Source organism: Leuciscus leuciscus, assembly GCF_965113295.1.
Source record: "Leuciscus leuciscus genome assembly, chromosome: 13".
In the NCBI taxonomy this organism is placed as follows: domain Eukaryota; kingdom Metazoa; phylum Chordata; class Actinopteri; order Cypriniformes; family Leuciscidae; genus Leuciscus; species Leuciscus leuciscus.
In genome coordinates, this window is record NC_138737.1 from 15,406,761 (window position 1) to 15,550,939 (window position 144,179).

A 144,179-nucleotide genomic window follows, 5' to 3' on the forward strand; every position below is an offset into this window, starting at 1 on the left:
CAATTGTAGCATGAGGATTTTCAATATGCTGGCAGTCTCAGGGGGCAGATTGCTTTATAACCTGTTAAGATTGCTTTGCTAATGACCCACAGAGAGACAGAAGTAGAACACAACAGGTCATCTGAGACCACTGCCATTGTGTGTGTCTGTAAGAGAGAAAGAGAAAGAAAGGTCTGTATTATTATTCACCCTTTGATTGGGTTTGGTGTAGGTGTCTGGGTCTTGGCAGGTCAAATATCATTAGGTCTTTTCTCTCTGTCTCAGTCTGCCTAGCTGCTGGAAGACTTATAAAGGAAGATTAAAGAGCAAGGCAGAATTTGAGAATAAACACGAAAAGCAGAAAATCATTGCCAGGGGGTGAAAAGCAGATGAGAAGCAGATTAGAGGAAGTAAGCAGAAAATCTGGGTAGTTTTAAGGTCACACTGAGTAGAGGGAGACAGGGCTAAAAATGAGCCACTGCTTTGTTGGTACTTCCATGAGCTCTGCGTAGTAACTTAACGAAAAGACAAAAAGTAGCTTTATCTGATGGCTCAAGCATTTTTTCCCGAGAATCCTGGGAGTTGGGTCAGATCCAGTAGGCCTGGGGTATGTTGAATCAACAACCATAAATATAATGTAGACAGAATCAGTGATTGTGCACTGAATCGATCTAAGTTGTCAAAATACTGTAGCATAAATTAAATCCTTAAATCAGACTTTGTTATACTTTGGTTCATGTTGCCTCAGTTGCTTTTGGTCATTACAAGTTGTTTTCTGTGATCTTAAGGTAGATCCCTGTTTTTTCAAACTGATAAATGGGTATGGTAATATTGGCTGATCTATTTTATTTTCGCCTGTTAAAAAAAGGAAATAAATCAAACTGGCACAACTTAACCCAATTTTTTGGCTCATCTTACCCCAGGCCTGAAGTTGTTCAAAACTAGTGGTCACTGTCCATCCCCCCAAAAAAGTTTGCCCACCCATTAGAGATCAAATAAAGTTGGCTTTTTATCATAGTTTTTACATATTTGTTTTATGGATTATTCGCTGTCATCTGTATATTTTTGTCTGTCTCTGTTAATCATATGCTACAAGTTTCTAGGTCATTTCTGATGCCAAGAGATTAACTTTTTCTGATATCTTAAATTTTAAACAAGTAATTTCAAAGCAGTTGTTTTAGTACTATTTATATACTATTATTATAGTATTTATTAATATTTTGAATATTTTATATTAAAAGTTTTGATTTTCATTTTATTCGACTAATTATTGTTATTTTTTTGTTATTTTTAAGTATTTCTTTATAGCTTTAATTCTTTATTTCAGTTTGTTGCTTATGCAACATTTCTAACTTTTTAGTTTTTCATATTTTATTTTATTATTAATCATTTATTTTATTTTAAAACTGATTTTTAATAGTTTTAGTTTAACTGTTTAAAAGTTTTTAAAAAAGACCCATAGTACTGCAGTGTAACTAAATTCCCTGCAGTCTCCCATGAAGTCCTTCGTGCTCTGATCACAGACTAATGATGTGGAAAATTGAGCAAAAGGGTGAAAATACTATAAAAGGGTCCAATCCAGAGAAAGTAATGGTGAGTGCGAGACAGAACTGACCAGTCATACCCATTAAGGAAAGAATATGCTGCTTGTGTGTGGTTATCAGTGTGTTTAGACAGAAGGTTTGGGATGGGATTAGAGTGAGTAGAGGAGATTAAACAAGAGCATTTCCACCTGCTTGTGATTTAGTGTTGGATAGGAAATGTGATACTGCTTAGTGTGAGGGATGTGAGTGATATGTTGTGTGAGTTTGTGCAAGCCTGAAAACATTACTACACTCTCATAGGACGTGAAGAGTGTGTTTGTGTTTATGTGTTCAGGGGTCCCGAGGCTAATAGATTTTTGGGGTAATTAGCAGGCTGCTGAAAGCCATTAATTCCTTCCCTTTCCTCCCCCATGCTTCCATTCGTGGGCCGGTCCGCAGTGCTCTGCTTAGTTGTCACTGTAATGGATGAGTCCATTAGCTGCCCCTGGCAGGGGAGGTGATCGGTCAGAGAGTAAACTGGGGAAAAAGGGCAAAACTGTCACCAAACAACTTAAGCTTATAGCATCACCACTTTACTTGATGAAATGTGTTTAACACGCTCTCTTGTGCTTTGCTTTTCTCCCTCCATCCTTCAGATAAACACACATGCCCACACCTTCATATTACAGAGTCTTTCCTCAGCCTTCCTGTCATCTTCTCATTCCATCGCTCCCTTCAGCCGGTTTGCCATGTAACTCTGTCGTTTCTTGGGAGAGTTGGAGCTGGAGAATATTTGGTCCCTTATGAAGAACTGACATTTCCTGTCAGCGTTTGAGTGTTATGACTGGGCATTAGGGTGAGACAGGGTGCCGAAACAGTGTGTGAGTTCTGCAAGCAATAACAAATCCAGCAATTCACCAAATTGAAATTCACAAGTGAGCAAATAAAAAATCTTAAACAGAATCTTATGCAATCTTACACAAAAGTTTACACAGTTGTTTGCACATGTGCAGATGTTAAGTTATATGATTTTGTGCATGCTCACTCAACTGGACTATGTTCAGAATGTAATACTAGCATACTACACAATATGCACTGAATCCTGCCTATTATTAAAAAATAGTATATAGTACGGATTAGACAAAAATAAAAGTATTTAGACATTATGCAATTAAGTACGGTAGTATGCACTTTTTTTCTTCATAATCTCTTTGTTGGTCCAATCAGCTGTTTCCATCGACCTATTTTTTTCTCTTTTTTTGCATAAAAAAAACACTGGATGAAAATGCCAAGATGCACAAATTCTAAAAATGTATATGCATTTTTTATACATATAAACTATGATGGAAACGCATGTACCGCATAAATCCCTCGTTGCGGAACAAAAAAATGCCTCGTTAGAGAATCTGATTGGATAACTGGGCTAACCAATGGACCAATTCCATTGCACAGCCTCTCAAATGTTGGTTTGGTCATTCTGAAATGCCTGAGCCAAAGTTTGTCATCAAAATGGTTTGGAATAATGACCTCCAAAAAGTGTCTCACATAATTGCATTCCCAAACACCAGGCATCCGCCTCTGAACTGAAGATAACATGACATTTATTGCATTTCGTCTGTGTGCTCTGAGGTGCAATTAATTCATGATATACGGAAAAATAAGACAGTGACTTCCCCGAGTGCAGCAACTTCCATGTTACTGATATTTTGTGCCAATGGAACACGTGATGGAAACTGTGCTATATTTGCAAATGTTTCATGCGATATTCCAATTTCAAAGTAAAATTTGCTGTTTATAACAGTGGACCCAATCTAGAAAATAAATGCAATTATTATTATTTCCATATTTAATCAAATTTTGTGTTTAAAACAAGTAGTCAACCAAACTTTAGTGGAATTATTGTCAGCATTTACAAGATTGCCAAAGTGTATACATCTGTCATGATACAGTATTCTGTATCTGTATGCAATTTATACAAGTGAAAATAGTGTAGGTCTATTCTGAGAAACATGGAGGAAATTCATATTTAATCATTTGGTCATTAAGACTTAATCACGTTCACTCACGTTCACTCACATACACACTTGATTGCTCCAAAATCACCCACACACTGCCTGATCCCAGACTATAAAACCTGCATTGATATACAAATTAAAATGTGGTGTGTGTACGGTGTAATTATGATTACATTAATAGCTGTTCTTCATTGTTGTTAGTTTTAATTGAGTCATTAGATCACTTTTTTTCTGCCCGTGTCGTCTTCAGACTCTTACCATGAGCCCCTGCCGTTTAAGCGCATATTGTAGTGGGATGTTTTTCCCTCCCGTATCTTTTTGATCCCAGAGGATGCGCTTATCCAATACTAGATGTTTTTGGCTCTACATGACTGAGTTTCTCTAAATATTTACACAGCCTGAAGGTAGGATATGTCTCTCTATGTGCGTTTAGTTATTAAATGCATGCTCAAGGGAGATGGAGGAATTCAGCAACTCTATAGTTTAGGGATCAAACCAAAGATTTTGGTTGCCAGCCCAGATTTCTAATCATCGCCCTGGCACCAATCCTGTCATATGAGTATTATATTGTGTTGTTTTGGAGATAAATATTTTGTCTGCAGCAAAGACCGATTTGAGACAGTATTTAGCAAACTTCCTGAATCTAATAAAGCTTAATTTGGGGGATTTCCCCCCCCCTCTGTTTCTTAGAGATTATTTCCAAATGTACCATGATATGATGGTATCAGATGGCAACACCAATAGTACTGTACCATTGTAGTGAGTGATACCATATTCATGTACCATTGTATTTACTTACTACCTAATCAAACCATGGTGGCACTTCTTGGTACCTTCTATTTGTGACAAAACCTCCACTTTCATGCATAAGTGAATCCATCATTTTTTGAGCTCTTACCACCCAAAACATTTTATGGGTCATTCTGTACAAATTACTTCTCTGCATATATTTAAAGACAATTGAAGTTCAAGACCATTTGCTCAATTTTAAATGTTTTAGGCTGATAAACAGTCCTAATGAGTACAAACGTAATCTCCCTGATTCCGACCGCAGTAACAAACAGAGACGGACCTGCTGTAATATTTTCCACATGTTCCTGATCACAGACCTGCAGTAGTTACACCATAATCCTAATTTAAATCCTAATAAAGCTCTCGGAAAGAACGACTGTTTTACACGGGGGAAGTCAGACCACTGCTTACATCACTGTAAACTTATTTCAGCTCTGAGACACATTTAAACAATAAATATACAAGATGTTCTATGTACTTTAGCCATGCATGTAATATGTATCCCAGCTTCTTGTTATATTCACTGCGGGTGAGTATGGTATATATTTACAGCAAGTTTAAAAACTAGTACCTGAAGAATTGCAGTTGTAAAACATCTAAACCAAGATTAGATTCACTATGTTGTCCTATACACACACACACACACACACACACACACACACACACACACACAAAATATATAAATATATAAATATATAAATATATAAATATATATATATATATATATACAGACCTTTTCCAAAAAAAATTAATATCACAGAGCAAATTTTGCATCTCATTTGGAAACCAAGGTCCCAGAGTCTGGAGGAAGAATGGAGAGGCACACAATCCAAGATGCTTGAAGTCCAGTGTGAAGTTTCCACAGTCTGTGTTGGTTTGGGGAGCCATGTCATCGGCTGGTGTTGGTCCACTGTGCTGTCCACTCAACGCAGCCGTCTACCGGGACATTTTCAGAGCACTTCATGCTTCCTTCAGCAGACAAGCTTTATGGAGATGCTGACTTCATTTTCCAGCAGGATTTGCACCTGCCCACACTGCCAAAATAACCAAAGCCTGGTTCAATGACCATGGTATTACTGTGTGATTTCATGTAATATTCAAATTTTTTGAAATCCTGTTTTCGTGGGTTTTATGAGCTGGAAGCCCAAATTATGTACATATAAACAACTAAATACTTGAAATCGTTTAAGTTGTGGGCCCTGAATCTATAATCTATGGAAGTTTAACGTTTTGAATGGAATTATGTAAATAAATAAACTTTTCCATGATATTCAAATTTTTTGGAAAGGGTCTGTATACATATATATATGTGCATACGCACGATAACTTTTTTGCAACAACTGAGAGAAAAAACTGTACGCTTCTCAATATACTGAATAAAAACGTATGGACTCGCATGTTTACTTAAAATTGATATTATCATTATTTAAAATATGATGTATTATGTATCACAGTCTTTCATGCATGAACAAAGTGTACACGCTGCATATCCCAAACATATTTCCCAGTAAAATTACCCAGACTTCACTGCTGCTCTCTCTCTGTAGGACAGCTTTGTGATAAAGTAAGTTGGGAGTTTGGGCTGAGTTTTGTGATTGGTTGTTCTAACAGTTTTCAGTAGCAGCTATGTTGTTTTTGCAGGAGGAGTATAAATATCAGTGTTGGAATGTTTTTGACAATTCAGAAGCGAGCTCAGAAAGTACTGTGTCAGAGGATTCTCAGAGGGTTTCAAAGTTGTTTTTTCTCTAAATGCTATCGGTCAGTGTCAGACTGCACATGTGCTGTATGTTTCTATAGCCTGATTCTACACACACCACCAAGTGAACACACTTCATCAATGGTTAAGAGGTCCTTCACTGAATTCAGTGCATACTATACTCAGCCTTTCTCTCGCATCCACTTCATCCTTTCTCATCCATCAGTTTTTCTATACTGAACAACAGATTACTTTTCCCTCTCAACTCCTCCATCACTCCTATTGGATTGGATCAGGTCTTCTCACCATATAGTGCTGCTTTCTTCTGATCAGTGAGGGTCCCATCACTCACTCACTCTTTCTCTGATGAGGTGTTGTGTCAGGAGGTGTGTTTCCCAGGAGACCGGAATCTTGGAGTGGGTTCTGGAATGTTACTATCTGAATAGAATCTTTATAATCCCAGGTCTTCCTCTCCTGAGAATATCATCTATTAGCCTAAATAATGCATGCAGTTTTCGTTTGAGTTGGAAATTGGAAAATTGGAAGATTTCATGTAGAGTAAATTGTTAAATGGTGTCCTGCTTGTAGGGAAGCATGATATGTTACCATATTGTTTATTTGTAGAAATTTATATCAGACAATATTGGGTATATGCTTATTTGTGCTATTTTTATATTTAGATTGTATTTGCCATCATTTAAAATTCACTTAAAGTTCATCTTAACAGAACAACACTATTGAATAGGGTAAAAACTTTTACTTATAGAAATCAATACTTCTATGGAAGCTTGTTTCCACCACAGAATTAAAAATCTAAAATGTATAATGGGTTAGTTTTTATTTCACAGTCCTGACTTTTTTCCTCGCAACTGTGAGTTCATATCTTTATATCATATTAAATCTCATATAATATCTCATAGTTTTTATTTCTTGCCATTCCTTTATTTCTCTCCGAACCTAGAATTAAACGGACTGATGTATATTTAAGAATCCTATATAAACACCCCCTTTGAAAAAAAGAGGGGCTTTCAATTAGACAATCTGCTAACTATAAATAACATTGTAACTACATTGTAACTGATGTTGGTTTCTGACATCAAACCGATTTTCATTTTCAACCACAATATAACATCTGTCCAACGTTGGAGATAAACGTCAATCTGACGTTGGATTCTGACATCAACCTGATTTTCATTTTCAACGTTGGGTTTGGCCTTCTAATGTGAATTTGGTCAATGTTCTGGAGCACACTATAGCTTATAGATAACAGTAAGGTTAACATATTCATACTAAAAGCCAAAAAACTTTTCATAGAGACTTTAAATAGGGCGCTATTTGAGGGAACAGCCATTTGGGTGTCCGAAACAATTGTGGACGTTATTGAGTGCATTTATTCAATCTCACATTCAATCCCACTACTGGAACTGTGTTCTAGGGTTAAATTTGATATTTATATGAGGGTATAAGGGCGATTTCTGACACAAACAGTATCTGATTAACGTTAATATTATTACTAGCCTTCTCAATAGAAGGCAAACCCTTTTTTTTTTTTTTTTTTTTTTTTTTTACCTTGTAGGATGTTACAACGGGGTCCCTGTCATCAGAGGTGGACAGTAACAAAGTACATTTGAGTACTGTACTCAAGTACACTTTTTGAGTATATGTACTTACCTAACCAGACAGTTGATGGACCCCATTGACTTCCATAGTAGGAAAAAAAAATACTATGGAAGTCAATGGGGTCCATCAACTGTTTGGTTACCGACATTCTTTAAAATATCTTCTTTTGTGTTCAGCAGAAGAAAGAAATTCATACAGGTTTGAAATAACTTGAGGGTGAGTAAATGATGACAACATTTTCATATTTAAGTGAACTCTTCCCCTAATATTTGCTAACACTTTATTTTGATGTTTTTCATCAGACATTCTACTGAAGTAACTTTGCATGTACATGTCAACTTATTCTACTAAGCCATAAACTAACCCTAACCTAATGAGATTTAGTTGACACGTAGTTGCAAATTAATGAGAGTTATTGACATGTAGTTGCAAAGTTATTTATAGTTAGTAGAATGTCTAATGTGGACTATCGAAATAAAGTGTAACCTGAGGTTCGGATTGAGGTTGGAATATGGTTATGAAGTAAATTATGAATTCTTTAGATGCAAGAAACATGACTAATATTAACATTCCAAAAAAAAAAAAATTCTGAAAAGTTTATGACCCCTTTAAGACATCACATTATGGTGTCAGCTATGATAAAACTATAAGAAAATACAAAGATCTGGATTTGGCTTGGTGCCTGTTTAGTAGGGTCTCATCTCTCTCGATCATGTCTCACTGCTGTCCCACAAAAACACTTTTCTCTCAGCAGTTCAGATACCCAAACAACGTCTAAACGAGAATGTCAGAGAGAAAGAGAAAGAGAGGGAGGATTAAAACATAATAGAACATAAAGAAGGTTGATCATAAAAAGATGCATCCCTTCCTTCACTCTTTCAGACCAGCGTTCCCAATAACACCCGTCAATTCACTTACCGCCCGTCAAGCGACCCCTCTCTTTAATAAATCAGTAGGCAGAATGAACAACCACAGCAAAGACAAAACAATGTGTTCTCAATTAGCCGCCTCCTGAGGAGCAAGACGGAGGGAAGGAAAACGGTGATGGGTGAGAAAAGGGACGTCCTGAAAAGAGAGAGGCGGAACGAGGGGATGGAGACATGATGCTTTGCCCCAGATGGTTTATGGTTAATGGTTTAATTATCTGCTTTTGAAGCTTAACAAAGACCGTCTGGAACTAAATGCTCATCCCAGCTAGAGAAAGCGAGACGGGACATCTGACAAGCTGATCTCTCTCTCGCTGTGCAATTGTCTGCTTGGTTGATCAGTTAAAAACAGGAAGTGGGTCGGTAGCTATATTGTCTGTCACTCTCACCCGCTGTCTTGCCTCTTTCTCTTTCTCACTTTTCTTCTTTCAGCATAATCCACCATTCATCGCTCCATTCAACCCGAAATCCCACACTGCACGGTCATGGACACATAGACACACACTGCGTTCTCATTAAAACATGTGCTAGCACAAACACAAGCTGCATGCTTGTGAATACATTCACACAAACACATCATAGGAGACCTCAAAAGCCATTGAGATTATGGCCGGCCCCAAGCGCACACACTGCACACCTCCATGGGATTCAGCTTTGAAAGAGATGCCTCTGCGCTCACATCACCATTCGGTTTGTTTGGTGTGGGGCTCAAAGGGAGTGAAACTCTTTTGTGCGTGTGTGTTCTCTGTCTTTTGAATAAAAGCTGAGGGCAAACATTACTAAGGCATCTATTTGTGGTCTTTAACCTATAGCAGAGATTCACCAGGGGCTGTGGCATTAGAGAAAAGGCTTCGGAATTCATACTGATATTTTAGTGATAGTTTTAAAAAAAAACATTCTCATTTTAATGCTTTAAGACTTTAAGAAATACTCATTTTTACTGGTTTGCCAACTGGCATTAAGAAGAGAAGAAGACACTCAATGCTGCCATCAAATCTACTGAAGAGTGTGAAGCGATGCACACTGGAGGATTTTTCTGTTAAAATTGCTTAAGTATAGACTTTTTTCCCCACTAAGTCTATTTGAAGCACTTGGAAAACTGTGTGAGACTCCTGGGTTTTTATTAAGCATTAAATTGAGTCATGATGTTTTGCCATCGTATTGCATTCCTACATATTAATTAAATCTCTTTTTGTATTCCATAGAAAAAAGAAATTCTGCTTTGAAACGACTTGAGGTTGAGTAGATGACAGAAAGTTCATTTTTGGGTGAACTCTTTAAACCTGAGTTTTAAGGAATCTAAAGATTTACACAGACTCTGCATCAATCATTCTGTGCTGATAAAGTGTTAGTTTCAGCATGTATTAGTTGTGAAATCAGTTTCAGATATCACAGCATTTCTCAATCATTCCTTTGCGCACACACATTCCAGTACATACCCATGTCATCCTCATAATTCATGCATCTCTGGTTTGTCTTCCTGTCAGCACAGAAAATGTGGGTGTGTGGTTCGGGTTAATTATGTGTGTGTGTGTAAAGAGACACTTGTTTCATGCTCTACTGTCACACAGAGAATGTGAGGGCTAGAAAGTCTTTAAAATCAGGCAGCAGTTCATGCATTGACTCGGGATGGGGGTCACGACCCTTGACCTTGGAGTTATCCAAGTTTTCGTCTCCTCCCCAGACACAAAATGCAGAGCACAAACCAGCCATATATACAGGGAACAACTTTGCAGAGCTTCTAACAGACAATGTCACAGAATCTACAGTTTTTTTGCAATAAAATTTTGCAAATATGTATGCAATTCAAGCTCTCACATAAACTTTTCAAATATACAGCCTTGAGGTGAAACAACTGACGATAATGCTGGACTGGTAATGGAAAATAAAAGATAGCATATTTGGAAATGTGTTTATGTGGGAGAGGAATTCATGGGTGAATGTACACGGTTCTCCATTTTATGCTTGTTAGATTTAAAGCATTACTCTAGATTAGCTTCGAATGTTGCTAATTAGCAGGGTTAGCGTAGCACCCGTTTTGCAGAAATATGAGTTATGTGCTTGTTTTTGTTAGGGTTTTCTCGATAAGCAGTGCATGACCACATCACAGACGTGCCGCTTGGCAGCACTCCACAACTCTGCTGCTTTACAACCCATGCGTGCCCTCGGATCTACACGGCAAATTCTAGTGCTAGTCAAAGTCTCAGAGAGAAATAGAGCTCTACTTGTATTATTAACACATGAAAATGTGAATTATGTCATGAGTTACTCACCACTTTGTCACTCTAAACCTGTTTGACTTTCTTCCAGACTAAGCTGGTTGCGGTTTGAATCAATTCAGACCCGTTTTATTAGCTGATTCATCAAAAAGATCGCATTCAAAGGAATGATTTGCTTACCAATTGGATATTGCTGCTTCTATTTTCTGTGTCCCATAGAAGAAAGTAAATCATACAGATTTGGAAGAACATGAGGGTGAGAAAATGATGACAGACGATACAATTTTAGGTTAACTATTCCTATAAGAACACTTTCTGTGACAGTTTACTGTCATGATACACTACGACCAGATGGAAGGTGTTAGATGGATGAAGCTGGACTGTATTACTGGTTTCTAGTTTATGGCATTCCTTCTTGGTTAATATTGCTTTCTCTTACTTCTCTCGTTCAGACTCTTGAAACCACATCCCATGGCTCGCTGCATCACTCAGCACACCTTCCGTCTTTCCTTTCATCTCTCCATCTCTCATCTCCTTATTTCCCTCACCATTATTTTTGGATCTATTCTGTTTTTTCTTGACTTGTCCTTGCTCTCCCTCTCTCTGTTTCTGTTCAGGCGAGCTGTAGGGAGACGCCCAGTTCCTTCATGGAGGTCCGGCTGCCCGTGGCTCTCCTCAGGGTTACTGGGCTCATGAGTTTCTAATGTTGGAGGTCTTTTCTCTCAATGATGATTGCTTTGGGGCCACTGAGTGTTTCAGGGTCCACTGAGCTTTCTAGGGGCCCCCATTCTTGTATGAAGACACACACACACACACACACACACACACACACACACACACACACACACACACACACACACACACACACACACACACACACACACACACACACACACACACACACACACACACACACACAGTCTTCCTGACTGCTAAACACCTGTTTGTAATAGTTTGTGATTTAATATTTACATCCAGTGAAGGGGTTTGGGCTTATTGTGGATTTAATAGTTTGGATTTGGCCTGTTGTCTGTTTTATCCAATTTGTCTTTTTCTGTGTTGTCTTTTTGTCTCTCTCTTTCTCTCTCTCTGTGTGCCACACAAAAGTTGAGACCAGCTTTGTGCATTAGAGAGATTGTGTAAAGTCAATATCCGTTCATTCAGTTGCTTAGGAGAATGAGATTTGGCCTTTATTTGAAAATAGTCAGCTACAGAAAACACGTGAAAGTGTTTTGAATGCTGATAAAAGTTTCCATTTATTGGTTCTGTTTATAATGAACACATTCTTTCCCTCAGTCTTATCAAATAAGTTATTTTCCTTGAAATACAATGAGAGTGCCGGATCTGTTTGGTACTGGGTTGTTCTTTCTCTTTTGATGTTTTACAGACGTTTTTTCCCCATTGTGTTTCATTGTGTTTAACTGAAGGTCAAACTTTTCCAAGAAACAGGTGAAATATACCCTAAACAAACCTCTTCTTTCTATCACTAACACAATTGCTCTTCAGGTAACTGAGACCTGTCATGGTACAACTGTGGAAACCCAACTCAGATTATGTTGATTTACCCTTATTAGCTGATAATTTTGATAATGTTCAAGATGGACACATTTCTACCATAGCTCTCCTCTGAGAAAACCTAGCGATCAGGTTTTTTCAATCTCATCTGAAATGAGCAATGTTGGGGGCATTACAAGTAACATGCATAACGTAATCAGATTACTTTTTGATATAAGGAGTAAAGTAACGCATTACAAGTAACGTGCGTTACGTAATCGGATAACTTTTTTGATGTTACGAGTAAAGTAATGCATTTCAAGTAACATGCATTATGTAATCAGATTACTTTTTGATGTTACGAGTAAAGAAACGCATTACAAGTAACATGCATTATGTAATCAGATTACTTTTTGATGTAAGGAGTAACGCATTAGGACACTAGGGTCCACTGTAGAGGTTGATGTGCAATTATGATGTTAAAAATCATACTGACCTCAAACTTTTGAACGATAATGTATAAATCAGGCTTATTGTGAATTGCTGTGTAGTCGAGCGTACTTTAGCGTACTTCGAACGACCCTCCACTCTGCACACCACTGCTTTAGCTCATGCATATTGTTGTGGTTGTTGATGATGTTTTTAAATTATTATTATTATTTTTTGCAATTTCATGCATGAACGTTCTTGCTTTTATTCATAGATCTAATTTGAAATTTGGAAGGTTTTCTTGCAGTACTTCAAATGCAGAGATGAGCTCAAAAATTGTATTTTTTGTGTATACGTGTGTTTAAGGAGGGAGGCCCCTTCACTGGAAGCTGCAGGTCTGCAGAGGTCACCACACCTCAGTTAAAGGTGTCATCATCAGGACAACAGGGAGAACAGGGAATACGACGACAGCTTCACAGAGATGTAACAAGAAAGCTGTGATTGGTGGTTTGGGCTTACAGAGAGCAGGTCACAGGGTCAACATGACTGGCTATTGAGCACACACTGTTTGAGAGGGAACCTGCTGTGGAAACAGTGTAGCTAGCGCTCAGGGAGTGAGAGCTAGTTCATTTAGAGACTGAGCAGAAAAGAAGGAGAAAGGTTGAAAAGGAGAGGAGAAAGGGATGCTTGGGGTCACTCATATGTTTGCCATGTGTGAAGAAATACAGACGACAGTCCTCACGTGAAAGAAGTGTTGTTTTTGTGTGTTTTAAATCAATGTGAAATTAAAACTGAACCTATTTACTTTCTTAATACGCGCTCCAGTTGTTACTATGAAGGATTCATCAGTGCATCAGTATTCTTTCATCAAAATGTAATAACTTTCCCCACCTCTGAAATGACTTTTCAGCTGATGAAATTAAGCCCTCTTATTTTTCATCACCCCACCAAATACCAGTCATACCACTTTTCATGATCCAATCAATTCCCCATGAGAAAATCAAGCCCCGCATTACAGCATAAATATGCTGTTTTACTCTGAATTACATCACATTGCAGAAGTAAAATGGGTTGCAAATAACATTTCGTGTTGACTTCAAGTGAGAGGCACGAGTTACATGTCATACATTTTTTTACTTCTTTAATTTTTTTTACATTAATAAAAAATGTACCTCCTGGGCATGATAGATTAACTTATTGAAAACAGATAGGCCTATTCATCTTTTTTTTCTTTAAAAAAAAATCTTTTTTGAATAATGCCAATGTGTTACATGCAATTTTACTTATTTGCATTGATATGCTTATCATCATTCATATATCATAATATACTAAAATAATATATTATATATTTTTTATTGTTATTAATTATTATTATTAATATTATTATTACACATTTTGTGAAATGTACTATTTATCTCTGAAAGTAAACATGTTAAGACTTTAACAATGAAAAATTATGAGATTAATCGCAATCATATGATTAATATAATAATCATTTTTTTTATCTACTTACAGCCCTAATAGTAGGCTAATATATATTTAATGGGAGCGTTGTACAGCAAAATATTCATTTTAAATTGCTTATGTTTATAATTTTCTTTATTTGTTGGTTGATTGTTGCTGATGAAGTCAGCATTTATGTGCTTTATTGAGTAGCCTATCACAAAAATGTTTTTCAGAAGAGATGAAAGAGAGAAGGGGGCTTTATAACGGAAACTCTGTATATGTGTGTGTGAGCGATGTGAAGTGGTAGAGGGGTAAGGTATGATGGAATGTTCCCTAATGTGTTTATATGAAACTCTGCTCATTTTTCAGGTTGGTTTTTGTCGAGTGAGTGATGTGTGTGAATGAGATTGGAGACAGGATGGCTGTGGAATGCACCGCACTGTCATTGCAGGTGCCTCTCCCAGAATTCATTTCTGTTCTTTGTGTGATGTCATGATAACATCAGTCCTCCTGCCACCGTGACAATGGCGTGCTGTTAACCCCACCCCCAGACCCCAATAATTATCCCGGGCTAGATTGTGATTGGAGGGGTCAGACTAATGGGGCACCCCATGTAAGGAAACCAGAGAGATAAACTCATGCCAGACTGAATTACAACACTTGCATACACACACTCACTCTATAATTCACAGTTCAGACTCAGCAGGGCTCCAGCGCAGTCACACAGGACGAGTAATTATTACATGGAAATGAAACCTGTCATTTAACAATGTCATCTGTCCATTTGCCCTCTTCCGCTCACTCTTTCATTCTCTTTGTTTCTCCATCATCAAGATGAAGTGAGCTGAAATGCAAGTCTTTCAAGTGCATGTGCCCACCATGTGTTCAGCATGTCCCAGAGTGTGTGTGACTGATTGACTGTGGTGAAAGCGAGCTGCCAAGCCAAACCCAACCGACATAAATCTACACTTAACCACAATGGCTCCAGCCATTACAAAAAGCTGTTTCAAAACCTAGTGTGCTGCCTACTTCTCACATAAACTGTTGCCTTTTGAGGCAGCGTCAACCTTCATGAAAGCTCTTAATTGACCAATTTAAAACACTTTACATAGGCCGTAACCACACTTACCACACAAATAGCATTTATTTTTATTTTTATACCTAATCAAACAGTCGTAACTGGACATTCCAGTTAAAACTACAGACTTTTCTCTGGTGGTGATGTTTGCAGGACTTCTCTAATCATTTATTCCTCTTAAACTCCGCCTCTCACCTTCATCTGCCTTTACTTTTGAGACCGACTCTCACATCTTAAAATCCAATCAGCAACCGATGCATCAACGTCCCCACCCCACATATTTACTTTTTTAATAATCTGTTTCACTTGCATGTGTCACAATGCAGAAAAAATATGTCGCTACTGCCGTTTTATTAACGCAACATTAATGTTAGCAGGTAGCTAAGCTAACAACAAGACATTGTAATAAGCATACAAATACGTAGCACACATATTAGGTACAATAAAATATTTGTAATTACACAGAACTCATTTTACACTTTTTTTTAAACAAATTAAGCATATTTATAATTCAACTCATCATAATCTTGCCTTCAGTGTATTCTCTGTCCACTATGCAATCTAGGATTGCCTTCTTCAGGAGGGATTCATGTGATTTTGACTTAGAATTTGTCTGTTTTCTATTTTAAATAAAAAATAGAAGCTTGCTTATTTATTTTTATTTTTATTTTTAAAGGGGCTGTGTAGAATTCAGAAACTCTTGTTATTAGCGACACCGGTGGCCGTTAAGTGAACTACAGACAGCAACTTTACTCGTGCTTGTGCTGCTCGCACTTAAGTGACTGAACGTGATTCAAGGCCACATCACGCCACATTGCATGCTGGTGCGGCGCCGCCATCTTAAGAGGATCGTCCTCTGCTACTGATACTGAAATTAATACAGATGCCTGCTTATCTTTTGTTTTGTTCTTGCCTTGAAAATGAATATTCACATTCTTCATGGCATCGCTTTGCAGGGAAAAGAAGCTATTTTATTGCATTGATAATTTGATGTTTTCACTGTAGTTTTGCAGAATTCCGTTCACAATGTATTCTATATTTATTTCAACACACAACAACCAAAATCTAATTCCTAGAAGCTTGTGAACAGTTTTGTAGTGGCTGTGTGCAAGTTATGCCAATTCACAAGCCAACCAACTGTGAGACACGTACTCTCAAAAGTAATGTTAATTATTAAACCAAACAAAACTCCCAAAAACACTCAGCAATGTGATTATTTTCAGTGATAGGCAGTGGGTTTTAATCAGTGACATTATTAATAGATTTTCTATCCGGCGTTGTCTTGTTACCTCAACCTCCTTCCTTTAGTGCTTTCACCATTTACATAGAAAAAGTGAAAAAGCGTATTGCATTGTCCCGAAATGATGATGAGAGTTACTTTTGCAATTCTTGATGCAGAAGGAATGACCCACAATGGCGACATTTCACAATTACGAAAGAAAATCAAAACACTGGCTTAAACTCAATAGCAAAAAGGCAGCATGATCCTCCTAATATGGCATCTAAACAAAACAGTAACCCAGAAGTCAATACAGTGTGATGCCAGCTTCACGTTTGCTATAGCCATAAGTTCTTTTTTCGTTCTTCACTTAGAAGGAGTTGGCAATACAATACCTCTGCAACAATATACTTTTAACGAACACCCTGATGCAGTCGATGCAGCTGAGAGCGACCTTTAGATGAATATGTAAATATGTGCTGCTTGCTTTCCTCTCAAAAAAAAAAAAAAAAAAACACTACAAAAATGACAGCGGTGAGAAAACAGCAGTCCAGAAAGCATCTTGATCGTAGTGATGTGGATATTTTTGGACCAGCTCTGTAATTCACCGGCATCATGTTCATGTTGACAGATAAGGTAATTAAAATTACATTGTTATGATAGTTTGATTATAAACATATTGACAATAAAGTACAGAATGACTCTTTCGGCATTATCCTGAGCATTGTATAAGCATTCATTTGATGTCATTGAACGGAAGAGATGCTTTCAGGAGTGAGCGTAAAGGTCACATCCTTTTGATTTTCCCGGCAAAAATGGCCAGAATCCTTCAAATAAAAATCAGTCTACAGGCTTTCATAGACAACCTAGGAAGTTTGGGAAGGTTTCACTTTTTTAAAGTTTATTACAAGCTTTTTACATATTCGCAATAAAAAAAGTGATTAATACATGAAATGTTTTACTTATAGCCCCTTTAAAAAGGGATTTTCTTATCCTCAAAAGATACATGTGGTGCTGTTTTAGAACTGGGATCAAATGTGTCAGGGGTGCACTATATGATTCCTTGAAATGTTGCTTCCAGGCAGCTCACTAAGTTTTGGAATTGAGCAAAAAATGTGCTGAACGGTTGATGTGACTTTGTGAAGGGGTTTCGATTTCATTGGTATATGTATGTGTTATTGCACCATAATTTGATATAGTGTTGTGGAATGAGGAATGTGTTGTGTGAAAGTGTGTGTGGGTGTTGACAGACATTTCACGCCACATAAGTTCTTAAGGAAGCAGTGAAATGACTTTCTTAGCACATTTTCTCGCTCTCTCAGTGTGCAATTATGCATGCATTATTTTATTATAATATAATGAAGGTCTTAAATTGCATATAATTACCCGTTCTTATCTTCCAAATACACTCATGGGTGCAGTCTGGCTCTGATTTTGTTTGGCTCTGTTAGATAGCCAGTGGTTTGATTGTGCGCTTTATGTCTTTGAGAACATGATACTGCATAGCTCTAAATTGAGCACATATACAATATCCTTCTGCTGACCTCGCATGTGTCAAATAAGAAACAATAAGTTTCCTGTTTTCCAAACTGTTTCTTATTTGGCTGAATGGATTTCTCTGACACAGTCATTTTATATAGTCTTGTCTAATTTGTTTATTTATGAGAGAGAGAGAGAGAGAGAGAGAGCGAGATGAGCAAATAGAAAAAATATTTGAGAACAATAAGGACAGAAAGTACTGTGGCGGTATTTTGCAGTTGTTTTCAACTGGTTTTGCCACTCAACCCAATGGCATATGGTGTATTTATGGGACAAGATCAGCTAATACCATGGCACTGAATGCTGAATTGTAATGAATTGTTTGCTGCCATGGTAACATTTCTATTTTTTAGTTTATATTTTCTTCTAATATTTATATTTTATATTATTTCAGCTTTATTTCAGTTACTAAAAATCTATTTGAACTGCACTGCACTTGCTCCTTCCTTCCCCCTTTTTTTACCAAACTGAATTTGCAGACTGGGCAGAAATGATTGTAGTATAGGCGAGATTAAATTAAATGCTCATGAGGGAGTATAATGAATAAAGGAAGGTAATAAAGGAAGTTTTGGGAGTGATAAAGCAAAGGTTTGGAGGGCACACAGTGGGTGGAGACAATATACACAAAAGCGCCCTGTTTTCCCCCCTGCTGAGGCCCAGAGGGCAGCCCAGGGTCAGACTCTCTCCCTGGGGCATCTTCTACTCTAGCCCCAGGCTTCTGACAGGCCTGTGGGAGTTTTTGGGAGGTCCTGAGAGAGGCCAGACCCTTTACACCTCAGAGACCTTACTTCACCTGCTTCTCTCTCTCTCTCTCTCTCTCTCTCTCTCTCTCTCTCTCTCTCTCTCTCTCTCTCTCTCTCTCTCTCTCTCTTTCTCTCTCTCCTCTCACCTCACTTTAATTCTCTACATTCCCACATATTAAATGCAGTAATCACAGCTCTACAACCATAATTATAAGATGAATATGACATCTGTTTTTTACATTCTGATAGAAATGTCTAGTTAAAAGAGTAGATATTTCCATATGGGTCAAGCATGTCTCATCTGTAAAGGTAGGATGTTTAGCAACTTAATGACGTCTGTTGGCTTCGATTTTCCTGGGTTGGAGTGAGGTCGCTGTTTTCAACACTGCTAAATCCATGTTGGCGAGTACATGGAAGTGTTTATGTTGTTGTTGTTTTTTTGTTGTTGTTTTTTTTCCACAAATGTCTTTTTTACAAATGTCTATGTGTGTGTGCGTGCACAGGGGCGTGTGAATGTTTGGCCAAAGGGTTTTGATTAGAATCAGACATGTGTGAGTAAAGGTCAGCAGATGGGAAAGCAATAGGACACATACAAAGAGGCTAAGGGACCGGAATGTGGAATACATTTTCTTCTAATACAATCTTCAGGTGAAGAGGTTTGAGCGGACAGATTGTTGATGTTCAGTGTTAATCATAATTCTCATTGTTGTGTTTGTTCTGGTCTGATGTGATCTGGCTGTGTTTGGACAGAGTTGTGCTGGAAGTCCTCACAGCGCCCTAAGTTTAAATCACATCATCAACTCTATAACCCAAACTACACCAACTCAATCAACTACAATCAGCAAAATGCCCTGTGATATAATTTCCATCCCAGTAAACATTCTTGCCCCTAATACAATTTTGGTGGTGTTTTGTAAGCGTACTTACCAAAGAGACAACAGTGTCAGTGAAGTGAAATATGAAATATGAGGCATGTGATGTGTGCAGAAAACAAAGATAAATCAAGGTAAATATCACTTCACATCAATTTTTTTATTATATGTATAAAGGACATCTAGAAATGGACTTAGAATTCAACAGTATTTCATAAAAAATTGTTTTATGTTCCAAAGAAGTGAAATACTCCAAAGCTGAGGTTTCTATTTCCAGGTCTGGTTTAATCAGAGACTTTGAGGGAAAGACTTGGATATAGATCAAAAAGGAAAATGTGCATGTTATTCATCTAGCCATGAGATGAACTGTTATTTTCCATCTTAAATAAAACTGAGGAGCAGAGGTACAGGCCCAGGGTGAGATGAGATGTTTCTCAAACACAAAAGAGACAGAATTATGAGGCTGTAAGATATTATGTGTTACAGTTCTTAAGTTTGTATGAACTATGGGGTTTCTGTGAAAGTGTGTGCAGCACGTGTGTAAAGTGTAAGAATGTGTGTTATGCATTCTTTGAGATGTGATTGCTGAGGGGAGGATGGATGTGTGTATGTGTGTGAGATGGTTGTTTGTCGGCTTTGAGAAGGGAGTGCTGAGTGAGTGAGAGTGCTCGTTTGTCATTGAGATTTGTTTAATTACAGCCTGTCCTTCTTTCCCTCATCCCTCCATCCTCAGTAATCTTCTCCTCCTCATTTTCCTGTGTAAATCCCTCCCTCCATGATGGAGGCTCCGTCTCTCCTTCAAGGGAGGGCAACATTCAGCTGACTGAAACACTGGAGAGACCAACAAATGAGTAGGAGTGTGTTCGCGCGCGCGCGCGTGTGTGTGTGTGTGTGTGTGTGTGTGTGTGTGTGTGTGTGTGTGTGTGTGTGTGTGTGTGTGTGTGTGTGTGTGTGTGTGTGTGTGTGAGAGAGAGAGAGAGAGAGAGAGAGAGAGAGATTATTGAGCACATGCAGTGATTCCTGCAGGGTTTCATTTAGGGATTTGTGCATGTGTGCTTGTACATACTTATCCGGAACTTTACCATTAACAAAAACAGAAACACAATCGCAAAGAACACACACACACATAGACCTTTTCTGCATCTTCCACCTCATCTCTCTCTCTCTCTCCCATTCTGTGTGGTTATGTAAACACACTCATATGCCTGCCAAACGCTCCAGCAATTTAAGGAAACACAATCAATTTGAACACAGATTTATATTTATGAATCATACATACATTTAGTATTTTAGTATCATACATAATTTTTTTTTTTTTGGAGCATTTTACAATAAAGTTAATTGTAGCAGTAGTTTTTGCATCAGTTATTATGAGCTAAAAATATTAGCAGATTTTTACCTTTTATTGATGCTGATTTATAAATATACTGGCCTTCATTGTTAATTAATGTTTGGTTATAAAGCAAATTAATTATTCAAGAGTAATGAGAGAAATGTTTCTTTCTTTTAATAACTTTTTACTTTTGAATGGTGGCGTATGTGGTAACGAGTGTATTAATGTGGAATTTATTTTATTTTCAGTCAGGAGAGAAATCCCAAACCTGGACAAAACTCACAAGTAAGTCTGACAGAAATTGCAGTGAATTTTGAGCTTCAGTCTCTGAAGGGATGTCAAATCACAATGATCTGTGCTATAATCTGAGGTTAACTCTCAATAGAATCCATGTCTACCATTCCTTACAGACCAGTCCTACTTCTCGCTCTTTTCTTTCTTTCTTCTCTCTGTATTTTCAGGCTAGACTGAATTATTCTGGCTGGTAATAAAGGATCAGTGTCTGTGGGGTGACACAGGGCAAGACATAAGCGTGAAGGATGTAGCAAGGTCCTGTGAGAAATTACAGTTTTTGATCCTCAGTCACTTTCATTTGTCCAATCTGTTTCCCTCTCTGAGTTTGTGTCTCTGAAGGGGTCTGTCTGTGTCTGTGATGTTTATAATGTAAAGCTTATGAAACTCTGGATTGTCTCTTTTCGTGCTTTTGGTGTCTTTTCCTCTTTCCATCTGACATCTCTTTCAGTCATACCGCTAAATGTGTGTGTGTGTGTGTTTCCAGCATGGGTGTGGCCCTCTTCAGTTAAACAATACAAGTTTACGTGATCAGGAAATCTCCACTCTCCACCGCGGCAATTGGACAATACAAGCTTGACCTTTGACTTTTACAGTCAGTGGGCTGAAAGAGGAAGGAAATGTCAGATTAAATACAGGTTAAATGTGACCTGCATTTAATCTGACAATTGTCCTAATACATATTTATAATGCAAACTGTCAAAATCATTTATTGTTACACAGTGTTATGATTATTCAAACTGATGTTTGAGCTAAATCGATTTTGACAGTAACATACAAAGAATAGGTTGCACTATTGTGGAAGAAATCATTATATGTTATTTAATATTATATTACTAGTATAAATGTCAAAATTATTATTTAAAATGTTTTAAAACTTTGTAAAGTTATACTTTGTAAATAGCTTACTATAATGTGTATTGGATTTTGTTTGTACATTAAAACAATAAAATAAAATAAAAATGTATTAATAATATAAACAAATAGACAAATAAAAATAAAAATAAATAAATAAAGACAATAATATGAAACACATTACAGGACCTTACTATAATGTTTACTATTATTTTAATATACATTTCATTATTAGAACAGGATTTGAACCAGAATAACTTGCAAAAAACTGTAGCACTAGATTAGCACTACTGTGTTTTTAAAAGTTTTTGTTTTTATTATTTTATTTGTATTTATTTAAATTTTTGTTGGTCCTATCTTGTCCTTCCTAGAGCATAGGGAACTGTCATTGGTGCCCCTTTGGCAAAAGAAGATGCATGACGGTTATACAGTGTGTAAGTGTTAACTATAGAGTTTAGATATTTATCTTTTATTCTAATATGCATACAAATTCATTCTGCCTTTGTATAAGTGATGTATGTATATCTGTAACAAGAAAACGTCTCTCTATAAAAGCATTCCAGTTTTGCCTCTTGATGAGAACTCAATGTCAGTGCTGATTGGTTGATGCGGCTGTTTTGGAAACTAGATTGTCTTTGAATTATTTAGAGTAGTGAGGAGTACCTCACCTTCGCTCCATTCACCAACTTTCTCTCTCTCTTTCTCAATCACTCACTCACTCACTCCACTGTGGGAATGAGGCTGTTATCGTGATTCGTGGTGGTGATTTGTGCTGATTATGGATGTGGAAACAGAGCGCGCTCAGTAGATTACCTCCCTTTGCAACAGCAGAAAATTAGTTCCAGAACATCAGACATACCTGTGACTGTGTGTTGTAAGTTTTTTTTTTTTTTTTATGTTTCCACAGCATTTTTCCTGTATTATCTTGTTTTGTGGAATGCGTGAGGAACCACACACAAACACACAGTCCCTAGAATGAGGAGAGTGATGATTTATGTCCGCACCAGTCATCCATCATATACTAAATTAATTCAGCACTTACACATAAACACTTGCATACTCACAGCCAACACTGTATTTTATTCATCTGTGTTTTTGTCTTGTCCAGTAAAAAGATCTATGCCGATATTGTATCAAGAAGCAAAATTGCTTAAGATATTAATACATGTTTTCAGAGAATTTCTTTATCTAAATTTATTTTTCTAACCCCACGGCCATTTTTTTTCTTCTTCTTGTTTTAGTGAGGTTTATGCAATGAGGTTAAACTTTGACATTTGGGTAAGAAAATAACTTAATTCAAGATTACAATTTACAGTATATGTACAATAAGTCTTAATGTCTTCTACAATTTTGCTTCTAGAGTAATAACATTTTTAGAGGGGAAAAAAGTAAGAAATATTGTGGGGGGAAGAGTAAGAAATATGTATTTATTTTAGTGTACCACTCACATTCTATTTAGGTTTGTGTTGCTGTTGTGCCTGCATGTAAAATTATGTATCTAACCCTATTTCTCTCTTTTTCTCACACATTTTTTCATGACAGTCAGAAGGAAACAAATTAATAATAATAATACTGAAAAACATAATCATGAATATAGAGGCAAAGCAGATGCAAGATGAAACCCATGTACAAACATTCCTGAAGAATTATGTTGTTTTCACAAAACTAAGATCAAGTGAAGATGAATTAAGCTCGATAAGGTAAAATCCTTTTTGACAAAGCAAATCTTCTGTCAGCAGTAAATATCATTGAAAATATTTCAAAGTCTCACTAGAAAAATAACAGAGCCATCAGACAGCCCAGAAAGGAAAACATATTACTGTACATCTGTTTAAGACTATATAGATTATGATAGCAGCCTTCATAATGCACAAAGGTCATTTAAATTAAGCTAAGGTGAGTTTCTGTGGAGTTTAACGTGAACTTATCTTCTAACTCTGCCATTAAATCAGGTTTTGCTTGGACTCTAGGGAAGTTTTGAAGGCGTGGTTGGAGGTGAATGATGTCCTGACGTTTGTGTGACTTTGTATAGGGGTTTTGGAGCTGACAGATAGATTTGTCTTCACAAAGGAGTAAGCTGTTTAAACAGATGAAAGACAGGGCCGAGGCCTCATGCGAGCTGACTAGTGTGTGTGTGTGTGTGTTCGTGTGAACGATAAAGCTTTAATATACACATAGCTGTATGTATGAAGAATGAACTTCATGAGGAGAAGTCAAAGTACACAAACTTGAAGATTAATACATTTTGTATGCGTGTGTGGCTCAGGTTTTTCCCCCTACATTATGGGGACAAAATGTCCCCCACAAAGATGGCAATATCCAAAATCCTTGTGGGGACATTTTTTGATCTCCATCAGGAAAACACATTATAAATAAAACAGAATGACGTTTTTTGAAAATGTAAAAATGCAGAAAGTTTTCTGTGATGGGTAGGTTTAGGGATGGGGGATAGATAGAATATACAGTTTGTAAAGTATAAAAATCATGCATGAATCATGTCCCCATAAAACATGAAAACCCTATGTGTGTGTGTGTGTGTGTGTCAGTCTGTCTGTCTCCTTTACTCAGTATGAGTCTGGGATTTGCTGCATGTGCAAGTTTAAAGGTCACTTGCTGCAAGGTGAACGCCAATGATGCTATGCCAACCTCCTGATGCTTACTGGTCAGCTGCCAGATGATTGCCGGAATGCTGCTGGGTCATCTCCACATAGTGTTTGTGATTGCTGGGCCAGTGCCATGTAAAAGAACATTCTGATCAATGGCCGCTGTTGGGAATACCAGATTTTGACTGGGTCCATGCCAAAGAGCCAAAGTGTGAGTGAATGTGGATGGTCCATATGTGTTGTAGCGAGATAAATTGCTTTTTATTAAACTCACTGTACAGAATATGGAAGCAAAATAATGGCAAATGTTTGTGAAAAAAAAAAATCCTGTTGAATTGCACTACTTGAAAACAATAGGCATAGCATTAACCATGCTTGCGTTTTAATGCATTGTATTTTTAGGGCTTTCATTTTTATGGGCTGAAATTCAACATGGTTGAATATTTAAGCTGTGAATATTTCAATTCAAAACATTTTTAAACACATTTTCATTATTAAAAATTAAATAATCCATATTCACCTTTCATATTTCACTTCCAAAATATTCAAACTGTTTACTGCTTCCACAAATTCAGTGGTTCAAATTCTACAGTAAATTCAACATTGACATCCAGAAACTGCAGGAAAAGCAGTAGATTACCGAGCATACTCTCCATCTTAGTCGACCTCACCAGCAGGGGGTGCAAAAGCGCACATTGTTGACAAAGACCAGAGCAACAGTTAGAGCAAGCCATTCATTCATAAAAACTCATTTACAGCAATTGTGATGATTATCTGGGTCAGTATATATGCGGAAAAGATTATAAAGACAAAAGCGGTGTTTATGTTTCATTCAATAACTTCACTGTTACTTTCCCTGTCTAGCCTACATGTTATCAGCTTTCTCTACCATGAACAGGTTTATAACCAGTTTCCCTCAGTACCTCGTCATACTCAAGGATTCCCCTTCCGTCGGGACAAAACGCTTAACGTAGCTTAATGGACTAATACAGTGATATAAAAGACCAAACTCGCACCTTATTGGGGATGTACTATATAGGCTACAGGCAAGCAGATGGACTCAGAACAGAATATGAACTTAACGCGCAAAGTTTCATGCTGAGCGTTTCCCGATATACTGGCATAAAATCAACACTTGATCAATTAATACTAACACTTTCTCTTCTATTCTCTTCTACTCTCTCTCTCTCTCTCTCTCTCTCTCTCTCTCTCTCTTTCTATATATATATATATATATATATATATATATATATATATATACAGTATATACAAGTATGCCTACATGTACTGCATTAGATTAAACTGGGAAGGGTCATAGCACTTGCACATTGTTGCCCTATTGCCAGTTTAACTGTAAGTCGCTTTGGATAAAAGCGTCTGCTAAAAGGGTTAGTTCACCTAAAAATGAAAATTCTGTCAGTAATTACTCACCCTCATGTTGTTCCAACCTGGTCCATCTTCGGAACACAAATTAAGATATTTTTGATTAAATCTGAGAGCTGGCTCACTTCTCCATAGGCTTCTAAGACACTATAACTTGCTGGCCCAGAAAATGTATTAAAGACATCGTTAATATAGTCCAAGTGACTCCAGTGGCTCAATCTTAAGTTTGTAAAGCGACGAGAATACTTTTTGTGCGCAAAAACAAACAAAAAAAACGACTTTATTCCACTTTTCATTTCCTTCTCTCTGGGCCTCGAGTCTTTTCACGTAATGTTTAAGCGTAGCGCCTTCTGTGTTGCACGTCACCACGTATCACACACATGACCAGCGTCGCCCAATAGTAAGCCTACGTGGTGACGTGCAACACAGACTCGAGGCCCAGAGAGAAGGAGATGAAAAGTGGAATAAAGTGTTATTTTTGTTTGTTTTTGCGCACAAAAAGTATTCTCGTCGCTTTATAAACTTAAGATTGAGCCACTGTAGTCACTTGGACTATATTAACGATGTCTTTAATACATTTTCTGGGCCAGCAAGTTATAGTGTCTTAGAAGCCTATGGAGGAGTGATCCAGCACTCAGATTTAATCAAAAATATCTTAATTTGTGTTCCAAAGATGAACGAAGGTCTTACGGGGTTGGAACAACATGAGGGTGAGTAATTACTGACAGAATTTTCATTTTTGGGTGAACTAATCCTTTAATGACTAAATGTAGGCTAAATGTAAAATTGGCTTGACATCGGACATTCACACATTTAGGGACCGTCTCTAAAGTTGCATACAACATTGGTATACATGTTTCTAACTTCAATAGCAAACTTCAATTTATTTGTATAAATATCCAAATCTAAAAGGTGCGCATAAGGCTATGCCTGACACCTACATGAACACTTTACATTGGTTTTATGACTGAAAGTCATTCTCTTCAAATGCTATTTAAGTTAGAAACGTGCATACCAATGTCATATGTAACTTGAGAGACGGCCCCTAAATGTGCTTATGTCCAATGTCAAGCCAACTTTATGCCATTATAATCACTGGGAAACGCTCAGCATTAAACTTTGCACGTTAAGTTCATATTCTGAGTCCAACTGCTTGCCTGAGAGTTTGGTCTTTTATGTCACTGTATTAGTCCATTAAGCTACGTTAAGCGTTTTATATGTCCAGCAGGGGAATCCTGAAGTATTGAGGGAAACCCTAGTAGCCTACTGCATGCAGCACATGGCTGCAATATAAAGTTAAGGCAACTAAACAACCAAGAAAAATACATGTCAACCTCAAATGTAACATTGGATCTGTACATCTGCATTGGGGGAATAACATTATAATCTCGTTCACGGTAGAGAAAGATGCATGTAGGCTATACAAGAACAGTAACCGTGAAGACACTGAATTAAACATAAAACAGCCGTCATAATAATCACAAATACACTTACATTGTAAATGAGTTTTTACGAATGAATGGCTTGCTCTAACTGTTGCTCTTTGTCAACAACACGCGCTTTTGCACCCCCTGCTGGTGAGGTCGACTAACAGCAGATGGAGAGTATGCTCGGTAATCTACTGCTTTTCCTGCATTTCCTGGATGTTATTGTCAACGTTGAATTTACTGTAGAATTTGAACCACTGAATTTGTGGAAGCGAATTTGCAAAGCGAAATACAATGGACCGAAAATTGCCTGTTGAATTTTTAAACAGTTTGAATATTTTGGAAGTGAAATATAAAAGGTGAAAATGGATTATTGAATTTTTAATAATGAAAATGTGTTTGAAATGTTTTGAATTGAAATATTGACAGTTTAAATATTCAACCATACTGAATTTCAGCCCATAAAAATGAAAGCCTTAAAAATACAATGCATTAAAATGCAAGCATGGTAAATGCAATGCATATTTTTTTCAAATAGCTAGTGCAATTCAACAGGCTTTTTCGTTTCAAAAACATTTGGTGTTATGTTACTTCCATACAATGGTAAATTTTTTATAGTGCATTGGATTAATTTGTTCAGTCTTGGCGGCGGAGTAAAATGTCATGAGTTTTGCATTTGAAAAATGTACAAACCATCTGCTTCAATATATCGCACAGGTTTTGTCTTTCTCATCCCTCTTTTTCACTTACCCTTTGTCCACAGGTAACACAATTCCTCTTGAAGAGGTTATGTGGTTTTAACCTTTGACCCCATGACCCTTGTTAGTGGGTCCTCGTTAAGTTGTGAAACGAATGGCTGTTTGTGGTTCTGTGGATTTCGGTGGTGATTGTAGTTCAGCAACTGAACCATTCAGAATGTTTTGCTTGTAGGCTTTTAAAGTAGTGCAAGTGTGTGTTGTGTGTATATTTTGTGTGGTTTTGGCTCTGGCTAATCTACTCATCTCTGGGGAGTCTGGACCCTGGACTGTGTTGAGAGTGTGGTGCATGTGTCCATTCTTGCCTATTATGAGTGTGTGTGCACAAATGAAAAGTGTGTAGTTCATTTGTTCATACAGTTGAGATTTGTATGTGGTCATATAAGTTTAGAAATGTTAATACATTTTGATAATACTTAATACCGTGCTGATTTTAAGAAGCCTGTGTTTTTTGGATAGTAGCCATATACTAATGCATGTGTGAATGCATCTAATAGACGCAGTGTGTGTTCATGTGTCCGACTATAAAGTCCCTGCTGTGGCTGGTTTGAGAGGGTAATTGGTGGTAATTGGCAGTAAATGTCCAGGAAGCACAAAGACCATTTCAGCTTTAATCTATAAACAAAACTGCCAATACTTTAACTATGTAGGTCCAACGTATAAATTACCTCTTTGTGTTGGTGGATGACTGACTGTGTATATGACATAGTTATGTATGTGTGTATATGTGTGCATTTGCCTATGGGACCTATTGCCTTAAAGTCACACTGAGAGATTAGGACCAGGCGCCATATGGAAATAGGAAATTAGCCCGAGGCTGTGTGTGTGTGTCCAGAAGGCTTTGTAGAAAGCGCACTGGTATTTCCATTGAGACGTTAAGGCATAGCGCACAGATTCTTGACAGGAAACAGGCTTATAGTGGACCTGTGCACATAGGTTAGAGAGTGACTGTGTATATTTATTTGGAAGAGAGAGGCATGGTGTCCTCATGTTATTTAAAACATTATGTGTTCATTTACTCACCCTCATGTCATTCCAAACCTGCATAAATTTCTTTCTCCTGTGGAACACAAAAGAACATATTTTTATTGTTTTTGGTTACATGCTTGAAATAAGGTCTGTGGTTAACACAAGCTCAACATATTTTAATGTTTTATTCTACGGCATAAAGGCGTTTGCTAACTAGTGGCTACATGGGACTAGAAGCTTTAAGGCACATTAGATGTCATCATGATAAGAAGGAAAACTCACTAGTCAATCTTTTACAGCATTGTTGTGTTTATACTCATGCTCCTGCAAACTATTCCAACTTAAGCTTTACAACTGGTACATTTTAAATAAAGATTGCAAGAGTTTTTGGAAGGTTAGTGGTGGTGACATTGAAGTCATGTGACCCAGGTGTAGTTCTTTCATAGTCTAACTGTACCTTTTTACTTCTGCCGATTTTACTACAAAATTCATACAAGATTATCATGTTTATTAATAAGAATCATTGGTCACAGCTTATTTTCTGCAATTATCCAAAAGTCAATCAAAAATATTGTTGGCCTTTTGTCGAGGTAACCATGTGATGCTCACTTTTGAGTGGCAACTTTTGTATAGTAATAATATTTGTGTCCATACATTGTGGGTCAGCAGCCAATCAGAAAGAAAAACAAAGCATTATGTGAAGCAAGCGTTAGTGGTTATTAGTTTCTTGTTTTGCAGCCAAATTCCAGCCTGAATTGTATTGTTCTCTTTAAAAGTCAAACCCATACGACAATAATCAAAGTGAATAAAATATAAAAAGAAATGAAAAAGAATTGGGACTCTTTTGGAGGAGGTGGTCTGGGGTTCTGGAAAATGGGTTTGGCAGCTGTTATACAGTAGGTGGGGCAGAATGAAGTTTGGATCATTATTAAGGGTCTTTTTGAGGAGGCTAGTGGAGTTATGAGAAGGTTTAGAGGTTCATTGGGGGCAAGTGGGCTCCTTTAGAGGAGGTTTGGGAGTCAAACACTTATCTAAAATAAATCCCTGTGTTTTAAATAGGAGGAGGCTGAGAGAAAGGTATTTGTATAAAATAAAAGCTGGATTAAGGTAAGGTCTGGTCTTCATTGGGTTCAGACAGAGTGGCAGAGCCTATTAAAACCCTCTTGATTGTCTATAAGCTTTATAACACCCTCATTTCCTCACACATAGATGGACACACACAAACACATAGACAAACATTCTCTTCATGATCTTCAAATGTTTATTTAGTGTGCTCAAATTAAAATTGCGCAGGCCAGCTTTGTTCATGTCTTTGCTGTATACATCCGTACACTGAGGCATATATCACCATTTTATGTGGCATTCCCATGAACACACCCACAAACACACAGATATTCTCTCAGTGGACATCTGCAATAGCTTTTAGTAGCAATATAAATCAATGTGATTCATTTGTTATGTTGCTGAACGTTGTGTGTGGGGCGATTAAGTCAGTAAATAAATTGAATTCACCCTAAACACATATGAAATGCACATTCTGACATGCCACACACACACACACATTCATATTGTGTTTTAATGTGTTTTAGTGTGTTTAAATATCCTGTGGTTTATTGACTTGTTAAAGGGATAGTTCAATCCTAAATAAAAATTCTGTCATCATTTACTCACCCTCATGTCATTTCAAAACGGTATGCTTTTCTTTCTTCTGTGAAACACAATAAAATATATTTTGAAGAATGTTGGTAAGAAATAGTTTTGGTGGCCATTGGCTTCCATTGTATGAACAAAAAAGAAATTTCCTAATATATATTTATATGTCCCACAAGAGAAAGTAAGTCATACTAGACATGAGGGAGGGTGAATGATCACAATTTTCATTTTTGGGGGAACTATCCCTTTAATGACTTACTGTAAATTTTGTTACACAAAGCTATCGTATGACTTTAGAAGACTTTGAATATAGTATGTACCACTTTTATTACTTTTTTATGGTGCATTTCTGTCCATTTAGAAAGCTTTCATTGTAATTGCATGGAAAACAGTTTCCTTCTTTATTCTTTCCTTCTTTTGTGTTCTGTGGATGGATGTCATACGGTTAGAGGGTTGACATGAGAGAGCTATTCAGCTACTAAAACCTTTTCCACACAAACTTTAGCTGTGTTAACAGTTAAGACTGCAGAATTGCTGATGCTGATACAGACTCCAGAGGCCCCCAAAAGCCAAAACACAGAAACCGGATCAACCACAAAACAGAACTGAAATAAAGCCAGGGAAAGATGTAAGGAAATAGAGGGAGGAAACAGGCTAGGGAGGAGGTAAAACAAATCTTTTCATCCTTTCAGTCACTAATTTCTGTTCAAACTGAGGAGGTGGCTCTGGACTCTGTTCTGTGGATGGTTATAGCAGAGGACAGGGATAAAAGAAAAACAGAATGAAGGATGAAAAGAGGAAAAAAGTTCAAAGTGCTTGCTCTCACAGGTTTGGAAGCATGAGCGTGTGTACACACACATACACCATTAAAAATTCAGTAAGCGTTCAGTAATATTTTTTATGTTTTTGAATTAAGTATTTTATGCTGACCAAGGCTGCATTTATTTTTTATTGTTTATATGTTTTATTATTTATATGTTTTTATTTTATTTATTTTATATATTTTAATATTTCATTTATTCCTGTGATGGTTAAAGGGATAGTTCACTTTGAAATTAATTTTTGGTATGTTTTAGCTTACCTCAAGGGCATCCAAGATGTAGGTGTCTTTTTTTCCGCAGTAGTTTCAATTTTGATATTTTTAGGTCAAACCGTTCTTGTCTGTCAGTCATATAATGCAGGTCTATGGTCACCACCTCAAAGAGCATGCACAGAGTCCAAATTAAAACAATTCCCCGTCGTCCAAATTAAACAATTCCCCATCGTAAGTACACATTGATGGCCTAAGACACGAAACGAGCGGTTTGTGTGAGAAAACGAACAGTATTTATATCGTTTTTACCTCTTATACACAGCCATGTCGAAGTGATCTGATCTGACGTGTACGCAGACTGGTGCATAGATATATACACTAGATGTCGCCTTAAAGACATTTGTTCCAATAAACTGCCGTAGACAAGGCGACATCTAGTGTGTGTATATCTATGCACCAGTCTGCGCAAACGTCAGATCAGATCACTTCGACGTGGCTTCGTTTTCTCACACAAACCGCTCGTTTCGTGTCTTAGGCCATCAATGTGTACTTACGATGGGGATTTAATTTGGACGACGGGGAATTGTTTTAATTTGGACTCTGTGCATGCTCTTTGAGGTGGTGACCATAGACCTGCATTATATGACTGACAGACAAGAACGGTTTGACCTAAAAATATCAAAATTTAAACTACTGCGGAAAAAAAGACAACTACATCTTGGATGCCCTTGAGGTAAGCTAAAACATACCAAAAATTAATTTAAAAGTGAACTATCCCTTTAAGGAAAGATTTCCAAGATGGTAAATCAAATTGTTTTTCAGCAGCCATTTATCACATGATCCTTCAGAAATCTTTCTAATGAATTATTTTCTGCTTAAAAAAAAACACATTTCTTATCAATGTTGAAACCAGTTGTGCTGCTGAATATTTTTGTGGAAACCGTGATGCATTTTGAAAAATTGAAAATTCAAAAGAACAGCATTTATTTGAAATAGAAATCTTTTGTAACATTATACATGTCTTTGTCACTTTTGATCAATTTAATTTGTCCTTGACTCCTTGCTGAATAAAAGTATTAAAGGAGTCCTATTTTGCTTATGCCTAATATTGCTGTTTGAGCATAAAAAAAGATCTGCAAGAAGGCTCAAAGTCCACTCCAAAGGGAGATATTTTATTTAACAGAATTCACTTTCCAAGAACTACAACGAACGGCTCGGACAACAGCACGATTTTTCTGGATCTTATGATGTCATAATGTTACTCATTTAAATGATCCCCGCACACGGAATACGCAAAAAAAAGTTGGCGAGGCCTGGTTGCACTATAAGATTAAAAGTGTTGTCGCTGTTTTGTTTTTTTTTCACCCAGGAAAAAGTTTGTCCTAAGGCTGAAAATATATTTTAAACAATGTTCCTGAACACATTAACCTCAACGTTTGTCTGTGCACTGCACATTTTAAGGAGAACAGCGACAGACAGAGTATAGGCTACAATGCAGGCTTCTTCAAGCAAAAAAGCTCCTCCTGAAAGACAGCCGTTCCCATTTTGTCGGACAATCTGTTGTTTATGGATCACAACTTGTAAGTATGTCTTAATATTTGTAGTTGTGTTTTCTATTAACAACTATGATAGATAAACGAAGGGCAAAGCTTTGCCTCGCTAGCCTGCTAACTATTACACTGTATTGATGTGTTGTACTGTTTGTGGTTCACCGCCCCTTATGAAAATTATCCATGATTTTGTGATGGATTACTGTTTGTATTACCATAGTTTTCCGACAAATATGATTGGATAACATCGTATCTATAAAAAAAACCCACAAAAAAAAAACCATACCCCTCTGAAACGTCCTGTGAAATCCGTGCTTGCAAAGTCCTTGCTTGAAATCCGTTCAGCATGATCCTCTTTGTCCAGTCAGAGTCTGAATCGGGCTCGAAATGGCTTGAAATTGACACCAGCGTTAATATTTAACTTACATCTGAGTAGAGCTCGCGGTTATGAAGGGGCGGGACATTTTCCGAAAATGTAATAATTAATAATCATGCATAAAAGACAATTGTTATTTATTTTTCAAAAATATTGACCAATCAGTATCATGTAGGCTTTTCCCTAGTTTCTTAGGAACAAGTATTTTATAATTTATTTGACAGAAAAATCATTCAGTTGAGGATATCAGCATACTTATTCTTTAATATATTCAGCATTTTCAGCTGTGACTGTTGTGTGTGTGTGTGTGTGTGTGTGTGTGTCCGTGCTCTGAAACTTTCAGGTAGCTTCTGGTGAGTAATTGGCCTGTTTTACCATTGTAAACATGAATGTCTAATATTCAGCTGTTTTCACATTAAAAACACATCTTCAAACCACACGTGCATTCACGGACCAACAGACTAAACATGGCCATTGATTTGCACAAACTTAAATATTTATGCTAACCCATTTCTCTCAGCAATCTACATTCACACACCTGCAAACATACAGACCGGCACTCAAAGCCACACAATTATCTTTAAACATGCACATTGTTGTGACAGTTATGATTTATGAGCACCAGGGTTTTCAGGGTAAACAAATAAATGCAGTCAGAATGTGCAGGAGGTCAAAAGCTAAGAGTCACAGTCAATGACAATGTCACTATGATCATCTGTGTCAGGGTCACGACCCTAACTTGCTTGACCAATCGCTGCGAAGCATCACGCCCTTTCCAGACCGCAAGCTGAAGCGAGGCCTAGTGAGTGCATGTTAATAGAGCTCCATCACTAATCACATTCTACAAAAGAGTTTCATGTAATCACCTCAAATTTAGAGAAGATAATAATTAAACCATAACAAACACAAACCCACAAATACATTCCACATAGAGGCTCGAATATGAATATATTCAGACATTTGAGCCAGGATGTTCAGGGTGTAATTGCACTGTAGTTTTGGGTTTGAATCTGTTCATTAATCTTTCTACTGGCCAGGAAAGTTCTCAAGTTCTTGTGTAACCAGCCATACGCTATAAATTCACCCTATTCTGGAGACTTCCTCTGTTAATCTCTGTCATCATGTCCCACACTGGAAACACATGCACGCAATATATACAGTAAATACACACACTATATATACATATATATCTGTAAGTAAACTTGCAGTGAATTGTTAACGAATAAATGTGTGTACATGTGCTTCCATGCATGTTTACTCATTGTCGTAGCTGTTATCGGTCTGTTATCAGAAATAGCTTGAAGTCAGGAAAGGGTGGGATGACAAGTACACTGCCGTATCCTCAAAGAGAAAATAAGTCTGACGAGAAAAAGAGCAATGGAAGAGAGCAGAATGAGCGCCGTCAGAGGTCACAGTACAATCAAGACTTTCTATAATTGACCTCTTTCCTCTTCATAGTGTCAAAAGCTCAAGCCCCAGTAGGGATTTGGGGATACCTCACATTTCATCTGTCTAGCAGGTGGTTTACACACACTCTTTGGTGAAACAACTTGTTTTTCTAGCCTTTTCATTCTAGTCCTCTCTCTTCCTCTCTTCTGTTCAACATTCAGGCAAGTTAAAAGACAAGAGGGTATTTGAGATTTTGTTCATCATGTTTATCAGATTCACAAACACTTTGCATTAGTTTAATGCCGTGTCTACACCGGACACAACCATTGACGCCTCATTGTGCTGCACCACAACATCTAAAAGCTAAAAGCTTTCTACACTGGACGCGATAAAGCGACAGTTGCAAATCCATTTGACCATATGAGAAGTACTGCGAGTGCTTGGAGTACGTCATAAATAGAATGAGGCATCAGTTTACTGTCTGGAGTTTGTCGTGTCGCGCCACATCCAGTGTAGACAACATCACTTTAATGGGTTCTATTGTCTTTTGTCGCATCGCATCCCGCTGCTCCTGTCCGGTGTAGACACGGTGTTACTGATTTAAATCTACCATCTTTATGGATATATATGTTTGTATGTAGAAAATGTAGGCTAAGTGATAAAGAAAATTACATGCATACAGATGCATTACTGGTCTACACTACATAATAAAACATCTAGATAAGGCAAAGGAAGAATTGGAGGAGCTAAACCTATAGAAACCCACATGCACCATCTTAAATTTGTTCTCTCGGCCCACCAACGTACTGGCTGTCAGTCTAAATCATTGCCTGAATCCTTCTGTATATTTAGACGTGAGCTGCTGTGTTTGGACATGGAATGACTGAGTACTCCTTGCAGACTTTAACTAAGAAATGTCCTAGACAATAAACTAAAAGTCTGTTAAAAGAGGTTCTAGTTCTTCAGACAGTTTGCACTTGGCAAACAGTCATACTGTGTCCAAAGTTTCTCCCTATATAAAATCTCTCTCTCTCTCTCTCTCTCTCTCTCTCTCTCTCTCTCTCTCTCTCTCTCTCTCTCTCTCTCTCACTCTCCCTCTCCCTCTCCCTGCTCATTTCCAATCACCCGTTGCTATAACAGTAACCGCTCTGGAAGTGGTATGCTGACATCATGCACTAATGACGTCTGCATTTTTGCCGTTTGATTGTCCTGATCAAAAGATCCCACAGCGTTTTAAACGCTCCCAGAGTTTAGGGACCCCCGACTCCCCCCCACCCGTCAGAAAAACATGGTTCACAAAAGACACTTTTTGAAACCACCTCCCCAATTCAACCCTTGAGTTAATTAAAATCTTCAAACCGCAACAATAGCGCCAAGTGGCAGATCAAGGGAGAGATGGAATGTGGCCTGCTATATATTCTGACCCTAAAGTCAAAATAATCAGAATAGAATTCTGCAAACAAAACATCCAAGCTCAAACACTTACGGGCAGACTGAATGAGTGCATAGAACAAAGAATGAATTTGTGGTTACTGCAAGAAAGCAGGTAATTCCCTGTGAAAACGTTCCTTCTAACAAATTCTAACAATCCTTCTAAATGTAAATATATTGAAACAATGTTTAATCTATAATTCTATGTGATAATGCTAGACTTTTAAACAATTTGGAACTGCATTTTACTTGAACAGTTTTATTTCCAGGTGCAGTGGGTCAGATCACCAGCAAAAGTGGAACAGTGACTTAAGTTTAAATAATATAAGCCATTTCTTTCTATGACAAGTGGCAACATTTTGCCTATAGAAGAAAATTAATCAGTTTAAAATGGTTTTGTAACATGTTAACTGGTTTATTAGCTTGATTGAGGTGTACCTGGTTGATCTTGGTGGCACAAGCTGCTATGTCCATCATCAAGACCAGCTTAAAGGAAATGGCCATAAATGACCAGCACGGTCCTGCTAGAAACCGTGTAAAACCAGCTACTAGCCTATATGTAATTTAATGCTAATATCCAAGCTAACTATTTTATGGTTTATGTCATAGCACTTAAAAGTATGGTGATTAATGATCATAATCCATCCAGACTTTTTAATTATCTTTCTTATCTCACATCTTTCTTATGCATTTAAAGGGATAGGCTAGTTCACCCAAAAATGAAACTTCTGTCATCATTTACTCACCCTCATATTGTTCCAAACCCATAAGACTTTGGTTAATTTTCAAAACACAAATTAAGATATTTTTTATTAAACCCGAGAGGTTTCTGTCCCTACATTGAAAGTCCAGGAAACCAAAAAAGGTCATGACATAAAGGCATCGTGGAGAGGGGCCAAGATGGCGTCTGTATAAGTCTTGTTGTGAAACAGTGAAACGTGTGCATGATTACGTACAGACGCCTATGGAGGAGTATAAAGTCGCTGTTACATCATTTCTACCTGATACTCCTACCAAGAGTCCACAGTCGAAGATGCGACGCCACACTACAGAGCCATCAAATGCTGTTCTCTTGGAAGCAATCGAGAAGCTAGGGAAAAAACAAGACTTTTTAGAGAAATTGACGGCAATTGAAAACTCTGTCTCATGTAACTCAAGCCGCATCACCACCGAGTTAAAATGGACGCGATCTCCGACAAGGCCGACCTCACTGTTACTAACTCCAGTGTGGTGAAGGATGAAGACATGTCCTTAAAGACCGAAAACAAGCAACTCTGGGAAAAGCTGGACGAATTGGAGGCATACAAAAGGCGGTAGAACCTTCAGATTGCCGGTATCCCTGAAATGGAAGGTGAAAATGTAAAGAAAAAAGTCTGGCAGATGTTCTCCAATCGTCCATCGACGTAGCCCACAGGCATGGAAAGAAAGGACTCATTCAGCCCCGTTGCATTATTGTAGCTACAGTTAATCTCTCGTACGCACCGTGACCGCATTTGGGCCAACGCAAAGCATTCCCGAAATTCTCAAACAAAAGAACATGAGGATAACGGAGGACTTAACACAACGTGAAAGGGAAGCTAGAAATAAACTGTAGCCACTCGTGAATCAAGCCAGACTTGAAGGTTAACGTGCAGGGTTTAGGGTTCAATTGCCATCATCGAAGGGAAGAAAGTCACAGTGGACAACATCTAGTGACTCTTTAGCGGTTATAATTCATAGCGAGGTCTGTCATCCTCATCTAGACAAGAGGTCTAGACAAGTATTGCACTCCCTTTTTTTCCATCTTAATCCGAAAAGAAAGTTCTAATTTTATTTACTAAATAATTTAATTTGGTTATATGTTCTTGTTTGTTGTTTTATGTCAGTTGACTTGTTTTTCTCTTAATGTTAGGGGAATCAGAGACTGCAAGAAATGCATTCAAACTTGAAAGACTAAACTTTTTGGTCCAATCAATGGGGGAGTAAAATTATCGTCATGGTTCCAATAATTCTGCTGGGGTTATGATTTTATTTAATCAACAATTTAAAAACACTGTGCTTGAATCACATCGTTCAAATGAAGGCAGATGGTTAATTATCGTTATTCAGTTTGGAGAAAACATTGTTAATTTTAGCTAATATCTATGGTTTTAACATATCAAATCTTAATAACTGTCTTTTTACAGATTTAACCTCAAAATAAATATCTTTAAAGATAAAATACCCATCTACATCACTAGTTTTGGGAGGGGACTTTAATGAGGCTCCTGATTTATGTTATGATAGATTTCCTCCCAGATATGGCACTACCACTTTTAATAATATAATTAGTGATATGTTCCAATCTCTCATTGGTAGATATCTACAGATTCTTACATAATGACATTTCCTCTTCCTTTACTTGGTTTAAATCTGACTTTATACGAAAATCACGTATTGATTTTTGGTTGATATCTGACAATCTTCTTTTGTTAAATCATGTACTCTTTCCACTGCACCATTAACTGACTATGCATGTATCGAGTTAGAAATTTCTGACCTTACCTGTAGCTCCTTAAGGAAGCCAAGGTATTGGAAATTAAATGCCTCTTTGCTACATAATTCTAATTATTGTTTGGGTATTAAAGACATAATTGATTATAAAAAAAATATATAAAAAAAAAGATTTCTCATACCTTAAATTGGGAATTGTTTAAATATGAATGTCGAAAATGTTCTATTAAATTTAACAAAGACCTTTCCAAATCAAATGGATTACAATATGAATCTTTATTAAAAGAAATTAACCATATTATTTGTCTTGCCTCTCCAAATGAGGCAGAGAAAGAAAGTTTATACATGTTAAGAGAGAAATTAGACACTTTTTATATGGAAAAGGCCAAAGAGGCGTTTGTTAGGTCCAAAGCCAAATGGCTAGAAGCCGGGGAAAAACAAATCCTTTTAATTTGGGGGGAAAAACGAGGAGAACTTTCCTCGGAAAAAAAAAAGGAAAGAAAAATTCCTCTTTGTATATTGATGACACTGTTGTATCAGATGACAAAAGAATTTCAAAATTTGTTTCAGCCTTTTATCAAAAAGTATATACATCATCTTTTAACCCTGATTCAAGTGCTTTATTTTTTAGCAAAATACTATCCTTCACTCAATGTGTAAGTATAAATAACAAAAACCTTTGTGAAGAGGAGATGTCATTGAATGAATTAGACAATATCATAAAAAGAACTCCTTTTAACAAAAGCCCAGGACCTGATGGTTTGCCTTTTGAGTTTTACAGCGTTTTTTGGGAAGATATTAGAGTTTATTTTGAAGGTGTTTAATGAGTGTGCAACAAATGGAGAACTTACAGAATCTATGAAACAGCGTTATTACACACCACTTCCAAAACCTAATAAAGACATGTTGCACTTGTGTAACTGCAACTGAAAGTAATTACACTACTTAACTCGGATTACAAATTGTTAGCGTCTCTGAATGCATATAGGTTGAAACCATGTTTGGAGTAAATTATCTGTCCCAGTTTGTATTTATGAAGGGAAGAAATATTTAAAATAATATCAGAATGGTGTTAGACCTTCTAGATTATTCATATCTGGTAAATGAGGAAGCTCTTATTTTGTTTTTAGATTTTTATAAGGCTTTCGATACTGTGGAGCACAGTTTCATGTATCAAGCCCTTTGTCAGTTTGGTTTTGGCCCACCCTTTACAAATATGATCCACATGTTTTATAATAATATCTCAATAGTGTTTCTTTAGCCGGCGGTACATCCTTTTGTTATCCAAAGAGGCATTAGACAGGGATGCCCTATTTCCCCGTTTTTATTTGTATTAGTGGCTGAAACTTTAAATCTTTACACTGTACATTGCTCTCAAATTAAAGGTATTGAGATAGGAGATTTCACTTTAACTATTAGTCAACTCGCTGACGACACTTGTTTATTTCTGAATAACAAAGATCAGGTCCCTGTTATTCTAGAGGCACTTGAACTGTTCTCTGATGCCTCAGGTCTATCAGTGAACCAGTCTAAGAGTGAGATTATGGCTGTTCACCATCTGAATGATTCAAGTATATCTGGAATACAGGTTAAACAGGTAGTTATAAGCAAATCAGCCTTAGAGAGAATTACAGAAATTTTTTCACAAAGATTACAAAAAACTAGAAATATTTTTAACTGTTGGCTCCAAATAAATGTACCTATTCAAGGTCGTGTATTGATTTCCAAGGCTGAAGGGATCTCCGGACTTGTATATCCTGCATTATCTCTTTATGTAGACTCTAAAATGTGTACAGCAATTGACAAAATTGTATTTAAATTTATCTGGAGAGCCAAGACAGAGTATGTTAAAAGGAAAACCATAATAAGAAGTGTATCAGAAGGAGAATTAAATGCTTTAGATTTTGAAACTATTAATATATTTAAAATTATCAAGCACTGATGTCTTTGTGAGAAGAATTTTCCATGGTTCTTTATCCCCAAGCTCATCTTTAATAAATGTGGTGGTCTTAACTTTTTACTTGCTTGTGATTTAAAATGCACTAAACTCCCAATTAAGTTGTCTAATTTTCAAAAACAAGCTTTGGATGCGTGGAAATTGGTCTTTTTTTTACTCAATTTTACTCCCCATTCCTGTGTTCTTTGGAATAATCAATATATATTATTCAAAGGAGTGAATGATTTGACAAAGGTTTAATTTTTGTTACAGACTTATTAAATCATTCAGGTGTCCAATATAATTACACTGAATTTGTTAATAATTTTGGGACATATGTGTCTCACACATAAATTAATTAACTGTATTTCCCCGAAACTAGGCTACTTCACCTCATCAAAATTGAAAAGATGTATAATCCTGTAATTGGTTTTCTTACGGCTCTCACTGTGGGGGGCCTTTCTATTAGGGATACCAAAAAATGTATAATGTTTATATTAGAAAAATCTTACCTAAAAAAAATAAATTCACCTATGGCATTGATGAAATGGATTGAGATATGAATAAATATGTAATTCCTAATAAAGTAAAAGAAAATCCCTTTAAAATAATAAATGGATATATTATCCATGCATGTAATGATTTTATCAGTAAGTTTAAAGAAGGGGTTTCTGCATTATGCTGTTTTGTGAAGAGGAAACAGAAACAATTGTACATTTATTTTTTAGTTGTAATTATACCAAATTATTTTGGTCCAAAGTTTCTCTGTTGATTTTTGAGGTGTTTTACAAATTCATCACTATAACTGATATAATGGTCTTGTTTATGGATTGTGATACTGGTTTACTGGAAATGGATAATATAACTAAATTTTTTGTTATTTTAGAAATTTCATACACATAAAGCAAAATGTATGTTAACTGTAATAAATAAATAAAGGCATCGTTAAACATCCATATGAATCGAGTGACCCACATCTTGTGAAGAGATGCAATCACTTTATATGATAAACAGATTTAATTTAGGCTTTGAACAATGATTGACACATACAGGGCACATCACATAAACATGGAAGGTCAAACATGCATTGTGTTATGCGCAAGAACCAGTGAGGTTTGTTCTGACAAATGCACATGTTTCCGTGTTTACCAAATTTGTTGCACTACATGTATGCGTGTCGATCATTGTTTAGATGTAAATAAAATCCTAAATAAAATCTGTTCATCATTTATGATTGCATCTCTGCAGAAGACTTTGGTAAAAATGCTTGATTCATATGGATTAATTTTACAACACATTTTTAACCTTTTTGTATCTTTTTAGTTTTGGTTGCCTGGACTGAAGTGGTTGCAGTGGAGGGACAGAAAATTAGAGAATTTTCATTTTTGGGTGAACTATCCCTTTAAGTTTAAAACTTTTTTTTTTTTTTAAGCTAGAATGATTTATGAATGGATATAATCTCCCTCCAGTGTAATCTACATAATTTTCCAAGTCAGTGTTTTGTGTTCCTCCCAGTGGCGTTCCTCTACAGATGTAATACTAAAGATATGTTGTCTTTATTTTTAAGGTGTAGCCTAATCTTTTGATGTTTGCCTAGTCAAGCTGCATGGGAAGCGCTCGGGCCGCCTGCTGTTGCTATGGTAACCTCATCACGCGACCGTGACTACTGTTCGCGAGAGTCAGACGCGCTAACTAACTTTACTGAAACGTTGTTTGGAAACGCTTATTGAAGAATATACTTATGTAAAAAAATAAAATAAAATTGAGAACCATTACCTCGCACACTTGATACCACTAGTATGCAGTAAGAGGAACTGAACTCGAGTGACAGGCGAGGACCAGGGGCTCGAGACGCTGAGAGGGCGGGGAGGGTGTTTCTCAGGACTGAACGAACGAACGAAGTAGATACTACACAAGAGAGCGAGGGAGAGAGGGAGAGAGAGAGAGGGAGAGAGAGAGAGAGAGAGAGAGAGAGAGAGAGAGAGAGAGAGAGAGAGAGAGAGAGAGAGAGAGAGAGGAGAGAGAGAGAGAGAGAGAGAGAGAGAGAGAGAGAGAGAGAGAGAGAGAGAGAGAGAGGAGAGAGAGAGAGAGAGAGAGAGAGAGAGAGAGAGAGAGAGAGAGAGAGAGACTTGCGCACTTGGACTGAGCTGTGTGGGAAAATAGCGCACAGGAGCATATGCGAGAGGCTCGAGCTTTAACCTGAGACCTGGGATCTCTCTAACTTACTCGGGTCCAGCTGTGGATGTCCAGCATCTTTTGTTCCTGGTTTTCGTTCAAGCTTTTATTAGGGGAAACAGCCTTGAGTCTTTACAGTTTGAGTAAAACCTAAAGAAAGGTTCATTGAAAGTGATCCATTCAACATGGAATTACCGGTTCTGGTTTTAGTGGTGGTGATCCTGTCTTTCGGGACCAGCACTAAACTGAATGTGCCGCGTCTTCGCCTGTCATACAAAGGTAAATTACGCACATCACATTTATATATATTATTCATCTTTACAAACGGAACACAAAGCCAAAGATCTAATGAAAATGTAAAATGACCTGGTTAAGATTTACCCGGCTACAAGGAGAGAACACGGTCCAGTGCTTTAGGTAGCTAGATTAATGATTGCTTATTTTCACAGTTTGAGTTTTAAAGTTAATGTTGCCATCCCTCTGTTCATCGTGTGTGAATTAGTCTATAGGTTAGCCCTACAGGTGCGAGTGGTGACAGGAATGGCAATCAGAATCAGGAAAAAAAAAGTGTTCGTTGCGAAGTGCTCACAGCCTCACACACAGTGAAATTGTAACGGACGCTTCCATTACTCAAATAGGCAACAGCTCCAGCATAACACAAATCATGGACGTATATAGAGAATGCACATACGATAAATGCAGAAAAGAACTACAAATAGTAGGCTTTGAATAAATATGAATTTAAATAGAGCATCGAAGGTTATATCGCACAGTGGAAATACTGCGTGTAACACTGTAAAATTTCAACAATGTTTAAGATCGTTGTTTACATCAATTTAACCTATTTTTTATTTAATTTTTTTGTCACAAATAATGTCTTTATCTCCTTCTTGGTTGTATGTGTTTTAATTATATTTTCAGCATTTGTAGGCTATCAAATTGGTCTAAAAAAAAGTGAAAATTAAGTGATTGTCACTTTGATTTTTCTAAGGCAGTTTTTACAGTGTATGAAGAGACCTGCACAGAACAATGTTTCCAGTAAGCTGATTCCCCTGTCGCTTTTCGCACTTATATTGCTCAGTCTCTCCACGCATCCTGCTTTGCACTTGAGTATTTTTAAGCTTTGCGCACAGCCCCTCTGTGACCTTATCAGATTCAAATCTGAGCGCCCTGTTCAACTCGTTTACAGCGCCGTTTCCGTCTTTGCATGGCAGTGAGCTTCTCTAGAGATCTGGGGCTGGTCTTTTTTAAGCTGTGGGAAAAAGCTACGTCAGGACTCCGGGCTACTGTTTAAGCTGTATCCAAAACTCCGGGATCCTCTTGCCATATGCTCACCTCCCCGCGGTCAGACTTTCAGCGGTGCGCGAGACAGTTTGAGCTGCTTCTTTTTTCTTTTCTTTTTTTTATCGCATTTTGCTTCTCTATTACCGGATTTATAGAGTGCAAGGAGAATGTTGCAGTGGCCTGTGGGAGCTGAGATGTTTTAACTCTTGTTGTTAGATTAGACGCTGCAGCTTTAAAATTATTATAGGAAAAGTTCATACAAAAATGAAAATTCTGTCATCAATTACTCACCCTGATGGCGTATGACTATTTCTTCCAGGAGACACAAATGAGGTGTTAAATTGCGGTCCGTTTTTCGGCAAAACAATCCAGTAATTTCCATAGGAATCAATTCACTGGATCGTGAATTTCGCATAAGGGCGAAAGAAATCAGAAGGTTGCTTGGTTTGAAAGCGATTCTGTGTTAGCTGTGATTCATCGCAAGGTTTTTGTTTTGTTTTTTTGCCTGCAAAATTTCTCTATTACCACCACACCTTCATGTACAACTTCAGTCTTCAGTGAAAGTTAATTTAATGGGGGAAAAAATATGCAATGAAGTCCCTAACAATTTAAATCTTCATATTACATAAGGGTCACCATGATTTTGCCAAGTAAGACATGTTCCTGGATCAACATATTTTGTTGATCCTGGAATAACATTCCTGTCCCAAAATTTTGTCCTCACCCTATCCCTACCCCTAAACCTAACCCTACCCATAACTTAAGTGAATAACACTGATGTTGAAGCACCTCGCCTTGGTTGTAAGCCTAAACTTGACATAAACTGTAAACTTGTCCCTCAAATCTGATTGGTTGATTGGAAAGTTGTTCCTGGATCAACAAAGATGTTGATCCAGGAACATGTGGTACTTGGTTCACCTACATATAAGCGTCGTTTCAGTAGTGTTTTGGAATATTGTTTCATTAACCACATAAGATAATGAAAAAGTTGTGTTAGGAGTTAACCATATCAACAGACCAACAGTAGGCTATTGTGCTTCTGGACAGTGCAAAATAGCATAAATACTATTGGCTATATTTTGATATATCACAGAAAAAGGCATTGTAAATTGCGATAAAGCTGCCTAAAACCTTTTTATTTCTGTGTGTTCCTTGAAAGAATAAAGTCATGGGTTTGGAATGACATATGGGTGAGCAAATGATAATTGAATTTTATTTTGGGATTAACTATGCCTTTAAGATAATCTTTGCTTAACCCTAATTTACCTGGAGGGTACGGAACAAAGTGGTGGCGTCAGGAAGTTGGTTTGCATTAAGTGTTTATCAGTGCCTCAAAAGTTCTTTTCATTAATGATTATAAGTTGAGTGGAGTGTCCAGTTTCCCTCCAGCGGTGTGAGTGCGTGACTAGAGCGCATCTGTGCAGAGTTTAATGCGGTCATCTAATGCTCGCCCAGTCCCTGCGTGGAGCTCTGATTGCATGTAATCGGCCTGTGTTCTTCTCCATGGACGCGCTATTAACCTTGATAATGATCAGCCTAGAGATACGTTCAGTTGGACTATATATTTAGAGTTTCACAACTGACGGGTCTCAGAATGCCTGTTGATCATTCTGCCAAAAAGGCTAAAGCATGCACACATTCATCAAGCTGTATGGATTGGTCTGGAGGGAGCTTGTTATGTTTTGAATGGGAAATGAGGGACGGCCTGTATATGCCAGCATTTGGGCATTAAGTGTGTGTGTGCGGATCTGTGGGGTCCTGTGGTGGGTCAGTTGTGTGTGCTGATTTAGGAGGAGACAGTTTTTCCAACCAAGCTCCCTCACTCACTTTCACACCCGCATGCATTCATATACGCACACTGGCACACTTTTTTCATTTATGGTTGAACATACACAGAGACGCAGAGTTGGGCGGATCTGTGTTTGTTTTAGTTTACATGAATGAATTAATGAGTTTATTTTTTTAGTGTTGCCCAGATGTCTGTGGAGGGTTTTGTGAGGTCTGGCTAAAGAATCTGTCACTAAAAGAATGTTTGATGATCCTTTGGTTTCGTTCACATTCTCTCACTCCCTAAATATTCCCAGCTCCCTGGAACCGTTTGGTTGAGAGAGAAGGCCACAGAGTTTCATGTCTGTAAGATGGATGTTGTGAAACTCTCCTATGAGATTGGGGTTCTAGATTAGGAATTGCTCTAAATATTAAAGCTGCAGTCCGTAACTTTTTCAAAACTACCAGCCAGTGTTCAAAACTATCTGCTTACCGTAGCTCGATTCAAATCGGTTAGCTTTTAATAATGATTTTAATTCCAGTGGTACTGGTGGATTTCCGCGGGAAATGTCGTTGCGTCACTACGTCACATCTGTACACATAAAGAAGGAGTCCCAGCAAGTATAAGATTTATAGCCTTTTCTCACAGCACTTGAAAACTTATAGCGGATCCAGAATGTTTCAAATGACAATCACCAGTGACAACTGGAGATTCACCAGTTGTAAAACCCAAAATACTTTTGTGGCTGTTCGAACTCATTCGACCACATGAGTGTTTGCACCACGAAAGCAATCCAGTTGAATGCGTTTTCGACTACCTCTGGAAGTGGATGAAAGTGGACAAGCTCAAAACGTTTACAACTTCGGAATGGCGAAGTAGAGAAAAAAAGAGACTGCAACCGGGCCCATGCGAAAACAAGGATAAACATCGGCAGGGCTTTTGAAAGATGGCATGAACTCCGTGTTTTAAAGGGGTTCAAAACGGACGCAGAGGCGGCTTTTTTTTTTAGACAGGTACGACATTTCAATAGTTTAATTACGTAACAGTAGCGCACTTTTTCGCTTAATTTACACAGTTATGGAGTTTCCTTTGTTGTGCCTTTCTCGTTTTGCTATTATGGTGAATTATTTTGTGCTAGCTATGAGAGGGAGCAATTCACCTCTACTCCAAGAAAATCAAACCCGCCTCCTTCGTTGTCAAGTATTGGATCTGAATCAGATCGGTAAAGTGAAAATTTTCCTGACGTAAGATGTTTATATTATGTTATATTATAACACGTTTGCATAACAGGGATTCCGTTCATACACCGTTTATTTCATTTCACTATGATTGTTATTTGTTTGTACAAAATAACTGCTTTTCTATGATTTGCACGGTTTGACATGATATAAGCGATCGTTAGATTTAATCAGCGCGATTTACTGCAATGCTTTTTTTCCCCTTAGTTGATCAGAACAAAAGTGGATGTTACTTACTTGTTCAGACGTAATTTTCCGTTGAAAATTCTAATATTGGTCATACTTCCAAAAAGTAGCCTATATTCTATGATTCTGAATGCCCGTATCCACACCGGCGCGGTGATTGACAGCCGCCCACTCACCTCTAAACATTGGATTCATCCGCGCTGTTTCATGCCGATGTACAACCCACGTAAAGTTTGATAATTCCGCAAATAACTGCAATTGCAGATTTCGAACAGAGATGGCGACAAAGAGGAAAATCTACGGACTGCAGCTTTAAAGGTGCTTTGAGTGATGTTTGAACTGAAACTGCCAGACTAGCGTCTGAATTGGACACGCTTCCTCTTACCATAATCCCAATTACAAAGATACAGTTGTGCCATTGAGAATACTGTAATCAGAGACGAATCAGGAGAACAGCAGCTTGTAGCAAAGTATCCATTCTGACACCACAAACTAACATCTGCTTACAACAGCTGAACATGGTATTCAGCTTGAATGGTCCGCATCTCAGATTCTCTCATATGGGCTGCTCTATGAATCTGCACAATGATTGAGTGGCAGAAAGTGCTTTAAAGTCTTTTTGTTGGCAAAACAAAGTACCTGCATGAATTCTTTTCCTGTTTACAGATATCTCAGGGCCTAATTCAGTCAAATCTGTCAGGTAATGGGAATATTTTCCTCCATACCAGAAAAAAATGATCTCACAGCACCTTTAATCCATGCGTGGTCAAGGGTAGACCTTTGAAGGGCATACTGTGTGCCTTATCTTTCAGATAAAGATAAATACAATTTATATAAAGTATATTAGCATGTACAGTTTTTGTGTAGTTGATCTGCAATCTTCAGAATGTGTAATTTAATATTTGAAGCATTATAAATACACTTCTTTCAAAGAAATCTCTCAACCCTAATTATAGTCACAAGTATCGCCTACATGCCAGACAAAGCCGAGTTACAATTGCATTATCTAGGTCTGTAATGGTGCGATCAAGTTCGTATTTATGGGTGGGATGTCATAATTTGGATGCCAGGTGTAAGATTGCGATGTACAACAATACATCAATTTAATTCTACTTCTACAAAATGATGAATAAAGAATGCATTAGGTGTTTTTTCTTATGTTTTTATTACATTTATGAAGATGCTGTCAACTGAATTATATATTTTATCGTAATTGTACAATACTGTATTACTGTCATAATTTGTACATGCAGCTTAGCTAGTTTTAATGTAAATTAAAAAATATATATTTCATACATTTCATACATCAACTACAGATGCTGCATTTGTGTCCTCCATGTTTTCCCACTTTTTGACAAGGTGGTGTTCATTTGCGTAAATACGGAAAAAAACCAACAACTTGTAAATACAATCTTTTCCAGTTCTGACTTCACACATCTTTAGATCGAAGTCATAAAACAATACAATTTCAGTCTGACTAAAGCAGTTTCAGATCTAACTCAAATGAAACTTTTAAAGTGCATGTAAATGAACTGATTTGCAGATTGTGAGCAGTCCAAGTGGAGTTCAGAGAAAATAGTTGAGATCTCAACTCTCCAAGTTGAGATCTAACTCAAATGAAACTTTTAAAGTGCATGTAAATGAACTGATTCACAGATTGTGTGCAGTCCAAGTGGAGTTCAGAGAAAATAGTTGAGATCTCAACTCTCCAAGTTGAGATCTAACTCAAATGAAACTTTTAAAGTGCATGTAAATGAACTGATTCACAGATTGTGAGCAGTCCAAGTGGAGTTCAGAGAAAATAGTTGAGATCTCAACTCTCCAAGTTGAGATCTAACTCAAATGAAACTTTTAAAGTGCATGTAAATGAACTGATTCACAGATTGTGAGCAGTCCAAGTGGAGTTCAGAGAAAATAGTTGAGATCTCAACTCTCCAAGTTGAGATCTAACTCAAATGAAACTTTTAAAGTGCATGTAAATGAACTGATTCACAGATTGTGTGCAGTCCAAGTGGAGTTCAGAGAAAATATGGTGTGTGAAGTAGGAAAAAATAGGTGGGCAAAACTGAAACCTATTGAGGAAATTAATATCGGTCTGAAGGTTTAGCGCAAATGCATGTAGAGTTCACACACGGTACAGTATACATACACATACACGCACATACAGGAGACAAGAATTCAGTGTTTGCTCTGTGTAAAATGGATGCAGGTGGAATTTTAATGAAAACACACATTCCCTCCATCCTTGTGGAGTCAGTCAAGAGTTTGCGGTGTAACGCGGCTGAACAATGCAGCATTGTGGCGGTTTCCTCCTGCGTTGAGGGGAGTTCGCAGCTCACCGCAATTAGGTCACAAGCCCTGGACGTGATCACACGCACTGATAACGACCACAACAGCTGCTGGTCACTTAAACTATGATTTGATTTTTTAACCCCTTAGCTGATGACCGTCCTGGGAGCCGTCACACGAACACATGCACACTTAATTGCAGCTGTAATGGTCTCAAGCACACTGCACAAACACAGCTGCCCTCTGTACACACTAAATGCACACACACTAACATATGGAAACATGGCTGCTAAAAGGGATCAGGGTTATAAAGGGCAAAGAAGAAAGGTGTCAGAGAAAGTAAAGAATAAATGGAGGTAAATGAAAGGAGGAATGGTGTGGACCGAATTAATTTCACCCACTGTCATATAGATTGTGTGAGAAAGAATCTTTCTTTTATTCTTTCTTGCTAAATATGTAAACAAGTCGTGGAGTCTGTGTGTGTAGCCATAAAAAGGTGTTTTGTCTAGCTGCTGGAGTCTCATTGTGTGCGTGTGTGTACAGAGGGGAAAGCAGTGACTCTCATGGATGCTGTCCAGAGGGGTTTATCTAAACCCTCACGTTCTGAGTCTTGCTTTGGGGAGAGAGGGGATCAAGAGAGGCCAAGGAGCAGGAGAAGACAGAGGGACTAAAAGAATGAGATTGACAAAAGGAACGCTGAGAAAATAAGCTAGAAAAAGTGGGTTCGAGGGGGATTGAGGGGCTTTTATGAGTTTACCAGTAAGAGCTAGTGTAGCTGGATTTGCCCTGCAGTAACGTGAGTGTGTGTGACAAATGAAGACAGACAGGCAGAGACAGAGAGAGAGAATTAGAGGAAACAGCGCAGATACTGTGATACTATAGAGAATTACGTATATGAACATGCATATGCTACCAGTCAAATGTTTGGACACATGTACTTATTCTTGTTTTTATAATAGTGAAGTCATCAAAACTATTAAATAACACAAACAGAAGTTTGGGGAATAAGATAAGACCTAATTTTGAAGAAAGCCCGCTATTATTTGTCTAGATCCCCGATCTGCACACTCCAACTTCGTGAGCTGTAGAATATATGCTGGGTAGTTTTAATTCAGGAGCAGTGAGTAGTGAATACACACACACACTGCAAACCGTGGACACACACAGCCCGGGGTGTGATTGCCTTACTCAAGGGCACCTCAGTCATTTCCTGCCAGTATTGAGATTGAACCTACGACCTTCGGGTTACCAGTCTGGCTCTCTAACCATTACTTCCCCCTAATACTTTTATTCATCAAGGATGCTTTAAATTAATCAAATTGACATTAAAGACATTTATTATGTTATAAAAGATTAGTTCAAATTAATGATGCTGTTAAACTTTCTATTCATCAAAGAATCCCGAAAAATGTATCATGGTTTCCACAAAAATATTTAACAGCACAACTGTCTTCAAAATTGATACTAATAAGAAATATTTCTTGTGCACAAAATCAGTTCACAATATTACAGTTCATATATATTAAAAGCAGTGATATTGTGAACTGATTTTGTATTTTAAAAATCTTACCGTCCTCCAACTTTTGAAAGGTAGTGCATATAGTGTAAAACAGAGTGGTGTAAGTGTGTTTTGTGCATGATAATGAATTTACTCAGGGAATTTGAGATGTCTTAGATTGTTTAAGTCTTAACCTGCTGTGAAATGTTGACATACTCTATATTGGATTCGTTATCTGAGAAGGACAGTCTGTGAGAGAGAGAAAGAGAGAGAGAGAGAGAGAGAGAGAGAGAGAGAGAGAGAGAGAGTGTGAGTGCAGTTCTTAACATTGTGAATTCTCAGTGCCTGGGAAGACACCAAGAGATCTTCCTGTCCATGTTCAACTCTGTGAACGCTCTCCCCTGCTGCTCACTGCATCAGCCAGTAATCAATTAGTTCCACTACGCAACTGCTGACAGAATCAGCCCAAAGCCCCCCGAAGATCAACCTGATACTGATCACACACACACACACACACACACACACACACACACACACACACACACACACACACACACACACACACACATGATAAAGTACATACACGTTATATATTAATGTATCTGTCTACACCAGAGCGGAGAACATGATTAACTTTCTATGCAGACATGTTTCCTCCTGAGGGTTATGTATTCATCTATTACATATTTATATATCCTTTCTCACTTTCTATCTTTTTATCTTCCTCTTTCTCTGTGACTTAATCACATACAGACACACGACCCTTTAGACAAAAATTAGAATAAACGCAATCCTTAAGGCAAACGGCTCAGTCGGTTTTACCACAAGACCTCTCCCTCCTTCCATTTTCATTCACTTCATTACCAGTAAGCGAAAATCTAAAAGGCAGGCCAGATGCCAACAAGCATGTGTGTTATTAATGGTTTGTTTAAAAAGTTGGTGGTGTGCCACTGTGTAGAAAGCCCTCTGATGTAAGAAAAAGTTTAAGAGAAAAAGGAAAGGAATAGATTTTCTGTGCTGTATCTACAACATCTGTCACTGCAATTCCAACACACCCTGTAAACTCTGGTTTGCATTTATTTAGCATTTCTCTACTCTTCATCATCCTCTTTTCTCATTGATTACGCAAACACAGATGTGATTATAAGCTAAATGATTTTAAGATCATAGGGTTTGAAGAAAAAACATGCATCAGTTGAAAAGGCCCATATCTTTTTGAGGTGTGTCTGTGTGTTGTATGAAGCCTATAATACCTGGAGAAAGCATCCATTAGCATTCCCGTTTATCTTAATGGAGAAGAAAGATGATTTGTCAGCAGATGAAGTTATGACATCCTATAACTGGCCTGCTCTAACCAGGCTACATCATGTCAGACAAACGTCTTGTTTGTAACTACGTCATGTGTTCTGACACCAACAGAACACTACATTTTTAGATCTGTTCCAAAGTGTTACACATTTACTGGCATCCGTACAGCCTCTTACTGTCACACATGGAGGATGACCACAACTGTGTGTGTGTGTGTGTGTGTGTGTGTGTGTGTGTGTGTGTGTGTTAGAGAGCGAGTTCTTGCCAACTCAAATCTCTGCGTAGTGTTGTAATTTGTTCAAGTTTGATGCCATTAAATTGGTGATCGTGAACTGTTATTTTAACAAAAAAAGAATATTTAGACATCTACAGGAGAGAGCCCAGACTACCTGTGTAATTTTCACCATACTCCCTGAGTGTGTACTGTGTAGTACATGTGTCTGTGAGACACACTTTCACTTAGGATGAGGTGGTCTATACAGCCCGTAAAATTTGGTAATGTTTCTCACCCTCTTCCATTCCGTTCTTCCGTAATCCAGACGAAACGCCATACTAATATAATTTGACAGGGGGACTGTCCCGATACCCACACGGTATAGCGGTCTTGACCACTTGAGAGCATGTGCACGTGGCAGGAAGTTAGTGCTCAAGACTTTCCCAGATGAATGCCAAAGCTCAGTGCCCTTAACACACACTAAATTCACACTCTCTTATGCAGCTTCAGAGCTTTATTTGAGGCTAAGTATATCCCATCACTGACCATGTTCAGGAACTCACGTGGAACGAAATGTCAAGTATTTTGTCAAATGATTGCAACTGCTTTTTATCACTTAATTAGTGGAACCACAATTACAAAATTATGATGTCTGATATATAGGGACCTTTATATATACAGTATATAAAGGCGTTCAAACAACTCGACTACTGACCTAATGCGTAAACATAATGAGCAGAGCGCTAGCCAGAAGGGATTTAAACTTTGTCGGCTGAAGACCTAAGTTTGGTGTGAAGACAGACCTAAGCACGTGACAGCACATAAAAATGTACTGAACACAATGTTTTCTCATTTCTAACACGCACTCACAGCGTTGGTCTAAGATATATTGAAAGAGAGAAATGGAAAATACAAAAAATTTCCTCAGATGTATGTGTTTCTGTTACATTTAATTGTCTTCACATGTGTGTTTATGGGGAACACAGGGTTGATTCATGACTTATTGAGATCATCTGCCACCATTGTACTCTAGAGTAGAGCACTAAACCGCAGGTTACCTCAGGGTCTCGCTGCAGTTACTGTTCCTGTATGTACCCGCTGGATGAGACGCCTGTTAAATGACAAATAACCAGTGATCTGTGACTCTGTATATGTGCTCTTTTGTACAGTAAAAGAGTATCTGGGTCAGTATTTCACTGTTTGGACTCTGTTCTGGAAACCAAACCCTTAAAAGCTTTTATATCTCTTTGTGAAACTTGCACGCAAGATCACTCCAATAAAGAAAGAACAAAACTCTTTCTCCTTTCTTCAGCTTGTGAGTTTATTTGAGGTTTATATCAAAATACCTCACACAATGTCAAATCCCAGAACTGTGTGTTTATGTAACTGTGTTTGAATATATCTTTGCCAGTGATTGTTAAAATCTAAAAGTCTTTTGGTTAACTCCTTAAATGGCCGAGAGCAAGTTTTAATTGATTTATATAGAGGAGAGTTGTGGTGGTTGTTGTTGCATGTGTGTGTGTGTGTGTGTTTTTATAATTGTGGTTTAACATTTGGTTTTGTTGTTTGGCTTCTGTTTGTGCTCTTTTCAGCGGCGCCCCATTAGCGGCTTTAGACGCGTGCCACCCTCTCAACGAGGCCTCATTCCTTCTTCAGCTGCTTTTTCTCCACTCTTTTCTGTCCAACCTCACATTATATGAAGGGAATGAGGAGGGAGTGTAGAGCTGTACTTCAGGATACTAGAGAACGATAGCAAGAGAATGTGTGTGGTTCAGCTTTTCCCTACATTATGGGGACAAAATGTCCCCAAAAAGAGGCACATTTTTTGGTCCCCATGATAAAAAAACGCTTATAAATCATACTAAATTATGTTTTTTGAAAATGTAAAATTGCAGAAAGTTATCTCTGATGGGTAAGTTTAGGTGTGTGTGGGGTGGGTACTTATTTTTAGTTTAAAATGACAAAACCACCCACTGGCGGCATTGGGGGGATATTCTCATCTGGGAAATCGATTTAAAAAGTTTTTTGGGGTTAATCTGTAGTAGTTATAATTAGCTATTTATAAAAACAATAGAAGTCTATGGTATGTCCTCAATTAGGTAATACACACACACACACACACACACACACACACCTACAATTTAGTAAATGTGGCAAATTCACGCGAACAACTTGAACATGATGTGAAATCTGCATGGGGAAATCTTTCATGAAATTTACAGACCCTTTCCAAAAAATTAGAATATCATGGAAAAGTTTATTTATTGCCATAATTCCATTCAAAACGTTAAACTTCCATAGATTATAGATTCCTGCAGGGCCCACGACTTAAACGATTTCAAGTATTTAGTTGTTTATATGTACATAATTTGGGCTTCCAGCTCATAAAACCCACGAAAACAGGATTTCAAAAAAATTTGAATATTACATGAAATCACACAGTAATTACACAGTGATACCATGGTCATTGAACCAGGGTTTGGTTCTTTTGGCAGAGTGGGCAGGTGCAAATCCTGCTGGAAAATGAAGGAAGCATGAAGTGCTCTGAAAATGTCCTGGTAGACGGCTGCGTTGACTCTGGATTTAATAAAGCACAGTGGACCAAAGTCCTCTTTTCTGATGAGAGCAAATTTTGCATCTCATTTGGAAACCAAGGTCCCAGAGTCTGGAGGAAGAATGGAGAGGCACACAATCCAAGATGCTTGAAGTCCAGTGTGAAGTTTCCACAGTCTGTGTTGGTTTGGGGAGCCATGTCACCATGTCCACTGTGCTGTCCACTCAACGCAGCCGTCTACCAGGACATTTTCAGAGCATTTCATGCTTCCTTCAGCAGACAAGCTTTATGGAGATGCTGACTTCATTTTCCAGCAGGATTTGCACCTGCCCACACTGCCAAAATAACCAAAGCCTGGTTCAATGACCATTACTGTGTGATTTCATGTAATATTCAAATTTTTTGCAATCCTGTTATCGTGGGTTTTATGAGCTGGAAGCCCAAATTATGTACAAATAAACAACTAAATACTTGAAATCGTTTAAGTTGTGGGCTCTGAATCTATAATATATGGAAGTTTAACGTTTTGAAAGGAATTATGGAAATAAATAAACTTTTCCATGATATTCACATTTTTTGGAAAGGGTCTGTATATTTGTTGGGAATCCTATTAAAATGACTGGATTTAGCCCATGACAGTTTGATTATTTGCTTTTTTGTCAATACAACATTTTTGCATTTAATGTGGACAAATGACTTTGTAGAAAAATCAGCTAGTTACTCAGTGTTAAGGCATTGAGATGTTCAACAGAAAGCACAGTCTCTTCAAGAAAGCCACTTGCCAAGTTTGGTTAAAATGCCTCCGCTACAAAAAGTACTGACGTAAACTTACAATCCGCAATATTTTGACTTGCAGCTTTGAACAAATAGTCACGGCAATAAAGCACAATTAAATTTAATAGACAACAAGAGAAACAGATAAAGAGGGATTTAGTTCTCAGAGAACTCCCATGATTCACAAGTGCTTCTCCTGCTGTTCTGGATTTAAGAAGATTGTCGTTTTTCTGCACTTCATCACCGTTCTCTCCTCATAAAGTCAGTCTACTTTGACCAGGAGAGACAGATTTATTGTCATTTTTCAGTTGAAATGTAGTGTTCACTGTCATGCCATTCATAATTCATATCTCCTTCTCTTTCTCCCTTTCACACAGATCTGTTGGCCACAAACCGTACCTCCGTTTTCAGTGGTTTCCATGGCGATCTGCACTTGTCGGCTGTGTTTTTGGATGAATATCACGACAGGCTTTTCCTGGGAGGGAAGGATGTTCTCTACTCACTGAGACTGGATCACACACATGATGCTAAAGAGGTAGCGGACACACTATCGTTGCGATAAGGTTAAGATAATAAGCTGCCACAAAAAACACAAGTGTAAGAGCTCTGAAAAAGTGCAAGTGATGATGTAGCTGTATGAGGGTATGTTAGTGAGAGGTGTCATGTTATTCAGTCTGCTCTACTGGAGACTATTATCTACAGACAAAGATAAAATCAGGAGACGCTTACATGTGCTGACACATTTTACACATGATTAGTAAGGGGCGTGACAAGGCCGGTTCTTGTTTGATGCATTGTTGCGTTTTAAAACTAGATCACGTGCAACAGAATGGAAAAAGTTGGAAAAAAAATAAAATCTGAATTGTTTTAACTTGACAAGGAGTTTCAAAAACAGAAACATGCATCCCACCATCCAGAGAGACACTCACAACAAGGTATATACATGCTTTGTAAAAACATATTTTTGTAATAAATATAATATTTATAATGTTTTATAATATTACAACTATTATAAAACCATCATTTTCAAAATGTCATTAAATTAATATAATAAAGCAACCTAATGGGGCTAATTCTGGCTAATCAAATTAGCAAGTTTGTAATTGATCAAGTCATGTTTGAGCATCAGGTTTTTACTGTAAAATGGATTAAAAAGCTTAATACATTTTACAATAAAAACCTGATGAATTAAGCTTTCAAAAAAATGTGTAAAATATGTTTTTGTAATAACACACTGAGGGATGCATGGCACAGTGATTAACTAGGAAACTTAAAAATGGCACTTCATGACAAAAAGGCTGCCCACTTCAAGGGAAATTTTAGAGAGCTCAGGGCTTCTTTCACAGAAAGCAAGACAAATATGTTTAACTTTACCACAATACTGTTTACTTTCTCACTAATATCAAAATATACACATCAGCCATTTTGTTTGGTGATACTATAATCCAATTTAATACACATTAAAAAAGAATTTCTTTGTATTTTGTTTCCTTTAGAACACTTTTCTCATCCATCAGAATGTTTATTAAAAATCACACAAAAACAGCTGTCCACAAACACACATTAAAGTCATATAAACTGACCTCACTTGTGACAAAGACTTGTTTAGACCACACTTAGACATATAAACACGTAAATGGTCTTGCTTGATTTTACAAGATCAATGTTTGGTCCCCTTTTTTGTGTTATTGTCACAGTTTTGTGGTAGAGTTTATAAAATAAAGTTGTGAGTTATGAGAACAGCCACAGTGTGTGTAAATAAGTATTGACCTAAATGGACTGTAAAAGCAGAAGTGCTTTTGGTGTCTCGAGGGTTTGGCAAGGTTTTTTTCACTGTGCAATTATCTTTGTGTGTGTGGCTGAGGTTAATTAAAGTCTCTGTTCATGTGAATATGTTTTGACTCAAGTCACTGGAGCCTCAACAAATGTGGTAGTTTTCGTATGTAATCTCCAAAGAACTCATCATTGTGTGTGGCCTTGTTAAATGACATGAACAGGAAGAGGAAGTGCATTGCCATGGTGACAGACACCAGGGAGTGGCTGCCACCTCTGAGGTTATGACCCATTGACCTTTGACCCTGGGACAGGCTTGTTCTGCCTTGTTAGACCCTTACGCACTCTGTAAGGCCGCTGTGCCACCACTGGCCACTGAGTTTTCACATTTAGTACATTCAATACTGAGAATTTAAGTACATAAATGAACAAGGTATAGAAAAAGTAATTGGTCTTTTTTAGCCTGAAAACAAAATGAGGATGTTTGGATGTGTGAATGTACGTGTAAAAGATTGTTTTGCAGATGCTATCAGTAAAGCTTCTCAGTGGAAGTGGAGAGTGCCACAGAAATCAAGCAATGATTCATGATATTGTTCTTTAAGCGGAAAAATGATTCAACCCTGATCAGACTTCCTTCTTCCCTCTTTGGCTTGTATTTACTGTAATACCGAATCACCTGCAGCCTTCATCATGGCGGATCTCAGTTCTTTTCGTATGTAAATCTTAGCTGCAGTGTTTCTCCCGTGGTTAATGGAGAATGGTAATCTTAAAACGGTGTATCCGGAGCAAATTAAGAGTGAATGAGTGAGCCAGGACCCTTTTCTTCACACCATGTTTATATAAACAGTGTATTATAGTATTGTGTTTTACGATTAATAATGACCTTTTAGGTCGATATGACTCAGTGACGGTAGGCAAACATAACTATTTTTAGTCCAGTTGCAAAGTGTCCTGAAGAATAAAGGTGATGACTAATTAAGGAAACAGGAAATACCTTTATGCACAGGAAGGATGCTGGGTAACGTAGTTGATTACAGGTTCCGGATTTAGACAATGTCAAAATGTGTAAGAGCTTGAAAGGATACATAATAACTAATGACTCACTAATGGTTTAATCATGTGAAGGCTGGAACAGATTCAAGCTAGCTGGTTTGAGGAACAACATTTTTTAAATGATATCTACAATTCTACAAGCAGTAGAATGACTTTGTAACTGTGTGATGCAAAAAGGTTGATCAGTCAACAAGTCCAGACAGTATTTACATTTAATGCATTACATTGACAGACATAGTCACAGTGACTTAAACTGCATTCAAAGTGTACATCATCTCTCTGGGAATTTAACCCATGACCTTGGCATTGCTAGCTACAGGTACATGCTACAGGATCACTATTTAACATTATTTTATTTGAATATGTTTCTGTCAGGACCACTATCGTCAAATATGATTAACAATTAGCACACAGTTAGGATTGGCGGTATGGTTCTGTTCTGGGCAGCCTAGCGTGGATAAGAGCAAGGAGAGCAGCAATAACCCCACTTAGGGTAACAGAACAGAACCAACATGAATGTACTGCAGATATCATTAATTCAAGATTTTAAAGTACAACATAATTCGAGAATTTAGTCTCATTTAGAGGGGAATCAGAATGCCAAATACTGACTGCACGAGAGGAGGAGCTGGGGATGGAGGAGGGTAATTAGCTCCTGAGAAACGCGATAGCTGCTGATAATACTGAAGGAGCTTATATATGTATACAGTGATAGGCGTCGTATTCCTATAGGTAGACGTGGATCAGCTGACAGTCAGCTGATGCGAGCTTGACTAACGTGACCTGCCAGAACTGACGCTACGCTTAATTTGTGTTGGAAACATGATCTTAATGTGTGACTGATATATACTGTTATATGTTTGCTTCAATACTTCTTTTAAGGAATTTGATACTGTATATCTAATCGCACAAATTGATATTTAAAATTATATTATGTTAAGTTTTGCTAAAGGAGACCATATAATGCAATGAAGTTTGCAAATGTTTGCAGATCTGTATAAACAATCCCAAAAGTCTGTGTGAGGTCTGAACGTGGCAGTCATTGTGTGCCAGACTGTTCTTTGACACATGAGAAATGAATGTGTCAGGATGTGCAATCTCTGTATATATATTTGGATAGAGGATCCGGCAGATGAAATTGTTTATTTCTCAATCATTCATAACAATCGGAAGATAGGTTTTTGTGAATTTCACACTCTCAGATTTATTGTTTTCATAACTCTATTTTTTGTTTTTGTCACACACCCACCCCCGGAGGCATAACTCACTTTACCTCACATACTGAGCAGAGTCAAATATAAAGTAATTTGTAGTTTGGTTTCCCAGAAGAGTGTAAACACGGGCTCTGTGAGACTTTCAAAACATTGCACTGTTTAATTGAGTGTACAGACACAGCAACATCAGCTCAACCAATGGCTCAAAGACTGTCTGTTTGTTTGACCAATGGCAGTTTATTGGTGTTCAGATTTAAAGCTGCAAGTGGCTCAGAAGTTACTCACTTAAGCTTTAAAATCAGAATTACATTACGATCAGAAATTGCGATCATCTTTTCTCCACTATTGTGATGAATATTCGAGTGGAACAGCTTCTTGAACAGAAAAAAAGAATGTAGGGCGGGACTTGATTTTGTCCATCTAGAATTGATTGAATCATTGGATCGTTGTTGTTTGCTAATTGCTGAGATCTCATGTGAGTAAAATATTACAAGATATAGAAAAAATTATGCACACAGATAAATTATTTATAATAAACACTGCAACATTTGATAAAAAAAAAAAAAACAATTGTCCATTTTGATTTCATGGTGACTTTAACTAGTGTCTGGTTTTGTAATTGTTTGGATCTTTAGAGGTTTAATTAGTCTTACTGTAACAAGTAAGTGAGTCTGGTTGTGGGTGGGACAGCGCTGTGCTTATTGTGTGTTTAATTTATGAGATGATAAATTTCATCTGTTTTTCCTCTTTATCTCCAGATTCATTGGCCTTCGTTGCCTGGGAACCGTGAGGACTGTATTCTCAAAGGGAAAGATCCCGAGGTGAGGGAATTACTGGTTCTGATTCTGAATTCACTAAGAACATCAACAAACTCATAAGTCGGGTCAGCATGTCATAGTTTCCAAAGTGTATTTGGGGTAAGCAGGCATACTTTAGATGTCAGGTAATTTAGTGACTCTCCTAAATCCATCAGATGACAGTAAAAATCATCAAATGTATGTTTGTTTTGGACTGTTTGGTTAGTGTGATTCTCAAACTTATGTCATGTGGTTCAATCTGGAGTTTCAAATGAAAACATCTGTCCATCCTCAGCTATACTGTGAGTGTACTGCAGTTGGCGTGATGACTGGAGAGTAGAAGCCAAACGCCCATAAATGAGATTTGATCCACTAACTTATTGTTGTCTTGCTTCCAACGAAGTATGTGTGTGACTCATGAGTCTCTTAAACCTAATGACCGAAGAAGGCTGTCCCAATACACAAAACCCCTCTTTGCTTTCTCTTTCTATTTCTGTTTCTTGTTCTTTTTCTTCTCATTCAGCCTCTCCTTTTTTTCTTTCAGCATCATGAATAGGTTAATTATGTTTCAAGTTAAAGCTTTCCTGTCCTCTGTCCCCAATGGTGGAATGTCTTCCACACACACACACACACACACACACACACACACACACACACACACACACACACACACACACACACACACACACACAGGGATATACACTCTGCATCTGCTAGTGTTTAGCATGTTTCGCTCATAAAGTGGAAATGTGAGGTGCCTCCATGGTTACATGCTCTGGTGACTGTCCCGGCAGTGTTGTTTGATGTGACAGGTGAGTGTGATTTCACAGCGGTGTTTTAATGACTCTGTTCATTGTGTGAGTATGTGTAAGGAATATTTGTTTTTCATTTATGCTCTAGCTGGTGTAACAATGAACAAACACACAGATATGAACTGAGTTTTATTTAACACAGAACACAGCTCACACATCCCGAAAAATGGCTGGTGTCACTTTACATGAATATGGGACATTTTAGTTTCCTTTTTTTAAGCACAAATCCTCTTTTATATGAGAACTATTAGATATTTTAGATAAACTAATGTAAATAGATTAATAAATTAATAAATTAAATAAATAATAGATTGTTTTAAACCCAAACCTCAGAAGTCATGACCTTCTCAACTGTATAGACCTTATGTGGCCCCGCCCCTTTTCAGCGCTGCTCTCATTGTCTTGTGACTTCCGGTCTGTATTTTCACAGCGATCATGCATATTTATGAATGAATGGCTCGCTTTAAAATCTTCCTGGTCTACTGACATTTGTTAAGACATCTGCTTTAAACATTACAATCCTCATGATAACTTTCGTTAACTTTACATTACTTAAATCCACTTCAAAAGCGAATTACTCCTGGACAGCAATGCCATAGAAATATACAGAGCGACTGCAAAAACGGAAGTTCAAAAACAATATTCTAAAGATGGCGGCGCCCTCGTTTCTCTGGCGCATAAGGTCTATACAACAATTAAAATCATACAGCAATTTCTTAATTAATCTGTTGAATTGATATTCAGTCTATTGTAATAAAAATATTTGAATTATTAACACAATTTAATGACCAAAATCATTTATTTATCTATTCATTTATTATTTATTTGAATATACATTTAATTAAATATTTATTGCTTAAATAAAATTTCAGATACACTTTTTTAAATAAAAGTCAGGTTTGTCCCAAATATTGATAACAGGGCTACAAAGTTTTTATATAAATGATAAATTTGCTTTTATTCTCTAAATTACTGACAACATTTATTTATTTATTTTTAAGCTTCAGGCTCTGTTTTATGCCCTGTTTATGCTAAGTGACTGGCACATTGCTGCTTTGGATCTCTCTTGCGCTCTCAGCCCTGCTGGTTAACATCTGGTCGCAGTTTGAGCATCTGCCTGCATCTTTTATGACCCTTGATCTTTCGTTCATTTATGCTCCACTGATTTTGACCCTACACAGTCAATGAGGCTGCATACAGGTGGCCATAGTTAAGAGTGTGTACATGTTGATAGTGTGTGTTTGTATGTGTGTGTGATGTCTTCCTCTTTCTGAACCCTTCAGTAATTTAAACTTAAGAGCTTCATTCCCATGTTGAAAGCTCTGATTGGGCTTCAGTGAGTTTTAAGTAGGGATCGTTTTCTTGATATTTGTTCGCTCTTTTTCTCTGATCCATTAAAATGAGCTGATTCCTGTAACTCTCCATTTAAACACTCCAGGGGAAATATCAGTCAAACTCACACATACCAAAGTCCTTTGATTTCCTATGAGCATGATGAACTGCATTTGATGAGTTTAACTTGGTTGTCCAATGTAAAATACATGTGTTGGTGTAAGTGATTGTGCTGTAATGATCCATATTGTACGTTAATTTGCTACCAAAACCCAAACGTTTTAATATGACCTCTCTCTTTGTGTGTTTGGTACAGACGGAGTGTGCAAACTTTGTGCGTTTGCTGCAGCCATTTAACCGCACTCATCTGCTGGCCTGTGGAACTGGAGCTTTCCAACCCGTGTGTGCGTATGTGAACGTCGGACACCGTGGAGAGGTAACATATGATCTAACACTCCCTCCCACTACTTCACACCTAGTTTGTTTGTGTATGCACATCAGGAGAATCTAATTTACTTATGTATCAGAGACCAAATTGTTTAAGGTCAGAGGTCACCCACCAACAGACTGACCCTAGAGGTCAAGACTAGATCATGAGATAAGATACAAAGCAAAAACACAGAGGATTCAGAGCAGAGGATAGAAAAGAGAGATATTGCTTGCATGTGTAATACAGATATGAATATTCTGGCATTGGACAGAATACAGAGTGAGCTGCTCTTACTTCCTTTGAGGTGTTTTATCTTTTGTGTCACCTCGGCGTCAGAGATGTCTGACAAATAGACAATAGTACATTGTGTAACTGAACTGGCAGAGTTCACCACAGGTTTAATCTGTTTTTGGCATCAACTGGACTCACCCATACGTCTGACATCACTGACAGTAAAAACTACTCCATTACTATTATTACACATTAGATGAAAACTCGTTTACACTTTAATTCATTAGTCCACTTTAGACATTCTACTAACTATAAGTAACTTTGCAACTACATGTCAACTAACTCTCATTAAAGTACTAGTAGACTGTTAGGTTATGTTTAGTAGAATAAGTTGATATGTACTTCCAGGGTTACTTATAGTCAGTAGAATGTCTGTTGAGGACCATCAAAATCAAATGTTATCAGATATTAAGCTGACATCTACTAATACTCTAATGACTGGTAGTTGACATGTAGTTGCAAAGTTACTTATAGTTAGTAGAATGTCTAAAGTGGACTAAAAGTGTTACAGAATCTCATATGATACAGCCTAGAATCTCAAAGTCAGATGACACTATTTCATTTTGTAATCAGAGCAGTATTTATCTGCTGCAAAAAACATTTAAGAACTTAATTAGGGTGAATTGAAAAGACATGTTAATGATAAATATACAACCAATAAACTAGTTAAAACTTTAATGTGGATATTTTACAGGAAAGCTTTAAAGAAGACACAGAGATTTATTCTTTGGAACTTGAATCAGGAATCAGTAAACCGTTTATATGAACCGGTTCATATAAATGTAAACCCAAACTAACCATTTCCCTGTTCTACTTACAGTAAGAGAGAGAAAAAAGATTGTGTATGAAAGCACAATCATTGCCTCAGCTCTTTTGGCTGTAAAGCTACGTGTTTGATAGACCATGTCAAGAATAACTATGATGTAGTGTTGTGTTATGCTGTTCTGGTACTTGTTTCAAAAAGTAGTTTGTTACTTGAAAAGTTATGCTAATATGAATTCAGCTGAAATACTGTCAATTCAGCTGCTACTGATAAATGTGAAAAAAGTAGAAGTTACTCCCTAACATTGATTGTTTTGTTTGGGGTCAGTTTGACTCAAAACAAATCACAATAAACTACTGTTCAAAAGTTTTTTTGTTTTTTTGTTTTTTTTTGGAAGAAGTTAGTACTTCAGCAAGGATGCATTAAATTGATCAGTGACAGCGAATACTTTTACATTGTTACAAAAAAAATCTATTTCAAATAAATGCTGTTCTTTTGAACTTTCTATTCATCAAAGTTTTGTGAAGAAAACATTGATAAAAATATAAAAATAAATCTTGAGCACCAAATCAGTGTATTAGAATAATTTCTGATGATGCTGAAAATTCAGCTTTAACATCACAGGAACATTAAGTCCCCAGGTTTTGTTTATAATAAGTTATTATACGATTAGGTGAAATCAAGAAGCAGTAACGATATTGAATATATCTTTGGAAATATTAAAAGGGCCTTGGGGTCTCTAATACCCCAAACAGAACATGATGATTAATAATACATTAAAGTATTGTAAAAATAAACAATATATTTTTTCACTAGCAAGAGAAATTCATGTGTCAGCTATAGTTTATCGTTGAGTTGTGAAATTGATGTGAATGTTCTGACTTCTTGTTGGCAGCATGTGTTCAGTTTGGACCGTACCACAGTTCAGAATGGGAGGGGGAAATGTCCTCATGACCCCAAACTACCCTTTGCAAGCACCTTCACAGGTACAGTGCCAATGTGTTAAGTTTCTGTGTAAAAGTTCATGCCATTACATGTTTTTGAGAATGTGTGTGTGTGTGTGTGTGTGTGTGTGTGTGTGTGTGTGTGTGTGTGTGTGTGTGTGTGTGTGTGTGTGTGTGTGTGTGTGTGTGTGTGTGTGTGTGTGTGTGTGTGTGTGTGTGTGTGTGTGTGTGTGTTTTGGCTCATGTGTGTGTAGGGTGGAGATTTCTGCTTGTCAATTGTCAGAATTTATGGGCCTTTGTAGATTGACTGCTCTGATGGGGGACATTTGAGGTGCTCTTCAGGCCAGGTTTAGTGTTACAGGGGTCTTCTGTGTTTGTGTTCGTGGGTGTGTTACAGTCTTCTGGGGCATAGACACATCTCCCAGTGCGAATAGTGTGTGCCTTTACAACAATGCACAATCTTGGCTTTCTTTGCTTGTCATTTTGCCAAATGCAATACAGTATGTTTTGGGACAGATTTTTAAGATTGCGTATTAGTGACCTTGGAGATCTTTCACACACTAACATGCACACATTTCTGTCAGATAATTCATGGGTAACAGAGTTGTTTTTTTAAGTATGTGTTCATACAAACACATGCAAATTATAAACATGTAGTTAAGTTTAGTAAGTACAGTAGTAACTTCTAATCTCAGAAGTAACGTGTGTGTGACTTTGAACAGCTATTGACTGTATATCAGGACTCAGCTGATTTATAGGTGTGTGAATGTGTTTTTTTATAGCTGATAACATGATTTAATGAAAATGTTAACAGTGGGGCTTCCTGCAGAATTATTTTGACTTTTCCTATCTCTCACATAAGATATTGAGAATTCAGCTGTCTGCAATGACCTCCAATGCTCTTTCACTCTCTCTCAGGTGGAGAGCTGTACACCGGTCTTACTGCGGATTTTTTGGGGAGAGACTCAGTGATTTTGAGAGGTTTAGGAACTCGCTCACCCATGAGAACAGAGACAGATCAGAGAATTCTACACGGTACAAAAATACTTGATATTGATTTTAATAAACATTCTTATTTCTTATGTATTTTCTGGTGGAAATTATGGTGATGGATCATGGAAATGACAATTTAAAATTTTTTAAATCTTGCTAAAACACATTTCATCGCACCATGTGTCATAAATATTTTCATACACATATTTTGAACAATTATTCAATCGAAAAGCTTGATTGGAAATGAAACACTATATTTATTAGTGGAAAACTTGTTGTGTAAATCAGTTTTGATATTGTTTACATTGAAATTAAGATTCAGTAAAAAAAAGAATGTTTTTTTACATTCAAAATAATAATATATAAATAATACTAAAATATCTGGGGGAAATAAGTAATCATAATTTGTGTATTTTTCACAGAGTAAATTTTTTCTTTATACATTCATAATAATCTTTATTGTTTTATTATGTATTTTCACATTTTAAATCTTGGGACTTTAAGTGTTCATCATTGATGAAACACCCAATTATTCTTAAAATTATTTCTTATTGATTTGTAAAATCTACATACTACAAACAATTTGATCAGTTTAAGCATTATAATAGTGTATGTGTGTGTGTGTGTGTGTGTGTGTGCAGAGCCCAGGTTTGTTGCGGCCCACCTCATCCCTGACAGTGCAGACAGAGATGACGATAAACTTTATTTTTTCTTCACTGAAAGAGCAACAGAGACCACAGAGCGAGACGATGAAGGAGCCATACACACACGCATTGGACGATTGTGTGCGGTGAGGCAAACCACAACAAACACCATATACATACATCCAGGCACAAGTAGACCAGTATACTGGAATGCAATGCTCTTGCCTTGTTGTCAACCCCATACACACAGCTGTTGGATGGTTTGCATGCCTCTGAATCACACACACACACTCACCGATTACCCCAGTATCCGTACACACGCAAACACACCGCTAACACACAAGGGTCTGTAGAGTAAGGGGAGCAGTACAAATCCCTCTCTGTCATTCAGAGGTCAGTGTTCAAAGAGCCGGGTTCATTCGCACATTACTGTCACTTTGACTGCTATTCATTGTTCAGCTCTAGCACATTCCCAAATCACACACACACACTTAAACTGCAGAGAGAGGGTGATTATTTCCGCATATACAGATTACACAGATTTCAGATCCTTTACACCACCCAGCTGTTTTGCTTTTTTGGGATCCGTAACAATCCTTCCCTTACAGTGCCTTAATCTCCATAACTGGGTGCTGCTGTGAGATATTTTGTGATACTGAACTGTTCTTGTTCCCACGGGAACAGTTACAACTGAATGTTTATGTATAAACAGTGTTCAAATTACAGGGGTTAGTGGTGTGTGACCCCTTTAATTAAACCAGTTCACCCAAAAAAGTCAAATGAGAACTGTCACAAACTCAATTTCGTAAGTGATTGTGGGGGGAAAGCATTGTATGGATGCACTGTGGCACCTTTCGTATACTAGTATATTATTATTTAGTATGCTATGATTTGGGATGCACTAATTCTAATCTTGTATACTACTTAGGATGGATTGTATACAAATTGAGACGCAGAGACAGTTTGTTTTACCAAGAGGTCATTGTGTGTGTGGTCTGGGGGTAATTTGAGTTTTTGCCGATCTGTTCAGAAGTTAATTCAACGCCTCATGATTTATTGTTTATGTGATTTCAGAGTGATGTGGGTGGGCAGAGGGTTTTGGTGAATAAGTGGAGTACATTTATTAAAGCCCGACTGGTGTGTTCTGTTCCTGGACCTCACGGCATCCAAACACACTTTCACCAGCTGGGTGAGACGATAAACAAACACTCCCTCAGCTCTTTTATATACAATATTATATAAACTTGAAATCATTTTGATCTCTTACGCCTCTTGTGTGATGTGTTTGTCATGCAGAGGATGTGTTTCTGTTAAGGACCAAAGATGAAACCAATCCAGAGATCTATGCAATATTCAGCACTATCAGGTCTGACTCAAATCCAGACTGAGAAAACATCTGTTTATTTCATTCAGTTTTCATCTTTGTATAATTTTTTAATGCATTTTAAATTACACTTCAATGTCTTTTATTATATATATATATATATATATATATATACAGTATATACATGTTACGCCTTTTCCTCATTTTAATCCAATTTAAATGTTAATTCTCATTATTTATTTTAATGCCTTTGTCTTTTCTTATTCATTTTTATGTTCTTAAATATTTAAACAAATATATTTTTGATTTTAGAATGTTTGTATTTATTTTTAATGTTTTATATTTTTTTTATGCCATTGTAAAGAATTTAAATCGCCATTGTGTGTGAAATGTACTATATAAATAAACGTCATCATTTTTAAGAGCATCAATCAGGTATTTGTGAGTTTAACAGAACATTTTCTCTCTCCAGTAATGTGTTTCAGGGCTATGCAGTGTGTGTCTATAGTATGGCTGATATCCGTGAGGCGTTTAATGGGCCATTTGCTCATAAAGAAGGACCGGACTATCAGTGGGGACCTTATGAAGGACGAGTCCCTTATCCACGACCAGGAGTTTGCCCCAGTAAAATCACAGCCCAGCCTGGCCGTGCCTTCCGTAGTACACTAGAGTTTCCAGATGTCGTTTTGCAATTTGCTCGAACGCACCCACTAATGTGGCGCCCCATTTACCCCTCACATCGGCAACCACTGCTGCTCCGCACCGGCGCCCCCTACAGGCTCACACACATCACTGTAGATCGCACACAGGCCGAGGATGGATACTATGATGTCATGTTCATCGGCACTGGTAAGGAGCGTCATCACTTTACTTCATTTTTAAGTGTATTTGTAATGGTTGAATAACTGTGACCTTTGACCTCTTCAGATATTGGGACAGTGCTAAAGGTTATCGTACTAGGAAATGGTAACTCTCTCACCAGTGAGGAAATCACACTGGAGGAAATGCAGGTGTTCAAGGTCTGTGAGCTCAAAAGTGTGGGACGTTTTCTATTTGAATATATTTTAAAATGTAATTTATTCCTGTGATATCAAAGCTGAATAATTACAACAGCATAATTACTTTAGTCTTCAGTGTCACATGATCCTTCAGAAATTATTCTAATATGCTGATTTGCAGCTCAAGAAACATTTCTTAGTATTATCAATGCTGAATTCTTTGATGAATTGAAAGTTCAAAAGCATTTTTTTAATATTTAAATCTTTTGTAATCATTTAAATGTCTTTACTGTCACTTTTGACCAATTTAATGCATCCTTACCGAATAAAGTATTCATTTCTTTAAAAAGTCTGACCCCAAATTTTTGAACAATAGAGTATATCTGAGTAACTTTTATATCTGTTTCTCATTATATTTATCTCTGCAGGTACCCACTCCCATAACCTCCATGGATATATCTGTGAAAAGGGTAAGTTCATGCATCATGTACACTCACTGTACTGTTCCAGTAAATTAACGTACGTAGTTACGTAAGCAGCACCATAAATTAATTTTCCACAAAATTCCCAAAGAGGCTTTTACTTTGTGCAGAGACTCCACTTTGTGTGTATATGCTTTTTGGCTCCAAAGCATTAAACATTCATGCAAAACAACCAGTTGTTTTTCATCATGAAGCGGGTGCTTTATATCCAAACAGTTCACTTACTTCATGGACAGAACTGGAGCCAAAGGAGTTAAAGAGAGTTCACCCAAAAATAAAAATTGTGTCATTATTTATTTACCGTCAAATCATTCCAAACTGTTTTTGTTTTTTTTACTTTCGTGGTATTCAAAGGAAGGATTCAGACTTAAACATATACAAACTAAAGTGACTCAAGACTCATTGCACCAGGTTTCATGTCAAAAATGTCAAATGGTGTTGGTTCTTGTGTTGAATATTTGCCTTGAATTTTTATTAAATAATGACTTAAAGGTGCACTATGTAACTTTTGGCCCTCTAGCGGTTAAAAAACAAAACTGCATGCATTTTGTGGAGGAACATTGTTTTGGTTCTTCTTCAGCTCTCGCTTTTACAACCCCATTTCCAGAAATGCTGGGACATTTTGTAAAATGCAATAAAATCAAAAATCTGTGATTTTTTTTTTTTCATTCTTTTAACCTTTAATTAACTGACAAAAGTACAAAGAAATGATTTCTAATGTTTTCTCTAACCAAGAAAATGTTATTGTTTGTTTACAACCTTTCCTTTTAATTACACTGTTAAATCATTTGGGAATTGAGGATACTAACTGTTTATACTAAAGATACTAAAGATAATACTAATTTTTGCAAGTGGAATTTTTGCCAAATCTCGCCTGATACAAAGATGTCTTGAAATAAGCCATGGTCGTTGTTGTCTGATTCTCCTTTTCATGATGGGCCATACATTTTCAATAGGAGACAGATCTGGACTGCAAGCAGGCCAGTCAAGCACATCCACTCTATGGTGTAGAATTAACTGCAAGGCAATGCATTAACTGGCATTACATATTTTCACTGTGAAACAAACTTCTTTTGTTTCACAGTGGAAAGAAAGTAAATGATGACCGAATTTGTTATTTGGTTGAACTATCCTATTTTGCTCAAGGGAGCAACTAAAATTGTTAATTTTCTCTCTCTCTCTCACAGCAAACTTTGTTCGTGGGTTCACAGACGGGTGTTGTCCAGGTTCCTCTGCACCGCTGCAGTTTGTACGGTAAAGCCTGTGCCGAGTGCTGCCTGGCTCGAGATCCATACTGTGCCTGGGACGGACACACCTGCACACGCTACCTGCCAAACACAAAACGGCGTTACCGGAGACAGGACATCAAACATGCAAACCCAGCACTGCAGTGCATGGACCAAAACCTCAGTGGTAAGAAAGAAGGAGAGAGGTGACAGCCTCCTTAACTGAGTGCAGCCATGCAGCATGAATGTCAATACACCAGTGGCCTCCTCTGACAACTTCAATTTCATTTACATGTAAAAGAGCTCGCTGATGTGAAAGTGTAAGAGAAGAGCAATTCCTCCGGAGATTTGAAGTTAAATTGTTTAATCATTTGAATTAGAAACTTCAATACACCTTTGAGCTTGTTCTAATAGGAATATTAATAGGGTTTGAAGGGCAATCTCACTCCACTGAGACAAACTCTCTGTGAAAGACAGGAACTGATAGAGTGAGAGATGAACATACAGATCACTCTCCATCTCTCATCACAGAGGAGAGAGAGTATGAGAGGAAAGAACAAAAGAGGTGTGAGTGAAGAGCGCTTGAGTGTTTGCATGCCAAAGGTGATGAAAAGGGATTATATGTATGTGCACTCTTATCCAAACACATATGCAGTGGAAAATCCCTGACTGGCCTTACTCTGAACCGTGTTGTGTGACTGTGTTAAAGTGTCATGTGATCTTCTTTGTAGTGGAGGATCTGGATCTGACTGAAGAACGGGTCATTTATGGCACTGAGAACAACAGCACCTTCCTGGAGTGCATCCCTCGATCGCCACAGGCCACTGTCACATGGCACATTCAGAGAGATGACCACTTAGAAGAGGTGAGAGACATACTAAAGGATTAGAAGATATCTGCAAGGCCACCAAAAAAGTATTCGGACACTTAAAAATGTCGAAATATCATTGCATTAGAGAAGAGTTTTTAAACTATTTGATGCCAGGGTTCTCTTTGTGAAAGACATACTATTTCTGGCTCCAAGTCTCTACTCCATTTCAAATTAATCTCAACAGCATTTTATGAGCACTATTAATTTATATAACACCTCTTCTGTAATTTTTTACGTTTTTTTTTTTTACGTTTTTTTTTTTCTTCATCGGAATGGTACGAAAATTGGTAAAGGTTTTGGCACTTGCTGTGTGAACACACAAAAAAAAAACATGGACATGATTCGAACAGGTTAAATGGTCCTGAAAGAAATAGTCACACTTGTACTTTTCGCGGTCAAAACTGACCGCATAGGAAATGAATGGGAGACAAATTTCACCTGGTGAAAATAAAATAAAATTTTACGTTCACTTTTTAACACTTTTTCACTTCAGCAATAATCTGCCAAGTGTCATCTTTGAAACAACTCAAGTCTGTGCTCTAAACCATTCAAGATTCTATGCTCAAAAAGTGCATAAATGGATTATAAATACAGCGAAAATATAATTTAGTACCATCAAATCCCCTAAAAATAAAAAATATTAAATAAAAAATATTATCAAACTAAAATTTAATACATTAATTTCATAAAAAAAAAAAAAATGTGGCCATTTTTGACCGACACGCGAAGAGGACCAGAGGGTTAAACTATGCTTTTGTAAACTGTACACTACAGTCTCTAGGCTCAGGGTGTCTCGAACCCCATTATTGCAACGATTCAGAAAATAATGAATCATGTGTCTGGCCAACTGAGATTTTGCTATGGAGATCAAGGTTAGGATTATGATTTTGCAGTAGTACTACAGCACATATTGAGTGTATATTAGCATTATTTGTTTGCTTCTGGGATCTCATAGAGCATTTGGATCTGGAAATGGTGATGTGTGACATCAGGTTTAACAAGTGGATATAAAGGCAACTATATATTTTCATTTATAAAGACCAGTTTATAATGTGTTAGAAAAATAGTAAGTGCGATAAGGACAACATGCTGTTAAATGCAAATTGTGATATTTTATAAAAGTCTCTTTTATATTGCCATTGCATTAGAGTCCAAATAAATTAAAATAAATGTAAAATACAAAATATTTACTTCATATGATGTATTTATTCTCTTTGCTATTAGGCTGCATTTACACTTCAGGTCTTGATACCCAATTCCGATCTGTTGACTATATCAGATTTTTTTGACGACCAGCTTACATCTTTTAAAAGTGACCCATATCTGAAATCTGCACTTACACTATACACTTGTCGAAACAACCCAAGGTAGACGTGTTGACCCGGAAAAACTTAGGCCGAAAAGGAAGTAAAAATGGAGCGATTTGCTATAGACGCAGAGGAAATGATAATACAAGCATTTGCTCTCTGCACCATATTTAAAGGTCAGCAAAACATTGGGTTGAGCCTTCATCCTCTATTTCCCCATTGAAAAGAGTTGTGTGATTGCAGTTGGTGTCCACCTGAGTTGACCTCATTCGCCACCTTCGCTTTTTCAATGATGTACGACTCGCATTGACAGGTGAATATCCGATCTGTCCACTTACGTGGCAGACGCAAATGCGCATATCCGATTTATATCCGATTTATTTCCACATATTGAATGATGCCTGAAACCGATCTGAGAATATCAGAATCCATGTGCTTTTTTCCTGCATGCACGTTTGTGGGTCGTATCCGATCTGTGCCACATGGGAGGAAAAAAATCGGAATTGGGTCACTTAAACCATGTTATGTAAATGTGGCCATTATACTAATATAAACCCAAATAGATCAGTTTCAAATAATTTGTATAGTCCCCCCCCCCCCCCCACACACACACAAAAAATACTGTTCCAAAGTAGCATTAAAGCGAATTTTGGTTTACAACACTCACTGAGCATACTAAAGGCGGTAATGGTGAGGAGAAACAAGTACAAACTATTCTAGAAAGTACTATGTTACAAAGAAGTAAAGATGAACAACAAAATATACATTTTCAAAATTCTCAAACATTTTACAAAAGCTCACAAAGTATTTCACGTTTAAATTATTAACCAATAAATATACAGTTTCAAATGAATACATCTGGACACATTCTGTATGTGAACATGCCCATAGTTATGAATAGTTGTGTTTTTACTTTTAAGACACTTTCAAATATCTACTGAAAATAACCTTGAAACTAATTGGTGAGCAGTCATTGGGAAAGAAAAGTTAGCATAATTTTTTTGCAGATCCCATTTTGTTTCATTTGTTACATTTCCAACAATTAATTTTTTTCCTCTCTGTTCAGGTGGAATTAGATGAACGTATCATTAAGACAGATGATGGTTTGTTGTTCCGGCGTGTGTTACGTCAGGACGAAGGCATCTACGTGTGTCGATCTCGGGAACACGGATTTTCGCAAACACTCTCCCGCTTCTGGTTGGACGTCTTACACGCCGACGCCCTTTCGGACCTCCTGTCACGTGACAGCAAATATAAAGTGTGGTCACCGTGCCCCGCCAGCACAGCCCCTGCCAACCGTGGCCCGGCCAGGGCGTGGTTCAAAGACGTCTTGCAGCTGATTGGTCCTTCAAATTTGCCGCAGGTGGAGCAGTACTGCGAACGCGTTTGGTGTAATGAGAAGCTAAGACGCAAACACAAAAGCATGATGGACAAATATCGGCAAGCGCAGGACTCCGCACGGAAATCCCGAATCCAAAAGAGCACGGGAGAATCCCGAATCCGCTCTCCACGGGACCTCAAAACACTAGAGTAAAATACAGACCCACGTGAAGCAAAATGGACTTCCAATGGAAAAGTAGACTGGATTTTTAGATGCCCTTATACACACACATAAACACTTGCTTTTGGTGATGTAAAATAATGTAGGTTTTATGTCTAGAAGTCCAAGCTCTCTCCATGTTAATTAGGACATTCTTGAGCGCCCTCTCCAAGATAATTAGGACATTCTTGAGCGCCCTCTCCAAATATTCGTGTGACCAGGACAGCCGGCTCTCATCACTTCACAGTAGACCGCGGCTAATGTTATATATCTCACTTAAGAACTTAGCAGCTGCAAAACCTTTTTACTGGAACAAATGAGGGTAGACAGGATGGGACTAGTAGACTGGAGCGCTGCCACTGCTTTAACAGGTGCATAAAAACATATATTCATTTAAGATTCGTCTGGCTGTGATACAACTGGGCATAATGCTTCGAGACTTTTCCTCAACTGAGAGCTATGGCAGTGCTCAACAAAACTCAGCTTGCCAGTACATTAAGCTGTTGACGACCGTTGAGACTTCAACAGAACTGATTTTGTTCTTAATCAGCTTGAAACACCACACGCGATCATGAGCTTTGTACAGGGTCAGTTTCCTTTTCATTCTCTGCAATGTAAAGTTTTGGTAACACTTTATAGTAAGGTCTAATTCTTAAGTTAATGCATTAGCTAGTATGAAATATCAGTGAACAATAATTTTACAGCATTGTGTGTTTTTTTGTAATATATATACTGACTTTTTTGACATTGTATAAATGAACATTAATTTATTATGAATGAACATGAATTAATGGTATATTTATAAATGAACATTAACCTAGATTCATAAATGCTGTAAATACTGTTCGTTGTTAGTTCATGATACTTAATGCATTTAATGCTATTACGCAGCTCACTGGAATACTCGACTCTAATTGGTCAATCATGGCATTCAGTGGTCTGATTTTTTAAAATATCTGTTGTTATGCATGGCAATGCTGTAACTGAAACTGGTGTTATGTATCACACCGCAGACTCGCTCTTTTTTTGTTTTTCAAATTGTGCCCAAATGCCCAACTAGACACTGTGTACTTATAACTATGTATTACTCTACACACTACTCAAGGTGCGTCCCAATTCACAGCTCTAATTGTGTACTGGAGGGGGAGAGGCTAACAGAGGCTAACAGATAAAATTCATACACAAGACGGTTGAGTACATAGTGCACAGTGTAAACGCATAGTGTATAGTACGCATTTTGTCACACGACTATAGAAACACGGCTGGTGTTATCTTGCGTGCGAGTTATCAATTGTATTGAAAATGAGCTCTGTGTACTTTAGTATTAATATTACTGCAAGACCATTGCCGTGTTCGTCTTTTTTCTATGCCGATTTTGTACAGTATGTTGTCGTGGACTTTTTTTATTTTAGCCGCAGTTAAAGATGCTATTCTGGTAAGACTATAATTTAAACTCAATATGTCATGTGCACATATTTATTAGGTGAATAACCATGTATTTTAATGACCACCTAACTGTACATTTTTCATGAATTGAACCTTATTATAAAGTATTACAATGTTTTAATCATATATAATTTAACTGATGCAATACTAGACAGCTGATTTGATGTTTTACCATTCATTGATGCAAAAGCTCTTCAGCGGCTAAAGTAACCTTGATGCGAACATCTGTGTCCTTTCTCGCTGTTCACATTCTCTAGTTTACTTACTTTGTACATCTATACGAAACACTCCTGCATCACTTGAACCATTTATTTATTTATAGTAAGAAAGGTCTGGGGGGAAAAATGAATGCTTTCTCTAAAACATTGCTGTCTGCTGTTTGGCTTGCAAACTTTCTCCAATGTTTTTTAGAACTTCAGGAGAAAAATCATCAAACCGCTGGAACAAATCAAGCAAAAGAAACAAGCTCACTTAATATGATTTTATCTGTTCATTGCCCTGACAGGACTGACTGCATAGACTAGTTGCACTGAAACTGCTTTTTGTGAATGGGTACAGCAGAACTGCTCTGATCCTTCATTTGCCATCAGCTTTTTAATGTAAATACGACATTAAAACAATAATCTGACTGGAGTGCTGTACTTTTAATAACATGAACAGCATCTTTTTCACTCTTTTTAAACATTGATTGTACTGATTTTAGTTCATTTTCTCTGTATATAAAACACAGCACAAATGCAGTGTTTTAACCAGTGTGTCTGATATATTTATGTGTTATTTAAAAGTGATTCTTGCATGCAGAAAACTCCGACCTCTGTTTGGTTCAGTGATACATAAATAAAATCATTTCACAGAGAGTTTTATGGGTTTGTGCTTCACACCGGGTCAGCTCAGAGCGACCCCCTCTTAGCGGGACCCAGGGGTTGGGTGTGACCCTTCCGCATTACAGATGTTCCTTTTACGATCTCCATCGTGTGCTGGTTTATCATGCTGAAAAGGTCTTTTTCTCCCGAGATTGTCTTTGTCAGTGATCAATTTAAAAATGACTCCATTCAAGTGAGGTCATATGTTGGTGTCATTAGTCATTATGAGGCTCGACATTAAGAACAAGCGGCTGTGCTGGGATATATCGCTGCTGGAGAACAGACCACAGTAAAAGAGCTATAAAAATCAGTGAAGACGTTCATAAACCAGACCCAGCCAGAACCGAAACACCAGCTAAACGAGGCCCAAATGTGCGTTTATATGTGATGTAGTTAGCAGGTTGATGCGGTTACATTGTATAACTGTCAAACTGTGCCATGGTTTCACTCTCAGTGTTAAAAAGTTAATTGCAAAGTCATATATCTCTGTTTTTATTTCTACTTGTTTTTAGAACCCAGACCTGAAGAGTAAACTTTATCCCATAACTCGCCTCACCTTTGGTGCAAGAGACTATTTACCCAGAATTACTCAGACCTTTCAAGGGGGCCTCAAGATGACTTTAAACAATAAAAAAATAAAATAAAATAAAAAAGCATTAAAATGAGCTAAAACAACAAGTGTGATTTCTAAGTCTTGAAAAGTCATGTCAATTAATACACATTTAAAAGGCTATGTTTGGGCATTTATATATATATATAAAAAAAAATCGTGTACACGACAACAGTGTTTTTATGGGGGCTTGAAAATATAAACTTTTGAAACCTGGTTTCATCAATCTTGTTTTATTTGTCTTTGTGTGAAAGTTCACAGAAAGAATCCGAGTTTGATCTTAAACCATAGTAGCATAACTATTTGGCTATTGTTCATATTCGGGGTTAGTAACTTTCATCAAAGCCCTAAACCTAAGTAAGCTATTTGTACCAAACTTTGGCACATATCTTGCACTTTACAGATAATAATGATACCTTAAATCGAAGTTGCAGATTTTACAAAGCAGCGTAAGACAACTTGGTTGCTTACTGGAAGAAACAAGGCCACTAAAAAAAACTACAGTATAGACACACTTTAGAAACATACTGTACTTGGGAATGTTGTAGGACTAACTCCAACTCTGTAGCAGGTTTTGCGAGCAAGCACCACTCAAAACTCAATTTTTTATAAAATGTATTTTCCTTTTTTTTTTACTACAAAAACCTTTTTAATTTAGTCACCTCCTCCCAAGTCTGCCTGACTGTACCCTGTTCCACCACAACCTCACATTTATCTGAAGTGCTCTAACTCAAGCTTAGCCATTGCTCACTCACAATCACTGCTTCATTAGCAGTGCTACAGGTAGTTTAGCGCAGGTTAAGGGCCACATATTCATTCTCTCTCTTTTTCTGTCCGGTTTCCCACATCCCTTGTAATTAGATCCACAAATAATATTTTCTAAAGCATTATTAACTCTTAATTAACTGATTTTCATTGTTTGGGCAGGTTGTGTTTTTCTACGCCACTTGTAGGCCTACAAACTCATCTTTCTCCACTCATCTTGTATCTTCTCTTCCGATGTCATGGTTTGTTTTTTCAGCCTCTGACACTCTCTCTCGCTCGGTCTGTTCTGACGTATGTGAGACAGAGCGAAAGACGGAAAAGAAAATATGAGTGCAAGAATCTATAGTAGTGAGACAGTCTGTCGACACTGAGGCCATGCTTTCTTAAATCAACACCTTTAATGAGAGCCTGAGAGGTTAAGGAGTATAATGAAGGGTTAATTAGGCCTAATTAGCATCATTAATCATTACAGCTGTCAAAGACACTGAAAATGAGAGACATTACTACCAATTAGCAGACAGAACGGAAAATGTGTGGCAAGTTGTTGCGTTTTATGTTGTGCATGTTTTGCCTATTTTTTGCAATTAAAAAAGAAGGAAAAAAGTTTCTTATCTTATTGCTGTTTCAAAGACTCATTTTATGTTTCATAAATATTTATGTTTCGTAATTTTTTTTGTACAGAAACTGAATTTAAAAAAACCTCCTATGGAGTTAAAGTGTGACAAATAGCGTGAAACAGCGTGCACAGCAGCGCACTCGAGCGGTGAGATTGCGCTAATGCACACAAAAAGTTTTGTCGCAATTTTCGTTCTGTCTCTTACCTCACACTCGCTCTATCAAAAATAAAACAGAGTTATTTTGAATTAACTGTATGTTTTATTGTGTTAATCATTTACAGTCTGATGCAACAATCCACAGAGAAAATACCCAGGGAGTAATACAGTGTTCATGTCAACTTTGGCCTTTGACTTGTCCACAAAATGAAACTCACACTTTTCCCCAATGTACAGAAATTCTAATATTTAACAGCACAAACACACAGAGCCTCTCTCACATTGACACAGACACACACACACACTCTCTCTCTCAATCTCTCTCTCTCTCAAAAGCTGAGAAGCGTCACAAAGCAGAAAGAGAACCGGATTAGTTGGAAATGCTGTTTGGATAGTCTTTTAAATTACCCAGAATGTGATTTTAGAGTGTGTCATGTTAGGTCTTTATGTATTCAAAAGAAGGGAAAGAATTTCAAAATATACACACAAAGATGTTCTCATATTCTCCTCACACATAGGTCAGTTTTTTCACAAACCACAACAACACATTAGCTTATCGATCCATAAATATACGATGAACATAACGTTACCAGATAATCTCGCAGAACAGTTTTAAAACATGGTCTTTTTTTCATTGTAAAACAAACAAAAACTCTCAAGACGTTTAAAGTCATGCAAAAATTACCGTTAAGTAGCTATAACTTTTAGACAACTGATATAAATACTACCACATGTTAACCCACCAGTTCTACTCAAAACATTCTTACATCCGTTTACAAATGAATCGGATTCGTAATCGATTAATTTAATGTCGAGTTTCTCTCATCCGACACAGCAGAAACCACAAACACCAGAAGAGGGCGCCATAACAACACAGTGCGAGGCCATCGGGTCTTACTCCTGCGCGAGCACCACTCATTTACCTTGTAAAAGTAGCGACTATACTTAATTCTATTTTTTCCCCCTGGACGCTCCATGGTAAATTTGAAGAATTTGTCTTTTGGAATCTGTATGATTCGCTCCCACATCGCTGTTTGCAATGCATTAAAAAAAGAAATTTGGCATCAAGCGTCTGTAAACATGCATTTACTGAGTAATTCAACACTCCTTTTCCCAAGAGACAGAAAGAGTTAATAAAAAAAAATGGACAATTGACTAGACTCTTAAATGTGTTATTTTAAATATTCATCTGAATTGTCAGAGTCAGACCTAAGAACATTTTTCTTGGGCACTTTTTTCTTGTTTCTTGTCTTGAGAGATGGCCTTGGATCCGTGTTTTCTCATTTAACCCATTATGTACTAGCATACATAAGACATGAGCTGTGCGGTTACAGAATATTGATGCTCATTTAAACAGTGATTATGGTAGAGCTGTATAAAAAACGGGAAAATCTCACTCTCAAAATCTTACACCGACACATTCAAATATACATAACTATTCTGCCTTATTCGGTTTCAACAGGTTAGTTCAGAGATTAGACCTACAAGTATCTAAAAAGGTTTCTCTGTAGATTTCCTTACCTGGTCCCAGACCACATTACCCATAATGCCCCTGTACATTAATGCTGTGTCCATCTCAGTCTCATACAACACATATTCAGAACACCTGACGCATAACTTAGTATCTCAAAATAGTAATTCACCTTTGTTACTTTGTAGACGTGCCAGAATTGTAAATTTCGCTGACCGCTTTCAAGTTATAGAATTACAGTCAAATGAAAAAACATTTACTTTAGCACTTACACTCATAGTAGCTACAGCCTTACCAGATCACAAATGTACAGTTTTTTCTCCTTTTTTGTCTTTTGTTTGCTTGAAATGTTGTGTTTTAAGTCTTCAAGCAGTGAAAGAAGAAGAAGAGTGATGATGTTCATCTGGTGCTGGTGAGTCAGGGCCAAAGTGAGAGGATAATCTAATCTACAGAACACATGTAGCACAAACACCCAGATGAAAACATAGAAGAGTATACATGATTTACTCAATGCGTGTCCACAAGAGCCTGTGTTTACTGATTTACGCAGCACATGCATGTCTTTGCGTCTCGAAGATTTTCCGGTTACAACTCGAAGGGATTTTTTGGACTTCAGGACCTTGAGTTTGTGTTAGTATTTTAGATGAACTGGATGGAGTGTTGGTTTCTGGATAGCCATCAGGAGTTGTAAGGTTTGGAGTAAAAGATGCTGACGGGAGCGGGATTGGGGTCGTGGGGGCACTAGATTGAGTCTTCAGACTGGAGATGAGGCCAATAGAGTATATAGAGACTAATAACAGGCAGTGGAGTGTCGTCACAGGGGTAATAAAAAGCTGAACAGGCAATAAGCAGTCAATGAATGAGATGCTGTGTGAGAATCTGTCCACCTCCAGTGGTTATTTTGCTCTTCCTTTCTGTCTCTCAGTCTCTCTTTCAACTCGGCCTCTCGTCCCTCGCTACTCTCCCGCGCTCCGCGGCGCTCTGGGTGCGGGTCTCCCGTCATGCGTTCTGCGATTTCGTCCTTTCCTCACTTCCTTCAGGTGCTTCCACTTTTTAGAGTGCAGCGGATCGTGAGCCGGCGCCTCATTGGCAGGACCTGGCGCGGCCTTCCCTGATAGGCTGTGCTTGCGTGACCAAACTTGCTCACAGATCTGGTCGACTGTGTTTAGGTTTGGGTGATCCACCAACTGCATGAAGTCCCTGTACCACAGCTTTTGATTGGTTGGCTGCCCGTGATTGGTGTGTGCAGGGCTGCGAGGGTTAAGAGCGGAGGGGGCGGGGCCAGCCAACGGCAAAATCTCCAGCGTGATCGCAAGGAGGGTCTGGGTGAATCCATGTTCCATCGCGTGGCACTGATACACGCCGCCATCTCTACGCACGGCTCGTCTCACCAACAGGCCTCGCTCGGTCTGCAAAACACGGTCATCTAGACGAACCTGTGAACACACACACACACACACACACACACACACACACACACACACACACACACACACACACACACACACACACACACACACACACACACACACACACACACACACACACACACACACACACACACACACAATGAATGCATCAAGCATCAGTAGTGATTACACTGATAGGCGAGAGAGAATGAAAGTCATTAATTTAAACAAAGACACACATTTATCATCTCTTATCAATGCTGTCTGCATCCGTCTTTCTCTATAATAACCTCTATAATCTCTTTCTCTATAATAACCTGACGTATCTACCCCAGCCTGCCTCTCTCTGCTCTCTCTCACCTCCTCCCGTGGGTTTTCCGGATGCTTCTGATAGGTCCATGTAATCTGGGCCTGTAGTGATTTTGGGATACATTCCAGGAAGGAGCTGCTTCCATCCACAGCGTACAGCCTCTTCTCCAGGACACGCTGCTTCTGATGGTCTGCAGGACACACACGCAAAACACTGTTATACTTGCATTGTCACTTCTCAGCCATGGTCATTCTAGTTACTCATATTAGAAATCATTTAAAATAATTTTGCTTTCGATTTTACACTGTATATCAAGAAGCGACACACACAACACAGTAACAAATTGTGTATCATACAAAAATGTTACCAAAAAGTAAACAAAAATGTCCATAAAACCAAACACTGAAATATATGAACTGCACAGGCTCAACAATGTGTAAAAAAGTAATGCACTGATATTAAAATTCTGGTCAACAGCAATAACACAATCATTATTTAAATGTTATAGCAGATAACTGATAGATAGGCAATATAAAAATTCTATGCAACTATTCTATACAATTTAAAATTAAAAAATTAAATAGTAAAAATTTAAATCAGTAGATGTACATTATGAAAATGGATAATAATTTAGAGATTACGGATACTTTTAACATTTTTTATGTTAAAGCTGAATTTTCAGCATCATTACTCCTGTCTTTAGTGTCACATGATCCTTCAGAAATAATTCTAATATGCTGATTTACTGCTCAAGAAACATTTCTAATTATTAACAATGTTGAAAACAGTTGTGCTGATTAATATTTGTGTAGAAACCACAGGATTTTTTTTCAGGATTCCTTCATGAATAGAAAGTTGAAAAGAACTGCATATATTTGAAATAGAAATCTTTTGTAACAAAATAAAAGTCTTTCTTGCTGAATAAAAATATTAATTTCGTTTTTAAAACTCTTACTGACCCCAAACTTTTGGCCAGTATTTGCTCAGTATTTTATCTCTGATACATGTGAGCAGACTTGTGACCCACCAGTTGAGAACCATTGCTTTAATTCACAATGTGAATGAATAACAGTAGTGAGAACAGAGAAATGACTCCTCCTAGAGGCTGACAGAGGTACTGTAGTATTACCTCCTGAGCAGAGGGCATTGGGATCCCCATTCCTCACATCCTGACGCCGGAACCTTCTACACACATCAATACACACAAAAATATATATATAAAAAACCTTAACAAAAAAAATACTTCACAGGTTTGACTGTCTCTAAATGTATCTATTTTTCTATTTGAATTAGATGGTCTAAAATTCAAAACAACAGGTTTGAATAAAGCCATTAATGAAGGTTTTACCGTTTTGTGTTCGGCAGGTAGCGTGTGCAGGTGTGTCCGTCCCAGGCACAGTATGGATCTCGAGCGAGGCAGCACTCGGCACAGGCTTTACCGTACATACTGCAGCGGTGCAGAGGAACCTGGACAACACCTGTATCTGAGCCAATGTACAGCTGTTGCTGTAGAAAGAGGGAGAACATCATCACATGATTTACTAATATACTGCTTTCATGTGATTCTTTAATACTCCTGTTTAAAAATAGCTGATATTTTATAAAAACCAAGACTCATTCTCACCCGTTTAGAGGAAATCTGCATACTGGTAATAGATGAAGAATCCTGCAACAAGAAGGCAGTACAAGAGTCTGTAGGTAACACTTTACAATAAAGCCCCGTCATTAACTACGTAACAATAAGCAATACATTTGTTATAGTATTTATTCATCTTTGTTAATGTTAGATAATACAAATACAACTATTCATGTCTAAACAAAGACAACTTTGATTTTAATAATTAACTGAGATTAATAAATGCTTTTTGTTAGTTCATGTTAACTATTGTAGCTAACTAATGTTAACAAATAGAACCTTAACCAGAAAAGAAAGCTTTAATAATTTTTACAATGAACCTTTATTTAAACAATAATTTTTATTTATTTTTTCCATATGAGGACATCAATAAATAGATGTTTTGACTGCTTTAGCTCACTAACAGTCACAAAATTCCCACATTGCTTCTCTCACCTTAAAGACCTGAAGCTCCTCCAGCAGAAGATCTGTGTTACTCCAGCTTCCCTTGGGCACAGAGATCACCTTCAGCACAGAGCCGACATCTGCAGAGAAACACAGAGGGGCTTTAACCAGGGCCGTAACCAGTAAAGACAGTTTAGTCTAGACTCTAGATGCTTCTGTCAATATTCAGTCAGTATTCTACCTGTGCCGATGAACATTACATCGTAGTGTCCATCAGCTGCATTGACACGGTCTACGGTAATCTGAGTGAAGCTGTATGGTATTCCGGTACGCAGGAACACTGGCCGACCCCCCAGTGGAGTTACTGGATTAAACATTAACGGATGGTGCCTTGCAAACTGGATTACGTTATCAGGGAAACCTTTAGTTGACTCAAAACTGCCGAAGGTCTTACTGGGACACTGAGGAAGAGAGAGAGAGAAAGAGATATCTGTAGAATCCGGAAGCAAAACCCATTCACATGATATCAACAGTCTACACACGTCAGCAAGTCTAAAACTATATCCAGTTATTGACAAATCTAAATCTATATTTACTTTTCTAACATTCACACTACACTACACTTACCCTACTGTTCAAAGTTAGAGGTCAATAAGATTTTTATTAATTATTTTATTCAGTAAGAATGCATTAAATTAATCAGATGTGACAGCAAAGACTTGCATAGTTAAAAATATATATATTTCAAATAAATGATGTTTTTATTTATTTATTTACTTTCTATTCATCAAAGAATCATGAAAAAGCAAATGTAACACTGAAGACTGCAGTAATGGCTGCTGAAAATTCAGCTTTGCTATCACAGGAATGCATTATATTTTAAAATATATTCAAATAGAAAACATTCATTTGAAATAGTAATATTATTCCACAGCATAACAGTTTTTAGTGTATTTTAGATCAAATAAATGCAGCCTTGGAGAGCATAAGAGACTTCTTTCAAAACCATAAAAAAACGACAACCCCAAACTTATGAATGATAATGTATGATGTGAGGCGTATGAATCTGTTCTCACCATGCCTGGCCGTGGGTATGGCACTTTACCCTGGAAAGGAACCCACTGATAATTGGGTCCTTCTTTATGGGCAAAAGGCCCTAAAAATGCCCGCCGAATGTCATTCATGGTGTAGAGACACACTGCAGAACCTTGAAATACACTGCTATAAGACAAAAACACACACACACACAGACCGTTAACACGTTACAGTACAAGGAGATCAAAATAGTCACACAAATGCTGATTTCAGGTATTTGGGTTTACTTTTTCTCATTGAAATGACCAATACTTGAATAGATTGATGTCATATAGTGAATAAAAATACTTCCTATACAAATCCAATTACTTAAATCTTAAAGGCACAATTCAGCTAAAAAAGAAAATTCTGTTATCATGCCATTTTTGTATGACTTACGTTCTTAAAAAAATATATTTTAAAAAATATTAAAAAAAATCGAGTCATACAGGTATGGAATTACACGAAGGTTAGTAACCAATTTCAATACATTTAGCTTCTTCGGTGAGCTAACCCTTTAAACCACACCCTAAGATGAACTCTGACCTGGAGGTGGTAAAGACGGTGTAGATCAGCGGGTTCTTTCTATCACGGGTCTGCAGCAGAAACACATCCCCTAAAGGTCCAGACAAAGGTCAGCAGGCAATGAAATGCAATTGTCAGTTATATCAGCATAATTTAACCCTAGTGTCTGTGTGTGTTTTTGAGCGTTCTTACTAAGTTCATCAAAATGCGTTTCGGTGCCATCACTGCCTGGTACCGAACACACAAGACGAGCCTTTAGAAATGTCGTCCACTTGTTTACTAGACTGCGCTGTCCTCCCATATCATTCTGTAACCAAAAAAACATGCATGTTAATTTAAATCAAGATGATAAACAGCAGCCAATAGCCATTAGGCTTAGTGATAAATTAATGGCTCCTAACCCTGCAAAGCTGGCCAATCCGGGAATATGTAACCTTCCCGAATCCCTGAGCTTCTACAGCAGTTTCTCTGAAGAAGAAGAAGACTTTATCATCGTCAGGATTCTCACTCTCGGGAACACCAAATGCCGCTATAAACTTGGGCTCTGAAACACACAGCATCATCATAGGGCACATTGCCATTACACATAAACACATGGGTCAACAACAAATAAGAGTATGCAAGATAAATAACAGGAAAAATACAACTTTTTAAAATATCTAGTTTAAAATGCATACTCCATATGCATATCCTTTCTAATATATAAATAATAATAAAAATCCCAGCATATTGGTTAAACCACATGACTTTGATTCGGCTTTTAAATATTTATACTATTACAAAAAAAACCTGATAATAAAAAATGTTTTCTTTTAGGAATTTCATCTTTTTAAATGAGACTTTTTGGACTTTATGCCCTCGAAAAAAAATTCAGAATTCAGAAATTCAAAACATGCTTATCACAGAGGATGTCTATTTAAGTCACTGTACGTGTGGATTGCATTTTTTTTTATGTTTTTTAAAATAAATCATACACAAACGCACCATTGAGCCAGCGAGAATCGTGCTGTTCCGTTCGTATGGAAGGCCTTTGTCCCATGCTGCGAAAGATTGTAAAGTCCCGACCCATCAAATCAGTGGCAACGCCGGCATAAAGCTCATCACCTATATGATGAAGTAGATATGGTTACTGATTGGTCATGATGTAACAGTATCTTTTAGATGCGAGATAGAAAGATGAACAGTGGCAGCTAACCAATAAGAACAGATGCTGATGTGTGGCGTGGGTCATACGGACTCCTTCCTTTCCCATCTTCTACCAGAGAGGGGTCAATTCTAAACACATGATCCTATAGAGACAAAGCAAAAGATACTGTAGCTGTGCATTTGACCATAAGAAAGACAAACAGGGGCCATTTATCACACAAACTTATTCATATGCATCCAAACAAACACACACTTACCTCTATCTTCTGTCCCACCTCCACAAAAGCACAGGTGGGGTGGAATGCCCCAGTCCCACAGGCGTACAGGTGAGTCCGATTATAGTGGTGAAGCACTTTCACATAGTTTACACAGTCCGTCTGCAACACATTTTATGGAGGACATATTTTACATACTTTCACCAGTTCATCTGTGAGACTGCCACCATCTGGATTGACTATCAGTAGCACAGAGCCACAGGCAGACGAAAACATTTTCGGTTTATCTCTTAAGGGACCTCGTATGGGGCGGATCATAAATGAAACGTCATTGTATTACGTATATCCCTGACGACAGTCTGACATGAGCGCTGACCTTTTCTTGCTCGCTGTGATCCCGGATCTCTCTGTAATCTCTCACGCTCTCTCTTTCACACATAAAAACAAAGACACATCGACTGTTCAACTGACATACATGGACACATATAGTCTCTCTGTTTCTCTTTTCCTTTGTGAATGTGCTCGCTGGAGCATGCCACATTTCCCAGAGTGCCTGGAATCGCTACGACAACATTAGCGAGCGGGAACATCCGGATTCCAGGGTAGAGGGAGAGGATGCAGGGATGACGCATGGCCCGAAAGAGAGGAATGTGAAAGAGAAGAGACAACATGAGACAAGAAGGATGACATGAGACGTAAAAAGACGACATGGGACGAGGAGGAGATGAGAGAAGAGAAGATTGAGATGAGACAAAATGAAACAACAACAGAAGACCAAAGACGAGACCAGAGAAGATTTAAGTCAAGAAGATACAACTAGAGCTAAGATGACCAAAGACAAGAGAAAAGACTAGACGAGATAACCAGAGAAGAGGAGAGACAAGATGAGATGACCCGAGACGAGAAGAGAAAATACTGTATGAGAGGTGAAGACCAAAGTTGAGATGACTAGAAAAGAGTAGAAACAAGACAAGATGAAAAAGTAGATGTACTAGAAGACCAGAGGTACTAGACAAGAGACGTGAAAGACCAAAGATGAGGTGACTAGAGAAGATTCAAGAGAAACAAGAGTTTACAAGAGACGAGAAGATTTGAGAAGAAAATAGATGAGACGAGATGAGAAAAGAAGAGACGAGAAAAGACAGCAACTGACAATCAGAGGCACGATAACCACAGACAGCAAGAGAATAGATGAGATGACTAGAGAAAAGACAAGGTCAAAAGAAAAGAGAATTTATGTCAAGAGACGATTAGAGACAAGACGACCAAAGACAACAAGAGAACAGACTAGACAAGAATACCAATGAAAGGGACAAGATGAAAAAGAGAAGACACGAGACAAGATGAGACTAAACGAGAAGAGAAGACCAAAGATAAGACGACTAGAGAAGATGATTCAAGAAAAGAAAATACAACAAGGGTTAACCAAAGAAAATATGTCCAGAGAAACCAGGAGAAGAGACAAGATGAGACAAAAAGAGACGAGAAGAGAGAGCGGAGAGGAAGAGAAGAGACTAGATGAAAGGAGAAGACCGGAGAGGAGAGGAGAGGAGAGGAGAGGAGAGGAGAGGAGAGGAGAGGAGAGGAGAGGAGAGGAGAGGAGAGGGGAGGAGAGGAGAGGAGAGGAGAGGAGAGGAGAGGAGAGGAGAGGAGAGGAGAGGAGAGGAGAGGAGAGGAGAGGAGAGGAGAGGAGAGGAGAGGAGAGGAGAGGAGAGAGGAGAGAGGACTCTCCAGTTTCATATGTTCCTGCTGTTTGGACTGTAATTATGCCTCACTCCATCTTCTCTCTCTGACTAACAGTGGGCTTTCAGCAGCAGAATGAACCCTGAACTGAACATCTGTTCAAATGTGCTCAAGAAACACACACACACACACACACACACACACACACATAATAATTTCAGATATTAGGCACTTCTCCTTTAAGTTCCAGAGGACAATGTGACACTAACCCACTGTCCCATGAAGCAAATAAGTAAAAAAAAAAAACTTGATTGTGTATCTATAATAATCTATTTAAATAAATCTATTTATAATTTGCATTTCATCCACCATATTAGATTTTACTCATCACAATGCATTCTGGGATGCTAGAAAATGGCAAAAACAAGGTATCTTAGTAGGCAGCATAATCATACCAGCTTAAAAGGTATGTGTGTGTGTGTGTGTGTTTTGTGTGTAACCTCTCTGCTACCTCTACAGAAAGATGTGATTGACATATGCCCTCCTGCCATGCTTAAACCCTGCACACAAACTCACACATACAGAGCTTGTGGAGAACAAAGACCTCTCTTTGAGCTTAACGCACCCTGTGAAGAGTGTGTGTGTGTGTGTGTGTGTGTGTGTGTGTGTGTGTGTGTGTGTGTGTGTGTGTGTGTGTGTGTGCGCTGTACGGAGGGGGTAGCGGAATAGAATCATAGAAGACCAATTAAGTTGCTGACAAACTGTGTTTATACAGGAAGGGGTCTCTCCCTTTCTCTCTACCTCTTGTACACACACACACTGGTGCTTCTGTTTCGAGAGCTTTACAGCCCTCAATAAGGGAAGGACGTGTTAGGGGTGTGTGTGAGCATGTGTGTGTGCGTGCTGATGGGCTCTTTGAAGTGAGCCCACGAGACAAAGAAAAAAGACAGAAAAAAGAAAGAAAGACTGAGAGAGAGAAAGAGACAGAGTGCAGAACAAAAGAAAAAGAGCTTTAAAATGAACAATGTCTCTCAGGAGGAATAAACCGTATGTGTGTGTGAATTTCCTGCTGAGACGCGTGCGGTGAACTTTCAACTTTGACCTTATTAGCCTGATCACTGGATCCCTGTGTGATTGTCCACATGTGGTCATCTACTATCAACAATTTATAGATACAGCATAGTGAGTTTGTGAGACATTGTTAAAATTACAGTAAATGTAATAATAAAAGAAATTAATTCAAAAATAATTTGATTAAAATTTAAGTCATTATTCACAAATAATCTTCTTCTCTTTAAAGTAGTTGACTTTGACTAACTGCTGTGGGATCATTGAGTTGAACTTGAAAATCTAAGTAGTATGATTCATGTTGATCCTGTTGATCCGATTCACAAAATCAAGGCAAATGATTTGTTCACACATTAGACTGATTTGGTTCTCCAGTTCAACTCACTGACTCAGTGATTCAATTCAATTTCTCAAGAGAAAAGTTCATTTCAATTTCAGTCTCACTATATGAAGCTGCTGTTTGGCTTCAGAAGATGTTGGATGACAGAGACTGAAAAAAAGGTTGTGAGAGAGAAGTAGGACATAAAGAGATTGAAAGACAGAGACCCGAGATTAAGGGAACTGAGTAAATTGAAAGAAATATTGAGTGAGAAATCAGATTTAAGACTGAGACTGAACAAAAGAGAGATAGCATGAGAAAGTGAAAGGTCAGGGGGAGAGTTTTAGGGAAAATCTTAAGTCTTTATTCATGGAGGTCTGGTTCTGTCCCTGCCGTCCTGTACACACCTACATGTAATGAGGGTCAACTCACAGGTCAGCGCACTGAACAAAGTCTATGTGTGTGTGGCAGATCTCATTGTCAGCTGACCTCAGTCCCACCGTAGAATGAACCCCGACACACACACACACACATTTTGAAGTTACACAACCTTCCACGCCCTTTAAAATAAAGAGAACATTCAGACAGACACAGTGTCCAAAAACATCCCACACACATCCGCTTAACACACCAGATAAAACACACACAAGCTACAACATACATGAACTATGACCTTCTGACAAACATGCTCAACATGTTACAACATAAGTATCAAAGACATACTGAGAAAACCATAAAAGTACCATGGTAATAGAATTAGACAATAGTATGACAATACTATTTTGTTTTAGATTTTTTAATATGCCATGGAAAAATCGTGCATTTGTTATATACTCTATGAAAGTTTGAGGTCGGCAACATGTTATTCTCACCAATGTTGCAATTATTTGATCAATAACACAGTAAAAATGTACAATACACTTTTTTTTAAAGAGTTTAAATATATTTTTAAAATGTAATTTATTCCTGTGATGGCAAAGCTGAATTTTCAGCATAATTACTCCAGTCGTCAGTGTCACATGATCCTTCAGAAATCATTCTAATATGCTGATTTAGAGCTCAAGAAACATTTGTTATTATTATCAATGTTGAAAGCAGTTGTGCTGCTACATATATATTTGGTAAACTGTGGTACAGTTTTTTCTTTGATGAATAGAAAAGAACAGCATTTGTTTGAAATAGAAATCTTTTGTAACATTATAAATGTCTTTACTGCCACTTTTGATAAATTTAATGCATCCTTGCTGAATAACAATATTAATTTCTTGAAAAAAAAAATCTTGCCGACTTGTGACTCATTAACATTACAAATAAAAACATTACATTTTATCAGTAACACTTTATAATAAAATTAATAAAAAAAACTAACTAACACTAGCATTATTACAATATAAGATGCGTATCAGATAAGCAAATATTCATTAATATTTTGAGAACATTCAATATGATATAAATCTTCTTTGTGGGTCCCTTGAAGTATGTTCATGGACCCCACAGACCCCTGATAGAAAACTTTGGCTCTACATTGATGTCTGTAAATGATGGAGCCGTTTGTGTGATAGCAGTGCTAATTGCCTTGTGTGTGTTTGTGTGTAAACAGCTCATAGGAGAGATGGTACCGATAAGTGTGTGAACCAGATATGTAAATGACCACAAGATCTGATTATGGCAGACTCACATTGATATCTTTCCCGGCCCAGTTGCACTCTTCTCTCCAATCAACAGGCGCTGGCCAGTAGATCTGACAAAGAGAGAGTTCAGAGGTGAGGAAGAGTTTTGGCTTAAGGTTAGGATCATAGTTTGCAGGGTTAGACGTGTTTAGTGGCTTGAGGGACATTCTCTCTGAACCCCATCAGAGACGCAGTTAAAACACGTCCAGGGGCGATGCACACATGCACATACATCCGGACATATCCTCTCGTAACCACACCTGTGTGTGCTTGTGTGAGTCTAGAGCTATAGCACACAGTGACCGACAACTCTCACTAATCATTCCTTCTCTTTCCTTCCTAAAGAAATAAAAATCCATCATTCTGTCATCGGCACATTGGCCTGGACCACCATAAATCACCTGGTGTGACTTTAAAGGCTGATTAACTTTACACAAAATAAATGCTAAAGCTTCTTCACCGATTCTCAAGCACAAACACACACAACAATTTAATCACGTGTGGGCGGCACAAAATACAAGTGTAAACAGGCTTTTAAACATCCAATCACTTCATTTGTTAATATAAGTAGGGCCAAGTTATGGCCCTGGACTACTTCATTAAAATAAATGTATGACAGAGATATTAGAGAGAGCACAGGAGTGAAAAAAGCTGGCAGCAGATTCACAAAATATACCTAAGAACAATGTTTGTTGAACATCTGTAACACAAGTTTGTTGATCCTGGAACAACATTCCTGTCCGAAATCTAGTCCTAACCCTATCCCTATCCCTACCCCTAACCTAACCCTACCCATAACTTCTCCCTAAAATCAGAGGGGATGATGGGAGAATAACACTGCTATAGAAACACCTAAACATGGCTGTAAGCCTAAACTTGACGTAAACCGTAAACCTGTCCCTCAAATCTGATTGGTTGTTTGGAATGTTGATCCAGGAACATGTTGTACTTGGTGAAATCAGATTTGCCTTGTAAATAACCTCAAAATTTAGGATAAATCTAAAAGGAAAGATGTTTAATTAATTTATTGTATTGTTTTTAAATATTAAGTATTACAACAACAGATATTATTACCACAATATTGTTGTGGTATATAATATTTTAGTATAGAAAATATATAATATACATACACAATATATAATATTATTAATAAAAATCTTACTATTATATTAATATTATAAATGTGAATTATAATATAATATAATATAATATAATAAATATCTATGAACACTTTAAGTTTTCAAGAATTGCATTTAAAAATATCTTACAAACTTGTGAACTTTGTGAATCCGTCCCCAGGTGTTTATGCTTTATATCAGTGAGTTATGATTGACTGTTAAAAACAATGATTGACTTTGTTAAAAAGACAAACAGAATGGAAGATGTTTCCTTTCACTCTTACATCATGAATGAAGGAATTGAAGAAGAAGATGGAAAGAAGCAGAGTAAGGAATGTTCTCTACCTTCTGTTCCTGTTTGCTGATGTTGTCGAGGCTGAGAGATAAAAGAAAGTTACGAGCTCCAACAAACAGCCGCCCCCTCTCCTCGTCCAATAGGAGAGCTCCGAAACAACACGAACGCTCTAAGTCAAACCGCTTAACGCCGTTAAACTGCTGAAGATCTGGAGAACACACGAAAAAACTCAAATGTAAATCCAAACACATGTATGCAGACAGAAATATGTACATGAGATACAAGCCAGTTTCATCACCTTTATAAGCCAGCTTCATCCGGGGTGAGGAAGGTGAACTTCTGCTAGATGAAGCACTGACGTCGATCAGCCCGAGCAGGACCAGCGAACTGCATATCATCATCATCATCATAGTCATCATCTTCTGAGGAGGACCAGAACTTCTTATCAGTTATAAACAGCAGACAGCTGCCACACAGATGGTTGACTGGGATGCTGGTTGTCGTGGCAGCTGTTGCCGTGGCGGATCTCAGTCGTCCTGCTTGTTGTGAAAGTGATGCTGTGGATGTGTTCCTCTCTACACCAAAAGCTGGACACCAGAAAAACAAAACAAAAAAGTGTTTAAGACTTTTCATTTCCCTTCCATAGCTAGTTTTCAGTACTTCCTGACCCCTTTTTCCACCCGCTCCAACACTAGTCCGATAATAGCCATGATATTTCAGATATGCAGACGCACACACTCACACATGCTTTATTTCAGTAGCAGATGGTCTAAAACTACTGTCCTGTCTAAGATGAGGAGGGAGAAATCTGATCTCATATCACACACACACACAAGAAGCATTTGGTCTTATTGAGCCGTTCATTTTGGTATTTTTATGGTTCTGGTCCAGATTCACTGAATGCACAAACTGAAAGCCAAGATCCACTCGGTCAGAACACCATCCAGCTCTCATTTCAGACCAACAACATCTAATTGCTGCCGTGTGTGTGTGTGTGTGTGTGCTTGCTTACTGCACTAGGTCAAATTCAGCATGCGGAGGGTAAAGAAATAATGAATTAGAGGAGAGAACAGGAGAGGAGCGGTCTGACTCTATACAGTATCATTTTGAAGCTTCAGATAAACTGCAAAAATCCTCAAGATAAAACAGGAACCTCAGTCAAAACAGTCAGATAATTGAACACACTGACGTATTTACACACTTCTTGATTTTAATGTTCTCACTTTATCTCATATTTTGGGTTTAAGACTGTGTGTGTGTGTGTGTGAGAGAGAGAGAGAGAGAGAGAGAGAGAGAAAGAGAGAGTGTGTGTGTGTGTGTGTGTGTGTGTGTGTGTGTGTGTGTGTGTGTGAGTGAGTGAGTGAGTGAGTGAGTGAGTGAGTGAGTGAATATGAGTTCAGTATTTAAGACTTTAAGAGGAAACTGTATGGTCATTTTATACAATTTTTGTCCCTTTTTGTTATACTATTGACAGCCCTCCAACCTGTCCTCCCTTTTGTCTAATGCATGCCAAAAAATAAAACAGGGAGCATCTTTAAATTTCTTTCTTCATCTCTTTCTGGTGTTCAGGTGGTAGTAAAAGACAGAATATGGCTGTATTTAAGTACAAACAGTTGTGGTCATAAGATTACAACCTTTGCAGAATCTGCAACATGTTAAAAAATTGCATTTTGTTTTTATCTAACACTGCACTTTATAAGCTATTTCACATTGAAGATGTTTCTATAAAGTCCAGGTAACAATACACAGTATTAAGCACTCATGAACTTTGAATTGTTTCATTTGTGTAAATTAAGTTATTATTTTGGCTTGTGGACCATAAGTAAACATCGGTTATGTAAAATAGCTTATTCAGTCCTACATTTTTAAGTTCCCTACCAATTTTCTTAAAAAATATGAACATTTTGAAGATTCCATATGTAAACGTTTGATCACAACTGTATACATGTGTGAGTTTTAGATTTAGAGTTAGATGATAGAAATATATATTTAGCTCAGTATAAAAATAAAGTTATATGAAAATGTCCCACTATGATCTGTGTTGAAATGAAGACAGAGATAAATGATACGTGTTATAAGAGGATAATACAACAGAGAGTGATAAATTATTACAATTTTAAAAAATCTGTTACATCTCCAAAACCCTGTTAGCAACACACACACACACACACACACACATACACACGCACGCTGCAGTGTTGAATTTTAATAAGTGTTAGTGAGCATCACCAGTAAGATGAGAGGAGACCTACTGACTCCACTGAATATAGATTTTACTCCCCGTCCCACACACACACAGTTTTACTGCACAGCTAAAATGTACAGAATCCTGAAAAACAAGACTATCCTCAGCGTGTGAACTTTTTAAAAATGTATTTTAAACAGAGGAACAAATACAGCAGCATCCCAAACCAAATATAAAAGTGCTTTGTTTTTCTTCCTCTCTTTCTGTTTCTATCGCTGTGAATAATGAAACTATTCACACTGGCAGACAGCAGAAGTCTCATAATAAAACACACACACACACACACACACACACACAGTCCCTCTGTCTGTAGCGCTGTCACACTGATTAGCTGTGCTAATTTACTATAAACACACAGTTAATATGAGCTACTGCAGGCCCGCATTCGAGTACATCCAGCAAGATTCACACCCCCCGTCCTGGGAGATTTATACAAGAGTAGAGCAGAAAAGTGCATCCCAGCGCCCTTCACATCTCTTTAAGCAAAGAGGCTGTGCCAACGCAGCAAATCATACATCATCATTACAGCCAAGGCTGTAGCAGGACACGCTCGCTCGCTCGCTCGCTCGCTCGCGCGCACACACACACACACACACACAGAGGAAGACTCTTCCACAGGAACCAGGGCTTAAAACCAGACTAAATGCTGCTAAATCCAAAATAAACAAACAATAATTAACCTTAAGACCTCAATGCCACAATGACAACACCAGACAAAACAGACCAAATGAGAGAGAGAGAGAGAAGAGAGAAGGAGGTAACTGTGTCATAAGCCTCTCGGTTCATGACGCTCAGTGCAAGCGAGACCCTGAAGAGAGAGAGAAAGAGCGAGAGAGAGTGAAAGAGAAGAGGAGAAAGGAGTCAATTGTTCTGCTGAACGGCTCCTCTGGACTGCGACCAACTGTCAGAACGTCCAGTAAGGGAGCGAAAGAGAAAGGAAAGATCAAAACGTGTGAGGATAGGCTTTGCTCACATGCAGGGGGAAATAAAGGAATAGTTCTCACACACAAAAAAGAGAAAATTCTGCCATTACTATCCCATGCTGTTCAAAACCTGCACGACCGCATGAGAGTTCATGAGAAAAGTCTGATTCATAAATGAACAGTTCTTTTGAATCAGATATTTTCAATGAATCAGTTGATTCTGTGTACAGAACTAGTGTAAATGGCTGATTTGTTCAGATTATCAGTGAATTCATGACTTAAATTTGAGAAAGTCTGTTCTCTTGTTAAATTACTGTACGGCCTCAAAAGACTAGGAATATAGTGTACAAGTTGTATGAACTACTTTCATTCAGCCCCTTTCAAAGCTTAAAAGCTCCAGAATTGTAATTGCTTGGGAAAAAAAGCGTCCAGCACATTATTCACATTTTCTGCTTTTGTGTTTTAAGAAAGAAAAAAAGACATGCGATTTGAAATGACAGTGTGAGCAAAAGATGACAGACTTTTTGTTTTGGGGAAAACTATCCCTTTAAGCAAATGCAGGTAGTCTTTGTACTGGAAAGAAACAACCAACCAACCTTGCTGACTTTTGTGTTTCAGTCTTTGTAGGTCCAACAAGGGCACGCTGGCACACTAACATGAGTTATTTTTCCCTCCTTAGTCTCTCACTTGTGACTCTCTCTCTCTCAGGCACATAGATGTGAACATAAAACCACTCAAAACCCTCTTGCTTTAGACCAACTACTACATTCTCTGAGATAAAACTGTGTATACACATAACAAAGACAGACATAAATCCCTTCAAATGGAGTCCAGAGAATGAATTTGGCGGATCTTAGCCCTCTCAGAAGCAAACAGCAAGTTTCGGCAAGTGTGTGTGTGTGTGTGTGTGTGTGTGTGCGTGTGACTGCAGCGATCTCCCAGGTCAGCCACAAGCCCTCAGTCCATTTAAAATAATACACACAAGTACAAAGCTCTCTCACACAGGCACTGTCAGAATGATAGATAGAATGAACTTTAAATTAGAAGAAAAAGGAGGGGAGAGAGATACAGAAAGAGAGTTAAGGAAAGAAAGGGGTTCAGATGGTCTAAAAGACTCAGAGCTCTTCTTCGGGCTGATTGTGTAAGTCTGTGTGTGTGTACGACAAGCTCCACTATTACTATTGATTATACTTAATTATATTTAGTTAGTGATCTGAACAAACCAGTAACCATAAGTATTAGATTTCAGCAAGTAGCTTTGCCTCATAGTAACCACCTAGAAAAGCCCTTGCATCCACGCAGAACACCCTTGCAACTGCATAGTTACACTTATATCCCAATGAGAGCATCTTAGCAACTGCATAGCAATGCCCTGACAACCAGCTACAAAACCATAGCAACCATATAGAAAAGCCCATGCGTCCATGCAAAAACACCCTTGCAGCTGCAGTCACACTAAAGCCCCACTGAGAGCACCCTGGCAACCTCCCACAACACTCTAGAAAACATCTACAATTGCCCTAGCAACCACCTAGAAACTCACTTGTAACCGCATAGCAACGCCCTGGCAACCACCCACAAAACCATAGAAACCACCTTGAAAAGCCCTTGCGTCCATGCAAAAACACCCTTGCAGCTGCAGTCACACTAAAGCCCCACTGAGAGCACCCTGGCAACCTCCCACAACACTCTAGAAAACATCTACAATTGTCCTAGCAACCACCTAGAAACTCACTTGTAACCGCATAGCAACGCCCTGGCAACCACCCACAAAACCATAGAAACCACCTTGAAAAGCCCTTGCGTCCATGCAAAACACCCTTGCATAAAGTCACACTAAAGCCCCTTTGAAAAGTACCTTAGCAACACCCTGGCAACAACCCACAACACTCTGATCAAGAAAGAAAAACTTGTATTTGCATAGCAACACTACAAACCCACTCAGAAAACGTTATTAATTGCACAGTGATGCCCTGGCAACAAGCAACCACATAAACTCTCCCTTGTAACTTCATTGCAACGAAATGGGCAGTCATGGCCTAGTGGTTAGGGAGTTGAACTGGTAACCCAAAGGTTGCTGGTTCGATTCCAGAGCCGGTGGGAAATGACTGAGGTGCCCTTGAGCAAGGCACCTAACCCCTAATCGCTCCCCGGGCGCCACACAAAGGCTGCCCGCTGCTCTGGGTGTGTGTATCCACGTTTGCAGTGTGTGTGTGTTAACTACTCACTACTCTGCTCCTAATGTGTGTGCATTAACTTGGATGGGTTAAATGCAGAGGTCAAATTCCAAGTATGGGTTACCATACTTGGCCGTCACGTGTCACTTTCACTTTCACTTTCACTAAATGGCAATCAGCCACAACACACTAGCAACTACCTAGAAACACCTTTGCAACCACCCACAACATTTGCCCTAGCAACACACTACAAAACCTTTTAGTAACTGCATAGCGATAGCAATGCCCTGCCAACCATCCAAATCATGCTAGTAACCACCAAGAATTGCCCTAGCAACCCCCTAGAAACACAAACTGTAAAAACCTTTTTAGGATTACTATTATTAACATTATGTAGAGCTTCACTCACACACATAAGGATATCTGTAATGTATAATGTGTATGTGTATGTGTGTGTGTGTGTGTGTGTGTGTGTGTGTGTGTGTGTGTGTGTGTGTGTGTGTGTGTGTGTGTATGGCAAGGATCCATGGTTGCGGGGCTCGGTGCAAACACTTCTGGAGGGTTAAGGACTTATAGGACAAAACTCTTTTTCTCTCTCTCTGTCCCAGATAATAGTGCTCCTTAACCCCAGTCTGGTTTTCTGATTACCATGGTAACGTTGGGTATTTGATGGGTGTGCTGCTGTATAATCTTTAAAGTATATTAAACACTTTAAACCCCTTGAGTTCAAGAGTGTGTGTGTGTGTGTGTGTGTGTGTGTACGTACGCACAATGTCCTGTTAATGTATTGTTTCTGGTGTAGAGAGTTTGTAGGGTCAGCTGTGTAAAAGAGCCGATAGAGTGGTGAGCCTTAAGAAGATGTCATTTCAATATGTGTGCCAATAAATGAAGGGTGTTTCACTTCTTAAGTTTGAATAGAGGACACAGATACACAAACACACACACTCTGGAGTTCAGAAGGTAATAAACTCTTGTCCGACACCACAACATCCCACGACTGAACAAATGAGCATTACGTCAGCATGAGCTGCTGACGTCAATAACAGCTGATTCATCACACTTACACATTCACATAAGAGATTCACTTCTTGTTAAGGGACTAGTTCTTTCTGAGAGTACTTTTAAAAGTATATTATGCAATGCAGAAGGTAACGTCATTTCAGCTACAATGTACAACAGGCACAGTGGACTTAATAAAAATAAAACCTCTTAAAACACACTTTTCATATTCTCACTATAGTTCATTTAATATTGTCTACCAAACATGTTTAACTGTGTATGATTATACATGCATCACTGGAAAATTCAGTTATTTTTTCTCTGAAAATCATTAAAGCGCTCATTTTCATCACATCTCAAATGATGTATTGTGTTAAACAGAAGTTTGTGATGCAAATGACAGTGATGACATTTATTATATTTTTGGAATAAAATGACAAACTCTTGTCTTACTAAGGTTAATTTCACAGCTAGCAATTTATAATCCTAAATACACACAATTAAATAATTTTCTTGTAATAATTTTAGAAAATGACAATAAAAATAAACCATTCATAAGTGATATTTATTGTGTTTCTAATTTTTTTTATATATAATGATGAAAGCATAATAAAAAAGGCTCCAAGACTATTTTTATGTGATCCTCATATAAAACCAAATAGTTAAAATCTGTAAGTAAAAAAAAATAAAATAAAAAATCAGACCCCAAATTCCAAGAAACACCTATAAATAGTGTGTGTGTTGCACAAAGACCATCACTAGAATGATAGCTGTCCCGTCTGTGTGAACTCGGGATGGAACAGTGTATGAGTGTGTCTGTGTGTCTTACACAGGGACATCAGTCCATCTCAGCCCGTGTTGGATTCTGGGTCATTGTTGCTTGAGTTGTAAGACCCGTAGCTAATCACCATGACTGTGGTTGACTCGGCAACATGACATTAAACAAATTCCAGAACTAAGAGGGTGATTAACACTACGGCGACATCGCAGTGTCATCCACTCGGGTCCGGCCATAATATTCAAATCTGATTGGCCAGTAGGCGTGAACCACCGCAATTGACTTAACGTTTTGGGACTGAGGATGTCATAACTCACCCAGCTGACAGTTAAATGTGCTAATTAAGGCTAAAAGCACACCCGCATTTAGAAGGTGAAAATTACACGCTCCTCACTTCAGCCCTGGTTTAAGAGTTTTGCTTCTCATGGTTCTGTTTTTTTCACACACTCTCTTCTGACATTCACAAAACGTCCCCTCTGAACCTGTGATTAGGGTCTGCACACATTCCACATGTTTCTCAAACTGAATATTATCTATAGTCTATTTCACTCTCACACTTTTTCTCACCCCCCCTTTATCTCTCCCCCAGGGTCAAATCATCATGAAGTTAAGCCCTTTCACCCATAATCCTCTGTGTCTTTGAAGTGGACACACACACACACACACACACACACACACACACACACACACACACACACACACACACACACACACACACACACACACACACACACACACACACACACACACACACACACACACACACACACACACACACACACACACACACACACACACACACACACACACACAGAGTTACTTAGTTATCTAAATGAGGACATATCATAGACTTATTTGCACTTCTAGAACATAATAATATATTATTTATGAACTGTTCTTCCATTGAAGGACATTCCTGGATGTGTCCAAAATTTTCTTTTCTTTTTACTCTTCAAAAGGGGGTCTGAGGTGGTCTTGCAAGAGTCAGACAATTAACTTCACCTGAACTGTCAATTATCTCCAGCTAATTTTTGTGAAAAAGGAAAAAACTGTTTTCAAAACAGAAAATATATGTTAAAACAATAAACAATAAAACAAAGTTAACTTCAATTAAAGCTAGAGAAGCTAAAAATAATGTTTAACAATCCCTTCCACAGTAAAATAAAATTACTATGTCATTTATATGAATTTGTACGTAAAAAAATATTATTTTAATGGATTATTTTAAATATAAGCTCATACATTAATATGGTACTAAATTCATGTTATTATAATGCCAGGCCTAAAATGCAAGTCTTTTTTTTTTTTTATAAAATATGTAAAGTGGGTCTCTGCTCTGTTTCTTTATCCACTAATAAGGGGTCCTGGCCTGTAAAAGGTTCAAAGACCCCTGATTAAAGTAGCTAAGTACATCCATGCACGCCTACTTTTAGAACAGAGACCATCTAAAAACTATCAAACCATCATCAGAGTGCTGCACATATCTGTTTCAGCTCTTTTGCACCACACACAAAGCATTTTCTCATGAGACCGATTTAGCTCTAGTCCCAGGCCACTTCCATCGGGCCATTTTCTGTGACCTAAAACAGTAGCAGAGTGGAACCAGTGGGAAATCCAACACAAACCACACACACTCACACACTGACAGGGTCAATCACTGGCCCCACCCCCTGGTAGGATTATACATGATTGACAGGTGCTTTATAAATAAAATGACACTGATTAATATGACTTCAACCTTTTATTCTTGTTCTCTGTTCTTCTTTTTTCCCTCACTCTCTATTTTGTCTAGTAGAAGTGAAGGTCACATTTATTTGGATGGAAGTGGAAGTAGATTTGGAAAACACTTTGACAAGTTTTCTGCTCTCCTTCCCGTTCCTGTCCCTGCCTTCACACACAGCGCCTGACTCCCTGGAGCGGCTGAAGATCTGCTCCCAGTAAGAGCTGTCAGAAGAGATTCTGGTGACTGGATAAAGAGACAGTGTGTGTGAGTGTGTCACAGCATACCGTCAGGAAGCTGTCAAGGCCTCTGGTATAATACTAATGATCATACACACACAGCAGTAACATTATTCATAGGGATGGTGAGAGATTATCAGTGGCTTGACTGATTATACCGGGAACGTGATGGGAAGAGAGTGGCGGATCACTGCGGGAGTTTGAGTCTTCGACCCACAAGTCTCTGGGTTTCAGTTCCACGCAAACCCAATGAGACCATCAGAGCATCTCAAACACACACACACGCACACACACACGGGCTTCGCTGCACTGTATAATACTTTTATCACCTTACATTTAATCCCTTGTCAGTTCTATTGCAGTTTTGCTAAATTTGACTGACTCTGGGTCTTTCTTTCTGTTGCGCGCACACACACACACACACACACACACACACACACACACCTCTGGATGAGCTGTCTCAAAAGAGGCAGAAATCCCCTCTATTAGAGTGTAATTGAAAGGCAGGGGCAGCAGTAAAGAGAGATAGATGGGTTTTACACACACACACACACACACACACACACACACACACACACACACACACACACACACACACACACACACACACACACACACACACACACACACACACACACACACACACACACACACACACACACACACACACACACACACACACACACACACACACACACACACACACACACACACACACACACACACACACCTTGTTTCTCAGGTGTCAGTTAAAAGTGTGATTGGACCATGCAGGTGGGCCATTTATGGTTTCCAAGGAACCACCCAGCTGGGAAATCACCCTCAGAAAGAAACAGAGCAAGGTGTACTTAACAGGTCAAGGGAAAAAATCACACACACACATCATAAAAAAACATCTAGTCCTCTGCAATTCACTTTTGATTAAACAAAAACACACTTTTCTCCTCATCTAAAGCCAAAAAATCCAAAACCCATCTATTATAAGTCAGACAGACAGACTGAGACATAGACAAAACTTCTAAATGCATCTGTAAATGAAGCCTAAGAAACCTGAATTGGTTATATGGTGGTGGAACAAATTATGTAATGGCCTGCAAACAATAAAAAATGTTCTATAAAGAATTTATTAGATTCACAGATGCAGAATCCACAACAAAACTAGAGTATTAAATTATTTTACATCATTAACCAGAGATATGCACTTGTATACTCCATCTTTACCTTGTGCACCCACACACAATCGAGTAACACGCACACATAAAAGATCATAGAAGAGCAAACACAATGAACACTGAACAGCGGGTTTTAACGATATGTGGCATGACAAATGTCAAGTAACTAAACGTGGATAAGCAGATCTACACAGGGAGTAGACGGCACAGACGCCAGCCTCGTGTGTGTGTGCACACTCAAGACTGTGTTTAGTTGGGTGAATGTTTAATTTAATCCTGTAATGAGCGCAGCTGCAGAACTGAACAAATGTAATTTCACACAGAACAAACGGCCTATATATACTGATGAAGAAAGAGCAGCTTTAGAGATTAAATAGTGTTTTTTTGTACTATCAAAATGTGCTATCAGAGGTTTATCTTTCAGTTGGTTTTTGGTTTTTTCTTCCAGAATTCCAGGTGGTGATGCATGTGAAATATTCCAGATATAAAGCCATACCAAAATGAAAATGAAAAAACTGGTACAAGGCCGACAGGAAATATATATGGACCCAGACTGTATAATTCACTTTTTTTTTTCTCTTCTCACCATTTACTAACCCTCATGTCTTTCCACAAGCGTATGGATTTCTATCCTACATAAAACACACATGGAGGTTCCTCGCAGAATGTCCAAGATTAATGCAAAATGAATACATTTATTCATACGATGTGATTACAATGACATAGAATCCCCTCTGTTTCTCTATATCAAACACCTATTTTAATTCTCCATCATTACTATTAATTCAATGAGGTAACATTAATATACATTTATATATATATGTTATGGATTGACCAAGGTAAGTTTTAATGAAAAGTTCAAATAAAACGCATTTTATGCTGTTAAATCCTAAAGTACGAGTAGTTTCCAAAGGAATGCAAGCAGGAATTCTCATCATTGTCTCCACAGAGCACACACACACACACACACACACACACACACACACACACACACACACACACACACACACACACACACACACACACACACACACACTATATATTGTATGTTCAGGAAAGGTCAATACCAGCTGACATCTAGTACAGAAAGTATCCATGCTAATGGAAATGTGGGAATTGCAAGTGCTAATCACTACTTGAGTTGATTAATTTAAGAAACAATCCGCACAGTAATAAGGAAACCACAGAATTACACTTTTCTCATCTCTACACACATACACAGACAAAACTGCCCCACTATCTGCTCAGAGGTGCCCTAGGGCAAATAACCATCGAGGGTGTGTACAGCAGCCAGGTGTGTGTGTGTGTGTGTGTGTGATTGACAGGTATTGATTTACTATGGTTGAGAGTGCTAGTGGGTAGAATCTCAAAGGGAATGGACATTCAACACTACACACACACACAGTTATTATATTTCACTTGATCATTCGTTTCTGCAGTGGCGCTTCTGCAGTATGTAAATATATCCACTGTAGATGAAGGTTAAGAAATCAAATAAGTTTGCTAAGAGAGGATTATTTTCTCTCTCTCTCTCTCAGGTAGCTTGTTAAGGGTTTGTGGGCATCAAATCAGAAACTGCAACCACCCCCAATATCTCTTTATCCTGGGACTCCATTTTTCAAACACACACACACTGCTATCTGTGCACATCCAATATCTTCTATCTTCTTTCATTATTTAAAAGCTGCTGCTGAACACACACTTTAGTCGACCACTACGGAATAATGAGCTAGGATGCAAAATAACCACACACACACACACACACACACACACACACACACACACACACACACACACACACACACACACACACACACACACACACACACACACACACACACACACACACACACACACACACACACACACACACACACACACACACACACACACACACAGACATGAGCAGCATACTATTGAGGGGTGTATGTAGGGACACATTCTCCCCCTTTTCATGCGCGCTGTGCGCACACACACACACACACACACTTCTACTCCTTGATGAGCATTAGCTAATCCACACTGACGGGCCTGCTCCATTACCCATAATCCTTAATGCCTTTTTAATGTATCGTTCTTACTTTTTCACTCTGTCTCTCTCTCTCTTTCTATGTAGTGGCATCTTTAGCCGATGGATTTGAACCTGTGTGTGTGTCCAGTCACACTCAGTCCGGTTCTATTAAAGGAGAAATCTATCAGTGTCACACAGTCATTTGCACCTTCTACAGAGGTGTCACGCTGTATTCCATCCCCTATTACAACCAGTTCCTAGAGCTCTAGTGAGGCCGAAGGTGAATGACAAACGGGTTGGGAAGGAAGTAGAGAGGGAGACAGAGGAATGTTCTTTATTTACAGTTGTTTCAATGCCTCTTAACAACTCCTGTTCCTTAAAGCTTCCATTAACAATTAATTAATGGAATGAATTTGAATTTGAGGAAGAACTATTTGGATAACTGAAATGCAATTCTGTTACCTAAAGGGACATTGTGAAGAAAAAAAGTGAGATGGGAGGAAAAATTATATGTCAATGCTTTTGAATTCTCTCCCAAATGAATTGTGTTCCACCAAGAAACTTTGCGTTCTATCACAAAGAACAAAAAAGTTTCACGGGAAATGCAAAACTTTTGCGAGCGAACATAAAAGCATTGAAATACAGTATAATTTTTCTTTCCATCTCATATTTTTTCTATCACCATGTCCCTTTAGGGGCTCTGTAGTTACCAAATGCTGGAATTACTTAAATACTGAGTAAAAACAAAAACAAAGTGGTCACATATTTCATTAATTTAAATAAAAAATAAAATAAAAAAAATACCACTGACAAAACTCATAATGTGTCTTTCCAAACCAACCTACAACTTGCAGGTCGTCATGATTTATCTGTTACCTCTTTAATCATAGCCACACAACAACAGACGTACACACTTACATGCACTACACAAACAAACACACTCCCTGTTTTAAAAAGCCTGCGTTCAGGAATGCCTCCCTCTTTTTAATCAAGCAGCAATGTTTTGTCATCTTTCAGACCCATATGAAAGCTCACACACACACACACACACACACACACACACACACACACACACACACACACACACACACACACACACACACACACACACACACACACACACACACACACTTCTGTAGCACTGTCTAATGACATCATACCTCTATAGGCTTTACTTAAAAAATAAACATGTAGTGATGGAAAATACTTCAGTCAAAAACACATTAATCTGAGAGGGGTTTATCGAGCTCAGTGGTATGTGTTATGTGTATCTACTGTGAAAGCAGTGTATACAGTATTTGTATGTGCACAGGTTTAACTGTACAGTATTTGTGCAGGTCAAATGTTTTGCTTTCATGTTTTTCTACTGATATCAAAAAGATTCAGATTTGAGGTTTAGAAAATATCATTACCTCCATTTAGAAACCCGTTTAAAAGTTTTGGCTCAGTAAGATGTTTTTTCTTTGAAAGAAATAAAGCATTTTTATTCAGCAAATATGCATTCAATTTATAAAATGTGACAGAAAAAGCTTTTATAATGTTACAAATATTTCCATTTCAAACAAATGCTGTTCTTTTGAACTTTCTATTTATCAAAGAATCCTGAAAATGTTTTATCATCATGAGTTCCATCACAACTGTTTTCAACATAATAATAAGAAATGTTTCTTGTGCATATTAGAATGATTTCTGAAGGAAATTTGGAATTTGAACTGTAGTGCCTGTCTAGTGAAACTGTGTATGCGTGTGTATAGTGAAAGTGTGCGTAAGTGAGAAGTGAAATGTGGCAACAGCAGCACAAAAGACCATCACAATGACCTTAATCAGCACATGCACACACACTTACGTCATAAAACAACTTGTACACCACTCGCACACACACCACTGCGTGAACACACAAACATTCATGATGTGCATTTGCTACAGTATCATTACAAAAATCAACACCCTCCTGCACTGCTCTCTAATCCTTCCTGATCTATCATTCTTTCTTTTCTTTTCATCTTCTCCTCTCCCACCAGAGTAAGTATGTTGTCCCACCTTCAGTAAACTGACCTGTTCAACGTTTCTACACCTGTTGACTCGGTCCTGTTCTTCTCTCGCCATCTTAATATCATCTAAAAACTCTCTGCAGACATTCTCAAGAAAGACACTCGACATAAACAAACTCAATATCTGAATAATCAAAACAGGAAGAGATAAAACGTTTTATAGACAGCTCTGTTATTGTTAAATTATTAACTTTCGGCAAGCTTTATACCAAACAAGCACTTTGGCCTTGCTCAAGCTACAATGAAAGTTTCGTTTAGACTTAAAGAGATTGTAAAAGATTACAAAACCTCTTGTAATGAAGTGTCGTTGCATACGGGGTGGTGTTATGTGTGACTACAGAAAACATGTCTGAATATACAATATATCAAAAGAGAGAGAAAAAAAAACTGTGTTAGCTTCATGCATTCCTTTTTTTTTTTTTTTAAAACTTGGTAATTAAAAAAGCTAAATTTTGAACAAAAAGTGGAGAAATTCACATTTGTCTAATACTTCGTCCAGATCGGATTCAGAAGAATTCAAATCATGTCCATCAAAACTCCCAAAGCTTCACAGTCCTATACCTCTTCATGGGTTCGTTAGGCAGTTTTGGTTTATTTGCCGTTTAATGTTGGATGATTGCGTTATCTTACATGTGCGTAAGCAATGCTTCTATCGCTTGTTTCTGCTGCTTTGCCTGTGTTTTGATCAAGCGTGCCGCACAAGCCCTGAAAGTGAAGCCAAAACGTCTCGATCGCCCCCCGGTGACTGGTCCTAGTATAAGTCATAAGCCCCGCCTCCCCGTGTTATTCAACGGGACGTGAGACCAACTAAACAATTAAATTACACTTCAAATATCTTTTTTCCAAAGGTGGTTTCTTTCATTTGCTGTCGTTTTTATCACGCTGATGTAAGTTCAAGTGTCTGTTTCAAAAATAAGTTGGTTTTTAGTTAGTTACGTGATGCGGTGGTGTAACGTCATGATTGACAGCTGTGATTGACAGGTTCTCTGAGCGAAGTAGTCACTGAAGCACCAACGGACATTTTTTTCGGGATCTTCGGAGGACTGAGGAGATTGTATTTACTTTATTTTAACATGCCTCTTGTCGTACTGCAATCAATTTTTAAAAAAGTGTGCAGAATGCACTCTCCCTGAGTGCATTCTGCGAGAGTGAGGGCGGAGCGTTGATTTCGCAGCTTTACTTCCTGCTCACTACTGCGCAGGTCTGGTCCCGAGATCGCTACTGCGCAGACTCAAGTTCCAATATGTCAGCGCCATATCGGTACACTGGCGGCTTCAGTTCTCATCAATGGAAGAGAGCGAAGGGGCGTCGTCCATCTTTTTTTACAGTCTATGGTTTTGATCCAGAGATTCTGTACTCTTTCAGAAGATGCGTAATAGTATTACAGTAAAAACATGGATGGAAAGAGTTATAGGCAATAAGAGATAAAATGACAATATTAAAATTCTGTACTATTTTGTAAAAAAAAAAAAAAAAAAGTTAAGACACCAAAAACTAAAAACCAATCATTTAAAATAAAACAATAAATGTAAGCATTATAGCATTATTTTCATAGACCTATTTATCAACTGACTTATGATTTCTTGAAAGTATATAATACATAAACCGATGTGTTGGTTTGTAGTTTAATAAATTCAAATGGAAAATAACATAAAATCAGAACAGTCAACTTGATGTTGTTGTGGAATAACTTTCCAATGGATGCCAGAATGGCATGTCAGAAAGCCTAGGAAGAGCAAAGGGTGCTAATGTTAGATTTATGTTTTGAACATAGTTCGGGAAAGCTGCTGCAGTTATCCCACATTATGTTTTTCCACATAATCCCGCACATCTCAAAAACACGAGACGTTAAATCGCTCCTCTATCCCTACACTACACCATGTGCCACTTTACATGATCGCTTTTATCTAGTTTTGGGCCACAAGACACAGCTGTTCATCCTAATAGCTTCATTCTACAGTATCTGAACATGTGAGGTAGGATTTCAGATGCAACCACTGAGTCACACTGCTGTTCAAGAGACATTGCTGTAGGCCCTAATCGAGTTTTCTCAACCACAAAAAAATAAAACAATAAAAATACCACAGAGTATTTTAATGTCTTCATCTGCCTGTAACTTTCATAATAGAGCAACAATGGAGAATTGATTATGTAACAACAGTATTTAAAGGAAGTTTAAAATGTCTGAGGTTGCTTTATCGACCCAAAATATTCCAAAGTCTGTGCAAACATAAGTGACATCACTTTTCCATGACCTTTTCAGGTGTGTATGATTACTTCAATAATGAATCATTCAGTGAACTGATTCAACTGATTAATTGAAAAGAACTGACTCAAAAGGACATCACTATGGCTTGTCATCAAGTTTAACACAAAAGCAATGTCTAGCTGATGAAATGTTTTAAAGTGAAGTATATTATGCCTGGAGAGCACACTTCTAAGATTCCCGATATATTGTCCATGGCTTTGAACTCAGAAACATTCACAGTGATGTGTACAGAATGATTTCTTTGTTACAAGACAACCTAATGTGTCCAGGCCTACAGGTCCCACCGCAGTTAAATAGTACTACACTCCACAAAACAATCAATAACCCCACCATAGAGACACTTGCCCACACCCACCCGCAATCTCCAATCAGAATAGAATCTCCAGCAGTGACAAGACATCTGACAACTGTGGTCTAATAGATGGATATAAAGGGCCCTAAAAGAGAGTGTGAGTTTGTGTGAGGGTGAAAGCATGAGTGTGTGTGCGCTTGTGTGAGGAGGGGGAGCCAAATTAATCTGGGGTCTGATACCCCCCTATGGGAGCAGCTCAATTAACGATCCACACCGGCTGAGGCACCGGGCTAAAAGCCATCTCACTCTCAATCTCTCTTACTTACTCTCTCTCTCTCTGTCTCTCTACCCACCCCCCAATCCTGAGAGCAAGAATCAAGGAGCCAGAGAAAAATAAAGAAAGTCACTTGGTGATGCACATTGAAGGAAAGTCTGGGACCGTTCGGTTGTGTGCTGCCTGAGTCGTTGTGTGTAATTTCATCAAGCACATGCACACACAATGTTCTCTTAGAGTCGCCACTAAAACAACACGACATTCTTCCCCTCACCGAAAACACAGCTGACCAAAAACACAGCACACGGTGTTTCTGTGTGAATGCATGTGAATGAGAGAGTGTGTGTGTGTGTGAGAGAGAGGGTAGGTATGTGAGTGTTTGTGTGTCTAATTACTATTTTGGGTAGTGTATGGTATGGATTAGGTGTGTTTCAGTTTGTATACATACTTTGCTATAGTTTGGGGCCAAAATCTGACACAAACACTCTTTTGGGATGGCCAGGATGTTTGTAGTTTAAAAAACTGATTGATTGATTGATTGATTGATTTATAAAATAAATGTATTGTAATTGTAAAAAAAAGCGTATACACACATATACATATATATGTATATACATACATATGTGTGTGTGTGTGTGTGTGTGTATGTATATATATATATATATATATATATATATATAAAATGTTTATGGAACATTTCCACTCAGAAAAAAGAGCTCAATATGTGTGTTTGTGGGTAAATGTACACTCTTATCTTGTCATCTTTCCATTAATCTCTGATGTTTTGGGGTTGAAAATATAAAAATCATAAAATGTTGATGATGAAGTGATGATAACAGTCTTTTGCTCTTTGTGTGAACCAAAGAACATCATCCCATGAGCACCACAGGACCCGTCAGAGTTGCACCAGGGTAAATATTTCAGCAGAAACACACTTACAGAACGAACTTGTCTTTCCCTATCACTCTTCCATTCTTTATCTGTCTCTATCTCCCTTGCTTATTCACAGACCATTTAATCTTTTAATATCACCCTATATTAAGAAAACACAGTCCAGTTAGATCAGTCCACACACATACAGAGAGAGACACCCAATCTAAACAAGTGTTTATACCCGTAACAACACATCAACCCATAATTTATCCATACATTACACAACATCTCAGACTAAACTACAGTATTCATATCTAAAAATACAATACCAAGCCATCATTCATGCACATGCACAAAGAGGTCGAACAGCTTGTCGCATTGGAGGGCTCCCTACCCAATATACACACTCACTTTTTAAACTGTGTGTATGGCCTTTATTCAAAGTATTACAAATATCAAAAATATGAAATACAGGTTAATAAAGATACATCTCAGATAATCACAAATGAAAGAGGCAGAACCTTCCACACACACTCCTACATGCACACACAGCATTGCTAGAAAAGAAACTTACCTTTTACTCTTTCAGCTTTTTTCTTTCTGCTTTAATCTCTTTCTTCCACGAGTTTTTTAAGCCTCAAGTTCATCTGTTCCTGACAGGTGCCATGGTCCCGTAGACTCCAGAGGAACGACAGGCTCACAACACACACTCTCCTCAGCCTCTCAAGAACACACACACACGCTGTGAGGAATAATGACAGATCACAGCAGCAGAAACAGTCCACGCATGAACATGTGTCTCCAATGTGAAGTCCAAGACTTCTTTTAATTCATGTGTCTGTCTTTTTCCCCCTCTCTCTCTCTCAGTCTCTTCTGTCCTGGTCTGAAGTTATTTTCCAGACTTCCTTCTTTCCTTTTTCTCCTTAATTTTATTTCTTAGTGGCTAATTCCACAGTTTCTTTCCCAATCTACCTTCTTTTTCCCCCTCTCTCTCTCTCTTTCAGTCTTTCTCTGCTTTGGTTCTTGTGCTGACTGCTACCGCAGAGCTCTCCAGCTCTAGCTCTCTCTCTCTCTCTCTCTCTTTCCCCTCCCTCGGTCAGCCACTCCCTCCTGGATGGCAGGCTATTATGGGTGGAGACTGGTCAGAGGTAAAAGTCTCTCTTTCTCTTGTGAATACAGGGATGTACACTATCAGATGTGTGTTTTGTTACGTTGGAATGTTTTAATTAGTTCTGGATGAGTTCCTGTAAACTGCAGCGCAACTTTAGTTCAACTTAGGAGTGTAATGAGGTAAATTATTAAAGGGATAGTTTACCCAAAAATGTACTTAACCCTTAAGTCAACTTAGGAACTCAAAATGACTATGATTTTTGACATATGACTATGTCTTCTGAAGCCATATGATAAGGAACTCCGAGTCATTATCCACTGAACATCTTTCATCAGTGGTCATAAGAAATTAGCAATGTCTGATTCATGAACGAATCATTCTTGAGTCAGATATTTTCAATGATTCAGTTGATCCAGTTCACAAAACCAACCTACTGTATATGATTTGTCCACAAATTGGACTGATACGGTTCTCAGATTCAATGATCCGGTCGCAGTGGTTAACAGCTCACTGGCGGGAAGTCAGTGAATACAAATTCAAATCGTGGTTGGTCACAAAAAGATATTGTGGGACTTCAGATGACATGAAATACAGTACACGCATCGTATGAATCACGTTTATGATGTTTTATGTTGCTTTTCCATCCCTTTTTGAAGCTTGAAAGTCCAGTCACCATTTATTAACAGCAAGAAAAAGACACTTTTCCCCCACAGTCTCTACTTTTTTTGTTCCAGAAAGAAAAAGGAATACATTATATGGGTTTGGAATAATAATAAAGTGAATAAATTATGACAACATTTTCATTTTTGGGGTGAACTATCCCTTTAACTCTATATTTAAAACAGTTTCCCATGAACATATATCCGTCTAACAGTTTTGATCTGCAATCATTACAAACACAGGTCAGTGTGAGCTGCACTACACACTTTCGACTGAGTGGCGTCATTATGGCACCAATGAGACACTCTAGAGGGCAACAGTCAGCAAATATGATTCCATCAAGCTCTCAAACACATTTACATTTTTCCTCTATCTCCTTATTTTTATTCTATTTTCCTCCCCCAAACACACACCGTACCTCCAATTTCTAAGTCTTTGGCACCTGAAATCACAATAATCAGAGATACACAACTGTAGCAAGTTGCACTGTGAGAGGAAGAGAGATAGAGGAAGTGAGATAGAAAGAGAGAGCTGGCCCATGTTATATGATACTTACCATAAGCTGTCATGGAGACCTGATGTCGTCAGCAGCATATAATGTAAACCTTTGTTTTCCATTAGCTTCACACACACACACATAGAAACAGACAATAACACACATGCACAGGTGTAAGAGTGATTTAAAATATCATCAGATATTTTAAGCAAGAAAACAATGACAAGCAATTAAGAAAAGTAGCACAAAAATTCAAAGTGAATCCCCATTTGCAACCTATTAAACTTCCAGAACATGACATATTTCAGATTGAAACAGGATATTGTTTATGAGATAAAAAATGAGGAGATAAAGCCAGACGGGACTGGATGCGAGTTTGCTGAAACAATGTTTAAACAGCCACTTGGCTTGGCTTACTTTATTCATTAGCCCATACAGTAAAAATCGACATAGGGGGAAAAAAGGAAAGAAAGAAAGTCATGTGAAAGTCAGAAGTGCACATTTGTATACATATTGATGAAATATATATATAAAAAATCTATTTGGTTCGCATTTCGTTCACAATAAGAGGTACCAGGATAAGACATCAAGAAAGTAACTAGTGTCAATTCTGCTTTCATGTAGAATAGTGGGATGACAATGGATACTACGTCCCTACATACACTATTAAAGGGGCCATGAATTGATCTTTTGACATATACAGCAAGTCGTAGGTTATAATAAAAATATCCTGTAAGTTTCAGAACACAAAACTTCCTCATTAGTCCAAAAACAGCTTTCATTGACACCACGCTGCCCCAAAATTTTGGATTGTCACATTATGATGTAATAGTGTGGCGAAAGACATCATTGCCTCTTTAGCCCCGCCCATCGATTCGTGCATGTCATATAATAGTAGTAAATACGAGAGAGACGCAAACACAGGATTACTTCAGCAACAAAACAATAGAGATGCCTCTGAGGATTACAAGATGTTTTGTGAAGAAGCGAACCTTATTTTAAACGAAGTTCCAGATCACGTCAGTAAGACACTGTTCGTTTGTTGGCTTAATTTTCCTGCAAATTCGTTTTTAAACAAGACACTGTTCAGCGCAGGCATTTCCAAAAGACTGCAAATAAAAGATGATACAGTGCCAACTATATTGGATTCGACAGCAATGTCGCAACACACAAGTGTGAGTAACAAAGGTTTTTACCATGTGTCACTATTGCTTTGTCTGTTACAGATTGTTTGATATGTACTGAGTATTATACTGTAGCGCCACAGTCAGACTGTGAATAGTTGAGATTTTCTGTTCTTTCCTTTGCTTCGGCATTTAAGGGTTTAATACGGGGATTCCTGGATACGGAAGAAAGCACGTAGAGAATGTTGTTTTTGTTATTGTTTTGATCTACGCCATTCGCTATAATCATAAAACCTTCAGTTTTATTTAAAACACGACACTGCAAATTACAATTTATCACTCTATCGAAAAGGATAGGCTAAAAGAAAGACAGTGCGACAAATGATGGTACATTCATTCATAATTCCATTTACACAAAACAGTTATCATGACAACTATAACTGTGGTAACTCAGTAGCCTACTTAAACTTTACTTGTCACAACCAAGAAATATAAAGCATATGTTATACGCATAAATGTTTCACATTGTTGTTGGGATCCTTTCCTCCGAGGAGGCAAGGGAGGCAGTGCCTCCTCAAAAAACTGGATGAGGTTTTTTTTTTGCGTAAAAGTCACTGTTTTTATAAAGTAACTCTGTCCAACAGCAACACCTGTAGGTGAAGTTACAGCGGGAGACGTGCCTCCTCTGTCCCCATTCACTTAAAACAGACCACCTAAAGCATGCATTGAGTTTAGTGGGGGGTAACTGAAAATAAATGGGGGAAAGTCACGTGAGAGGAGGCAATATCTCCATCGCGCTATGATTGGATATGATAGGTTATGATTGGTTTGTGCGATAAAGCCTGCCTCTTGTTTTTGTGCGCGTTCACGGATTGGCCTGAATGAAGACAATGATGCCGTTAATAGGAAGACTAATATCACCACAACTTTATGTCACGTCAAAATCAAACTTGAAATGGCCTGAAAACATGATGACTGGGTTTTTAGTGAACATTCAGCTTGGGGAAATTAAAGATACATCGTCGTGTCTGTGACCAGTGTTTACAAGCTTGATGACTGCTAAAAATAAGTTGACTAATAAAAAGAAAAGCTGAACATTAGTAACAAAAAATATATATTATGAACAAATAATATAAAGTACTGTGCAAAAATCTTAGGCACGTTAGTATCTTCACCAGAAAAAAAGACAGTTAGACAGTTTTTATTTATTTTGCTGTAGTGTAAGTTGGAAATATCAGTTTACATTTCCAAACATTCCTTTTGCCATTAATTGTAATAATCCAGTGAGATTTTTGTATGCACATGGAGTCTGACAATAGATACACTATGGTACGGTATGATACACACGGAGATCTGATCTTATCATCGAGTCCATCTGGTATTACATGAAGAAACAGAAAAAACTGAGACATGTTCGAAACAGAGGGTCAAAAACAGGATAGAAAATAGCTTATTACTTCTAAATTAGAATGTTTTTTGATGTAAATCTATACCCAAATATATAACCAAAAGTTTATAGATTATTCAGATGTTCTTCACACTAAGAAAAAGAGAGTTAGTTTAAGAACTGTTCACTGAAAGGTTCTTAGGGGAACCCAGAATGGTTCTGTGGCATCACTGCAGTAATGGCACTAATGGCTCAAATGCTCTTTTGGAACATTTATTTTTGAGTGTACATGGAAACAAGAACATATTGTACACACATTTTCACCTGCTCATATCCCACTTTCTTCTCTTTCCTTTTCCTCTCAGCTAAAGGATGATGGAGAACACACACTTATATACACATAGTTGGTCTCTCCGGGCCACATTCATATGTGTGTGTGTAGGCCTGAATGGTCCAGGTGGAGAAACAAATCAAGAAATGGGACTGGTGCTGTGAGAGCCATTAAGGCCAAGACCACCCTAAATGAACTAACACATGAAATTACACAAATCACAAAATATGTGTTCATTTAACCTGCCTCATATCTGAGACATACAACCTTGCATTAAATTCCCAAGTCAAGATTGCCTCCTTTTATCTTACAGAAGGCCTAAAATAAGGACAGGTTCCTGTAATTACAGGAGTATTCCTGTACAACCATGAGTTAAGAGGCTCGCTCAAGGGCACGGCGGTGACAGAACATGATGGGCAACTTGGTAACCGTTCATTTCACGGGCTGCCCCAACCGGAGATTAAACCTGTGACCTCTGTTACCACATCAGCGCTGTAACTCTGCACAGCCATTACTCCTCATCTTATTCTAACCTCAGAGACAGTATAAGGAGGAGACGAAAAATGAATGCGAGGAATCATAATGCTCAAAATGTCAGCTGAAGTAATGTATAGCAGTCCTATCTTTTAGTTAAGAGCCAATAGAGGTATTGCTTTTCATCACCTATTCTTGAATGCATCTGCACATTAGCTTGACTAGCCTGAAAAGACTATAGCACAGTTTGAGGGGGAAAAAAGCTACATTTATGATCGCATTGTGATCTTGACAAATAGTTTGGGGGATTTCCATCTTTTCCTTTTCAAGTAGTTAGTCTACGTAAAAAAGAAAAGGAAAAAAAGATGGATGTGTTACAAAGATGGTTGCAAAAATAACTGACTTTCTTTAAAGGGACTTTGTTTGCCCTCACCCTCACCCACTTCCAATTTTTTATTTGAACACTTTCCGTGTTAATGCTAGCTTTGATTTTGATAAATGAATAATACCATGAATAATTTCCTTTTTCATTTACACATTTTAATTACATTTACACAATACAACCATGTGGTATACATTTCCTACTGTAACCACATGCAATAATAATATTAATTTATGATGTTCCTTCTTTCTCAACTAAACCATGTTGGTAATTGATTTCATTCAATTAAAATGTTTCCTACATCCATAAATAATACACGTCACATTCAAAACAAATGCTGTAATTTGTGACAGCTCATAGTATTGGTTCCACAACAATCTGCATTGATGCATTAAGGGGAAAAATAGATTATAACATGTATTTAATTATTTATTTTTTTAAATAAGACTTTTCAGTGTCATGTGAAGGCTTTTCTGCTCAGATGTTTGGTAGGGTATAGGGTAAGTTTGCTCATAATGGATGGCTTCAAAGTCTGTCCTTTATGTCACTGATCTCTTATACAACAGTAGTTTATACAGTCTTGCTACTGTAATTTATTCAGCTGTGAATGTTATCGTAAATCACTTCAAGACTCTAATGATTAAGTATTAAAGAGCTTAGAGTTGTAATAGATTTTATAGTTGAATCTAAATCATAAGAAATCAGAGAACAACTACTTCCTTGTCTTATCCAATAGTATGATTTAAAACGCAAACAACAACTCAACTATAGCTGAAGTGGGGAAAAGGGAGCCATAGTATAGCCCACCAGAGATACTGTATATAACTGGAATTCTGCCGAACACATGATGTTGATGATGATTAACAACACTTAATACCCCGTTCTCTGGTCAGAGAGCTGAATCAAATCAAAATGTTCCCTGCTTGATCCCTCTCTGTCTTCCTCTGTTATTCGCTTCAGCCAGCATTCCTGATGGACTGAGTGGAATTCAGGCATTCAGGCCAAAGTCTTCCGCACACACACAAAGCGCACTGGAATTCTGATGTTGTTTCAAAATGCGGAGCTGAGCCCCCTCTTCCCTCAGATACTGAATGCATTATTATATTGTGTGTGTATTATTTTACTGCCGACTGTCTGGTCAGTATTGTTCCTGCCGGGATGATCTTTGACATGCATCTCCGCCTGTTCTGACCCTACAGTCTCGGGGCACTTGCAAAGTTAGGTGTGTGTTAATGTCAGACAAGAATGACTTGTCACCTGCCAACAACGTACAATACTCGTGACATGATGGCAAGTTGATGAATGTGTTCACCAGCTATATACACACATACACGACTCAAGGTCTTTGCAAGCATTGTGGCACATTTGCTATCAGCGTGGCCAAGACCTTGAAAACAGTTTATCAATCACTACTGGCTCAGTTAGGACGAGAGGGAGAGACAGAAGATTGTGATGGAAGAAAAGAGGATGGGATCAGAATGTGAAGGAACAGTTGAAGAGGGACACAGCGGTTTCTGGCAAAAGAGGGTTCCGCTGTAGCATGCTTGACTATGTGCGTGTGTTTTGGATACAGAGTATCTATGAGCATGTGTATGCATCACTCAGCTCTAGCGTACAAGTCTGTTGTTATTTATCATGCCATGAGCTCAGGCCTTAAAGTCACCATCCACAACCACTGTCACCACAACAAATAGTTTGAAAGAACAGAAGAATTAGACTCCAAAAAACATGTGTTAACTATTAAACTGTAATGTTCAAGCAATTGAATAGTCAGGTACACTAACAATGAAAAGTTTGGGGTCAGTAAGATTTTCTTTTCTTTTTTTTTAAAGAACACAATACTTTTATTCTACAAGGACGCATTAAATCAATCAAAAGTGACAGTAAACTCATTTATAATGTTACTATTTCTACTTCAAATAAAAGCTGTTCCTTTGAACTTTCATCAAAGAATCCTGAAAAGTATCAGTTTCCACAAAAAAATTATAAACAGCACAACTATTTTCATTACTGGTAATAAGAAAATTAATTTGAGCCCCAAGAATGATATCTGAAGTAGGGGTGTGTGATATCATGATTTTTGATCGTGGACAATTAAAATGTCTCCATAATCTGCTTTTGAAGAAATATCGTAGTATCGTGCTACAGTGTATTCTATCAGTTGCAGTTCTGGTGCCTCCATCTCAACATACTGTACAATGCGACGTACATTCACATCACATGTTAACGCAGAGGTCAAGTTACACTCACGGGATACTGTAATTCACAAAAGTTCATTATTTGCATGTGCTTTAAAGCCTTGGCGTTTAAACATTTCATTTGCGTGCTGATGCGCTGTCCTAACATGCTAAGCGCATACTGCTGAAGCGCACATGCACTTAAAAGCCTGTCAAACAGCGCCTGGTTACTGGACTAAGTTATCCTTCGACTAAGCCGGACACCGCCACGGACATCGGTAAAGACATCGGCACCGGCACGGACACCGGAACGGGCACGGGTACAGACACACCGGCACGGACACATTGGTACAGACATCAACACGGACACCGGCACGGACATCAGTACGGACATCGCCACAGACACCGGTACGGACATCGGCACACGCACTCACACCAGAACGGACACCATCACGGACACAACAGCACAGACACCGGCACGGACACCATCACGGACACACCGGCACGGACACCGGCACGAACAACGGCACAGACATCGGCACGGACAACGGCACAGACAATGGCACGGACATCGGCACGGGCACTGGCACGGACATCGGACATGATATCGAGATACGATATTTTTGCCATATCGCACACCTCTAATCTGAAGGATCATGTGACACTGAAGACTGGAGTAATGGCTTTCACAATATTACTGTTTTTGTTCTATGTTTGATCAAATAAATGTAGCCTTGGTGAGTATAATAGACTTCTTACAGAAAAATCTTACAGACAACAAAACATTTTAAAAGTAGTGTATTTAAAAACAAAAAATTATAATATATACATAATTTACACTTTTTGATTTGTTTGTGTGCCATACCTGGACAGCAGTAATAGTATCAGTGTAGCACAGAACCCATTTGGATTTGCTTCACAAATTGGCCTATATGAGCCTACTGTTCATTTAAAAAAATGCTGAGAAATGCTCTCATAAGTTTAAAAAGAATTTAGTGTAGGAGAAAACCTGATATGTTAAACTAAAGAGTTATTTTATCACATTAGCTTTCATTATTTCTTTGATTTTAAGTGAAAACAACACATCATTAAATGGAACGGTTAGGAGAAAACCTTTTTTTTTCTTTTTTTTTTTAGAAAGGCTTGCCATCAGTGTGAGATTAATACAACACAAATGTTGTAATGCAAAAATGCAAATGTTAAACATTAATTGTGCCATTTGCACAAAAACATGAAAACTAAATTATTTATTGGGTAAAAGTGGAGTGTTTTAGTTAATTAATGTGAAGTGCCAATTAAAATACATTTAATCAAATTGAGTTACGTTATTCAGTTCCAAGTTTACAAATGTATGTGTTTTCAGTGGGTTTGAAGCCCATTTCTTAATTTACTAATCACATTAACACTACCCAGTGGTTTATGCCCTTAATTGTCTGTTTTAAGCCACAGAGCTATTTCCTGTAACAGATGTGTGTTAGTCCTTAAAATGGAGACAGAAAAACTGGGAAACCAAATAAAACACACAATCCATGCTAGCAAAAAGGCTAGTTGAAGAGAAAATGGTGAGATGTGAAATGAGGGCAGAGATGCTAGTCAAGTAAGGATGAAATGGAACGAGAAACAAATTTTCAGGAAATTGTTTCATATTCATGCAACATAATTGTACAGATACAGTCTGTCTGTGATTTCTACTCTGACTTTATGCCAGTTATAAAGACGCACACACACATTAGCTGTTTTACAGAAGTTTGCACAAAGATCGGGACTTCCCTCTGCTTTTCAGACACTGTAATTGAGAGACTTTAAAGCATTCGGGCTTTTCCCTGACACACACACACACACACACACACACTGACTCATACACACATGCTTGAGCCACGTGTGAGGGACTTGGTAATTGCTAAACTCAATGAAAGACTTTAAATTTGTAATTTGTATATCTGCTAAAAGCGAGGGAATATTAATGTTTATAAGAAATGAACTGAAAAAAGGAAGAACGAGAAAGAAAGGGGAATTCACTTTATCAAATGAGGACACAGTGGAGGAGTAGGAATCTGAGTGTGATATTTCACGGACATCACTGTATGTGTGTGCGACTACCACTGTCTGACCTTTTACATCACCGTGACATCATCATACATTGTCATTGAATGAATTGCTAATTGTTCTATTACCACACATGCATACATATCACATCAGTTACATTAAGGCAATGGACAAACACAGTTCATTCAAAGCTCTGAAAAGAATTGCATTCAATCAGCCCAATCTGTTCTCAATCAGTTTTTTTCCCTTTCATCCTGCCATCTGCAAATTTACCATTTCTGCTTGTTATAGCTCAAAGTGCCTTCTCTTTCTCTCTTTTCTCTTGCCATATCTTCTAAAGAGGTATATCTTGACTGGTGGGTAAATAATAACAGCATTGGTGCACAAGAATGTTGAGGCCTTTACAGGTCACCAATAGGCCTAATTTAACTGCATTTACCAATACTGATCAAGTTATTTATTTTTTATAGTGTCGCTTGCCAGATTTTAAGTTAATGAGCTGCATAAAAAAATATACCAAAACACAAAACTTTAGACAATTTACATTTTTTGTGAAATACAAAAAATAATTTTAAAAGTTGTGAATAGTTCTGTTGTCACTATCAAAAAGCTTCATGAAACACTGGCAACCAGTAAAGCTGGAGCTCACAGTCAGCGTCAGCGGTGATATGTTCAAAAATGAGGAACCGTATGCGGTCAGTGACCAATCAACCGGTTAACAAGGACAGCAATAAACAAGTTTATTTAGGTTATGACATCATTGGTCATGTATCAGATTTTTTTTTTTTTTTTTTTTGGAAGCACAATATTCTCAAAACAATGAAAAAAGAAAATATGACCAAGATTACATAAATGGTTCCATTTGCAATGTGGATAAATACACTTGCCGACCATCATTTGTTTTGTGCAGTGAATTATCAGCATGCCGAGAGCATGAGACCATCAGAATACAAGGGACAAACCAAACCAAGCACTCAAACTATGAAGACTGTAAATTTTATGCCTGCTGCCGTTTACATGTTGACAAAGTTGTCAATTTCATTTAGTCTATATTGTCTTAATTTGACAAATCGTTGGGCCTATGCAGGATCGCCACTTGATGCCCAATGAAAAATGACCAAAACCTTGTTTTAAAAAGCCTCTAAAACTATGTAGAAATGAAGTGACCGAGAAAAGAAAGTTTTCTTTCATCATTCATCTCATTTTTCAACTCGCTCAGAAACAACTCTTTCGCTTTTGTTTGATCTGTTCCCAAACCCTTTGATGTGCTGTGCCATATCATTTATAAAAATGAAGTGTAAGCACACAATAATTATTAAAGACACACACACACACACACACACACACACACACACACACACACACACACACACACACACACACACACACACACACACACACACACACACACACACACACACACACACACACACACACACACACACACACACACACACAAGATATCAAAAGCTGCCCATTAGACAGATACCAACCGCTCTCGGTGTAGTCCTACACGCACACACTCCCTCAATTGAAGGTAAGTTAGTTACATTTTTTCCTTTTACAGATACAAATCCCTCACTGTGTGTTAAATGGTGAAACGTGTTTCTTTTCCGAACCGTTTGCCCACTGACACCAAATTCACTTTATTACCTTATTCTTTTTCTCTCGCTTTTCTTTCTTTCCCTATCTTTCATCCTGCTCATTGTTAAAGCAGATGTTTGTCTGGCTCTTCCATTAGTATGAGCTGCTGCGCGTGTGTGTGTGTGTGTGTGTGTGTGTGTGTGTGTGTGTGTGTGTGTGTGTGTGTGTGTGTGTGTCAGAGAGAATGAGGAAACTAAAATGACTTAGCATTTAATATTAAACATGTGGGACAGCAATGAACTCTGGGTAATGGAATGGTGCCAAAAATACAGACTGCAGGTGAAGGAAGGTTGAATATTAACAGGTCTGTGTAATAATAATTGGGTATGAGATCGGTTAGATTAGGGGTCTACATAGGTGTTCTACAGCGGTGCTACAGGTAATTTGTTTATGGAAAAAACTATGCATTAAACAAAAATATAATAATTTTTTTTTTATAAAAAATAAAAAAAGTAACAAAGTATATAATACTTTAATATGGTACATGTTTTTAGAGGCCAGGCATCCAAAACTTAATTGTATGTAATATTTAACGGAGCATCATCTCTTGATCCACCAAGAGGTCTTTGGTCGCAAAAAGGTCAGAAAAGACCCCATGTATGTAATGCATGTATGTAATGCCCTTAGAGAAAAAAAATCTTCAAAAGTCTTTATTCAGATGCCATAAAAAGTCCACAGCAAAAAGACAATGTTTTCAGTGTCTACTTAAATTATAAGCTTACATTATAAAAATATGAATATTTACTATTGCGTTTTATTCTTGTTAAATATAGAGTGTATTTAATGAATTTTTAAATACTGTACATTTCTAAATAAATGTATTTTTATCTGCATTCACACTATGTAATTCATATTGTAAATACATATTTTACAAGATATGTCATTCATAGTGTATGATTACAAAGTTACACACACTCAAGTACATATTTTAATGAAAGCTTAAGCAACTGCACATAGCAGAATTCAGGACACATCAGCATCAGGCAACATCAGGATATTAAATTTCCCTGAATGCCATGTGGCTAAAGAATTGGTAAGGCCTCAAGGAACTGCTCTTACACACACACACTGCCAAATATCTACAGTGAGCTTGTGTGTGCATGACAATTTTATTTTGTGGTTTGAACTTGAAGTGAATGGCACAGAGCTCTTGAAGAGTTTCTTGGCCTCTATTTTTTAACCTCCCTTTCTTGGTCCCTCAAAAACTGCTCATTTCAGAGGATCAGGGAATGGAACAACGCTTACACACTGACACATATTTTCTGTGGCAACCAGCAGTGGTTACAGCTAATGAGGTGTGCAAGGACCAAGTGGCCACACAGACGAAAACAAAGAGCTCCATCTGAACTGTCCTTGGCCACACACGCTCATGTTGTGTCTCCAGGAGTTAACACAAAGGGACAGACTGAGTCACTGGAGTGAAAGAGCCACTGAAAGAAAAGGAGAAGAAGAAAAGGAGTGTTGAGAGACTCTGGGGTAGTTCACAATGATGGATTGTCCATTTAACCTGCCTTTGAACTGAATGACTATGAATCAGATTCATTTGATTCACAATTAACTCTGTTCTGATTCTGAAACCAACAAAGCTTAAAAAAGCTTGACTAGATGGCATGGTGACAGGACGTCACACTGAATATAATATAAAATAATATAATATAATATAATATCTAATATTTGAGCTCTAGCACATTCGTCATTATGCGACCGGAAGCTCGCGCTCCAGACTGTTTTGAATGCGCTCAGGACCCTTTTCCGGTGATTTTAGAGAGGAGATTATGGTTAACCCCTTCGGGTAACATACATAGGCGGAGGGTGAACCAACTCAAAGATGCGCCTCACCTTTAAAAACCCATTTAAATAGATTTCCTTGAAATTGTTTCAAGTTACGTGTCACCGCACAACCTACACATCCCAGCATAAACGCTCCTGATAAACTGTTTGTTATTAAAACATCTACGTTCACAAACCACTGTTAAAGCAACACTAAGGAACATTTTTTACCTTAAAATAAGGTTTCCAAAATCGTATCAGTGGTTCATCAAGTCGTAACAGGGTGAAAGGCACTTCTGGATTCGCTTTCCAGCCCTATATCTGCTAGAACCACACTATGCAAGTTTGCCAAACCGGGTCGCGTTTCTGTTGTTCGAATGAGACATAAGAAAACTACAAATTTGGCTTGCTTTACGTCAAGCGTTACAATAGTGATTATTTAGTTTTTCTTCGTTTCTGATGTCGCAATACATCATACTTTCATGAAATCATGCAACATACTCTACCTTATCTGTGGACATTGTTCATTCCAAAGCCGGTGCTAGATAAACAGTGGTAGCGTGCGACAGTAGGCTGCGGGCGGCAAAATTATTTACGACAGTGGTAATGGACAATTACGCTTTCAACCTGTAGGGCGACCGAAGAGGAAAAGTTCCTTAGTGTTGCTTTAATTTGAACAGAAAAGCAAGCAAACTGTATGCGGGATTTGGCATGGCAGACAGTCCCGTTATATGAAGCTGACTGCACAGTGAACCTCTTATTTACATAATATCTACACATCTTTGTAATAATGAGAGGATTTGTGAGCGTGCAGAACTCAGAATCCACTCTCCACTCAAAAAACACACTCAAGTTTTTGTTCAAGGTGAACTTAAAGGGGTGGTTGATTATGATTTCACTTTTCTAACTTTAGTTAGTGTGTAATGTTGCTGTTTGACCATAAACAACATCTGCAAAGTTACAACTCTCAAAGTTTAAAGCAAAGGGAAATATTTTCTTTTAAAGAAATTGCTTTTACGGACTACAGCAAACTGCTGATAGTGACTACACAAGCTTCCTCACGGATTAGTGACATCACAAACCCTAAAATTTACATAAACCCTGACCCCGGGAACGTGGTTTATAGATTATGACAGGAATGCTAATCAATGACTAGAAGATAAAATAACTACACATAAGCTACATAAATTCATTAACTAACCATTCAGAAATGTCCTGTTGCATTCTACATGTTGTCACTTCTTCTTGAGTCTCTCCATCGTTGTCTGACTCCGGTTTGAACATAAAATGAATTTTCAGTGCATGTCTGTGTGAGGTAACACAGGAGGTGTTGTAGCTCCGCCCTCTGTGCCGGGAGCAGAAGCTCATTTGCATTTAAAGGGACAGACACAAAAATGGTCCGTTTTTGCTCACCCTCAAAAAATGACAACTTTAACATGCTATATAAAAATATCTGTGGGGCATTTTGAGCTAAAACTTCACATACACACTCTGGGGACATCAAATACTTATTTTACATCTTGTGAAAAGGGCATTATACCACCCCTTTAAACACCTCTGATTGAACATTGCATTCAATAAATCAACAGATATGTGTTTGTGATTGGCTACATTGCTCAATGCTGCAAAAAACACGCTTTAAATAGAAACCTTTGACGCTCAACAAATCGCAAACTAAAAGATTGTTTGACAGATCTGTTTCTCCAATATGCTATTATTACAGAGAAAATAGAAGAGGAGCTATGTGGGCAGCTTTTCCATCTAAAAGCAATCAGAAGCAGCAGCAGGAAGTGGCTTGAGAGAAAATTCCACGCTATCTCACGTCCGTGGCCAGGGGAAACCTAATGAACACCCAGCCTTACACGTGCTCCGCCTACCATGTAAATATAAATATAAACATGAAAATAATTATTATTTAATCATATAGTATAAATCACAACAATGGTACTAGCATCTGATACCACCACAGCACCAAGGTACCGCTCCAGTACTTTTATATACGGCCCACACAAACTCACAATCCTGTCATTCACAGACCATGTTTTTTTTTCAGTCTCACCCTCTGCTTGCTCTTGTCTAACATTACCTGGCTGGCCAGTGAACCACAGAAAACACACAATGTGCCAAATTAGTAAAGAGGCAAGCCACACACACTCTCAGGCATACCCAGAACTCAATTCCACAACACACCTGTCAGCAACCGAGAAAGACAGAGAAACAGAGATGGAAAATATCCTTCATGTTACATGGCCCTGAACTGAGTCAATGGCCCATTCTAAATCTGAATCTTAGCGTGCACTAAGAGAGCGTGTATATTTTAGTGTATGCGGAAGGAAGAGTGTTTGTGCGGGCATGTGCTTAACCCTGTGTGTGTTGCTCAACAGGGAAGGAGGAAATTAAAATGTGGTTAGTGATTAATTGTGATTTCATAGCATGTAATACACACAACCACAGAGCACAGTGGGCATGGGATTGGTTGAAGGTAACTTGGCAGATGTCCTTACAGAAGGAGGGAGAAAGTCATAACGAAAATGAAAAAGAATGAGCAGGGAGGACACACTAATGATTCATGTTAAAAAAAAATAAGGCACACATAATCAAACGTAGGAAAATAGTTGATCTAAAATAAGAAAATGTTTTTTTAATCAATCATTATAGAAGCAATAAGTAGGGGTGAAAATCGAGAAATTGTTTTATTCAGCATAAAACATACAGTTATTGACTCTGATGAAACCGTTCTTTTGAGTGAATCAAAAACATACAGCATAACCAGTGAAGGGCGATTTCTGAACAAATGAATTGTGAATCAAGAATGAAAATCCCTCACTGTCTGTTAAGCCTAACCAATCTGACAACAGAAATTAGTTTCTGTTCAAATATTTTTCCTCAAATTCAAAATAATCATTCAATGTAAACATTAAATACCCCAAGCCTACTACTAAGATTATCCAGCTCATTATAAATTACTGTGCTGAGGCAAATTCCTAATTTACAAAGCACTTTAATACAGATTCACTCTTCAGCAATAGCAATGAACGGTCAGTCCCTTAAAGGGAAAGTTAACCCAAAAACGAACATTCTGTCATCATTAACACACCCCATGTCATTTCAAACCTGTATGACTTTCTTTTGGAAAAAGACATTGAAAAATATTGGTAAACCAGTTTTGGTGCCCACAAAAAAAGAAGAAAAAGAAATTTCTCAAAAACAATTGTTTTGTGTTCCACAGAAGAAAAAAAGGTAAATATTTTTTTTTTTGAATGGCACCAAGCAGCATCAACGTTAAGGGTGTTGCTAAAATTTATTATTGATAAAACAAATAACTTCAATGTTAGCTGCTTCGGATAAAATCCCTGCCAAATACGTAACCTCCAAAAACTGTGTAAAGATGCCAACATAATAGTATTATCACCACAAGTCAAATTAATTATTTTACAAAACATTTAAGCCAACTACAAAGTTTAAATCACTGAACATATATCAGTGGGGTTTTTTTTACAATGCAGGTATGCATTAAAATATTGAATAGTTTTATCCACAAGTCACTACGCACACCTGACCCCTGTTCCCATCTGTCCTTATCATACAGAATGCTGAGAAAAACATGTCACCAATAAACCATCCTCAGGGGAGAAAAAGAGATTGATAAAACAAGCGCTGTGAGGGGAGGAAAGATTGATGGGAACATTTGCAGCACATGGATGTGCAATACATTAGCACATACATCAGCATAAACCTTAGCCCCTCTCTCTATCGCTCACTGTTCACCTGGACAGGTGTGGACTTGTTCTGAAGGACAAGTGCTGGGGAATGGTGTTTACATGGGCTCACATAACAGAACAGTGTCCTTTAGTGTGCAGTCATTTCCGTGAGATCGTTCAAGGAAGATTAGTCAAAAACAGGAGGTCCATCTTAGTATGTAGAATAATAATCAATATGGGCTTTACAATGGTCATTTCTTAAACTCTTCCATTTTAATTTGTACACACAAACCGGAATATTTAGTTGTATCCAATTGAGCAGTACTACAGACAGTCAAAAAACGAAAAGGACACACAACTGTAAACATGTAATTAAGTGGTAATCTTAACGGGTAAACACATTTTCAAACTTTCATGTTCATTCATTCCTTTCCACCTCACTCTTACATTTTCTTCCCCTATTATTCTGCCTCTCCATTCCTAATATATGACTCAATAGTATAATTGCAAGAAGGGGAGAGAAATATACAGAAAGAGGGCAGAGAGAGAAAGAGGACGAGGAGAGAATGCACCCTCAGGGTTCCATGTTGTTTGGGCCTGCCTCCCAACACTCACATTCACACTCGCACTCATTTTTTCTTTTGTCAAATCAACTTAGATAATTTACGTGGTTTAGATAACATACAATTTTGAGTTTCTGTTGATTAAACCAATCTCCCTCATTGTATTAACAACATTTTTTTTTTCATTTCAATAAACTTAAAGTAAGTAACCTGCGGTTGCCTTAAAATTTTAAGTTAAACCAACAATACATTTTATTTACAGCGAACGCGCACACACACACAGCCTAATGTACAATAAACCCTCTTTCTGGTATATATAAATAGTACTGTAAGCAATCAGGATTACTGATTTCGAATAACTAATAAGTAACGCTTTTAACACCCTCCTCCCCCATCATGTGAGAGTTAGACTAAACCGGGAGAGCGAAATAAAATGGATTGTGGGAATCACACCATAATGGGTTGACAAAGAGGAGGAGGAGGAGAGAAAGAAGAAGACCGTTCCAAATCCTAGTGAGCTCATGGCACAAAGGTAGGCATTCTTAACTATGCTGCCACCTAAGACATATCATTTTGGCCAAATCCTAAGGCTGCATTCACGGAAAAGGCAATCCCAGAATGAAAAAAATTGAAAAATGAATCCAAGTAACTGAAAAGCATAGTTCAGTGTAGCTAACAAATGATTGTTTCCTAGTACTTCCGTGTGGTGTGCTTTTGTATGCATACATCAAGTCATTAGCTTAGCTACATGCTAACATCAAACTCTATTGAAACCAGTGAAGCTGATAAGCTTTTACCTTGAGCGCCACATTTTTAGAATGCCATGTCATGTAGGATATGCTGCAAAAGACGCAGGACGCAGGCACAACGGTCAAACATGGCAGTCTAATGCGTGTTTACATAGAAAGTAGCACAGTGCAATGGAAAAACAAGTTCTGTGTGAATGGAACTATAGAACGTTCCAAATCACTCACTTTTGTGGATCCATAACAGTTAAAAAGTTGACTTAGAAGTCAGCTAAGTATGCAGGAAGTATGCAGCTCACTAAGTTCTGGAATAAAGTCAGAGTGTTACATTAGAAGGTTACATTACCCAAATAACTGGAGGAAAGGGGTGGTGTTAACATCAGCTGATCCAATAAGAGAAAGAGAGTGAGGTTTATATCCATTAATGGGATAATCGGCTTGTTTCGGGCAGTATTAAAGCATTAGGATGTATTAGGTGTCTGGTGGTTTAGCCGTTGTTGGACAAATGTAGCAGTTTTTGCTGGCAGGTCTCGAAAGCTTATCCTCAAGAATATTTCTGCATTTCACAACCATATTGTAGGTTAACAGTGACATTATTACGTTTCTGACTACAATGTGAGTGCCGCCTGAGGCAAAATTCAATACTGCAGTGCTTGCCAGTGTATTGCTATGTTGTTCCGAGTGGTTGTTATGAAGTTGCTAGGGTGTTAGATTTTTCCAAAAGTGTCCCCTAAATTTCAATGATATTTTGGTTCCTCTTTTCTTTCTGTTTCCATCTCTCCCTCTCTCAGTGTCACTTTTAATGTGAACAGATCCTTTAAATTCATTTCTAAATTCACCCTGACATTAGTTTCCTCATAACTGATGTGATTTACCCTTGGCATCTACCATTTGCATACGTATCCAAGCGTGCGCGCGTGGTAAGCTGTGTTTGGTCTTGTCCCTCTCTCTGTGTTTGCACTCACAGGGCTGATGGCAAATGCAAAATCCAAAGTCTGTGTGTGGTTGTGTTTATGTTGCTTATTGATGTATTTGTTTGTATGTGTACTCATGTGTGTTAATCTAAAGGTGCTCTTTGTCAGCAGGGTTCACACCTGTTGTGTGAACACCTGAAGGCTGTACTAATAGCTGCTCCAACTGCATTATGGTCAGTACCTGTTGCATATCCTGCAAACAATATTTCCAGTGTGTGTGCTTGTGTGTTACTTCTTTTTCCTTGTGTCACTGAGAGGCCAAATCTAAATTCCATAAATAGTGAACAGAAAATAGAAAAGGAAAGGAGGGACTTGTAAAATTGATGCCGAGCTGTTCACTTGACCTGATTTTTCCAGGAACAACCTCAAAACAAAGCTTGCATGTGTGTGCACATGCAAAAACAAAGCTTGCACATCTGTTTGATGTTGATTTTTTTCTCTTTTGCTTAAAGTTAATAATCCACCCCAAAATGAATATTCGGTCATATTTTAAATGATACCATTCCAAATGTATGACTTTCTTTTATTCTGTGAAACACAAAAGGGTGAATTTTTGAAGATAATCCCTGCCAAATAGTGAAATTAAGTATAGAGTTTGGATGTGATGTCAAACTTTTAAAAAAAAATCTCAAATTATATATATATATAAAAAATTTCAAGACTTGTTTGCTACCATCTTCTAAAGCCATACGATGGCCATATGCGAGCAACAGAAATAAAGTTAAGTTTTCATTTCAGGTGAACTAATTTTCTTAAAACTTTCGGTAAAGTATGTAATATCTGCATCATCAAAAGAAATTCCCCAAAAAATGTGTACAATGTACAATTTTTCCCTGAAATTCACCCTTATTAACCAGATAGTCCCGCCCCAAAACTTATGCCACTAGTTAGGCCAATGTTGCTGGGTCAGGGATGCTCAAACAGAGCAATGTTTTGATATATATGTTTTGCCATTTAGCAACAAAATTCTTGACATACAGGGGGAATAAATGGATTACTTATAGTTGCCTTTGTCTTATTAAGATGGGATAGGAGAAAGTGAAAATAATTACTTCAATGTGACAAAGATAAATAAAAAAAGAGTGTCAGCGTGGCACATTACACTTGAAGGTAGACATGTGCAGGCTGTATCTGGACCCACAGGACCTGCAGTACCTCTCTGAGATATAAATCAGTGTGCGCGTGTGTGTGCTCTACATATCAGGCACATTCAGTGGACAATCTCTTTCCACTTTCACACAAACACGCACATTCCACATTTAGGGTAAAGCCATTTTTCTAGCAAACAAATTTCCAACAAACAACCACAAATTTTATGATTCTAAAATTCTCATTCAACTTCTGCAGGACAATGTCGTCCAAGCAGTCCTTGCTTCACCTGCTTGTTTTAGGCGTGGGATGGGGCGTTTTTTACTGCTTGATAAATATAAGCAGCACAGCACAAAGCTTCATGTGCTCATCGTCTCCTAATCAGGACCCGAAATATATAAAATATTAAGTCTTTTTAAAACAAAGAAAAGGGATGCCAGGATGATGGTTAGTATGTGCCAACAGCGGGAAACTGTACATTTGTGCAGTGAGCGGATGTCAAAAAGATCAAATCTGATAACATGATCACTTTATTTAGTGTTCATGTAAACACTATGTTCGGATTTATCAATCGAAATTATTTCATTCCGATTGAAACAAAGGGTCCATGTAAACGTAACTTATGGCGTAACTATACACAGCTCCTTTTATTGTTTCTTGCAACCTTCTCAGCTCAGGGTTAACCACACCTTGAGCAACATAATGACCTAAAGCCTAAGTAACACGTTTTGACCCGCGCACTGTGTGTATATGCGAGCACATGCTTCACACACAAACACACACTAGTGTCAATCTAGATGATTTAGGTGAGTGTTTTAGAAAACTATGTAAACAATTTAATGGTATTATTTCCTTCCATTTCATCATATAATAGCATTACTACTACATATTTGATAATGACTAATATCAGAACGTAGAACACTGTGTGTGTGTGTGTGTGTGTGTGTGTGTGTGTGTGTGTGTGTGTGTGTGTGTGTGTGTGTGTGTGTGTGTGTGTGTGTGTGTGTGTGTGTGTGTGTGTGTGTGTGTGTGTGTAAAAGTGTGTTTGCATAACCCCGACCTCTTTTGCGATAGGTCCTTTACGCATACCCTGAGGATAACTCTGATTGATGGAGGAGAAGATAGATGGATAGAGGTATGGAAAAACAGGTAAGAGAGCAGCTGACTCTGACACCCAGGGAGTTCCTGGTGAAAAAATGCAGCACTGTAGGACATGCTAGATGAAAATCTTTCTAATTCTGTGCAGCTGATAAAAGATGGCTGATCTGAAATCATAATCATAAATCTGTAACAGCTGATCTGATCTGATCTGACAGCATAAAAGTGATCTGAGGAGGAAACAGTTCCGGTTTTGGAAATGTTTACATGGATGTTAAATCTTAGATATGCGAAAATGATGGTCTCAAAAACTTGTGTAAAAATTCATGGAACACAGTGCTCCAAATTACTCTATTTATTTATTTTTTTACTTAGAAAATGTAGCTTTTTCAAATCTTAAGCCAAGAATTAAGATTGAAAGTGTCTGAATTACAGCAGCTGGTTTTAAACATTATACCCAAATATACTGGCTGACTTCTACAACGAAAGTAACACAATGATATTTACTCGCCCTGACCTAGAATGGTAACTCTTACACCATTTAACCAGGCACAACATCTTTTACATATAAATTTGTGAATTTTTAGTCCCAAGAAGCCACAAGTAACAGGTCATTTTTGCCAGTCGCTTAGTTCCCGTTTTTGTAACGTCACCTTATCCACTGGAAAATATCCCTGGTCTGGAATATCAAAACTGTATATTAAAGGAAATTACTCAGGAAATTACTCACTGCACTGCATCTTTCTGACACACAACAACAGTAGCTGACAGGAGATGAATAACGGGACCTCCATCTTTACTCCAAATGCCGGTTCAAACATGGAGCGACTTAATTCAGCAAGTTAAACTTTTCAATGCCATACTTGTCGCTGTCGTTCATGTAACTGAAAGTCGACAGAGCCAGTTCTCAGTTGAACACTGATAAGTAGTGTAAACGATCTTTGTAGGTCACCTTTTATGAACACACATTCAGGAATATGGTCCTGTTTTAAAATCCAAACATTTACCTCAATAGCTTGGAGTACATACCAGATTTTCACACAGAGAGATAATTATAGACTTTCTCTGTGGTACTGAAAGTTGATCCTCAGTAACGGTGCAAATCAGATAACAACCACTTTTACTACATTCAGAAAGAGAGAGAGACAGTAAGCTGTAGTGAAAAGTAACTGGGGCAAAACCCTGATGAAACTGGAGACAAGACAAAAAAAAATTGGTCTGTCTAAATTCAGTCTAAATATTCAGTCAAACAAGTCTTTCACACACACATACACTCCTGAGCAAAAAAAAAAAAAAGAAGGGGCCAAGTGTGTTACTACTTAAAAAGCCATTGCTGACTCAGAAAAACATCAAAGACAGAATTAAGTTTTTGGCAGAATATGGGAAGTTGTGTGTGGAGTGATGAATCACAATGAAACAAGGGTTGCATGGTGATGCTCCAGAGTGGTGCCTTCGATCTGCTGAGAAATATAATTACAAAGGCATCTCTACCATAGAGAAACATGGAGGCAGAGGTGTCATTGTGTGGGGAACCTTTTTAGCTGCTGGTATCGGTGAGATACTTTAAGGTGAAAAGTTATTATCTAAAGAGGAACGATCAGATGTCATTTTTCAAAACAATAAAAAAATAAGACAATGTCAAGTCAAGTCAAGTCACCTTAATTTATATAGCGCTTTTAACAGTATGGATTGTTTCAAAGCAGCTTTACAGAGATAATAGGAAATTACCGTAACAGATTGTTTAGGCTTTACAACAGCTCTAGGATAAAGTTATTGTCCAGCTAAAGTTAGTTTTGATTGATTGATTCACTTCCGTTGCGAAGATCATTAGTTATAAACTTAGGGGCCACTAACACAACACCGATCTAACAGGAAAACCCTTAACGTGCTCCGGCCGTCCATCCGCACAAAACAGTGCCTGGTGTCTCGAGAACGCACTCCCTGAAATAGGTTCGAAGGTGCAAACGATTATCCGTTATCTCTGCGCAAACCTCAAAAATGCAAACCCGCGAAAACGCAGACGTCGCGCACATGCGCATTACGTGTTCAGTCCAAAGGTCCACAGTCCACAGGCGTGTAGTCCTTTACAAATCAACCCTCAATAAACTTAGCCTGGTAATACCAAACTCTGCTGGAAGGGCATAATTGAAAAGCGTTTTCTTTCTCGCGGGGGGGGGGTCTAAATTTTAGACTAAATTTTAAAATCATTGGTTACCCGCAAGCCAATCACATAACGTTTGGTTATGACGTGTGTTATGCGCTGGCTCAGCCGCATCGAACTTCCACTGTAAACACATGTATGATGTGAAAACAAAACCATCGAGCGAAATACCGGAGTGAACATGGCTGTGAACGACTTTTGCAGATTATGTGAAGTAAATCTACGCATCCACGGTACAATCAGCGTCTACGTCACGGCTCTCAGCCCGCCCTCTGTTCGTTGATTGGCCGGCTGTTTTCAGGCCGGAGGAAAACTGAGAGATAGGTCGCTATCTCAGACTGAGTACAGAAGCGAACTGAAATTGAGCGGAAGTACGAAGTCTGACGTAGTCAGGCTACAATAAACTACTTGTCTGGCCTTAAAATTTGTATAATACAGAAATGTTTTGTCGCGTAGCCAGGCGAACCGGAATTATTATTATTTGCAAGTTGGGGAAGGCTATTCCGTGCCAAGTTACTTTATCTACAGTGTTTGTCCAATTCTTGATAATTTCCAGACCAGTGATTTGTGATTAAAATGGTTAAGACCATTAAAAAGACCATTGGCTTGGCCCAATTTTTATTTATTTATTGGAATTACTTGTACAGCCATTAGTGGTGTAAATAGTAGCTGAACAAAAGTGTATTTGAACCTGAAGGGATGATGTCCAGACAATTTGCTCCGGTAGGCTAAATACAAAACTTCAGTCATAACTGAGGGGGGCTTGAGCGAATTAAGGTCATTCTGAGTTTTAGTTCTTTGGATTTTATGATTTTTTTGGGGCTCAGACCTGTTACCCAGGCTCAAGCTAAAGCAGGTCTGCAGCCACTGCCAGACTTGCACAGTAGTCTGCTGCAGGGGGGGGACCAAGGGCCCAAGAAAACCACGCCGACAACGTCGGTTTGAGAAGTATCTGGGTACTCCGCCAGTCCCTGAGACCTCACTGGACGGCCTCGAATCCCAGAGGAAATTGAGGAATTACAAAGGAAAGATGAATCATTGAAGTCATTGTTTAAAAAAACTGCTAGTGGAAAAATGTTGAATCTGTGTGATGAAAAGTATGTGATTGTGATTTGTGAATGATTTGTTGTACTTGCAAGCCAATGATGTTACTCGTTTAATTGTCCCTAAAAGTTGTAGACCCCTTGTCTTGCACCTCGCACACACCGTTCCATGGGCTGGTCATTTAGGACAGAAGAAAAAATACACTCGCATCAGTTCACGTTTTCATTGGCCTTCACTTTACACTGACGTACAGATATTCTGCAACACGTGCAACATGTCAGAAAACCAGTGATGTGTCCCAGTCCCTTGTACCTTCTCCTTGTTATCTCTACTCCCTTCAGGTGCATCGCCATGGTTGTGGGGCCACTTGAGAGGAGCAGTGCGGGACACCTGTACATCCTGGTGATATGTGACTTTGCGACCAGATACCCTGAAGCCTTTCCACTCCGTTCCATTACCACCCCAAAGATCATCCAAGCCCTTGTGCAGCTGTTCTCCAGGGTGGGAATCCCTGAGGACATTCTAACAGATCAAGGTACAAAAACTTCACGTCGCGGCTAATGGGGCAGCTTCACAGCCAGTTGAGCATCAAAGCCACCAGAACCAGCGCATACCATCCGCAGACAGACGGCTTGGTGGTGAGATTCAACCAGACACTGAAGAATATGCTGCAGAAGTTTGTGTCACACACGGGATGGGACTGGGACAAATGGCTCCCATTCCTGCTGTTTGCTTACAAAGAAGTACCTCAAGCTTCAACCGGTTTCTCCCCTTTCGAGCTCCTATACGGCTGGCAAGTTCAAGGACCCCTGGACCTGATACGGAAGAGCTGGGAGCATCCTGCTTGCAGAGAAGAGAAGGGTATCGTTCAGTATGTGCTGGAGATGAGGGACCGGCTTGAACGTTATCAAAAACAGGCAAGCGAGAACCTGAAAGAAGCACAGATAGCTCAGAAAACGTGGTACGACCAGAATACAAGAGAGAGACAGCTACAGTCGGGGCAGAAGGTACTACGACTACTGCCAACAACGACTAACAAGCTACTAGCCAAATGGCAAGGGCCGTACACCTTAGTGAGGAAGATGGGACCGGTGACCTACGAGATCCACCATCCAGATAAGGGTAAAGCCAAGCAGACATATCACATCAACCTGCTCAAAGAATGGAAAGAGCCACCTGTAAAGCAAGGGACGGCGATGATGGTGAGGGAAGTGCCGGAGATGACTGATGAGGCACAGAGAGAACCAGCAGAGGTGAACCTGAAGCACCTGAAGGACCCCAACAGGGTTCAGCTGCGACGCCTTCTGGAACGGTTCCCTGCTTTGTTCAGCCAGCGGCCGGGGATAACAAAGCAAATTCACCACACAATCCACCTCCCTGACCCAATGCCTTCAAGACAGCGACCATACAGAGTACCGGAAAGGCTAGTGGATTCCTTGAAGGAGGAAGTAAAGACTATGCTCGAAATGGGAGTGATTGAGCCATCAAGGAGCGAGTGGAGCAGTCCCGTAGTCATTGTCCCAAAGAAAGACGGAACGCTACGTGTCTTCATAGACTTCCGCAAGCTAAATGCACAGTCCCGTTTCGATGCTTACCCCATGCCGCGAACAGATGACTTGCTGGAGAGAATCGGACAGGCCCGATACATTACCACCCTGGACTTGTGCAAGGGGTACTGGCAAGTGCCCCTCGATAACGAATCCAGACAGTACACAGCATTCAGAACACCGATGGGGCTATACCATTTTACGGTTCATCCCTTTGGCCCACACGGGGCACCTGCCACATTTCAAAGACTGATGGATCAAGTTCTTCAGGGATGTGAGGAATTGGCAGCTGCTTACTTGGATGACGTGGTGATCTTCAGTAACTCTTGGGAGGAACACCTGAAAGATACCCTGAGACCGATCCAAGAGGCAGGACTCACCCTCAATGTCAGGAAATGTGAGTGGGCAAGATAGGAGACCAGTTACCTGGGGTATCACCTGGGCAATGGCAAAATGAGACCCCAAATGGACGCTATCCGAAGGAGCCCAAGGCCTAAGACAAAGAAGGCGATGCAATCCTTTCTAGGCCTGGTGGGCTGGTATTGGAGGTTTATCCCTAACTTTGCATCCATCGCTACACCGCTTACTAACCTGCTGGCAAAATCAGCAAGGAGCCTGATTCAGTGGACCGAGGACTGTGAGGCAGCCTTCAGATCTCTCAAAGAGAAGATGTGCTCCAGCCCGGTCTTACAAAACCCTGATTTGACCCAGAGATTCCTGTTCCAGGTAGACGCCTCAGCCACAGGAGTTGGGGCTGTCCTGGCCCAGGGGGATGGGGAAGGAAAAAATCCAGTGGTCTACATCAGCAGGAAGCTGGTGCCCAGGGAGACCAGGAACTCAGCTGTGAAGAAGGAGTGTCTCGCCATCAAGTGGTCCCTTGAAAGCCTAAGATATTATCTCCTGGGGAGGGAGTTTAATCTGGAGACTGACCACAGAGCACTAACGTGGATCCAGAAAATGAAGGACCACAACTCTAAAGTAAAGAGGTGGTACCTAAGCCTCCAGCCATATAAGTTTAAGGTGCGGCATAGACCAGGACGACAGTACCCGGACAGTACACGACCAACAGAAGAGGGAGGTGATGTGAGAAAGTAGACATTCTCGCTGGCACAGTGCACACACACACACACACACATACCGCACCCACACACACACTTACTCACCACGCTGATTTCCCTCCTCTCCGCTTGGTTGTCGGTGGAGCGGGTGCACATGCAACCCCGATAGCCAATGGACAGTTTCACACACTACATTTCCCTGCCGCAGTTATATCCTGATCATACATTGTACACCACATGCAGTTTGTCTCGTTTATGTGTCGTGTATCCTGTAATTGTTTGTCGGGTGTCGCAAGTGTTTTGGTGTAATCAAACTGGCTGGTGGCGCCGGCGAAACCGATTGATTGAGTGGCTCCCGCTTTTATGACATCACTGTTGGTGCTGCGCCAGCACACTATGTTAGAAGTCCGACAAAACCATTTGTGTTGTTTGTAGAGGGGCTGACAAAATATTGAAGAAAGTGTCAGTCATATGTGTTATTGTGTTTTGTTATGTGTTTTATAATGTTAATATGAGGATTTGTGTTGAAACCTGTGTTTATTGGATATATGTGAAGTCTGATACACATAGATGTCAATAATGATTTTAATTACCAAATAAATGGTACGCCCAGAGAAGGGGCGGAGTCTGGCCTATAAAAGGGGAGGCCAGACTCAAATTTAGGACTTGTTAACCAAGTCAACAGCGAGCGTGCAACTCTGGTGCTGTGAGCAAACTACCAGAGCGAGTATATTGAAGATACCCTTTGTGTATATTTTGTTTATATATCTTTTTTTCATCTTTATTTTCCAGTTTGTTTCTTTGACACTTTATATTTTGGGGTTTTGAAGATTACACTGTATATATCACACCATCACTCGTGGACTTTTGTATACATCTTTGGTGCTGTAAATAAATTACACCTTGCATGACAGTGCTGTTGTGAGTAGAGCCATCCTTTTCTTTTTATATATTTATCACAAACGAACCCACACGCTATCCAAAGCAGATCTCCAGGGGTCGCTTTGTGACACTCTTATACTTGGTCATACTAAATAGAGTTACAGACTAGGAACACCTTTTACTTTGAGTTCAGTGTGTGGACCGTTATCCATACCAGCATCCAAAATAGACTCAATAGGCAGATGGTACATAGCAAATTACCAAATGTGCCTTCACTCACACATACAATGTGGACACACCAAGAACCTGTATCCACACCCACCTACACAAATACCAAGAGCAGTAGACGCTGATAAACTCGATATGCTGTGAACTGTGAGCATGTGTTTGTGTGTAGTAAGGTGGTTTTGGATGATCTATGGGCCATTCTCCAGAATGATGGGATAGCAATCTTACAGATCCAAACACACACACACACACACACACACACACACACACACACACACACACACACACACACACACACACACACACACACACACACACACACACACACTTCAAATATTTTATAAAATGGTCTGTCAATTTCTTCACAATCCTTCCTGTATCTGTCTGTATTCAAAACAAGCACTCAGAACTGTTGTCAGTGACATACCGAAATCCCACCCATCCTGCCACCTGCTACTCAGTCATCTCGCACTTTATTACGGGCTGTAAGTAGCTATGGCGACTGGCCAGGTTGGCAGGTGAATGTTGAGGTCACTGAGGTGGGCGGGGTAAAGCTGTATGCCCCAGACATCACCGCACAACACACACTTACACATTAACATCTCCACAGAAACGACCTCTGCCCTTCCAGAACTCATAGCTTTACAATCTAAAACCAGATGCTGCCACAGTGACACACCCATTTATACAAGACAAACTGTTTGAACAACAAATCTACTATTGCTGTGGTACTACTTCAATCTCAGAATTAAAAATGAAATATTTTAAAAGAAGAAATACACCCATTTAAAAGTTTGGGGTGGGTAAGAATTTTTTTCTGGTAATAGTATTACAATTTAAAATATATGTTTTCTATTGTAATACATTTTAAAATGTCATTTATTCATGTGGTGGCAAAGCTGAATTTTCAGCATCATTACTGATACATCATTACAGTCACATCATTACAGTCTTCAGTATCACATGATACTTCAGAAATAATTCCAATATGCTGATTTGCTGCTCAATAATGTTTCTTTGTAACACAATAATGTTGAACTTGTGCTGCTTATTATTTTTTGTGGCTTTATCTCATCCTTTGATGAGTTCAAAAGAACAGCATTTATTTGAAATAAAATTTATTGTAACAATGTAAAAGCCTTTACTATCACTTTTTTGAAAAAAAGGGAAATCTTCATAAAATATATAAATAAATAAATTAAATCTTCTTGCCCCCAGTAAGATTAAGTGGTCTCAAAGTTTTGGACATGTACATTACATTTTTTGTCATTATCATTATCATAATTATTATTATTAGTAGTACATTAAATATACTTTTATCACCTCAATCCTATAAACTCAAATGAGGTCATAATCTGAAAGGTCAATAAACCATGAATATTTTGAAAACAAAACCTAGTGTTGATGCCAACCAAGACAATGACACAGCAGGCATGGCAACCACGGGAACAATCAAGCATATCTTTGTTTACTGCCAAATACACACGCTGACACAAACTCTCAGAGAGAAAGAGCGAGAGAGATGAGCATACGAAAAGAATAAAACACCATATCGAATTGGCAGAATGTGGTAAGCGTGAGAAAGAACAGAAAGAAAATAAACAGAGGACACAGGACAAGGTTCACACGGTGATTAGGATAAAGACAAAAAATACAAGCTGCAAAAATGGTTCTCTTAATATTTTTTTTTCTTGTTTTCCTATAAAAAATAATAAATATATACATACAGTATATAAGCATTCTACAAGATAAATATAAAAATAGTTTTTCCCCTTGTTTGAAACCTAAATCTAAATTTTGTTAGATTTATGCTTTCAACCAGAACAAAATAGCCAATATATAAATATATATCATATAATACAGTATTATTATATATTATTAATACAATATTTTCACCCTTTTTTCCAGTTATTTAACTTGTTTTACGGCTGTTTAGATGTATTTCTGTAAAACAAAACAAAAACCCTGCTTCAAAATGATTTGTGCAGTGCATACAACATTCACACACCCATCCCTCACAAAACCCTCTTTTTCCCCTTATTTCTCAGTTCTTCATGTTTCTCTTTCAGTCATTCATTCATTATTCAGTGTAGGAACACAGGTGCACCTGTTTCAACTGACTCTTTTCAGACCAGCAGCTAGAGTCAAACACACATAATCCCCAACTTCACTGACACACACACACACACACACACACACACACACACACACACACACACACACACACACACACACACACACACACACACACACACACACACACACACACACACACAACTTCAGTAGCACCCACCAGATCGCTCACTGAATGTCTGCCCTTTAACAGAGAGAGGAGGAGGCACTCAAAAGTCATCCGTCTTTTTTCCTCTTTAGCTGTATTGTGTTTGCAGTGCGTCACCTGGTGGAAAAAAGAAAGGATAAAAAGCCTACGGATGGAGAGATGAAAGGCAGAACAAAATCAAAGGATGAAAAGGAATGGAGGGAATGGGAGAGGTGGAGTGCACACAAAATGAGCAAAATAAAGCAGAGGATGTCGTCCAAACTGAAAAAGGCTTTTTAAAGCTGCCCTCCCCTCTAAACTGCTCTTCAGTCCTGTGTGAATGTTCGGTCTTTCTGTTCTCAAGCTCAGGAGACAAAGAGAGAGGATGGAGAGCAGCTAATAGACGAGTGAAATGAAGGCTGAATCGGGACAGTCAGAACAGTTTACTGACTGCATGTTCGAGGAGTGTTACTTGCTGAGTTTCCCAAAGGTTACAGTAAAAAAATGTATACAATAAACATGCAGAAGTACTGAGGCGGAGAGAGTGGAAAATATTATATCATAAAAAGCACATTACAAATTTAGCAAATTATTTATTTATGACCATTATTTATAAAAAAAAATGTTTTAAGATGATAGTTGTAGTTTAGTACACTAAAAACTAAAAATTATTTGTCTGTCAGTACAACACAAGTGAATATGTGTACTGTATATATTAATATATATGCATTCATTTAAACAAAAAATATAGTAAAAACAGTAACATTGTGACATTATTACAATGTAAAATAACTTTAATATACTTTCAAATTTAATTTCTTCCTGTGATGGTAAAGCTGAATTTTCAGCATCATTACTCCAGTCTTCAGTGTCACATGATCCTTCAGAAATAATTTTAATACGCTGCTCAAGAAACATTTGTTATTATTATCAATGTTGAAAACAGTTGTGCTTCTTAATATTTTTGTGGAAACAGTGATAGATTTGAACTTTCTATTCATTAAAGAATCCTGAAAGAACAAAAGTACAGAATTTTTTTTAAATAGATTTTTTTGTAACATTATAAATATATTTGCTTTCACTTTTGATTAAAGCATAATTCAATGCATCCTATTAATATATACATTGCTCAGTATGATATGGACCCAATATATATTGTCACACTTCACCTTTAAATATGTGCTGTATGGAACTGTTTTTTTTTTCTGTTTGTATAACGCACAAATGAAGGTGAATGTTTTATATAAAAAGGTATAAATGCAGTCAGTTATTATTAAACATCAAGTGTGAACATT

At 38.1% G+C, this 144,179-nt stretch overlaps 2 protein-coding genes across 4 annotated transcripts; one reads left to right on the forward strand and one right to left on the reverse strand.

The window, feature by feature from the left end:
* The first annotated feature begins 43,159 nt into the window (after positions 1–43,159).
* sema3bl (sema domain, immunoglobulin domain (Ig), short basic domain, secreted, (semaphorin) 3bl) lies at positions 43,160–77,431 on the forward strand. The gene is made up of 15 exons (XM_082188617.1): positions 43,160–43,500; positions 56,712–56,869; positions 61,133–61,195; positions 63,632–63,751; positions 65,695–65,785; positions 66,662–66,778; positions 67,378–67,526; positions 68,455–68,569; positions 68,677–68,746; positions 69,177–69,553; positions 69,632–69,723; positions 70,131–70,172; positions 71,372–71,597; positions 72,142–72,275; positions 74,655–77,431. Exons 1-15 carry the CDS (start codon positions 43,407–43,409, stop codon positions 75,120–75,122), a joined length of 2,316 nt encoding a protein of 771 aa, XP_082044743.1. The 5' UTR covers positions 43,160–43,406; the 3' UTR covers positions 75,123–77,431.
* Positions 77,432–79,665: 2,234 nt separating this feature from the next.
* Positions 79,666–112,996, reverse strand: sema3b (sema domain, immunoglobulin domain (Ig), short basic domain, secreted, (semaphorin) 3B). Of its 3 annotated transcripts, none has more exons than XM_082188615.1 (18): positions 112,506–112,996; positions 94,207–94,495; positions 93,959–94,116; positions 92,504–92,566; positions 87,798–87,917; positions 87,590–87,683; positions 87,379–87,498; positions 86,796–86,938; positions 86,587–86,701; positions 86,416–86,485; positions 85,872–86,016; positions 85,037–85,256; positions 84,847–84,935; positions 84,400–84,441; positions 84,124–84,281; positions 83,905–83,960; positions 82,826–82,965; positions 79,666–82,492 (listed from the first exon to the last, which is right to left on the reverse strand). In XM_082188615.1, the coding sequence occupies exons 2-18, from the start codon at positions 94,325–94,327 to the stop codon at positions 82,013–82,015; spliced, it is 2,334 nt and encodes a 777-aa protein (XP_082044741.1). In that variant the 5' UTR covers positions 94,328–94,495; positions 112,506–112,996; the 3' UTR covers positions 79,666–82,012. The 3 variants fall into 3 exon arrangements, with proteins under 3 accessions (XP_082044741.1, XP_082044740.1, XP_082044742.1); XM_082188614.1 differs by having other exon boundaries at positions 112,502–112,996; XM_082188616.1 differs by lacking the exon at positions 112,506–112,996 and adding an exon at positions 108,224–109,929.
* Positions 112,997–144,179: the final 31,183 nt, after the last annotated feature.

What these genes read in the sequence shown, in the direction of transcription:
- sema3bl (XM_082188617.1), top strand. Translation starts at nt 43,407, where the DNA reads ATGGAATTACCGGTTCTGGTTTTAGTGGTGGTGATCCTGTCTTTCGGG. An exon ending in ACGTCGGACACCGTGGAGAG is followed by an intron (nt 63,752 to 65,694) that starts GTAACATATGAT and finishes TCTTGTTGGCAG; the next exon opens with CATGTGTTCAGTTTGGACCG. An exon ending in AGGAAATGCAGGTGTTCAAG is followed by an intron (nt 69,724 to 70,130) that starts GTCTGTGAGCTC and finishes TTATCTCTGCAG; the next exon opens with GTACCCACTCCCATAACCTC.
- sema3b (XM_082188615.1), bottom strand. Translation starts at nt 94,327, where the DNA reads ATGATGACTATGATGATGATGATGATATGCAGTTCGCTGGTCCTGCTC. An exon ending in GGATTGGCCAGCTTTGCAGG is followed by an intron (nt 86,702 to 86,795) that starts GTTAGGAGCCAT and finishes TTTTGGTTACAG; the next exon opens with AATGATATGGGAGGACAGCG. An exon ending in CGGAAAACCCACGGGAGGAG is followed by an intron (nt 82,493 to 82,825) that starts GTGAGAGAGAGC and finishes GTGTGTTCACAG; the next exon opens with GTTCGTCTAGATGACCGTGT.